Here is a 144179-nt window from a genome sequence, read left to right on the forward strand (position 1 = left end):
ACAAACTCTTAGAAGATTCACTCTTCTTGTACGTAAGTCGGCATTGTGCATTTTGTATTCAATTCCGATGCAATTTCTGCATTTCATGGTCAATGTGAAGGTCCAAAGGATACATTAAACCTGCACTGGTGCATCGGAATCTAATTTTGATCTCCCAGGAGCCGCTCAAAGCACAAACTCTTAAATGATTAACACATCTTGTACTTAAGTCGGCAGTCCTATTGTATTCAATCCCGATGCAATTTCTGTGTTTCAGGGTCAATGTGAAGGTCCAAGGGATTCAGTAAACCTGCACTGGTGCATCGGAATCTAATACTGGTCTGCCAGGACCCGCTCAAACGACAAACTCTTAGAATATTCACTCTTCTTCTACTTAAGTCGGCATTGTGCCCTTTGTACTCACTCCCGATGCAATTTCTGTGTTTGGAGGTCCATGTGAAGGTCCAAGGGATACACTAAACCAGCACAGGTGCATCGGAATCTAATACTGGTCTCCCAGGATCCGCTCAAAGCACAAACTCTTAGAAGATTCACTCTTCTTGTACGTAAGTCGGCATTGTCCCTTTTGTATTCAATCCCGATGCAATTTCTGTGTTTCATGGTCAATGTGAAAGTGCAAGGGATACATTAAACCTGCACTTGTGGATCGGAATCTAATACTCTTCTCCCAGGAGCAGTTCAAAGCACAAACTCTTAGAAGATTCACTCTTCTTGTATTTAATTTGGCATTGTCCCATTTATATTCAATCCCAATGCAATTTCAGCGTTTCATGGTCAATGTGAAGGTCCAAGGGATACAGCAAACCTGTACTGGTGCATTGGAATCTAATACTGGTATCCAGAGAGCCGCTCCAAGCACAAACTCCTCGATGATTAACTCTTCTTGTACTTAAGTCGGCAGTCTCTTTTGTATTCAATCCCGATGTAATTTCTGTGTTTCATGATCAATGTGAAGGTCCCAGGGATACAGTAAACCAGCACTGGTGCATCGGAATCTAAAACTGGTATCCCAGGAGCCGCTTAAAACACAGACTCTGAAGAGAATCATTCTTCTAGTATTTAAGTCGGCATATTCCCATTTGTATTCAATCCCGATGCAATATCTGTGTTTCATGGTCATTGTGAAGGACCAAGGGATACAGTAAACCTGCACTGGTGCGTCGGAATCTAATACTGGTCTCCCAGGAGCCGCTCAAACACAATCTCTTAGAAGATTCAGTCTTCCTGTACTTAAGTCGCCATTGTCTCTTTTGTATTCAGTCCCGATGCAATTTCTGTGTTTCATGGTCAATGGGATGGTCCAAGGGATACAGTAAACCTGCACTGGTGCACCGTAATCTAACACTTTTCTCCCAGGAGCCGCTCAAACCACAAACTTCATAGAAAATTCACTCTTCTTATACTTAAGTCGGCATTGTCCCTTTTGTATTCAATCCCGATGCAATTTCTGTGTTTCATGGTCAATGTGATGGTCCAATTGCTACAGTAAACCTGCACTGGTGCATCTGAATATAATACTGGTCTCCCAGGAGACGCTGAAAGCACAAACTCTTAGAAGATTCACTCTTCTTGTACTTAAGACGGCTTTGTGCATTTTGAATTCAATCGCGATGGAATTTCTGTGTTTCATGGTCAATGTGAAGGTCGAAGGGATACAGTAAACGTGCACTGGTGCACTGGAATCTAATACTGGTATCCCAGGAGCCGCTCAAAGCACAGACACTGAAGAGATTCACTCTTCTTGAACTTAAGTCGGCATCGTCCCTATTGTATTCAATCCCGATGCAATATCTGTTTTTCATGGTCAATGTGAAGGACCAAGGGATAGAGTAAACCTGCACTGGTGCATCAGAATCTAATACTGGTCTCCCAGGTGCCGCACAAGGCACAAAGTCTTAGAAGATTTAATCTTCCTGTACTTAAGTTGGCATTGTCTGTTTTGAATGCAATCCCGATGTAATTTCTGTGTTTCACGGTCATAGTGAAGGTCCGAGGGATACAGTTAATCAGCACTGGTGCATCGGAATCTAATACTGGTCTCCCAGGAACCGCTCAAATCACAAACTCTTTGAAGATTCACCCATCTTGTACTTAAGTCGGCATTGTCCATTTTGTATTCAATCCAGATGCAATTTCTGTGTTTCATGGTCAATGAGAAGGTCCAAGGGATACAGTAAACCTGCACTGGTGCGACGGAATCTAAAACTGGTCTCCAAGGAGCCGCTGAAAGCACAAACCCTTAGAAGATTCACTCTTCTTGTACTTATGTCGGCATTGTGCATTTTGTATACAGTCCTAATGCAATTTCTGCGTTTCATGGACAATGTGAAGGTCCAAGGGATACAGTAAACCTGCACTGGTGCAACGGAATCTTATACTGGTCTCCGAAGAGCCGCTCAAAGCACAAACTCTTAGATGATTAACTCTTCTTGTACTTAAGCCGGCAGTCCCTTTTGTATTAAAACCCGATGCAGTTTCTGTGTTTCATGGTCAATGTGAAGGTCCAAGGGATACAGTAAACTTGCACTGGTGCATCGGAATCTAACACTTTCCTCCCAGGAGTCGCTCATACCACAAACTGTTAAAAAAGTCACTCTTCTTGTACTTAAGTCGGCATTGTCCCTTTTGTACACAATCCCGCTGCGAGTTATGTGTTTCATGGTCAATGTGATGGTCCAAGGGAAACAGTCAACCTGCAATGGTGCTTAGGAATCTAATACCGGTATCCCAGGAGCCGCTCAATGCACAAATTCTTAGAAGAATCACTCTTCTTGTAATTAAGTCGGCATTGTGCATTTTGTATTCAATCCCGATGCAATTTCTGCGTTTCATGGGCAATGTGAATGCCCAAAGGATACAGTAAACCTGCACTGGTGCATCGGTATCTAATACTGGTCTCCGAAGAGCCGCTCAAAACACAAACACTTAGATGATTAACTCTTCTTGTACTTAAGTCGGCAGTCCCTTTTGTGTTCAATCCCGATGCAATTTCTGTGTTTCATGGTCAATGTGAAGGTCCAAGGTATACAGTAAACCTGCGCTGGTGCATAGGAATCTAATACTGGTATCCCAGGAGCCGCTCAAAGCACAAACTCTGAAGAGATTCACTCTTCTTGTATTTATGTCGGCATCGTTCATTTTGTATTCAATCCCAATGCAATATCTGTGTTTCATGTTCAATGAGAAGGTCCATGGGATACAGTAAACCTGCACTGGTGCGTCGGAACCTAATACCGGTCTCCCAAGAGCCGCTCAAAGCACAAATTCTTAGAAGATTCAGTCTTCTTGTACTTAAGTCGGCATTGCCTCTTTTGTAATCAATCCCGATGCATATTCTGTGTTTCATGGTCAACGTGAAGGTCCAAGGGATATCGTTAACCAGCACTGGTGCATCGGAATCTAATACTGGTCTCCCAGGAGCCGCTCAAAGCACAAAATCTTATAAGATTCATCCTTCTTGTACTTAAGTCGGCATTGTCCCTTTTGTATTCAATTCTGATGAAATTTCTGTGTTTCATGGCCAATTGGAAGGTCCAAGGGATACAGTAAACTTGAACTGGTGCATCGGAATCTAACACTTTTCCTCCAGGAGCCGCTCAAACCACAAACTCTTAGAAAATTCACTCATCTTGTACATAAGTCGGCATTGTACCTTTTGTATTCAATCCCGATGAAAGTTCTGTGTATCATGGTCAATGTGAAGGTCCAAGGGATACAGTAAACCTGCACTGGTGCAACGGAATCTAATACTGGTCTCCCAGGAGCCGCTCAGACCAGAAACTCTTTGAAGATTCAATCTTCTTGTACTTAAGTTGGCATTGTGCCTTCTGTATTCAATCCCGATGCAATATCTGTGTTTCTTGGTCATTGTGAAGGTCAAAGGTATACAGTAAACGTGCACTTGTGCATCGGAATCTAATGCTGGTCACCCAGGAGCCGCGCAAATCACAAACTCTTACAAAATTCACTCCTCTTGTACTTGAGTCGGCATTGTCCCTTACGTATTCCATCCCGATGCAATTTCTGTGTTTCATGGTCAATGAGAAGGTCCAAGGGATACAGTAAACCTGCACAGGTGCATCGGAATTTAATACTGGTTTCCGAGGAGCCGCTCAAAGCACAAACCCTTATAAGATTCACTCTTCTTCAACTGAAGGCGGCATTGTGCTTTTGTATTCAATCCCGATGCAATTTCTGTGTTTCATGGGCAATGTGAAGGTCCAAGGGATACAGTAAACCTGCACTGGTGCATCGGAATCTAATACTGGTCTCCCAGGAGCCGCAAAAATCGCAAACTCCTAGAAGATTCATTCTTCTTGTACTTAAGTCGAAATTGTGCCTTTTGTATTCAATGCCGATGCAATTTCTGTGTTTCATGGTCAATGTGAAAGTCCAAGGGATACAGTGAACCTGCTCTGGTGCATCGGAATGTAATACTGGTCTCTCAGGAGCCACTCAAACCACAAACTCTTAGGACATTCACTTTTCTTGTACTTAAGTCGGCATTGTTCCATTTGAATTCAATCCCGATGCAATTTCTATGTCTCATAGTCAATGTTAAGATCCAAATGATACAGACAACCTGCACTGGTGCATGGGAATCTAATACTGGTCTCCCATGAGCCGCTCAAAGCACAAACTCTTAGAAGACTTACTCTTCTTGTACTTAAGTCGGCATTGTCCCTTTTGTATTCAATCCCGATGCGATTTCTGTGTTTCTAGGTCAATGTGAAGGTCAAAAGGATACAGTAAACCTGCTCTGGTGCATCGGAATCAAATACTGGTCTCCCAGGAGCCGCGCAAATCACAAACTCTTACAAAATTCACTCCTCTTGTACTTGAGTCGGCATTGTCCCTTACGTATTCCATCCCGATGCAATTTCTGTGTTTCATGGTCAATGTGAAGGTCCAAGGAATACAGTAAACCTGCACAGGTGCATCGGAATCTAATACTGGTTTCCGAGGAGCCGCTCAAAGCACAAACTCTTAGAAAGTTCACTCTTCTTGTACTTAATATGGCATTGTGTGTTTTGTATTCAATCCCGATGCAATTTCTGTGTTTCATGGTCAATTTGAAGGTCCAAGGGATACAGAAAACCTGCACTGGTGCATCGGAATCGAATACTAGTCTCCGAGGCGCAGCTCAAAGCACAAACTCTTAGAAAATTCACTCTTCTTGTAATTAAGTCGGCGTTGTCCCTATTGTATTCGGTCCCGATGCAATTCCTGTGTTTCATGTTCAATTTGAAGGTCCAAATGATACAGTCAACCTGCATTGGTGCATCGGAATCTAATACTGGTCCCCCAGGAGAGGCACAAAGCACAAGCTCTTAGAAGAGTCACTCTTCTTGTACTTAAGTCGGTATTGTGCCTTTTCTATTCAATCCCGAAGCAATTTTAGTGTTTGATAATCAATGTGAAGGTTCAAATGATACAGTCAACCTGCACTGCACTGCAATTTCTGCGATTCATGGTCAATGTGAAGGTCCAAGGGATACAGTAAACCTACACTGGTTCAACGGAATGTAATTTTGGTCTCCCAGGAACCGGTGAACGCAAAAACTCGTAGAGGATTCATTCTTCTAGTACTTATGTCGGCATTTTCCCGTTTGTATTCAATCCCGATGCAATTTCTGTGTTTCATGGTCAATGTGAAAGTCCAAGGGATGCAGTGAACCTGCACTGGTGCATCGGAATCTAATACTGGTTTCTCAGGAGCTACTCAAACCACAAACTCTTGGAAAATTGACCTTCTTGTACTTAATTCGGCATTGTCCCTTTAGTATTCAATTCCGATGCAAGTTCTGTGTTTCATGGTCAATGTGAAGGTCCAAGGGATACAGTAAACCTGCACTGGTGAATCGGAATCTAATACTGGTTTCCCTGGAGCCGTTCAAAGTACAAACTCTTAGAAGAATCACTCTTCTTGTACTTAAGTCGGCATTGTGCCTTTTGTATTCAATCCCAATGCAATTTCCGTTATTCATGGTCAATGTGAGGGTACAAGTTATACAGTAAACCTGCACTGGTGCATCGGAATCTAATACTGGTCTTACAGGAGTCGCTAAAACACAAACTCCTAGAGGATTCATTCTTCTTGTACTTAACTCGGCATTGTCCCTTTTGTATGCAATCCTGATGCAATATCTGTGTTTCATGAGCAACGTGAAGGTCCAAGGGATACAGTAAACCTGCACTGGTGCATCGGAATCTATTACTGGTCTTCCAGGAGCCGCCCAAACCACAAACTCTTAGAAGATTCACTCTTCTTGTACTTAAGTCGGCATTGTGCCTTTTGTATTCAATCCCGAAGCAATTTCAGTGTTTGATAGTCAATGTGAAGGTTCAAATGATACAGTCAACCTGCACTAGTGCATCGCAATCTTATACTGGTCTCCCAGGAGCCGCTGAAAGCACAAACTCCTAGAGGATTCATTCTTCTTGTATTTAGGTCGGCATTGTCCGTTTTGTATTTAATCTCGATGCAATTTCAGTGTTTCATGGTCAATATGTAGGTCCTAGGGATACAGTAAACAAGCACTGGTGCATCGGAATCTAATGCTGGTCTTCCAGGTGCCGCTCAAAGCACAAAGCCATAGAAGATTCACTCTTCCTGTACTTAAGTCGGAATTGTCCTTTTTTGTATTCAATCCCAATGCATATTTCTGTGTTTCATGGTCATTGTGAAGGTCCAAGGGATACAGTAATCCTGCACAGGTGCATCGGAATCTAATACTGGACACCCAGGAGCCGCTCAAAGCTCAAAGTCTTAGAAGATTCACTCTTCTTGTTCTTAAGTCGGCATTGCCCCTTATGTATTCCATCCTGATGCAATTTCTGTGTTTCATGGTCAATGTGAAGCTCCAAGGGATACAGTAAACCTGCACTGGTGCATAGGAATCCGATACTGGTCTCCGAGGCGCAGCTCAAAGCACAAACTCTTAGAAAATTCACTCTTCTTGTAATTAAGTCGGCATTGTCCCTATTGTATTCGGTCCCGATGGAATTTCTGTGTTTCATGGTCAATGTGAAGGTCAAAGGGATACAGTAAACGTGCACTGGTGCATCGGAATCTAATACACGTCTCCCAGGAGACGCTCAAAGCACAAACTCTTCGAAGATTCACACTACTTGTGCTTAAGTTGGCATTGTGAGTTTTGTATTCTATCCCGATGCAATTTCTGTGTTTCATGGTCAATCTGAAGGTCCAAGGGATACAGTAAAGAAGCACTGGTGCATCGGAATCTAATACTGGTCTGCCAGGAGCCGCCCAAACCACAAACTCTTAAAAGATTTACTCTTCTTGTACTTAAGTCGGCATTGTGTTTTTTTTGTAATCAATCCCGAAGCAATTTCAGTGTTTGATAGTCAATGTGAAGGTTCAAATGATACAGTCAACCTGCACTGGTGCATCGCAATCTTATACTGGTCTCCCAGGAGCCGCTCAAAGCACAAACCCTTATAAGATTCACTCTTCTTCTACTGAAGTCGGCATTGTGCTTTTGTATTCAATCCCGATGCAATTTCTGTGTTTCATGGGCAATGTGAAGGTCCAAGGGATACAGTAAACCTGCACTGGTGCATCGGAATCTAATACTGGTCTCCCAGGAGCCGCAAAAATCACAAATTCCTAGAAGATTCATTCTTCTTGTACTTAAGTCGAAATTGTGCCTTTTGTATTCAATCCCGATGGGATTTCTGTGTTTCATGGTCAATGTGAAGGTCCAAGGGATACAGTAAACCTGCACTGGTTCATCGGAATCTAATATTGGTCTCCCAGGAGCCGCTGAACGCAAAAGCTCGTAGAGGATTCATTCGTCTTGTACTTATGTCGGCATTTTCCCGTTTGTATTCAATGCCGATGCAATTTCTGTGTTTCATGGTCAATGTGAAAGTCCAAGGGATACAGTGAACCTGCTCTGGTGCATCGGAATCTAATACTGGTCTCTCAGGAGCCACTCAAACCACAAACTCTTAGGACATTCACTTTTTTGTACTTAAGTCGGCATTGTTCCTTTTGAATTCAATCCCGATGCAATTTCTATGTCTCATAGTCAATGTTAAGGTCCAAATGATACAGACAACCTGCACTGGTGCATGGGAATCTAATACTGGTCTCCCATGAGCCGCTCAAAGTAGAAACTCTTAGAAGACTCATTCTTCTTGTTCTTAAGTCGGCATTGTCCCTTTTGTATTCAATCCCGATGCGATTTTTGTGTTTCTAGGTCAATGTGAAGGTCAAAAGGATACAGTAAACCTGCTCTGGTGCATCGGAATCAAATACTGGTCTCCCAGGAGCCGCGCAAATCACAAACTCTTACAAAATTCACTCCTTTTGTACTTGAGTCGGCATTGTCCCTTACGTATTCCATCCCGATGCAATTTCTGTGTTTCATGGTCAATGTGAAGGTCCAAGGGATACAGTAAACCTACACAGGTGCATAGGAATCTAATACTGGTTTCCGAGGAGCCGCTCAAAGCACAAACTCTTAGAAAGTTCACTCTTCTTGTACTTAATATGGCATTGTGTGTTTTGTATTCAATCCCGATGCAATTTCTGTGTTTCATGGTCAATTTGAAGGTCCAAGGGATACAGTAAACCTGCACTGGTGCATCGGAATCTAATACTGGTATCCCAGGAGCCGCTGAAAGCACAATCTCTGAAGAAATTCACTCTTCTTGTATTTAAGTCAGCATTGTCCCTTATGTATTCAATCCTGATGCAATATCAGTGTTTCATGTTCAATGTGAAGGACCAAGGGATACAGTAAACGTGCACTGGTGCATCGGAATCTATTACTGGTCTTCCAGGAGCCGCCCAAACCACAAACTCTTAGAAGATTCACTCTTCTTGTACTTAAGTCGGCATTGTGCCTTTTGTATTCAATCCCGAAGCAATTTCAGTTTTTGATAGTCAATGTGAAGGTTCAAATGATACAGTCAACCTGCACTAGTGCATCGCAATCTTATACTGGTCTCCCAGGAGCCGCTGAAAGCACAAACTCCTAGAGGATTCATTCTTCTTGTATTTAGGTCGGTATTGTCCGTTTTGTATTTAATCTCGATGCAATTTCAGTGTTTCATGGTCAATATGTAGGTCCTAGGGATACAGTAAACAAGCACTGGTGCATCGGAATCTAATGCTGGTCTTCCAGGTGCCGCTCAAAGCACAAAGCCATAGAAGATTCACTCTTCCTGTACTTAAGTCGGAATTGTCCTTTTTTGTATTCAATCCCAATGCATATTTCTGTGTTTCATGGTCATTGTGAAGGTCCAAGGGATACAGTAATCCTGCACAGGTGCATCGGAATCTAATACTGGACACCCAGCAGCCGCTCAAAGCTCAAAGTCTTAGAAGATTCACTCTTCTTGTACTTAAGTCGGCATTGCCCCTTATGAATTCCATCCTGATGCAATTTCTGTGTTTCATGGTCAATGTGAAGCTCCAAGGGATACAGTAAACCTGCACTGGTGCATCGGAATCCAACACTGGTCTCCGAGGCGCAGCTCAAAGCACAAACTCTTAGAAAATTCACTCTTCTTGTAATTAAGTCGGCATTGTCCCTATTGTATTCGGTCCCGATGCAATTTCTGTGTTTCATGGTCAATGTGAAGGTCAAAGGGATACAGTAAACGTGCACTGGTGCATCGGAATCTAATACAGGTCTCCCAGGAGACGCTCAAAACACAAACTCTTCGAAGATTCACACTACTTGTGCTTAAGTTGGCATTGTGAGTTTTGTATTCTATCCCGATGCAATTTCTGTGTTTCATGGTCAATCTGAAGGTCCAAGGGATACAGTAAAGAAGCACTGGTGCATCGGAATCTAATACTGGTCTCCCAGGAGCCGCTCAAAAGCACAAAATCTTATAAGATTCATCCTTCTTGTACTTAAGTCGGCATTGTCCCTTTTGTATTCAATTCTGATGAAATTTCTGTGTTTCATGGCCAATTGGAAGGTCCAAGGGATACAGTAAACTTGAACTGGTGCATCGGAATCTAACACTTTTCCTCCAGGAGCCGCTCAAACCACAAACTCTTAGAAAATTCACTCTTCTTGTACATAAGTCGGCATTGTACCTTTTGTATTCAATCCCGATGAAAGTTCTGTGTATCATGGTCAATGTGAAGGTCCAAGGGATACAGTAAACCTGCACTGGTGCAACGGAATCTAATACTGGTCTCCCAGGAGCCGCTCAGACCAGAAACTCTTTGAAGATTCAATCTTCTTGTACTTAAGTTGGCATTGTGCCTTCTGTATTCAATCCCGATGCAATATCTGTGTTTCTTGGTCATTGTGAAGGTCAAAGGTATACAGTAAACCTGCACTGGTGCATCGGAATCTAATGCTGGTCACCCAGGAGCCGCGCAAATCACAAACTCTTACAAAATTCACTCCTCTTGTACTTGAGTCGGCATTGTCCCTTACGTATTCCATCCCGATGCAATTTCTGTGTTTCATGGTCAATGTGAAGGTCCAAGGGATACAGTAAACCTGCACAGGTGCATCGGAATTTAATACTGGTTTCCGAGGAGCCGCTCAAAGCACAAACCCTTATAAGATTCACTCTTCTTCAACTGAAGGCGGCATTGTGCTTTTGTATTCAATCCCGATGCAATTTCTGTGTTTCATGGGCAATGTGAAGGTCCAAGGGATACAGTAAACCTGCACTGGTGCATCGGAATCTAATACTGGTCTCCCAGGAGCCGCAAAAATCGCAAACTCCTAGAAGATTCATTCTTCTTGTACTTAAGTCGAAATTGTGCCTTTTGTATTCAATGCCGATGCAATTTCTGTGTTTCATGGTCAATGTGAAAGTCCAAGGGATACAGTGAACCTGCTCTGGTGCATCGGAATGTAATACTGGTCTCTCAGGAGCCACTCAAACCACAAACTCTTGGAAAATTGACCTTCTTGTACTTAATTCGGCATTGTCCCTTTAGTATTCAATTCCGATGCAAGTTCTGTGTTTCATGGTCAATGTGAAGGTCCAAGGGATACAGTAAACCTGCACTGGTGAATCGGAATCTAATAGTGGTTTCCCTGGAGCCGTTCAAAGTACAAACTCTTAGAAGAATCACTCTTCTTGTACTTAAGTCGGCATTGTGCCTTTTGTATTCAATCCCAATGCAATTTCTGTTATTCATGGTCAATGTGAGGGTACAAGTTATACAGTAAACCTGCACTGGTGCATCGGAATCTAATACTGGTCTTACAGGAGTCGCTAAAACACAAACTCCTAGAGGATTTATTCTTCTTGTACTTAACTCGGCATTGTCCCTTTTGTATGCAATCCTGATGCAATATCTGTGTTTCATGAGCAACGGGAAGGTCCAAGGGATACAGTAAACCTGCACTGGTGCATCGGAATCTATTACTGGTCTTCCAGGAGCCGCCCAAACCACAAACTCTTAGAAGATTCACTCTTCTTGTACTTAAGTCGGCATTGTGCCTTTTGTATTCAATCCCGAAGCAATTTCAGTGTTTGATAGTCAATGTGAAGGTTCAAATGATACAGTCAACCTGCACTAGTGCATCGCAATCTTATACTGGTCTCCCAGGAGCCGCTGAAAGCACAAACTCCTAGAGGATTCATTCTTCTTGTATTTAGGTCGGCATTGTCCGTTTTGTATTTAATCTCGATGCAATTTCAGTGTTTCATGGTCAATATGTAGGTCGTAGGGATACAGTAAACAAGCACTGGTGCATCGGAATCTAATGCTGGTCTTCCAGGTGCCGCTCAAAGCACAAAGCCATAGAAGATTCACTCTTCCTGTACTTAAGTCGGAATTGTCCTTTTTTGTATTCAATCCCAATGCATATTTCTGTGTTTCATGGTCATTGTGAAGGTCCAAGGGATACAGTAATCCTGCACAGGTGCATCGGAATCTAATACTGGACACCCAGGAGCCGCTCAAAGCTCAAAGTCTTAGAAGATTCACTCTTCTTGTTCTTAAGTCGGCATTGCCCCTTATGTATTCCATCCTGATGCAATTTCTGTGTTTCATGGTCAATGTGAAGCTCCAAGGGATACAGTAAACCTGCACTGGTGCATAGGAATCCAATACTGGTCTCCGAGGCGCAGCTCAAAGCACAAACTCTTAGAAAATTCACTCTTCTTGTAATTAAGTCGGCATTGTCCCTATTGTATTCGGTCCCGATGGAATTTCTGTGTTTCATGGTCAATGTGAAGGTCAAAGGGATACAGTAAACGTGCACTGGTGCATCGGAATCTAATACAGGTCTCCCAGGAGACGCTCAAAGCACAAACTCTTCGAAGATTCACACTACTTGTGCTTAAGTTGGCATTGTGAGTTTTGTATTCTATCCCGATGCAATTTCTGTGTTTCATGGTCAATCTGAAGGTCCAAGGGATACAGTAAAGAAGCACTGGTGCATCGGAATCTAATACTGGTCTGCCAGGAGCCGCCCAAACCACAAACTCTTAGAAGATTTACTCTTCTTGTACTTAAGTCGGCATTGTGCCTTTTGTAATCAATCCCGAAGCAATTTCAGTGTTTGATAGTCAATGTGAAGGTTCAAATGATACAGTCAACCTGCACTGGTGCATCGCAATCTTATACTGGTCTCCCAGGAGCCGCTCAAAGCACAAACCCTTATAAGATTCACTCTTCTTCTACTGAAGTCGGCATTGTGCTTTTGTATTCAATCCCGATGCAATTTCTGTGTTTCATGGTCAATGTGAAGGTCCAAGGGATACAGTAAACCTGCACTGGTGCATCGGAATCTAATACTGGTCTCCCAGGAGCCGCAAAAATCACAAACTCCTAGAAGATTCATTCTTCTTGTACTTAAGTCGAAATTGTGCCTTTTGTATTCAATCCCGATGGGATTTCTGTGTTTCATGGTCAATGTGAAGGTCCAAGGGATACAGTAAACCTGCACTGGTTCATCGGAATCTAATATTGGTCTCCCAGGAGCCGCTGAACGCAAAAGCTCGTAGAGGATTCATTCGTCTTGTACTTATGTCGGCATTTTCCCGTTTGTATTCAATGCCGATGCAATTTCTGTGTTTCATGGTCAATGTGAAAGTCCAAGGGATACAGTGAACCTGCTCTGGTGCATCGGAATCTAATACTGGTCTCTCAGGAGCCACTCAAACCACAAACTCTTAGGACATTCACTTTTCTTGTACTTAAGTCGGCATTGTTCCTTTTGAATTCAATCCCGATGCAATTTCTATGTCTCATAGTCAATGTTAAGGTCCAAATGATACAGACAACCTGCACTGGTGCATGGGAATCTAATACTGGTCTCCCATGAGCCGCTCAAAGTAGAAACTCTTAGAAGACTCATTCTTCTTGTTCTTAAGTCGGCATTGTCCCTTTTGTATTCAATCCCGATGCGATTTTTGTGTTTCTAGGTCAATGTGAAGGTCAAAAGGATACAGTAAACCTGCTCTGGTGCATCGGAATCAAATACTGGTCTCCCAGGAGCCGCGCAAATCACAAACTCTTACAAAATTCACTCCTTTTGTACTTGAGTCGGCATTGTCCCTTACGTATTCCATCCCGATGCAATTTCTGTGTTTCATGGTCAATGTGAAGGTCCAAGGGATACAGTAAACCTACACAGGTGCATCGGAATCTAATACTGGTTTCCGAGGAGCCGCTCAAAGCACAAACTCTTAGAAAGTTCACTCTTCTTGTACTTAATATGGCATTGTGTGTTTTGTATTCAATCCCGATGCAATTTCTGTGTTTCATGGTCAATTTGAAGGACCAAGGGATACAGTAAACCTGCACTGGTGCATCGGAATCGAATACTGGTCTCCGAGGCGCAGCTCATAGCACAAACTTTTAGAAAATTCACTCTTCTTGTAATTAAGTCGGCATTGTCCCTATCGTATTCGGTCCCGATGCAATTCCTGTGTTTCATGGTCAATTTGAAGGTCCAAATGATACAGTCAACCTGCATTGGTGCATCGGAATCTAATACTGGTCCCCCAGGAGAGGCTCGAAGCACAAGCTCTTAGAAGAGTCACTCTACTTGTACTTAAGTCGGTATTGTGCATTTTGCATTCAATTCCGTTGCAATTTCTATGTTTCATGGTCAATGAGAATGTCCAAGGGGTACAGTAAACCTGCACTGGTTCATCGGAATCTAATACTGGTTTCCCATGAGCCGCTCGAACCACAAACTCTTTGAAGATCCACTCTTCTTGCACTTAAATCGGCATTGTGCCTTTTCTATTCAATCCCGATGCGAGTTATGTGTTTCATGGTCAATGTGAAGGTACAACGGATACAGTAAACCTGCACTGGTGCATGAGAATCCAATACTGGTCTCCCAGGAGCCGCTCAAACCACAAACCCTTAGAAAATTCACCTTCTTGAACTGAAGTCGGCATTGTCCATTTTGTATTCAATCACGATGCAATTTCTGTGTTTCATGGTCAATGTGTTGGTCCAAGGGATACAGTAAACGTGCACTGGTGCATCGGAATCTAATACTGGTCTTTCAGGAGCCACTCGAATCACAAATTGTTGGAAAAGTCACCTTCTTGTACTTAACTCGGCATGTTCCTGTTTGTATTCAATCCCGAAGCAATTTCTGTGTTTCATGGTGAATGTGCAGGTCCAAGGGATACAGTAAACATGCACTGGTGCATCGGAATCTAATACAGGTCTCCCAGGAGACGCGCAAAGCACAAACCCTTCGAAGATTCACAGTTCTTGTGCTTATGTTGGCATTGTGAGTTTTGTATTCTATCCCGATGCAATTTCTGTGTTTCATGGTCAATGTGAAGGTCCAAGGGATACAGTAAACCTGCACTGGTGCATCGGAATCTAATACTGGTATCCCAGGAGCCGCTGAAAGCACAATCTCTGAAGAAATTCACTCTTCTTGTATTTAAGTCAGCATTGTCCCTTATGTATTCAATCCTGATGCAATATCAGTGTTTCATGTTCAATGTGAAGGACCAAGGGATACAGTAAACGTGCACTGGTGCATCGGAATCTATTACTGGTCTTCCAGGAGCCGCCCAAACCACAAACTCTTAGAAGATTCACTCTTCTTGTACTTAAGTTGGCATTGTGCCTTTTGTATTCAATCCCGAAGCAATTTCAGTTTTTGATAATCAATGTGAAGGTTCAAATGATACAGTCAACCTGCTCTAGTGCATCGCAATCTTATACTGGTCTCCCAGGAGCCGCTGAAAGCACAAACTCCTAGAGGATTCATTCTTCTTGTATTTAGGTCGGTATTGTCCGTTTTGTGTTTAATCTCGATGCAATTTCAGTGTTTCATGGTCAATATGTAGGTCCTAGGGATACAGTAAACAAGCACTGGTGCATCGGAATCTAATGCTGGTCTTCCAGGTGCCGCTCAAAGCACAAAGCCATAGAAGATTCACTCTTCCTTTACTTAAGTCGGAATTGTCCTTTTTTGTATTCAATCCCAATGCATATTTCTGTGTTTCATGGTCATTGTGAAGGTCCAAGGGATACAGTAATCTTGCACAGGTGCATCGGAATCTAATACTGGACACCCAGCAGCCGCTCAAAGCTCAAAGTCTTAGAAGATTCACTCTTCTTGTACTTAAGTCGGCATTGCCCCTTATGTATTCCATCCTGATGCAATTTCTGTGTTTCATGGTCAATGTGAAGCTCCAAGGGATACAGTAAACCTGCACTGGTGCATCGGAATCCAATACTGGTCTCCGAGGTGCAGCTCAAAGCACAAACTCTTAGAAAATTCACTCTTCTTGTAATTAAGTCGGCATTGTCCCTATTGTATTCGGTCCCGATGCAATTTCTGTGTTTCATGGTCAATGTGAAGGTCAAAGGGATACAGTAAACGTGCACTGGTGCATCGGAATCTAATACAGGTCTCCCAGGAGACGCTCAAAGCACAAACTCTTCGAAGATTCACACTACTTGTGCTTAAGTTGGCATTGTGAGTTTTGTATTCTATCCCGATGCAATTTCTGTGTTTCATGGTCAACCTGAAGGTCCAAGGGATACAGTAAAGAAGCACTGGTGCATCGGAATCTAATACTGGTCTGCCAGGAGCCGCCCAAACCACAAACTCTTAGAAGATTCACTCTTCTTGTACTTAAGTCGGCATTGTGCCTTTTGTAATCAATCCCAAAGCAATTTCAGTGTTTGATAGTCAATGTGAAGGTTCAAATGATACAGTCAATCTGCACTGGTGCATCGCAATCTTATACTGGTCTCCCAGGAGCCGCTCAAAGCACAAACCCTTATAAGATTCACTCTTCTTCTACTGAAGTCGGCATTGTGCTTTTGTATTCAATCCCGATGCAATTTCTGTGTTTCATGGGCAATGTGAAGGTCCAACGGATACAGTAAACCTGCACTGGTGCATCGGAATCTAATACTGGTCTCCCAGGAGCCGCAAAAATCACAAACTCCTAGAAGATTTATTCTTCTTGTACTTAAGTCGAAATTGTGCCTTTTGTATTCAATCCCGATGGGATTTCTGTGTTTCATGGTCAATGTGAAGGTCCAAGGGATACAGTAAACCTGCACTGGTTCATCGGAATCTAGTATTGGTCTCCCAGGAGCCGCTGAACCCAAAAACTCGTAGAGGATTCATTCGTTTGTACTTATGTCGGCATTTTCCCGTTTGTATTCAATGCCGATGCAATTTCTGTGTTTCATGGTCAATGTGAAAGTCCTAGGGATACAGTGAACCTGCTCTGGTGCATCGGAATCTAATACTGGTCTCTCAGGAGCCACTCAAACCACAAACTCTTAGGACATTCACTTTTCTTGTACTTAAGTCGGCATTGTTCCTTTTGAATTCAATGACGATGCAATTTCTATGTCTCATAGTCAATGTTAAGGTCCAAATGATACAGACAACCTGCACTGGTGCTTGGGAATCTAATACTGGTCTCCCATGAGCCGCTCAAAGTAGAAACTCTTAGAAGACTCATTCTTCTTGTTCTTAAGTCGGCATTGTCCCTTACGTATTCCATCCCGATGCAATTTCTGTGTTTCATGGTCAATGTGAAGGTCCAAGGGATACAGTAAACCTGCACAGGTGCATCGGAATCTAATACTGGTTTCCGAGGAGCCGCTCAAAGCACAAACTCTTAGAAAATTCACTCTTCTTGTACTTAATATGGCATTGTGTGTTTTGTATTCAATCCCGATGCAATTTCTGTGTTTCATGGTCAATTTGAAGGTCCAAGGGATACAGTAAACCTGCACTGGTGCATCGGAATCGAATACTGGTCTCCGAGGCGCAGCTCAAAGCACAAACTCTTAGAAAATTCACTCTTCTTGTAATTAAGTCGGCATTGTCCCTATTGTATTCGGTCCCGATGCAATTCCTGTGTTTCATGGTCAATTTGAAGGTCCAAATGATACAGTCAACCTGCATTGGTGCATCGGAATCTAATACTGGTCCCCCAGGAGAGGCTCAAAGCACAAGCTCTTAGAAGAGTCACTCTTCTTGTACTTAAGTCGGCATTGTGCATTTTGTATTCAATTTCGTTGCAATTTCTATGTTTCATGGTCAATGAGAATGTCCAAGGGGTACAGTAAACCTGGACTGGTTCATCGGAATCTAATACTGGTTTCCCATGAGCCGCTCAAACCACAAACTCTTTGAAGATTCACTCTTCTTGCACTTAAATCGGCATTGTGCCTTTTCTATTCAATCCCGATGCGAGTTATGTGTTTCATGGTCAATGTGAAGGTACAACGGATACAGTAAACCTGCACTGGTGCATGAGAATCCAATACTGGTCTCCCAGGAGCCGCTCAAACCACAAACCCTTAGAAAATTCACCTTCTTGAACTTAAGTCGGCATTGTCCCTTTTGTATTCAATCACGATGCAATTTCTGTGTTTCATGGTCAATGTGTTGGTCCAAGGGATACAGTAAACGTGCACCGGTGCATCGGAATCTAATACTGGTCTCTCAGGAGCCACTCGAACCACAAATTGTTGGAAAAGTCACCTTCTTGTACTTAACTCGGCATTCTCCCTTTTGTATTCAATCCCGAAGCAATTTCTGTGTTTCATGGTGAATGTGCAGGTCCAAGGGATACAGTAAACTTGCACTGGTGCATCGGAATCTAATACAGGTCTCCCAGGAGACGCGCAAAGCAAAAACCCTTCGAAGATTCACAGTTCTTGTACTTAAGTTGGCATTGTGAGTTTTGTATTCTATCCCGATGCAATTTCTGTGTTTCATGGTCAATGCGAAGGTCCAAGGGATACAGTAAAGCTGTACTGTTGCATCGGAATATAATACTGGTCTGCCAGGAGCCGCCCAGACCACAAACTCTTAGAAGATTCACTCTTCTTGTACTTAAGTCGGTATTGTGCCTTTTCTATTCAATCCCGAAGCAGCTTTAGTGTTTGATAATCAAAGTGAAGGTTCAAATGATAGAGTCAACCTGCACTGCACTGCAATTTCTGCGATTCATGGTCAATGTGAAGGTCCAAGGGATACAGTAAACCTGCACTGGTTCATCGGAATGTAATATTGGTCTCCCAGGAACCGGTGAACGCAAAAACTCGTAGAGGATTCATTCTTCTAGTACTTATGTCGGCATTTTCCCGTTTGTATTCAATCCCGATGCAATTTCTGTGTTTCATGGTCAATGTGAAGGTCCAAGGGATACAGTGAACCTGCACTGGTGCATCGGAATCTAATACTGGTTTCTCAGGAGCTACTCAAACCACAAACTCTTGGAAAATTGACCTTCTCGTACTTAGTTCGGCATTGTCCCTTTAGTATTCAATTCCGATGCAAGTTCTGTGTTTCATGGTCAATGTGAAGGTCCAAGGGATACAGTAAACCTGCACTGGTGAATCGGAATCTAATACTGGTTTCCCTGGAGCCGTTCAAAGTACAAACTCTTAGAAGAATCACTCTTCTTGAACTTAAGTCGGCATTGTGCCTTTTGTATTCAATCCCAATGCAATTTCTGTTATTCATGGTCAATGTGAGGGTACAAGTTATACAGTAAACCTGCACTGGTGCATCGGAATCTAATACTGGTCTTACAGGAGTCGCTAAAACACAAACTCCTAGAGGATTCATTCTTCTTGTACTTAACTCGGCATTGTCCCTTTTGTATGCAATCCTGATGCAATATCTGTGTTTCATGAGCAACGTGAAGGTGCAAGGGACACAGTAAACCTGCACTGGTGCATCGGAATCTATTACTGGTCTTCCAGGAGCCGCCCAAACCACAAACTCTTAGAAGATTCACTCTTCTTGTACTTAAGTCGGCATTGTGCCTTTTGTATTCAATCCCGAAGCAATTTCAGTGTTTGATAGTCAATGTGACGGTTCAAATGATACAGTCAACCTGCACTAGTGCATCGCAATCTTATACTGGTCTCCCAGGAGCCGCTGAAAGCACAAACTCCTAGAGGATTCATTCTTCTTGTATTTAGGTCGGCATTGTCCGTTTTGTATTTAATGCCGATGCAATTTCAGTGTTTCATGGTCAATATGTAGGTCCTAGGGATACAGTAAACAAGCACTGGTGCATCGGAATCTAATGCTGGTCTTCCAGGTGCCGCTCAAAGCACAAAGCCATAGAAGATTCACTCTTCTTGTACTTAAATCGGAATTGTCCTTTTTTGTATTCAATCCCAATGCATATTGCTGTGTTTCATGGTCAATGTGAAGCTCCAAGGAATACAGTAAACCTGCACTGGTGCATCGGAATCCAATACTGGTCTCCGAGGCGCAGCTCAAAGCACAAATTCTTAGAAAATTCACTCTTCTTGTAATTAAGTCGGCATTGTCCCTATTGTATTCGGTCCCGATGCAATTTCTGTGTTTCATGGTCAATGTGAAGGTCAAAGGGATACAGTAAAGCTGCACTGGTGCATCGGAATCTAAAACTGGTCTGCCAGGAGCCTCTCAAACCACAAACTCTTAGAAGATTCACTCTTCTTGTACTTAACTCCGCATTCTGCCTTTTGTGTTCAATCCCGATGCAACTTTTATGTCTCATAGTCAATGTGAAGGTCCAAATGGCACAGTCAACCTGCACTGGTGCATCGGAATCTAATACTGGTCTCCCATGAGCCGCTCAAAGCACAAACTCTTAGAAGATTCACTCTTCTTGTACCTAAGTCGGCATTGTGCCTTTCCTATTCAATCCCGATGCGATTTCTGTGTTTCATGGTCAAGGTGAACGTTTAAGATATACAGTAAACCTGCACTGTTGCATCGGAATCTAATACTGGTCTCCCAGTGGCCGCTGAAAGCTCAGACTCCTAGAGGATTCAATCTTCTTGTACTTAAGTCGGCGTTGTCCCTATTGTATTCATTCCAGATGCAATTTCTGTGTTTCATGGTCAATGCGAAGGTCCAAATGATACAGTCGAACTGCACTGGTGCATCGGAATCAAATACTGGTCCCCCAGGAGACGCTCAAAGCACAAACGCTTCTAAGAATCTCACTTCGTGTGCTGAAGTTCGGAATGTGGGTTTTGTATTCAATCCCAATGCAATTTCTCTGTTTCATGGTCAATGTGAATGTCCAAGGGATACAGTAAACCTGCACTGGTGCACCGGAATCTAATACTGGACTGCCAGGAGCCGCTCAACCCACAAACTCTTAGTAATTCACTCTTCTTGTACTTAAGTCGGGTTTGTGCCTTTTGTATTCAAACCCGATGCAATTTCCGTGTTTGATAGTCAATGTGAAGGTTCAAATGATACAGTCAACCTGCACTGGTGCATCGCAATCTAATACTGGTCTCCCAGGAGCCGCCCAAAGCACAAACCCTTAGAAGATTCATGCTTCTTGTATTTAAGTCTGCATTGTGCCTTTTCTATTCAATCCCGATGCGATTTCTATGTTTCATGGTCAATGTGATTGTCCAAAAAATACATTAAATCTCCACTGGTGGATCGGAATCTAATACTGGTCTCCCAGGAGCCGCTGAAAGCACAAACTCCTAGAGGATTCTTTCCACCTGTACTTAAGTCGGCATTGTCCCTATTGTATTCAATCCCGATGCAATGTCTGTGTTTCATGGTCAATGTGAAGGTCCAAATGATACAGTCAACCCGCACTGGTGCATCGGAATCTAATACTGGTCTCCCAGGAGCCGCTCAAACCACAATTTCTTAGAAAATTCACCTTCTTGTACATAAGTCGGCATTGTCCCTTTTGTGTTCAATCCCGATGCAATTTCTGTGATTCATAGTCAATGTGAATGTCCAAGGGATACAGTAATCCTTTACTGGTGCATCGGAATCTAATACTGGTCTCCCTGGAGCCGTTCAAAGTACAAACTCTTAGAAGATTCACTCGTCTTGTACTTAAGTCGGCATTGTGCCTTTTGTATTCAATCCCAATGCAATTTCTGTGTTTCACGGTCAATGTGAAAGTCCAAGGGATACAGTAAACCTGCCCTGCTGCATCGGAATCTAATACTGGTCTTCCAGGAGCCACTGAAAGCACAGACTCCAGGAGTATTCATTCTTCTTGTACTTAAGTCGGCGTTATCCCTTTTGTATTCTTTCCCGATGCAATTTCTGTGTTTCATGGTTAATGCGAAGGTCCGAAAGATACAGTCGACCTGCACTGGTGCATCGGAATCATATACTGGTCTCCCAGGAGCCGCTGAAAGCACAAACTCCTAGAAGATTCATTCTTCTTGTACTGAAGACGGCATTGCCCCTTTTGTATTCAATCCCTATGCAATTTCTGTGTTTCATGGTCAATGTGAAGGTCCAAGGGATACAGGAAACCTGCACTGGTTCATCGGAATCTAATACTGGTCTCCCAAGAGCCGCTCAAACCACAAACTCTTTGAAGATTCACTTTTCTTGTCCTTAAGTCGGCAATGTGCATTTTGTGTTCAATCCCGATGCGATTTCTGTGTTTCATGGTCAAAGTGAAGGTCCAAGGGATACAGTAATCCTGGATTGGTGCATCGGAATCTAATACTGGTCTCCGAGGAGCCGCTCAAACCACAAACTCTTAGAAAATTCACTCTACTTGTACTTAAGTCCGCATTGCCCCTTTTGTATTCAATCCCGATGCAATGTCTGTGTTTCATGCTCAATCTGAAGGTCCAAATGATAGAGTAAAGCTGTACTGGTGATTCGGAATCTAATACTGGTCTCCCTGGAGCCGTTCAAAGTACAAACTCTTAGAAGATTCACTCGTCTTGTACTTAAGTCGGCATTGTGCCTTTTGTATTCAATCCCAATGCAATTTCTGTGTTTCACGGTCAATGTGAAAGTCCAAGGGATACAGTAAACCTGCCCTGCTGCATCGGAATCTAATACTGGTCTTCCAGGAGCCACTGAAAGCACAGACTCCAGGAGTATTCGTTCTTCTTGTACTTAAGTCGGCGTTATCCCTTTTGTATTCTTTCCCGATGCAATTTCTGTGTTTCATGGTCAATGCGAAGGTCCGAAAGATACAGTCGACCTGCACTGGTGCATCGGAATCATATACTGGTCTCCCAGGAGCCGCTGAAAGCACAAACTCCTAGAAGATTCATTCTTCTTGTACTGAAGACGGCATTGCCCCTTTTGTATTCAATCCCTATGCAATTTCTGTGTTTCATGGTCAATGTGAAGGTCCAAGGGATACAGGAAACCTGCACTGGTTCATCGGAATCTAATACTGGTCTCCCAAGAGCCGCTCAAACCACAAACTCTTTGAAGATTCACTTTTCTTGTCCTTAAGTCGGCATTGTGCATTTTGTGTTCAATCCCGATGCGATTTCTGTGTTTCATGGTCAAAGTGAAGGTCCAAGGGATACAGTAATCCTGGACTGGTGCATCGGAATCTAATACTGGTCTCCGAGGATTCGCTCAAACCACAAACTCTTAGAAAATTCACTCTAATTGTACTTAAGTCCGCATTGCCCCTTTTGTATCCAATCCCGATGCAATATCTGTGTTTCATGGTCATTGTGAAGTTCAAAGGGATACGGTAAACGTGAACTGGTGCAACGGAATCTAATACAGGTCTCCCAGGAGATACTCGAAGCACAAACTCTTCTACGATTCACCCTTCTTGTACTTAAGTCGGCATTGTGCCTTTTGTATTCAATCCCGATTCGATTTCTGTGTTTCATGGTCAACGTGAAGGTCCAAGGGATGCAGTAAACCTGCACTTGTGCATCGGAATCTAATACATGTCTCTCAGGAGCCGCTCAAACCACAAACTCTTAGAAAATTAACCTTCCTTTACTTAAGTCCGCATTGTGCATTTTGTATTGAATCCCGATGCAATTTCTGTGTTTCATAGTCAATGTAAATTTCCAAATGATACAATCAACGTGCACTGGTGCATCGGAATCTACTACTGGTCTCCCAGGAGCCGCTCAAAGCACAAAATCTTCGAAGGTCACACTACTTCTGTTTAAGTTGGCATTGTGACTTTTTTATCCATTTCCTATGCAATTTCTGTGTATCATGGTCAATGTGGAGGTCCAAATGATACAGTCAACCTGCACTGGTGCATCGGAACCAAATACTGGTCTCCCAGGAGCCGCTGAAGTCACAAACTCTTAGAAGATTCACTCTTCTTGTACTTAAGCCAGCATTGTGCATTTTGTATTCAATCCCGATGCAAATTCTGTGTTTCATAGTCAATGTGAAGGTCCAAATGATACAGTGAACCTGCACTGGTGTATCGGAATCTAATACTTGTCTCCCAGGAGCCGCTCAAAATACAAACTCTTCGAAGAATCACTCTTCTTTTACATAAGTCGGTATTGTGCATTTTGTATTCAATCCCGATGCAATTTCGATGTTTCATAGTCAATGAGAATGACCAAGGGATACAGTAAACCTGCACTGGTTCATCGGAATCTAATACTGCTCCCCCATGAGCCGATCAAACGACAAACTCTTAGAAGCTTCACTCTTCTTGTATTTAAGTCGTCATTGTGCCTCTTGTATACAATCCCGATGCACGATCTGTGTTTCATGGTCAATGTGAAGGTGCAAGGGATACAGTAAACCTGCACTGGCGCTTCGGAATCTCAAACTGGTCTCTCAGGAGCCGCTCAAACCACAAACTCTTAGAAAATTCACCTTCTTGTACTTAGGTCGGCATTGTGAGATTTGTATGCAATCCCGATGCAATTTCTGTGTTTCATGGTCAATGTGAAGGTCCAAGGGTTACAGTAAACCTGCACTGGTGCATCGGAATCTAATACTGGTCTGCCAGGAGCCGCTCCAACCACAAACTCTTAGAAGATTCACTCTTCTTGTACATAAGTCGGCATTGTTCCTTATGTGTTCCATCCCGATGCAATTTCTGTGTATCATGGTCAATGTGGAGGTCCAAATGATACAGTCAACTTGAACTGGTGCATCGGAATGTAATAATGGCCTCCCAGGAGCCGCTCAAAGCACAAAATCTTAGAAGATTCACTCTCCTTGTACTTAAGTCGGCATTGTGCCTTTTGTATTCAATCTTGATGCAATTTCTGTGTTTCTTACACAATGTGGAAGTCCAAGGGATACAGTAAACCTGCTGTGGTTATCGGAATCTAATTCTGGTCTCTCAGGAGCCGCTCAAAGCACAAACCCTTCGGAGATTCACATTACTTGCGCTTAAGTTGGCATTGGGAGTTTTGCATTCAATCCCGATGCAATTTCTGTGTTTCATGGTCAATGTGAAGATCCAAGGGATACAGTAATCCTGCACTGGTGCATCGGAATCTAACACTGGCCTCCCAGGAGCCGCTGAAGTCACAAATTCTTAGAAGATTCACTCTTCTTGTACTTAAGTCGGCATTGTGCATTTTGTATTCAATCCCGATGCAATTTCTGTGTTTCATAGTCAATGTGAAGGCCCAAATAATGCAGTCAACTGTCACTGGTGCATCGGAATCTAATACTGGTCTCCCAGGAGCCGCTCATAGCACATACCCTTCGAAGATTCACATTACTTGTGCTTAAGTTGGCATTGGGAGGTTTGCATTCAATCCCGATGAAATTTCTGTGTTTCATGGTCAATGTGAAGGTCCAAGTGATACAGTAAACCCGCACTGGTGCATCGGATTCTAATACTGGTCTGCCAGGAGCCGCTCCTACCACAAACTCTTAGAAGATTCACTCTTCTTGTACTTAAGTCGGCATTGTGCCTTTTGTATTCAATCCCGATGCGATAACTGTGTTTCATGGTCAATGTGAAGGTCCAAGGGATACAGTAAACCTGCACTGGTGCATCGGAATCTAATACTGGTTGGTCTCCCAGGAGCCGCTGAAAGCACAAACTCAAAGAGGAATCATTCTACTTGTACTTTAATCGGCATTGTCCCTTTTGTATTCAATCCCGATGAAATTTCTGTGTTTCATGGTCAATGTGCAGGTCTAAGGGATACAGCAAACCTGCACTGGTGCATCGGAATCTAATACTGGTATCTGAGGAGCCGCTCAAACCACAAACTCTTAGAAAATTCACCTTGTTGTAGTTTAGTCGGCATTATGCCTTTTGTATTCAATCCCGATGCAATTTCTGTGATTCGTGGTCAATGTGAAGGTCCAAGGGATACAGTAAACCTGCAGTGGTGCATCGGAATCTAATACTGGTCTGCGAGGAGCCGCTCCAACCACAAATTCTTAGAAGATTCTTTCTTCTTGTACTTAAGTCGGCATTGTGCCTTTTGTATTCAATCCCGATGCAAATTCTGTGTTTCATACACAATGTGAAGGTCCAAGAGATACAATAAACCTGCTCTGGTGCATCGGAATCCAATTCTGGCCACTCAGGAGCCGCTCAAACCACAAACTCTTAGAAAATTCACCTTCTTGTACTAAAGTCGGCATTGTGCCTTTTGTATTCAATCCCGATGCAATATCTGTGATTCGTGCTCAATGTGAAGGTCCATGGGATACAGTAACCATGCACTGGTGCATCGGAATGTAACACTGGCCTCCCAGGAGCCGCTGAAGTCACAAAGTCTTAGAAGATTCACTCTTCTTGTACTTAAGTCGGCATTGTCCAATTTGGATTCAATCCCGATGCAATTTCTGTGTTTCATAATCAATGTGAAGTTCCAAATGATACAGTCAACCTGCACTGGTGCATCGGAATCTAATACTGGTCTTCCACAAGCCGTTCCAACCACAAACTCTTAGAAGATTCACTCTTCATGTACTTAAATCGGAATTGTGCCTTTTGTATTCAATCCCGATGCGATTTCTGTGTTTCATGGTCAATGTGAAGGTCCAAGGGATACAGTAAACCTGCTCTGGTGCATCGGAATCTAATACTGGTCTCCCAGGAGCCGCTGAAAGCACAAACTCCAAGCGGATTCATTCTACTTGTACTTTAGTCGGCATTGTCCCTTTTGTATTCATTGCCGATGCAATTTCTGTGTTTCATGGTCAATGTGAAGGTCCAAGGGATACAGTAAATCTGCACTGGTGCATCGGAGTCTAATACTGGTATCTCAGGGGCCGCTCAAACCACAAACTCTTAGAAGATTCACTCTCCTTGTACTTAAGTCGGCATTGTGCCTTTTGTATTCAATCTTGATGCAATTTCTGTGTTTCTTACACAATGTGGAAGTCCAAGGGATACAGTAAACCTGCTGTGGTTATCGGAATCTAGATCTGGTCTCTCAGGAGCCGCTCAAAGCACAAACCCTTCGGAGATTCACATTACTTGTGCTTAAGTTTGCATTGGGGATTTTGCATTCAATCCCGATGCAATTTCTGTGTTTCATGGTCAATGTGAAGATCCAAGGGATACAGTAATCCTGCACTGGTGCATCGGAATCTAACACTGGCCTCCCAGGAGCCGCTGAAGTCACAAATTCTTAGAAGATTCACTCTTCTTGTACTTAAGTCGGCATTGTGCATTTTGTATTCAATCCCGATGCAATTTCTGTGTTTCATAGTCAATGTGAAGGCCCAAATAATGCAGTCAACTGTCACTGGTGAATCGGAATCTAATACTGGTCTCCCAGGAGCCGCTCATAGCACATACCCTTCGGAGATTCACATTACTTGTGCTTAAGTTGGCATTGGGAGGTTTGCATTCAATCCCAATGCAATTTCTGTGTTTCATGGTCAATGTGAAGGTCCAAGTGATACAGTAACCCGCACTGGTGCATCGGATTCTAATACTGGTCTGCCAGGAGCCGCTCCTACCACAAACTCTTAGAAGATTCACTCTTCTTGTACTTAAGTCGGCATTGTGCCTTTTGTATTCAATCCCGATGCAATTTCTGTGTTTCTTACACAAAGTGAAAGTCCAAGGGATACAGTAAACGTGCACTGGTGCATCGCAATCCAATACTGGTCTCTCAGGAGCGGCTCAAACCACAAACTTTTAGTAAATTCACCCTCTTGTACCTAAGTCGGCATTGTCCGTTTTGTATTCAATCCCGATGCAATATCTGTGTTTCATGGTCAATGTGAAGGTCAAAGGGATACAGTAAACGTGCACTGGTGCATCGGAATCTAATACAGGTCTCCCAGGAGACGCTCAAAACTTAAAGACTTCGAAGATTCACACTACTTGTGCTTAAGTTGGCATTGTGAGTTTTGTATTCAATCCCGATGCGATTTCTGTCTTTCATGGTCAATGCGAAGGTCCAAGGGATAGAGTAAGCCTGCACCGGTGTATCGGAATCTAATTCTGCTCAGCCAGGAGCCACTCAAACCACAAACTCTTAGAAGATTCACTCTTCTTGTACCTAAGTCGGCATTGTCCTTTTTGTATTCATTCCCGATGCAATTTCTGTGTTTCCTGCTCAATGTGAAGGTCCAAGGGATACAGTAAACCTGGACTGGTGAACTGAATCTAATTCTGGTCTCCGTGGAGCCGTTCAAAGTACAAACTCTTACAAGATTCTCTCTTCTTGTACTTAAGTCTGCATTGTGCTTTTTGTATTCAATGCAAATGCAATTTCTGTGTTTCATGGTCAATGTGAAGTTCCAAGTGATACAGTCTACCTGCACAGGTGCATCGCAATCTAATACTGGTCTCCCAGGAGCCGCTCAAAGCACAAACCCTTCGGAGATTCACTCTTCTTTTACATATGTCGGCATTGTGCATTTTGTATTCAATACCGATGGAATATCTATGTTTCATGCTCAATGAGAATGTCCAAGGGATACAGTAAACCTGCCACTGGTTCATCGGAATCTAATACTGCTCTCCCATGAGCCGCTCAAACCACAAACTCTTAGATGATTCACTCTTCTTGTATTTAAGTCGCCATTGTGCCTTTTGTATTCAATCCCGATGCGATGTCTGTGTTTCGTGGTCAATGTGAAGGTCCAAGGGATATAGTAAACCTGCACTGGTGCATCGGAATCTAAAACTGGCCTCTCAGGAGCCGCTCAAACGACAAACTCTTAGAAAATTCACCTTCTTGTACTTTAGTCGGCATTGTCCTCTTTGTATTCAATCCCGTTGCAATAACTGTGTTTAATGGTCAATGTGAAGGTCAGAGGGATACAGTAAACGTGCTCTGGTGCATCGGAATCTAATACAGGTCTCCCAGGAGACGCTCCAAGCACAAACTCTTCGAAGATTCACATTTCTTGTGCTTAAGTTGGCATTGTGAGTTTAGGATTCAACCCCGATGCAATTTCTGTGTTTCATGGTCAATGTGAAGGTCCAAGGGACACAGTAAGCCTGCACTGGTGCATCGGAATCTAATACTGGTCTGCGAGGAGCCGCTCCAACCACTAACTCTTGGATGTTTCACTTTCTTGTACTTAAGTCGGCATTGTGCCTTTTGTATTCAATCCCGAAGCAATTTCTGTGTTACATACACAATGTGAAGGTCCAAGGGACACAGTAAGCCTGCACTGGTGCATCGAAATCTAATACTGGTCTACCAGGAGCCGCTCCAACCACAAACTCTTAGAAGATGAACTCTTCTTGTACTCAAATCGGCATTGTGCCTTTTGTATTCAATCCCGATGCGATATCTGCGTTTCATGGTCAATGTGAAGGTCCAAGGGATACAGTTAACCTGCACTGGTGCATCGGAATCTAATACTGGTCTCCCAGGAGCCGCTGAAAGCACAAACTTATAGAGGATTCATTCTTCTTGTACTTTAGTCGGCATTGTCCATTTTATATTCAATCCCGATGCAATTTCTGTGTTTCATGGTCAATGTGAAGGTCAAAGCGATACAGTAAACCTGCACTGATGCATCGGAATATAAAATTGGTATCTCAGGAGCCGCTCAAACCACAAACTCTTAGAAAATTCACCTTATTGTACTTAAGTCGGCAATATGCCTTTTGTATTCAATCCCGATCCAATTTCTGTGATTCATGCTCAATGTGAAGGTCCAAGGGATACAGTAATCTGTCACTTTTGCATCGGAATCTAATACCAGACTCCAAGGAGCCGCTCAAAGCACAAACTCTTAGAAGATTCACTCTTCTTGTACTTAAGCCGGTATTGTGCATTTTGTATTCAATCCCGGCGCTATTTCGATGTTTCATGGTCAATGAGAATGTCCAAGGGATACAGTAAACCCGCACTGGTTCATCGGAATCTAATACTGGTCTCCCATGAGCCGCTAACACGACAAACTCTTAGAAGATTCACTCTTCTTGTACTTAAGTCGTCTTTGTGCCTTTGGATTAAATCCCGATGCGATTTCTGTGTATTATGGGCAATGTGAAGGTGCAAGGGATACAGTAAACCTGCACTGGTTCATCGAAATCTTACACTGGTCTCCCATGAGCCGCTCAAACCACAAACTCTTAGAAGATTCACCCTTCTTGTATTTCAGTCGCCATTGTGCCTTTTCTATTCAATCCCGATGCGATGTCTGTGTTTCATGGTCAATGTGAAGGTCCAAGGGATATAGTAAACCTGCACTGGTACATCGGAATCTAAAACTAGTCTCTCAGGAGCCGCTCAAAGCACATACTCTGAGAAGATTCACTCTTCTTGTACTTAAGTCGGCAATGTCCGATTTGTATCCAATCCCGATGCAATTTCCGTATTTCATGGTCAATGTGAAGGTCCAAGGGGTACAGTGAACCTGCACCGGTGCATCGGAATCTAATACTGGTCTCCCATGAGCCGCTCAAACCACAAACTCTTAGAAGATTAACTCTTCTTGTACTTAAATCGGCATTGTGCCTTTTGTATTCAATCCCGATGCAATTTCTGTGTTTCTTAAACAATAGGAAAGTCCAAGGGATACAGTAAATCTGCACTGGTGCATCGCAATCTAATACTGGTCTCACAGGAGCCGCTCAAACCACAACCTTTTAGAAAATTCACCTTCTTGTACTTAAGTCGGCATTGTCCGTTTTGTATTCATCCCGATTCAATATCTGTGTTTCATGGTCAATGTGAAGGTCAAAGGGATACAGTAAAAGTGCACTGGTGCATCGAGATCTAATTCAGGTCTCCTAGGATAAGCTCAAAGCTTAAAGTCTTCGAAGATTCACACTACTTGTGCTTAAGTTGGCATTGTGAGTGTTGTATTCAATCCCGATGCGATTTCTGTCTTTCATGGTCAATGGGATGGTCCAAGGGAGACAGTAATCCTGCCTGGTGCATCGGAATCTAATACTGCTTAGCCAGGAGCCACTCAAACCACAAACTCTTAGAAGATTCACTCTTCTTGTACTTAAGTCGGCATTGTGCCTTTTGTATTCAATCCCGATGCAATTTCTGTGTTTCATGGTCAATGTGAAGGTCCAAGGGATACAGTTAAGCTGCACAGGTTCATCGGAATCTAATACTGGTCTCCTAGGAGCAACTGAGAGCACAAACTCCTAGAGGATTAATTCTTCTTGTACTTAAGTCGGCATTGTCCCTTTTGTGTTCTATCCGGATGCAATTTCTGTTTCATGCTCAATGAGAATGTCCAAGGGATACAGCAAACCTGCACTGGTTCATTGGAATCTAATACTGCTCTCCCATGAGCCGCTCAAACCACAAACTCTTAGAAGATTCACTCTTCTTGTATTGAAGTCGCCATTGTGCCTGTTGTATTCAATCCCGATGCGACGTCTGCGTTTCGTGGTCAATGTGAAGGTCCAAGGGATATAGTAAACCTGCACTGGTGCATCGGAATCTAAGACTGGTCTCTCAGGAGCCGCTCAATCCACAAACTCTTCGAAAATTCACCTTCTTGTACTTAAGTCGGCATTGTCCTTTTTGTATTCAATCCCGTTGCAATAACTGTGTTTAATGGTCAACGTGAAGGTCAGAGGGATACGGTAAACGTGCTCTGGTGCATCGGAATCTAATACAGGTCTCTCAGGAGACGCTCCAAGCACTAACTCTTCGAAGATTCACAATACTTGTGCTTAAGTTGGCAATGTGAGGTTTGCATTCAAACCCGATGCAATTTCAGTGTTTCATGGTCAATGTGAAGGTCCAAGGGATACAGTAAACCTGCACTAATGCATTGGAATCTAATACTGGTCTGCCAGGAGTCGCTCCAACCACAAACTCTTAGAAGATTCACTCTTCTTGTACTTAAGTCGGTATTGTGCCTTTTGTATTCAATCCCGATGCAATTTCTGTGTTTCTTACACAATGTGAAAGTCCAAGGGATACCGTAAACCTGCAGTGGTTCATCGGAATCTAATACTGGTCTCCCATGAGCCGCTAAAACCACAAACTCTTAGAGGATTCACCCTTCTTGTATTTAAGTCACCATTGTGCCTTTTGTATTCAATCCCGATGCGATGTCTGTGTTTCATGGTCAATGTGAAGGTCCAAGGGATATAGTAAACCTGCACTGGTGCATCGGAATCTAAAACTAGTCTCTCAGGAGCCGCTTAAACCACAAACTCTTAGAAAATTCTCCTTCTTGTACTTATATCGGCATTGTCCCTTTTGTATTCAATCCCGATGCTATTTCTGTGTTTGATGGTCAATGTGAAGGTCAAAGGGATACAGTAAACGTGCTCTGGTGCTTCGGATTCTAATACAGGTCTCCCAGGAGACGCTCAAAGCACATAGTCTTCGAAGTTTTACATTACTTGTGCTTAAGTTGGCATTGTGAGTTTTGTATTGAATCCCCATGCAATTTCTGTGTTTCATGGTCAATATGAAGGCCCAAGGGATACAGTAAACCTGCACTGGTGCATCGGAATAAAATACTGGTCTCCCAGGAGCCGCTCAAAGCACAAACTCATAGAAGATTCACTCTTCTTGTACTTAAGTCTACATTGTCCCATTTGTATTCAATCTCGATGCAATTTTTGTGTTTCATGCTCAATGTGAAGTTCCAAGGGTTACAGTAAACCTGCACTGGTGCATCGGAATCTAATACTGGTCTGCCAGGAGCCACTCCAACCACAAACGCTAAGAAGATTAACTCCTCTTGTACTTAAATCGGCATTGTGCCTTTTGTATTCATTCTCGATCCAATTTCTGTGTTTCCTGTTCAATGTGAAGGTCCATGGGATACAGAAAACCTGGACTGGTGAATCGGAATCTAATACTGTTCTCCGTGGAGCCGTTTAAAGTACAAACTCTTAGAAGATTCACTCTTCTTGTACTTAAGTGGGTATTGTGCATTATGTATTCAATCCCGAACAATTTCTATGGTTCATGGTTAATGAGAATGTACAAGGGATACAGTAAACCTGCACTGGTTCATCGGAATCTTATACTGGGCTCCCATGAGCCGCTCAAACCACAAACTCTTAGAAGATTCACTCTTCTTGTACTTAAGTCGTCACTGTGCCTTTTGTATTCAATGCCGATGCGATTTCTGTGTTTCATGGTCAATGTGAAGTCCAAGGGATACCATTAACCGGCACTGGTGCATCGAAATCTAATACTGGTCTCCCAGGAGCCGCTCGAACCACAAAATCTTATAAGATTTATCCTTCTTGTACTTAAGTCGGCTAGTCCAGTTTGTTTTCAATCCCGGTGCAATTTCTGTGTTTCATGGCTAATGTGACGGTCCAAGGGATACAGTAAACTTGCACTGGTGCATCGGAATCTAACACTTTTCTCCCAGCAGCCGCTCAAAACACAAACTCTTAGAAAATACACTCTTCTAGTACTTAAGTTGGCATTGTGCCTTTTTTAATCAATCATGATGCAATATCTGTATTTCATGGTCAATGTGAAGGTCCAAGGGATAGAGTAAACCTGCACTGGTGCATCGGAATCTAATACTGGTCTCCCAGGAGCTGCTCAAAGCACATACTCTGAGAAGATTCACTCTTCTTGTACTTAAGTCGGCAATGTCCGATTTGTATCCAATCTCGATGCAATTTCTGTGTTTCATGGTCAGTGTGAAGGTCCAAGGGGTACAGTAAACCTGCACAGGTGAATCGGAATGTAATACTGGTCTCCCTGTAGCCGTTCAAATTACAAACTCTTAGAAGATTCACTCTTCTTGTACTTAAGTCCTCATTGTGCCTTTTGTATTCAATCCCGATGGAATTTCTGTGTGTCACGGTCAATGTGAAGGTCCAAGGGATACAGTAAACCTGCACTGGTGCATCGGAATCTAATACTGGTCTCCCAGGGGCAGCTGAAAGCACAAACTCCTATAGGATTATTTCTTCTTGTACTCAAGTCGGAATTGTCCCTTTTGTATTCAATCCGGATGCAACTTCTGTGTTTCGTGGTCAATGTGAAGGTCCAAGGGATACAGTAAACCTGCACTGGTGAATCGGAATCTAATACTGGTCTCTCAGGAGCCGCTCAAACCACAAACTCTTAGAAGATTCACTCTTCTTGTACTTAAGTGGGTATTGTGCATTATGTATTCAGTCCCGATACAATTTCTATGTTTCATGGTTAATGCGAATGTCCAAGGGATACAGTAAACCTGCACTGGTTCATCGGAATCTAATACTGGGCTCCCATGAGCCGCTCAAACCACAAACTCTTAGAAGATTCACTCTTCTTGTACTTAAGTCGGCATTGTCCCATTTGTATTCAATCCCGAAGAAATTTCTGTGTCTCATGGTCAATGTGAAGGTCCAAGGGATACAGTAAACGTGCTCTGGTGCATCTGATTCTGATACTGGTCTCCCAGGAGCCGCTCAAGCACAAAATCTGAAGACATTCACTCTTCTTGTACTTAATTCGGCATTGTCCCTATTGTATTCAATCCCGATGCAATATCTGTGATTCATGGTCAATGTGAAGGACCAAGGGATACAGTAAACCTGCACTGGTGCGTCGGAACCTAATACTGGTCTCCCAGGAGCCGCTCAAAGCACAAACTCATAGAAGATTCAGCCTTCTTGTACTTAAGTCGGCACTGTCTCTTATGTATTCAATCCCGATGCATATTCTGTGTTTCATGGTCAATGTGAAGGTCCAAGGGATACCGTTAACCAGCACTGGTGCATCGGAATCTAATACTGGGCTCCCAGGAGCCGCTCAAAACACAAAATCTTATAAGATTCACCGTTCTTGTACTTAAGTCGGCATTGTCCCTTTTGTATTCAATCCTGATGCTATTTCTGTGTTTCATGGTCAATGTGAAGGTCCAAGGAATACAGTAAACTTGCACTGGTGCATCGGAATCTAACACTTTTCTCCCAGGAGCCGCTCAAAACACAAACGCTTAGAAAATTCACTCTTCTTATACTAAAGTCAACTTTGTCTCTTTTGTATTCAATGCCGATGCAATTTCTGTGTTTCATTGTCAATGTGAAGGTCCATGGGATACAGTAAACCTGCAGTGGCGCAACGGAATCTAATACTGGTCTCTCAGGAGCTGCTCAGAGCAGAAACTCTTAGAAGATTCACTCTCCTGGTACTTAAGTCGGCGTTGTACCTTTTGTATTCAATCCCGATGCAATTTCTGTGTTTCATGGTCAATGTGAAGGTCCAAAGGATACAGTAAACCTGCACAAGTGCACTGGAATCTAAAAGTGGTCTCCCAAGAGCCACTAAAAGCACAAACTCTTACAAGATTCCCTCTTCTTGTACTTAAGTCGTCATTGTGCCTTATGTATTCAATCCCGATGGAATTTCTGTGTTTCATAGTCAATGTGAATGTCCAAATGATACAGTCAAGCGGCACTAGTGCATCGGAATCTGATACAGGTCTCCCAGGAGCCGCTCAAAGCACAAACTCTTCGAAGATTCACTCCTCTTTTACAAAGGTCGGTATTGTGCATTTTGTATTCAATCCCGAAGCAATTTCTATGATTCATGGTCAATGAGAATGTCGAAGGGATACAGTAAACCTGCACTGGTTCATCGAAATCTAATCCTGGTCCCCCATGAGCCGCTCAAACGACAAACCCTTAGAAGATTCACTCTTCTTGTATTTAAGTCGCCATTGTGCCTCTTGTATTCAATCCCGATGCAATGTCTGTGCTTCATGGTCAATGGGAAGGTCCAAAGGATACAGTAAACCTGCACTGGTGCATCGGAATCTAATACTGGTCTCCCAGGAGCCGTTGAAACACAAACTCCAAGAGGATTCATTCTTCTTGTACTTTAGTCGGCATTGTCCCTTTTGTATTCAATCCTGATGCAATTTCTGTGATTCATGGTCAATGTGAAAGTCCAAGGGATACAGTAAACCTGCACTGGTGCATTGGAAACTAATACTGGCCTGCCAGGAGCCGCTGAAAGCACAAACTCCTAGAAGAATCATTCTTCTTGTACTTAAGACCGCATTGTCCATTTTGTATTCAATCTCGATGAGTTTTCTTTATTTCATGGTCAACGTGAAGGGCCGAATGACACAGTCAACCTGCACTGGTGCATCGGAATCTAATACTGGTCTCCCAGGAGCCGCCGAAAGCACAGACTCCAGGAGGATTCATTCTCTTTGTACTTAAGTCGGCGTTATCCCTTTTGTATTCATTCCCGATTCAATTTCTGTGTTTCATGGTCAATGCGAAGGTCCGAAAAATACAGTCGACCTGCACTGGTGCATCGGAATCAAATACTGGTCCCCCAGGAGACGCTCAAAGCACATACTCTTCGAAGTTTCCCACTTCTTGTGCTTAAGTTGTCATTGTGACTTTAGTATTTAATCCCAATGCAATTTCTCTGTTTCATGGTCAATGTGAAAATCCAACGGATACAGTAAACCTGCACAGGTGCATCGGAGTCTAATACAGGTCTGCCAGGAGCCGCTCAACCCACAAACTCTTAGTAGATTCACTCTTCTTTTACTTATGTCGGTTTTGTGCATTTTGTATTCAATCCCGATGCAATTACCGTGTTTGATAGTCAATGTGAAGGTTCAAATGATACAGTCAACCTGCACTGGTGCATCGGAATCTAATACTGGTCTCCCAGGAGCCGCTTAAAGCACAAACTCCTAGAAGATTCATTCTTCTTGTAATGAAGACGGCATTGTGCCGATTCTATTCAATCCCGATGCAATTTATGTGTTTCATGGTCAATGTGAAGGTGCAAGGGATAGAGTAAACCTGCACTGGTTCATCGGAATCTAATACTGGTCTCCCAGGAGCCGCTGAAAGCACAAACTCCTAGAGGATTCATTCTTCTTGTACTTAAGTCAGCATTGTCCCTTTTGTATTCAATCCATATGCAATTTCTGTGTTTCATGGTCAATGTGAAGGTCCATGGGATACAGTAAACCTGTACTGGTGCATCGGAATTTAATACTGGTCTCCCAGGAGCCGCTCAAAGCACGAACTCTTGGAAGATTGACTCTTCTTGTACTTAAGTCGGCATTGTGCCTTTTGTATTTAATCCCGATGCTATATCTGTGTTTCATGGTCAATGTGAAGGTCCAAGGGATACAGTAAACCTACAGTTGTGCATCGGAATCTAATACAGGTCTCTCAGGAGCCGCTCAAACCACAGACTCTTCGAAAATTCACCTTCCTTTACTTAAGTCGGCATTGTGCATTTTGTATTGAATCCCGATGCCATTTCTGTGTTTCATAGTCAATGTAAATTTCCAAATGATACAGTCAACGTGCACTGGTGCATCGGAATCTACTACTGGTCCCGCAGGAGCTGCTCAAAGCTCAAACTCTTCGAAGATTCACTCTTCTTGTATTTAAGTCGGCATTGTCCCTTTTGTATTCAATCCCGATGCAATTTCTGTGTTCAATGGTCAATGTGAACGTCAAAGGATACAGTAAACATGCTCTGGTGCATCGGAATCTAGTAGAGGTCTCCCAGGAGGCGCTCAAAACACAAAATCGTCGAGGATCACACTACTTCTGCTTAAGTTGGCATTGTGAGATTTGTATCCATTTCCGATGCAATTTCTGTGTTTAATGGTCAATGTGAAGGTCCAAGGGATACAGTAAACCTGCACAGGTGCATCGGAATCTAATACTGGTCTGCCAGGAGCCGCTCCAACCACAAACTCTTAGAAGATATTCTCTTCTTGTACTTAAGTCCGCATAGTGCATTTTGTATTCAATATCAATGCAATTTCTGTGTTTCATACACAATGTGATGGGCCAAGGGATACAGTAAACCAGCACTGGTGCATCGGAATCTAATACTGGTCTCCCAGGAGCCGCTGAAAGCACAAACTCCTAGAGGATTCATTCTTCTTGTACTTAAGTCGGCATTGTCCCATTTGTATTCAATCCCGATGCAATTTCTGTGTTTCGTGGTCAATGTGAAGGTCCAAGGGATACAGTAAATCTGCACTGGTGCGTTGGAATCTAATACTGGTCTCTCAGGAGTCGCTCAACCCACAAACTCTTAGAAAATTCACCTTCTTGTACTTAGATCGGCATTGTGTATGTTGTATTCAATCCCGATGCAATATCCGTGTTCATAGTTAATGTTAAGGTCCAAATGATACAGTAAACCTGCACTGGTGCATCATAATGTGATACTGGTCTCCCAGCAGCCGCTGAAAGCACAACCTCCTAGAGGATTCATTCTTCTTGTACTTGAGTCGGAATTGTCCCTTTTGTATTCGATCCCGATGCAATTTCTATATTTCATGGTCAATGTGAAGGTCCAAATGATACAGTCAACCTGCACTGGTGCATCGGAATCTAATACTTGTCTCCCAGGAGCCGCTCAAAGCACAAACTCTTAGAAGATTCACTCTTCTTGTACTTAAGTCGGCATTGTGCCTTTTGTATTCAATCCCGATGCAATTTCTGTAATTCGTCGTCAAAGTGAAGGTCCAAGGGATACAGGAAACCTGCACTGGTTCATCGGAATCTAATACTGCTCCCCCATGAGCCGCTCAAACGACAAACTCTTAGAAGCTTCACTCTTCTTGTATTTAAGTCGCCATTGTGCCTCTTGTATTCAATCCCGATGCACTGTCTGTGTTTCATGGACAATGTGAAGTTCCAAGCGATACAGTAATCCTGCACTGGTGCTTCAGAAACTAAAACTGGTCTCTCAGGAGCCGCTCAAACCACAAACTCTTAGAAAATTCACCTTCTTGTACTTAAGTCGGCATTGTGAGTTTTGTATTCAATCCCGATGCAATTTCTGTGTTTCATACACAATGTGAAGGTCCAAGGGATACAGTAAACCTGCACTGGTGCATCGGAATGTAATACTAGTCTCCCAGGAGCCGCTCGAAGTACAAACTCTTAGAAGATTCACTCTTCTTGTACTCAAATCGGCATTGTGCCTTTTGTATTCGATCCCGATTTGATTTCTGTGTTTCATGGTCAATGTGAAGGTCCAAGGGATACTGTAAGCCTGCACTGGTGCATCGGAATCTAAAACTGGTCTCCCAGGAGCCGCTCAAGGCACAAACTCTTAGAAGATTCACTCTTCTTGTACTTAAGTCGGTATTGTGCATATTGTATTGAATCCCGATGCAATTTCTATGTTTCATGGTCAATGATAATGTCCAAGGGATTCAGTAAACCTGCACTGGTTCATCGGAATCTAATACTGGTCTCCCGTGAGCCGCACAAACCACAAATTCTTAGAAGATTCACTCCTCTTGTACTTAAGACGGCATTGTCCCTTTTTTATTCAATCCCGATGCAGTTTCTGTGTTTCGTGGTCAATGCAAAGGTCCAAGAGATACAGTGAACCTGCTCTGGTGCATCGTAATCTAATACTGGTCTCTCAGGAGCCGCTCAAACCACAAACTCTTAGAAAATTCACCTTCTTGTACTTAAGTCGGCATTGTGCCTTTTGTATTCAATCCCGATGGAATTTCTGTGATTCGTCGTCAATGTGAAGGTCCAAGGGATAGAGTAATCTTGCACTGGTGCATCGGAATCCAATGCTGGTCTCCCAGGAGCCGCTGAAGTCACAAACTCTTAGAAGATTCACTCTTCTTGTACTTAAGTCAGCATTATGCATTTTGTATTCAATCCCGATGCAATTTCTGTGTTTCATAGTCAATGTGAATGTCCAAATGATACAGTCAACCTGCACTAGTGCATCGGAATCTGATACAGGTGTCCCAGGAGCCCCTCAAATCACAAACTCTTCGAAGATTCACTATTGTGCATTTTGTATTCAATCCCGATGCAATTTCTATGTTTCATGGTCAATGAGAATGTCGAAGGCATACAGTAAACCTGTACTGGTTTATCGGAATCTAATACTGGTCCCCCATGAGCCGCTCAAACGACAAACCCTTAGAAGATTCACTCTACTTGTATTTAAGTCGCCATTGTGCCTCTTGAATTCAATCCCGATGCAATGTCTGTGATTCATGGTCAATGGGAAGGTCCAAAGGATACAGTAAACCTGCACTTGTGCTTCGGAATCTAAAACTGGTCTCTCAGGAGCCGCTCAAACCAAAAACTCTTAGAAAACTCACCTTCTTGTACTTAAGTTGGCATTGTGAGTTTTGTATTCAATCCCGCTGCAATTTCTGTGTTTCATGGTCAATGTGAATGTCCAAGGGAAACAGTAAACGTGCACTGGTGCATCGGAATCTAATACTGGTCTGCCAGGAGCCGCTCCAAAAACAAACTCTTAGAAAATTCACTCTTCTTGTACTGAAGTCGGCATTGTGCCTTTTTTATTCAATCCCGATGCGATTTCTGTGTTTCATGGTGAATGTGAAGGTCCAAGGGATACTATAAACCTGCACTGGTGCATCGGAATCTAATACTGGTCTCCCAGGAGCCGCTGAAAGCACAGACTCCAGCAGGAGACATTCTTCTTGTACTTAAGTCGGCGTTATCCCTTTTGTATTCATTCCCGATTCAATTTCTGTGTTTCATGGTCAATGCGAAGGTCCGAAAAATACAGTCGACCTGCACTGGTGCATCGGAATCAAATACTGGTCCCCCAGGAGACGCTCAAAGCACAAACTCTTCGAAGTTTCCCACTTCTTGTGCTTAAGTTGTCATTGTGACTTTAGTATTTAATCCCAATGCAATTTCTCTGTTTCATGGTCAGTGTGAAGGTCCAAATGATACAGTCAACCTGCACTGCTTCATCGGAATCTAATACTGGTCTCCCAGGAGCCGCTCAAACCACAAACTCTTCGAAGATTCACTCTTCTTTTACATATGTCTGTATTGTGCATTTTGTATTCAATCCCGATGCAATTTCTATGTTTCATGGTCAATGAGAATGGCCAAGGGATACAGTAAACCTGCACTGGTTCATCGGAATCTACTAGTGGCCCCCCATGGACCGCTCAAACGACAAAGTCTTAGAAGATTCACTCTTCTTGTATTTAAGTCGCCATTGTGCCTCTTGCATTCACTCCCGATGCAATGTCTGTGCTTCATGGTCAATGTGAAGGTCCAAGGGATACAGTAAACCTGCACTTGTGCTTCGGAATCTAATACTGGTCTGCGAGGAGCCGCTCCAACCACAAACTCTTAGAAGATACACTCTTCTTGTACTGAAGTCGGCATTGTGCCTTTTGTATTCAATCCCAATGCAATTTCTGTGTGTCATACACAATGTGATGTTCCAAGGGATACAGTAAACCTGCACTGGTGCATCGGAATCTAATACTGGTCTCTCAGGAGCCGCTCAAACCACAAACTCTTAGAAAATTCACCTTCTTGTACTTAAGTCGGCATTGTCCCTTTTGTATTCAATCCATATGCAATTTCTGTGTTTCATGGTCAATGTGAAGGTCCACGGAATACAGTAAACCTGTACTGGTGTATCGGAAATTAGTACTGGTCTCCCAGGAGCCGCTCAAAGCACAAACTCTTGGAAGATTGACTCTTCTTGTACTTAAGTCGGCATTGTGCCTTTTGTATTCAATCCCGATGCTATATCTGTGTTTCATGGTCAATGTGAAGGTCCAAGGGATACAGTAAACCTGCACTGGTGCATCGGAATTTAATACTGGTCTCCGAGGAACCGCTCAGACCACAAACTCTTAGAAAATTCACTTTTCTTGTACATAAGTCCGCATTGCCACTTTTGTATTCATTCCCGATGCAATTTCTGTGTTTCATGGTCATTGTGAAAGTCAAAGGGATACAGTAAACGTGAACTGGTGCGACGGAATCTAATACAGGTCTCCCAGGAGGCGTTCAAAACACAAAACCGTCGAGGATCACACTACTTCTGCTTAAGTTGGCATTGTGAGATTTGTATCCGTTTCCGATGCAATTTCTGTGTTTCATGGTCAACGTGAAGGTCCAAATGATACAGTCAACCTGCACTGGTGCATCGGAATGTAATACTTGTCTCATAGGAGCCGCTCAAAGCACAAACTCTTAGAAGATTCACTCTTCTTGTACTTAATGCAGCATTGTGCATTTTGTATTCAATCCCGTTGCAATTTCTGTGTTTCATAGTCAACGTGAATGTCCAAATGATACAGTCAACCTGCACTGCTTCATCGGAATCTAATACTGGTCTCCGAGGAGCCGCTCAAACCACAAACTCTTCGAAGATTCACTCTTCTTTTATATAAGTCTGTATTGTGCATTTTGTATTCAATCCCGATGCAATTTCTATGTTTCATGGTCAATGAGAATGGCCAAGGGGTACAGTAAACCTGCACTGGTTCATCGGAATCTAATACTGGCCCCCCATGAGCCGCTCAAACGACAAACTCTTAGAAGATTCACTCTTCTTGTATTTAAGTCGCCATTGTGCCTCTTGTATTCACTCCCGATGCAATGTCTGTGCTTCATGGTCAATGTGAAGGTCCAAGGGATACAGTAAACCTGCACTTGTGCTTCGGAATCTAATACTGGTCTGCGAGGAGCCGCTCCAACCACAAACTCTTAGAAGATACACTCTTCTTGTACTTAAGTCGGCATTGTGCGTTTTGTATTCAATCCCAATGCAATTTCTGTGTTTCATACACAATGTGATGTTCCAAGGGATACAGTAAACCTGCACTGGTGCATCGGAATCTAATACTGGTCACCCAGGAGCCGCTCAAGCCACAAACTCTTAGAGTATTCACTCTTCTTGTACTTAAATCGGCATTGTGCCTTTTGTACTCAATCCCTATGCGATCTCTGTGTTTCATGGTCAATGTGAAGGTCCAAGGGATACAATAAACCCACACTGGTGCATCGGAATCTAATACTGGTCTCCCAGGAACCGCTGAAAGCACAAACTCCTAGAGGATTCATTCTTCTTGTACTTATGTCGGCATTGTCCCTTTTGTATTCAATCCCGATGCAATTTCTGTGTTTCATGGTCAATGTGAAGGTCCAAGGGATACAGTAAATCTGCACTGGTGCATCGGAATCTAATACTGGTCTCTCAGGAGACGCTCAACCCACAAACTCCTAGAAAATTCACCTTCTTGTTCTTAAGTTAGCATTGTGTATTTTGTATTCAATCCCGATGCAATATCCGTGTTCATAGTCAATGTTAAGGTCCAAATGATACAGTATACCTGCACTGGTGCATCGGAATGTAATACTGGTCTCCCAGCAGCCGCTGAAAGCACAACCTCCTAGAGGATTCATTCTTCTTGTACTTAAGCCGGCATTGTCCCTTTTGTATTCAATCCCGATGCAATTTCTGTCTTTCATGGTCAATGGGAAGGTCCAAGGGATACAGTAAGCCTGCACCGATGCATCGGAATCTAATACTGGTCTCCCAGGAGCCGCTAAAAGCACAAACTCTTAGAAGATTCACTCTTCTTTTACCTAAGTCGGCATTGTCCTTTTGTATTCATTCCTGATGCAATTTCTGTGTTTCCTGATCAATGTGAAGGTCCAAGGGATATGGTAAACCTGGCCTGGTGAATCGGAATCTAATACTGCTCAGCCAGGAGCCACTCAAACCACAATCTCTTAGAAGATTCACTCTTCTTGTACTTAAGTCGGCATTGTGCCTTTTGTATTCAATCCCGAAGCAAATTCTGTGTTTCATGCTCAATGTGAAGGTCCAAGGGATACAGTAAACCTGCACTGGTGCATCGGAATCTAATACTGGTCTCCCAGAATCCGCTGAAAGCACAAACTCCTAGATGATACATTCTTCTTGTACTTAAGTCGGCATTGTCCATTTTGTATTCAATCCCGATGTAATTTCTGTGTGTCATGGTCAATGTGAAGTTCCAAATGATACAGTCTACCTGCACAGTTGTATCGCAATGTAATTCTGGTCTCCCAGGAGCCGCTCAAAGACAAACTCTTAGAAGAATCAGTCTTCTTGAACTTATGTTGGCATTGTGCCTTATGTATCCAATCTCGATGCAATTTCTGTGTTTCATGGTCAATGTGAAGATGCAAGGGATACAGTAAACCTGCACTGGTGCATCGGAACCTATTACTGGTCTCCCAGGAGCCGCCCAAACCACAAACTCTTAGAAAATTCACTCTTCTTGTACTTATGTCGGCATTGTCCCTTTTGTATTCAATCCCGATGCAATTTCTGTGTTTCATGCTCAATGTGAAGTTCCAGGGGATACAGTAAACCTGCACAGGTGAATCGGAATCTAATACTGGTCTCCCTGTAGCCGTTCAAATTACAAGCTCTTAGAAGATTCACTCTTCTTGTACTTAAGTTGGCATTGTGCTTTTTGTATTCAATCCCGATGCAATTTCTGTGCGTCATGGTCAATGTGAAGGTCGTAGGGATACAGTAAACCTGCACTGGTGGATGGGAAACTAATACTGGTCTCCCAGGAGCAACTGAAAGCACAAACTCCTAGAGGATTAATTCTTCTTGTTCTTAAGTTGGCATTGTCCCTTTTGTATTCAATCTGGATGCAATTTGTGTCTTTCATGGTCAATGTGAAGATCCAAGGGTTACAGTAAACCAGCTCTGGTGCATCAGAATCTAATACTGGACTCCCAGGAGCCGCTCAAAGCACAAACTCTTAGAAGATTCACTCTTCTTGTACTTAAGCCGGTATTGTGCATTTTGTATTCAATCCCGGTGCCATTTCTATGTTTCAAGTTCAATAAGAATGTCCAAGGGATACAGTAAACCTGCACTGGTTCATTGGAATCTAATACTGGACTTCCATGAGCATCTAAAACCACGAACTCTTGGAAGATTCACTCTTTTTGTACCTAAGTCGTCTTCGTGCCTTTTGTATTCAATCCCGAAGCGATTTCTGTGTTTCATGGTCAATGTGAACGTGCAAGGGATACAGTAAACCTGCACTGGTTCATCTAAATCTTATACTGGTCTCCCATGAGCCGCTCAAACCACAAACTCCTAGAAGATTCCCCCTTCTTGTATTTAAGTCGCCATTGTGCCTTTTGTATTCAATCCCGATGCGATGTCTGTGTTTCATGGTCAATGTGAAAGTCCAAGGGATATAGTAAACCTGCACTGGTACATCGGAATCTAAAACTATTCTCTCAGGAGCCACTTAAACCACAAACTCTTGGAAAATTCTCCTTCTTGTACTTAAGTCGGCATTGTCCCTTTTGTATTCAATCCCAAAGCAATTTCTGTGTTTAATGGTCAATGTGAAGGTGAGAGGGATACAGTTATCGTGCTCTGGTGCCTCGGATTCTAATACAGGTCTCCCAGGAGACGCTCAAAGCACATACTCTTTGAAGATTTACATTACTTGTGCTTAAGTTGGCATTGTTAGTTTTGTATTCAATCCCGATGCAATATATGTGTTTCATGGTCAATGTGAAGGTCCACGGGATACAGCAAACCTGCACTGGTGCATCGGAATGAAATACTGGTCTTCCAGGAGCCGCTCAAAGCACAAACTCTTAGTAGATTCACTCTTCTTGTACTTAAGTCGGCATTGTGCCTTTTGTATTCAATCCCGATGTGATTTCTGTGTTTCATGGTCAATGTGAAGGTCCAAGGGATACAGTAAACCTGCTCTGGTGCATCGGAATCTAATACTGGTCTCCCAGGAGCCGCTGAAAGCACAAACTCCAGGAGGATTCATTCTGCTTGTACCTTAGTCGGCATTGTCTATTTTGTATTCAATCCCGATGCAATTTCTGTGTTTCATGGTCAATGCGATGGTCCAAGCGATACAGTAAACCGGCACTGGTGCATCGGAATCTAAAACTGGTATCTCAGGAGCCGCTCAAACCACAAACTCTTAGAAAATTCACCTTCTTGTACTTAAGTCGGCAGTGTCCATTTTGTATTCAATCCCGATGTAATTTCTGTGATTCATGGTCAATGTGAAGGGTAAAGTGATACGGTAAACCTGCACTGGTCCGTCGATATCTAATACTGGTCTCTCAGGAGCCGCTCAGACCACAAACTTTTAGAAAATTCACCTTCTTGTACCTAAGTCGGCATTCTCCCTTTTGTATTTAATCCCGATGCAATTTCTGTGTTTCATGGTCAATGTGACGGTCAAAGGGATACAGTAAACGTGGACTGGTGCATTGGAATTTAATACAGGTCTCCCAGGAGACGCTCAAAGCTTAAAGTCTTCTAAGATTCACACTACTTGTGCTTAAGTTGGCATTATGAATTTTGTATTCAATCCCGATGCGATATCTATGTTTCATGCTCAAAGAGAATGTCCAAGGGATACAGTAAACCAGCACTGGTTCATCGGAATCTAATACTGCTCTCCCATGAGGCGCTCAAACCACAAACTCCTAGAAGATTCACTCTTCATGCATTGAAGTCGCCATTGTGCATTTTGAATTCATACCCGATGCGATGTCTGTGTTTCGTGGTCAATGTGAAGGTCCAAGGAATATAGTAAACCTGCACTGATGCATCGGAATATAAAACTCGTCTCTCAGGAGCCGCTCAAACCACAAACTCTTACAAAATTCACTTTCTTGTACTTAAGTCGGCATTGTCCTCTTTGTATTCAATCCCGTTGCAATAACTGTGTTAAAGGTCAATGCAAAGGTCAGAAGGATACAGTGAACGTGCTCTGGTGCATCGGAATCTAATTCAGGTCTCCCAGGAGACGCTCCAAGCACAAAGTCTTCGAAGATTCACATTAGTTGTGCTTAAGTTGGCATTGTGAGTTTTGCATTCAATCCCGATGCAATTTCTGTGTTTCATGGTCAATGGTAAGGTCCAAGGGATACATTAAATCTGCACTGGTGCATCGAATTCTAATACTGGTCTGATAGGAGGCGCTCCTACCACAAACTCCTAGAAGATTCACTCTTCTTGTACTTAAGTCGGCATTGTGCCTTTTGTATTCAATCCCGATGCAATTTCTGTGTTTTTTACACATTGTGAAAGTCCAACGGATACAGTAAACCTGCACTGGTGCATCACAATCTAATACTGGTCTCTCAGGAGCCGCTCAAACCACAAACTTTTAGATAATTCACCTTCTTGTACTTAAGTCGGCATTGTCCGTTTTGTATTCAATCCCGACGCAATATATGTGTTTCATGGTCAATGTGAAGGTCAAAGGGATACAGTAAACGTGCACTGGTGCATCGGAATCTAATACAGGTCTCCCAGGAGACGCGCAAACTTAAAGTCTTCGAAGATTCACTCTTCTTGTACTTAAGTCGGCATTGTGCCTTTTGTATTGAATCCCGATGCAATTTCTGTGTTTCATGGTCAATGTGAAGGTGCAAGGGATACAGTAAACCTGCACTGGTGCATCGGAACCTATTACTGGTCTCCCAGGAGCCGCCCAAACCACAAACTCTTAGAAGATTCACTCTTCTTGTACTTAAGTCGGCATTGTCCCTATTGTATTCAATCCCGATGCAATTTCTGTGTGTCATGGTCAATGTGAAGGTCGTAGGGATACAGTAAACCTGCACTGGTGCATTAGAATCTAATACAGGTCTCCCAGGAGACGCGCAAACTTAAAGTCTTCGAAGATTCACTCTTCTTGTACTTAAGTCGGCATTGTGCCTTTTGTATTGAATCCCGATGCAATTTCTGTGTTTCATGGTCAATGTCAAGGTGCAAGGGATACAGTAAACCTGCACTGGTGCATCGGAACCTATTACTGGTCTCCCAGGAGCCGCCCAAACCACAAACTCTTAGAAGATTCACTCTTCTTGTACTTAAGTCGGTATTGTGCATTTTGTATTCAATCCCGATGAAATTTTTATGCTTCATGGTCAATGAGAATGTCTGAGGGATTCAGTAAATCTGCACTGGTTCATCGGAATCTTATACTGGTCTCCCATCAGCCGCTCAAACCACAAACTCTTAGAAAATTCACTCTTCATGTACTCAAATCGGCATTTTGCCTTTTGTATTCAATCCCGATGCGATTTCTGTGTTTCATGGTCAATGTGAAGGTGCAAGGGATACAGTAAACCTGCACTGGTGCATCGGAACTTATTACTGGTCTCCCAGGAGCCGCCCAAACCACAAACTCTTAGAAGATTCACTCTTCTTGTACTTAAGTCGGCATTGTCCCTTTTGTATTCAATCCCGATGCAATTTCTGTGTTTCATGCTCAATGTGAAGGTCCAAGGGATACAGTAAAGCTGCACAGGTGAATCGGAATCTAATATTGGTCTCCCTGTAGCCGTTCAAATTACAGACTCTTAGAAGATTCACTGTTCTTGTACTTAAGTCGGCATTGTACCTTTTGTATTCAATCCCTATGCAATTTCTGTGTGTCATGCTCAATGTGAAGGTCGTAGGGATACAGTAACCCTGCACTGGTGCATCGGAAACTAATACTGGTCTCCCAGGAGCCGCTCAAAGCACAAACCCTTCGGAGATTCACTCTCCTTTTACATAAGTCGGTAGTGTGCATTTTGTATTCAATACCGCTGCAATATCTATGTTTCATGCTCAATGAGAATGTCCAAGGGATACAGTAAACCTGCACTGGTTCATCCAAACCTAATACTGCTCTCCCATGAGCCGCTAAACCACAAACTCTTAAAAGATTCACTCTTTTTGTATTTAAGTCGGCATTGTGCCTTTTGTATTCAATCCCGATGCGATGTCTGTGTTTCGTGGTCAATGTGAAGGTCCAAGGGATATAGTAAACCTGCACTGGTGCATCGGAAACTAAAACTGGTCTCTCAGGAGCCGCTCAAACCACAAACTCTTAGAAAATTCACATTCTTGTACTTAAGTTGGCATTGACCTCTTTGTATTCAATCCCGTTGCAATAACTGTGTGTAATGGTCAATGTGAAAGTCAGAGGGACACAGTAAACGTGCTCTGGTGCATCGGAATCCTATACAGGTCTCCCAGGTGCCGCTCCAACCACAAACTCTTAGAAGTTTCACTCTTTTTGTACTTAAGTCAGCATTGTGTCTTTTGTATTCAATCCTGAGGCAATTTCTGTGTTTCTTACACAATGTGAAAGTCCAAGGGATACAGTAAACCTGCACTGGTGCATCGCAATCTAATACTGGTCTCTCAGGAGCCGCTCTAACCACAAACTTTTAGAAAATTCACCTTCTTGTACTTAAGTCGGCATTGTCCGTTTTGTATTCAATCCCGATGCAATATCTGTGTTTCATGGTCAGTGTGAAGGTGCAAGGGATACAGTAATCCTGCACTGGTGCATAGGAATCTAATACTCGTCTCCCAGGAGCCGCTGTAGTCACAAACGCTTAGAAGATTTACTCTTGTTGTACTTAAGTCGGCATTGTGCATTTTGTATTCAATCCCGATGCAATTTCTGTGTTTCATAGTAAGTGTGAAGGCCCAAATGATACAGTCAACCTGCACTGGTGCAACGGAATCTAATACTGGTCTCCCAGGAGCCGCTCAAAGCACAAACCCTTCGAAGATTCACTCTTCTTTTACGTAAGTCGCTATTATGCATTTTGTATTCAATCCCGATGCAATTTCTATGTTTCATGGTCAATGTGAAGGTCCAAGGGATACAGTAAACCTGCACTGGTGCATCGGAATCTAAAACTGGTCTCTCAGGACCGCTCAAACCACAAAATCTTAGAAACTTTTTCCTTATTGTACTTAAGTCGGCATTGTCCCTTTTGTATTAAATCCCGATGCAATTTCTGTGTTTCACGGTGAATGTGAAGTTCCAAGGTATACAGTAAACCAGCACTGGTGCATCGGAATCTAATATTGGTCTGCTAGGAGCCGCTCCAACCACAAACTCTTAGCAGATTAACTCTTCATGTACTTAAATCGGCATTGTGCCTTTTTGTATTCAATCCCGATGCGATTTCTGTGTTTCATGGTCAATGTGAAGTTCCAAGGGATACATTAAACCTGCTTGGGTGCATCGGAATCTAATACTAATCTGCCAGGAGCCGCTCCAACCACAAACTCTTAGAAGATTCACTTTCTTGTATTTAAGTCGGCATTGTGCTTTTGTATTCAATCCTGAAGCAATTTCTGTGTTTCATACACAATGTGAAGGTGCAAGGGATACAATAAACCTGCACTGGTGCATCGGAATAAAATACTCGTCTCCCAGGAGCCGCTCAAAGCACAAACTCTTAGAAGATTCACTCTTCTTGTACTTAAGTCAGCATTGTCCCTTTTGTATTCAATCCCGATGCAATTTCTGTGTTTGATGGTGAATCTGAAGGTCAAAGGGATAATGTAAACGTGCTCTGGTGCATCGGATTCTAATACAGGTCTGCCAGGAGCCGCTCCAACCACAAACTCTTAGAAGATTCACTTTCTTGTACTTAAGTCGTCATTGTGCTTTTGTATTCAATCCTGAAGCAATTTCTGTGTTTCATACACAATGTGAAGGTCCGAGGGATACAGTAAACCAGCACTGGTACATCGGAATAAAATACTGGTCTCTCTAGAGCCGCTCAAAGCACAAACTCTTAGAAGATTCATTCTTCTTGTACTTAAGTCAGCATTGTCCCTTTTGTATTCAATCCCGATGCAATTTCTGTGTTTCATGGTGAATGTGAAGTTCCAAGGGTTACAGTAAACCTGCACTGGTGCATCGGAATATAATATTGGTCTGCCAGGAGCCGCTCCAACCACAAACTCTTAGCAGATTAACTCTTCATGTACTCAAATCGGCATTCTGCCTTTTTGTATTCAATCCCGATGCGATTTCTGTGTTTCATGGTCAATGTGAAGGTCCAAGGGATACAGTAAACCTGCACTGGTGCATCGGAATCTAATACTGTCTCCCAGGAGCCGCTGAAAGCACAAACTCCAAGAGGATTCATTCTACTTGTACTTTAGTCGGCATTGTCCCTTTTGTATTCAATCCCGATGCAATTTCTGTGTTTCGTGGTCAATGTGAAGGTCCAAGGGATACAGTAAACCTGCACTGAGACATCGGAATCTAATACTGGTATCTCAGGAGCCGCTCGAACCACAAACTCTTAGAAAATTCACCTTCTTGTACTTAAGTCGGCATTGTGCCTTTTGTATTCAATCCCAATGCAATTTCTGTGATTCGTGGTCAATGTGAAGGTCCAAGGGATACAGTAATCCTGCGCTGGTGCATCGGAAACTAATACTGGTCTCCCAGGAGCCGCAGAAGTCAAACTCTTAGAAGATTCACTCTTCTTGTACTTAGGTCGGCATTGTGAGTTTTGTATTCAATCCCGATTCAATTTCTATGTTTTAGATCAATGTGAAGGCCCAAATGATACAGTCAACCTGCACTGGTGAATCGGAATCTAATATTGGTCTCCCAGGAGCCGATCAAAGCACAAACCCTTTGGAGATTCACTCTTCGTTTACATAAGTCGGTATTGTGCATTTTGTATTCAATACCGATGCAATTTCTGTGTTTTTTACACGATGCGAAAGTCCAAGGCATACAGTGAACCTGCACTGGTACATTGCAATCTAATACTGGTCTCTCAGGAGCCGCTCAAACCACAAACATTTAGAAAATTCACCTTCTTGTACATAAGTCGGCATTGTCCTCATTGTATTCAATCCCGTTGCTATAACTGTGTTTAATAAAGGTCAATGTGAAGGTCAGAGGGATACAGTAAACGTGCTCTGGTGCATCGGAATCTAATACAGGTCTCCCAGGAGACGCTCCAAGCACAAACCCTTCGAAGATTCACATTACTTGTGCTGAAGTTGGCATTGTGAGTTTTGCATTCAATCCCGATGCAATTTCTGTGTTTCATGGTCTATGTGAAGGTCCAAGGGATACAGTAAACCTGCACTGGTGCATCGGATTCTAATACTGGGCTGCCAGGAGCCGCTCCTACCACAAACTCTTAGAAGATTCACTCTTCTTGTACTTAAGTCGGCATTGTGCCTTTTGTATTCAATCTCGATGCAATTTCTGTGTTTTTTGCACGATGTGAAAGTCCAAGGCATACAGTGAACCTGCACTGGTACATTGCAATCTAATACTGGTCTCTCAGGAGCCGCTCAAACCACAAACAATTAGAAAATTCACCTTCTTGTACTTAAGTCGGCATTGTCCGTGTTGTATTCAATCCCGATGCAATATCTGTGTTTCATGGTCAATGTGATGGTCAAAGGGATACAGTAAACGTGCACTGGTGCATCGGAATCTAATACAGGTCTCCCAGGAGACGCTCAAATCTTAAAGTCTTCGAAGATTCTCACTACTTGTGCTTAAGTTGGCATTGTGAGTTTTGTATTCAATCCCGATGCGATTTCTGTCTTTCATGGTCAATGGGAAGGTCCAAGGGATACAGTAAGCCTTCACCGGTGCATCGGAATTTAATACTGGTCCCCCAGGAGCCGCTCAAACCACAAACTCTTAGAAGATTCACTCTTCTTGGACGTAAGTCGGCATTGTCCTTTTTGTATTCAATCCCGATGTAATTTCTGTGTTTCATAGTCAATGTGAAGTTCCAAATGATACAGTCTACCTGCACAGGCGCATCGCAATTTAATTTTGGTCTCCCAGGAGCCGCTCAAAGCACAAACTCTTAGAAGAATCAGTCATGTTGAACTTAAGTTGGCATTGTGCCTTATGTATTCAATCCCAATTCAATTTCTGTGTTTCCTGCTCAATTTGAAGGTCCAAGGGATACAGTAAACCTGCACAGGTGAATCTGAATCTAATACTGGTCTCCCTGTAGCCGTTCAAATTACAAACCCTTAGAAGATTCACTCTTTTTGTACTTAAGTCGGCATTGTGCATTTTCTAATCAATCCCGACGCAATTTCTGTGTTTCATAGTCAATGTGAAGGCCCAAATGATACAGTCAACCTGCACTGGTGCACCGGAATCTAATAGTGGTCTCCTAGGAGCCGCTCAAAGCGCAAACCCTTCGGAGATTCACTCTTCTTTTACATAAGTCGGTATTGTGCATTTTGTATTCAATACCGATGCAATATCTATGTTTCATGCTCAATGAGAATGTCCAAGGCATACAGTAAACCTGCACTGGTTCATCGGAATCTAATACTGCTCTCCCATGAGCCGTTCAAACTTCAAACTCTTAGAAGATTCACCTTCTTGTTCTTAAGTCGGCATTGTGCCTTTTGTATTCAATCCCGATGCAATTTCTGTGATTCGTGGTCGATGTGAAGGTCCAAGGGATACAGTAACCCTGCACTGGTGCATCTGAATCTAATACAGGTCTCCCAGGAGCCGCTCAATGTTAAAGTCTTCGAAGATTCTCACTACTTGTGCTTAAGTTGGCATTGTGAGTTTTGTATTCAATCCCGATGCGATTTCTGTCTTTCATGGTCAATGGGAAGGTCCAAGGGATACAGTAAACCTGCACTGGTTCATTGGAATCAAATACTGGTCATCCATGAGCATCTAAAACCACGAACTCTTTGAAGATTCACTCTTTTTGTACCTAAGTCGTCTTCGTGCCTTTGGTATTCAATCCCGATGCGATTTCTGTGTTTCATGGTCAATGTGAACGTGCAAGGGATACAGTAAACCTGCACTGGTTCATCTAAATCTTATACTGGTCTCCCATGAGCCGCTCAAACCTCAAACTCCTAGAAGATTCCCCCTTCTTGTATTTAAGTCGCCATTGTGCCTTTTGTATTCAATCCCGATGCGATGTCTGTGTTTCATGGTTAATGTGAAAGTCCAAGGGATATAGTAAACCTGCACTGGTACATCGGAATCTAAAACTATTCTCTCAGGAGCCACTCAAACCACAAACTCTTGGAAAATTCTCTTTCTTGTACTTAAGTCAGCATTGTCCCTTTTGTATTCAATCCCAAAGCAATTTCTGTGTTTAATGGTCAATGTGAAGGTGAAAGGGATACAGTTATCGTGCTCTGGTGCCTCGGATTCTAATACAGGTCTCCCAGGAGACGCTCAAAGCACATACTCTTTGAAGATTTACATTACTTGTGCTTAAGTTGGCATTGTTAGTTTTGTATTCAATCCCGATGCAATTTCTGTGTTTCATGGTCAATGTGAAGGTCCACGGGATACAGCAAACCTGCACTGGTGCATCGGAATGAAATACTGGTCTCCCAGGTGCCGCTCAAAGCACAAACTCTTAGTAGATTCACTCTTCTTGTACTTAAGTCGGCATTGTGCCTTTTGTATTCAATCCCGATGTGATTTCTGTGTTTCATGGTCAATGTGAAGGTCCAAGGGATACAGTAAACCTGCTCTGGTGCATCGGAATCTAATACTGGTCTCCCAGGAGCCGCTGAAAGCACAAACTCCAGGAGGATTCATTCTGCTTGTACCTTAGACGGCATTGTCCATTTTGTATTCATTCCCGATGCAATTTCTGTGTTTCATGGTCAATGTGATGGTCCAAGCGATACAGTAAACCGGCACTGGTGCATCGGAATCTAAAACTGGTATCTCAGGAGCCGCTCAAACCACAAACTCTTAGAAAATTCACCTTCTTGTACTTAAGTCGGCAGTGTTCATTTGTATTCAATCCCGATGTAATTTCTGTGATTCATGGTCAATGTGAAGGGTCAAGGGATACGGTAAACCTGCACTGGTCCGTCGAAATCTAATACTGGTCTCTCAGGAGCCGCTCAGACCACAAACTTTTAGAAAATCCACCTTCTTGTACCGAAGTCGGCATTCTCCCTTTTGTATTCAATCCCGATGCAATTTCTGTGTTTCATGGTCAGTGCGAAGTTCCAAGGGATACATTAAACCTGCACAGGTGAATCGGAATCTAATACTGGTCTCCCTGTAGCCGTTCAAATTACAGACTCTTAGAAGATTCACTCTTCTTGTACTTAAGTCGGCATTGTCCCTTTTGTATTCAATCCCGATGCGATGTCTGTGTTTCGTGGTCAATGTGAAGGTCCAAGGGATATAGTAAACCTGCACTGGTGCATCGGAATCTAAAACTGGTCTCTCAGGAGCCGCTCAAACCACAAACTCTTAGAAGATTCACTCTTCTTGTACCTAAGTCGGCATTGTCCTTTTTGTATTCATTCCCGATGCAATTTCTGTGTTTCCTGCTCAATGTGAAGGTCCAAGGGATACGGTAAACCAGGCCTGGTGAGTCTGAATCTAATACTGCTAAGCCAGGAGCCACTCAAACCACAAACTCTTAGAAGATTCACTCTTCTTGTACTTAAGTCGGCATTGTGCCTTTTGTATTCAATCCCGAAGCAAATTCTGTGTTTCATGCTCAATGTGAAGGTCCAAGGGATACAGTAAACCTGCACTGGTGCATCGGAATCTAATACTTGTCTCCCAGAATCCGCTGAAAGCACAAATTCCTAGATGATACGTTCTTCTTGTACTTAAGTCGGCATTGTACACTTTGTATTCAATCCCGATGTAATTTCTGTGTTTCATGGTCAATGTGAAGTTCCAAATGATACAGTCTACCTGCACAGTTGCATCGCAATGTAATTCTGGTCTCCCAGGAGCCGCTCAAAGACAAACTCTTAGAAGAATCAGTCTTCTTGAACTTATGTTGGCATTGTGCTTTTTGTATTCAATCCCGATGCAATTTCTGTGCGTCATGGTCAATGTGAAGGTCGTAGGGATACAGTAAACCTGCACTGGTGCATGGGAAACTGATACTGGTCTCCCAGGAGCAACTGAAAGCACAAAGTCCTAGAGGATTAATTCTTCTTGTACTTAAGTTGGCATTGTTCCTTTTGTATTCAATCCGGATGCAATTTGTGTCTTTCATGGTCAATGTGAAGATCCAAGGGTTACAGTAAACCAGCTCTGGTGCATCAGAATCTAATACTGGACTCCCAGGAGCCGCTCAAAGCACAAACTCTTAGAAGATTCACTCTTCTTGTACTTAGGCCGGTATTGTGCATTTTGTATTCAATCCCGGTGCCATTTCTATGTTTCAAGTTCAATAAGAATGTCCAAGGGATACAGTAAACCTGCACTGGTTCATCTAAATCTTATACTGGTCTCCCATGAGCCGCTCAAACCACAAACTCCTAGAAGATTCCCCCTTCTTGTATGTAAGTCGCCATTGTGCCTTTTGTGTTCAATCCCGATGCGATGTCTGTGTTTCATGGTCAATGTGAAAGTCCAAGGGATATAGTAAACCTGCACTGGTACATCGGAATCTAAAACTATTCTCTCAGGAGCCACTTAAACCACAAACTCTTGGAAAATTCTCCTTCTTGTACTTAAGTCGGCATTGTCCCTTTTGTATTCAATCCCAAAGCAATTTCTGTGTTAATGGTCAATGTGAAGGTGAAAGGGATACAGTTATCGTGCTCTGGTGCCTCGGATTCTAATACAGGTCTCCCAGGAGACGGTCAAAGCACATACTCTTTGAAGATTTACATTACTTGTGCTTAAGTTGGCATTGTTAGTTTTGTATTCAATCCCGATGCAATTTCTGTGTTTCATGGTCAATGTGAAGGTCCACGGGATACAGCAAACCTGCACTGGTGCATCGGAATGAAATACTGGTCTCCCAGGAGCCGCTCAAAGCACAAACTCTTAGTAGATTCACTCTTCTTGTACTTAAGTCGGCATTGTGCCTTTTGTATTCAATCGCGATGTGATTTCTGTGTTTCATGGTCAATGTGAAGGTCCAAGGGATACAGTAAACCTGCTCTGGTGCATCGGAATCTAATACTGGTCTCCAAGGAGCCGCTGAAAGCACAAACTCCAGGAGGATTCATTCTGCTTGTACCTTAGTCGGCATTGTCCATTTTGTATTCAATCCCGATGCAATTTCTGTGTTTCATGGTCAATGTGATGGTCCAAGCGATACACTAAACCGGCACTGGTGCATCGGAATCTAAAACTGGTATCTCAGGAGCCGCTCAAACCACAAACTCTTAGAAAATTCACCTTCTTGTACTTAAGTCGGCAGTGTCCATTTGTATTCAATCCCGATGTAATTTCTGTGATTCATGGTCAATGTGAAGGGTCAAGGGATACGGTAAACCTGCACTGGTCCGTCGAAATCTAATACTGGTCTCTCAGGAGCCGCTCAGACCACAAACTTTTAGAAAATCCACCTTCTTGTACCGAAGTCGGCATTCTCCCTTTTGTATTCAATCCCGATACAATTTCTGTGTTTCATGGTCAATGTGACGGTTAAAGGGATACAGTAAACGTGGACTGGTGCATTGGAATTTAATACAGGTCTCCCAGGAGACGCTCAAAGCTTAAAGTCTTCTAAGATTCACACTACTTGTGCTTAAGTTGGCATTGTGAGTTTTGTATTCAATCCCGATGCGATATCTATGTTTGATGCTCAAAGAGAATGTCCAAGGGATACAGTAAACCAGCACTGGTTCATCGGAATCTAATACTGCTCTCCCATGAGCCGCTCAAACCACAAACTCCGAGAAGATTCACTCTTCATGTATTGAAGTCGCCATTGTGCATTTTGTATTCATACCCGATGCGATGTCTGTGTTTCGTGGTCAATGTGAAGGTCCAAGGGATATAGTAAACCCGCACTGATGCATCGTAATATAAAACTCGTCTCTCAGGAGCCGCTCAAACCACAAACTCTTACAAAATTCACTTTCTTGTACTTAAGTCGGCATTGTCCTCTTTGTATTCAATACCGTTGCAATAACTGTGTTAAAGGTCAATGCAAAGGTCAGAAGGATACAGTGAACGTGCTCTGGTGCATCGGAATCTAATTCAGGTCTCCCAGGAGACGCTCCAAGCACAAACTCTTCGAAGATTCACATTAGTTGTGCTTAAGTTGGCATTGTGAGTTTTGCATTCAATCCCGATGCAATTTCTGTGTTTCATGGTCAATGGTAAGGTCCAAGGGATACAGTAAATCTGCACTGGTGCATCGAATTCTAATACTGGTCTGCCAGGAGGCGCTCCTACCACAAATTCTTAGAAGATTCACTCTTCTTGTACTTAAGTCGGCATTGTGCCTTTTGTATTCAATCCCGATGCAATTTCTGTGTTTTTTACACAATGTGAAAGTCCAACGGATACAGTAAACCTGCACTGGTGCATCGCAATCTAATACTGGTCTCTCAGGGGCCGCTGAAACCACAAACTTTTAGATAATTCACCTTCTTGTACTTAAGTCGGCATTGTCCGTTTTGTATTCAATCCCGATGCAATATATGTGTTTCATGGTCAATGTGAAGGTCAAAGGGATACAGTAAACGTGCACTGGTGCATCGGAATCTAATACAGGTCTCCCAGGCGACGCGCAAAACTTAAAGTCTTCGAAGATTCACTCTTCTAGTACTTAAGTCGGCATTGTGCCTTTTGTAATGAATCCCGATGCAATTTCTGTGTTTCATGGTCAATGTGAAGGTGCAAGGGATACAGTAAACCTGCACTGGTGCATCGGAACCTATTACTGGTCTCCCAGGAGCCGCCCAAACCACAAACTCTTAGAAGATTCACTCTTCTTGTACTTAAGTCGGCATTGTCACTTTTGTATTCAATCCCGATGCAATTTCTGTGTGTCATGGTCAATGTGAAGGTTGTAGGGCTACAGTAAACCTGCACTGGTGCATTAGAATCTAATACTGGTCTCCCAGGAGCCGCTCAAAGCACAAACCCTTCGAAGATTCACACTTCTTTTACATAAGTCGGTAGTGTGCATTTTGTATTCAATACCGCTGCAATATCTATGTTTCATGCTCAATGAGAATGTCCAAGGGATACAGTAAACCTGCAATGGTTCATCGGAACCTAATACTGCTCTCCCATGAGCCGCTAAACCACAAACTCTTAAAAGATTCACTCTTTTTGTGTTTAAGTCGGCATTGTGCCTTTTGTATTCAATCCCGATGCGATGTCTGTGTTTCGTGGTCAATGTGAAGGTCCAAGGGATATAGTAAACCTGCACTGGTGCATCGGAAACTAAAACTGGTCTCTCAGGAGCCGCTCAAACCACAAACTCTTAGAAAATTCACATTCTTGTACTTAAGTTGGCATTGACCTCTTTGTATTCAATCCCGTTGCAATAACTGTGTTTAATGGTCAATGTGAAAGTCAGAGGGACACAGTAAACGTGCTCTGGTGCATCGGAATCCTATACAGGTCTCCCAGGAGACGCTCCAAGCACAAACTCTTCGAAGATTCACATTAGTTGTGCTTAAGTTGACATTGTGAGTTTTGCATTCAATCCCGATGCAATTTCTGTGTTTCATGGTCAATGTGAAGGTCCAAGGGATACAGTAAACCTGCACTGGTGCATCGGAATCTAGTACTGGTCTGCCAGGTGCCGCTCCAACCACAAACTCTTAGAAGTTTCACTCTTTTTGTACTTAAGTCAGCATTGTGCCTTTTGTATTCAATCCCGATGCAATTTCTGTGTTTCTTACACAATGTGAAAGTCCAAGGGATACAGTAAACCTGCACTGGTGCATCGCAATCTGATACTGGTCTCTCAGGAGCCGCTCTAACCACAAACTTTTAGAAAATTCACCTTCTTGTACTTAAGTCGGCATTGTCCGTTTTGTATTCAATCCCGATGCAATATCTGTGTTTCATGGTCAATGTGAAGGTGCAAGGGATACAGTAATCCCGCACTGGTGCATCGGAATCTAATACTCGTCTCCCAGGAGCCGCTGTAGTCACAAACGCTTAGAAGATTTACTCTTGTTGTACTTAAGTCGGCATTGTGCATTTTGTATTCAATCCCGATGCAATTTCTGTGTTTCATAGTAAGTGTGAAGGCCCAAATGATACAGTCAACCTGCACTGGTGCAACGGAATCTAATACTGGTCTCCCAGGAGCCGCTCAAAGCACAAACCCTTCGAAGATTCACTCTTCTTTTACGTAAGTCGCTATTGTGCATTTTGTATTCAATCCCGATGCAATTTCTATGTTTCATGGTCAATGAGAATGTCTAAGGGATACAGTAAACCTGCACTGGTGGAACGGAATCTAATACTGGTCTCCCATGAGCCGCTCAAACCACAAACTCTAAGAAGAGTCACTCTTCTTGTACTTAAGTCAGCATTGTCCCTTTTGTTTTCAATCCCGATGCAATTTCTGTGTTTAATGGTGAATCTGAAGGTGAAAGGGATAATGTAAACGTGCTCTGGTGCATTGGAATCTAATACAGGTCTCCCAGGAGACGCTCAAAACACATACTCTTCGAAGATTTACATTACTTGTGCTTAAGATGGCATTGTGAGTTTTGTATTCAATCCCGATGCAATTTCTGTGTTTCATGGTCAGTGTGAAGTTCCAAGGGATACATTAAACCTGCACGGGTGAATCGGAATCTAATACTGGTCTGCCAGGAGCCGCTCCAACCACAAACTCTTAGAAGATTCACTCTTCTTGTACTTAAGTCAGCATTGTCCCTTTTGTATTCAATCCCGATGCAATTTCTGTGTTTCATGGTGAATGTGAAGTTCCAAGGTATACAGTAAACCTGCACTGGTGCATCGGAATCTAATATTGGTCTGCCAGGAGCCGCTCCAACCACAAACTCTTAGCAGATTAACTCTTCATGTACTCAAATCGGCATTGTGCCTTTTTGTATTCAATCCCGATGCGATTTCTGTGTTTCATGGTCAATGTGAAGGTCCAATGGATACAGTAAACCTGCACTGGTGCATCGGAATCTAATACTGGTCTCCCAGGAGCCGCTGAAAGCACAAACTTCTAGAGGATTCATTCTTCTTGTACTTTAGTCGGCATTGTCCATTACGTATTCAATCCCGATGCAATTTCTGTGTTTCATGCTCAATGTGAAGGACCAAGCGATACAGTAAACCTGCACTGGTGCATCGGAATCTAAATCCGGTATCTCAGGAGCCTCTCAAACCACAAACTCTTAGAAAATTCACCTTATTGTACATAACTCGGCATTATCTCTTTTGTATTCAATCCCGATGCAATTTCTGTGATTCATGGTGAATGTGAAGTTCCAAGGTTTACAGTAAACCTGCACTGGTGCATCGGAATCTAATACCGGTCTGCCAGGAGCCGCTCCAACCACAAACTCTTAGAAGATTAACTCTTCTTGTACTTAAATCGGCATTGTGCCTTTTGTATTCAATCCCGATGCGATGTCTGTGTTTCATGTTCAATGTGAAGGTCCAAGGGATACAGTAAACCTGCACAGGTGAATCGGAATCTAATACTGGTCTCCCTGTAGCCGTTCAAATTACAGACTCTTAGAGGATTCACTCTTCTTGTACTTAAGTCGGCATTGTCCCTTTTGTATTCAATCCCGATGCGATGTCTGTGTTTCGTGGTCAATGTGAAGGTCCAAGGGATATAGTAAACCGGCACTGGTGCATCGGAATCTAAAACTGGTCTCTCAGGAGCCGCTCAAACCACAAACTCTTAGAAGATTCACTCTTCTTGTACCTAAGTCGGCATTGTCCTTTTTGTATTCATTCCCGATGCAATTTCTGTGTTTCCTGCTCAATGTGAAGGTCCAAGGGATACGGTAAACCAGGCCTGGTGAGTCGGAATCTAATACTGCTCAGACAGGAGCCACTCAAACCACAAACTCTTAGAAGATTCACTCTTCTTGTACTTAAGTCGGCATTGTGCCTTTTGTATTCAATCCCGAAGCAAATTCTGTGTTTCATGCTCAATGTGAAGGTCCAAGGGATACAGTAAACCTGCACTGGTGCATCGGAATCTAATACTTGTCTCCCAGAATCCGCTGAAAGCACAAACTCCTAGATGATACATTCTTCTTGTACTTAAGTCGGCATTGTCCATTTTGTATTCAATCCCGATGTAATTTCTGTGTTTCATAGTCAATGTGAAGTTCCAAATGATACAGTCTACCTGCACAGTTGCATCGCAATGTAATTCTGGTCTCCCAGGAGCCGCTCAAAGACAAACTCTTAGAAGAATCAGTCTTCTTGAACTTATGTTGGCATTGTGCTTTTTGTATTCAATCCCGATGCAATTTCTGTGCGTCATGGTCAATGTGAGGGTCGTAGGGATACAGTAAACCTGCACTGGTGCATGGGAAACTAATACTGGTCTCCCAGGAGCAACTGAAAGCACAAACTCCTAGAGGATTAATTCTTCTTGTACTTAAGTTGGCATTGTACCTTTTGTATTCAATCCGGATGCAATTTGTGTCTTTCATGGTCAATGTGAAGATCCAAGGGTTACAGTAAACCAGCTCTGGTACATCAGAATCTAATACTGGACTCCCAGGAGCCGCTCAAAGCACAAACTCTTAGAAGATTCACTCTTCTTGTACTTAAGCCGGTATTGTGCATTTTGTATTCAATCCCGGTGCCATTTCTACGTTTCAAGTTCAATAAGAGTGTCCAAGGGATACAGTAAACCTGCACTGGTTCATTGGAATCTAATACTGGTCTTCCATGAGCATCTAAAACCACGAGCTCTTTGAAGATTCACTCTTTTTGTACCTAAGTCGTCTTCGTGCCTTTTGTATTCAATCCCGATGCGATTTCTGTGTTTCATGGTCAATGTGAACGTGCAAGGGATACAGTAAACCTACACTGGTTCATCTAAATCTTATACTGGTCTCCCATGAGCCGCTCAAACCACAAACTCCTAGAAGATTCCCCCTTCTTGTATTTAAGTCGCCATTGTGCCTTTTGTATTCAATCCCGATGCGATGTCTGTGTTTCATGGTCAATGTGAAAGTCCAAGGGATATAGTAAACCTGCACTGGTACATCGGAATCTAAAACTATTCTCTCAGGAGCCACTTAAACCACAAACTCTTGGAAAATTCTCCTTCTTGTACTTAAGTCGGCATTGTCCCTTTTGTATTCAATCCCAAAGCAATTTCTGTGTTTAATGGTCAATGTGAAGGTGAAAGGGATACAGTTATCGTGCTCTGGTGCTTCGGATTCTAATACAGGTCTCCCAGGAGACGCTCAAAGCACATACTCTTTGAAGATTTACATTACTTGTGCTTAAGTTGGCATTGTTAGTTTTGTATTCAATCCCGATGCAATTTCTGTGTTTCATGGTCAATGTGAAGGTCCACGGGATACAGCAAACCTGCACTGGTGCATCGGAATGAAATACTGGTTTCCCAGGAGCCGCTCAAAACACAAACTCTTAGTAGATTCACTCTTCTTGTACTTAAGTCTGCATTGTGCCTTTTGTATTCAATCCCGATGTGATTTCTGTGTTTCATGGTCAATGTGAAGGTCCAAGGGATACAGTAAACCTGCTCTGGTGCATCGGAATCTAATACTGGTCTCCAAGGAGCCGCTGAAAGCACAAACTCCAGGAGGATTCATTCTGCTTGTACCTTACTCGGCATTGTCCAATTTTGTATTCAATCCCGATGCAATTTCTGTGTTTCATGGTCAATGTGATGTTCCAAGGGATACAGTAAACCTGCACTGGTGCATCGGAATCTAATACTGGTCTCTCAGGAGCCGCTCAAACCACAAACTCTTAGAAAATTCACCTTCTTGTACTTAAGTCGGCAGTGTCCATTTGTATTCAATCCCGATGTAATTTCTGTGATTCATGGTCAATGTGAAGGGTCAAGGGATACTGTAAACCTGCACTGGTCCGTCGAAATCTAATACTGGTCTCTCAGGAGCCGCTCAGACCACTAACTTTTAGAAAATTCACCTTCTTGTACCTAAGTCGGCATTCTCCCTTTTGTATTCAATCCCGATGCAATTTCTGTGTTTCATGGTCAATGTGACGGTCAAAGGGATACAGTAAACGTGGACTGGTGCATTGGAATTTAATACAGGTCTCCCAGGAGACGCTCAAAGCTTAAAGTCTTCTAAGATTCACACTACTTGTGCTTAAGTTGGCATTGTGAGTTTTGTATTCAATCCCGATGCGATATCTATGTTTCATGCTCAAAGAGAATGTCCAAGGGATACAGTAAACCAGCACTGGTTCATCGGAATCTAATACTGCTCTCCCATGAGCCGCTCAAACCACAAACTCCGAGAAGATTCACTCTTCATGTATTGAAGTCGCCATTGTGCATTTTGTATTCATACCCGATGCGATGTCTGTGTTTCGTGGTCAATGTGAAGGTCCAAGGGATATAGTAAACCTGCACTGATGCATCGGAATATAAAACTCGTCTCTCAGGAGCCGCTCAAACCACAAACTCTTACAAAATTCACTTTCTTGTACTTAAGTCGGCATTGTCCTCTTTGTATTCGATCCCGTTGCAATAACTGTGTTAAAGGTCAATGCAAAGGTCAGAAGGATACAGTGAACGTGCTCTGGTGCATCGGAATCTAATTCAGGTCTCCCAGGAGACGCTCCAAGCACAAAACTCTTCGAAGATTCACATTAGTTGTGCTTAAGTTGGCATTGTGAGTTTTGCATTCAATCCCGATGCAATTTCTGTGTTTCATGGTCAATGGTAAGGTCCAAGGGATACAGTAAATCTGCACTGGTGCATCGAATTCTAATATGGTCTGCCAGGAGGCGCTCCTACCACAAACTCTTAGAAGATTCACTCTTCTTGTACTTAAGTCGGCATTGTGCCTTTTGTATTCAATCCCGATGCTATTTCTGTGTTTTTTACACAATGTGAAAGTCCAACGGATACAGTAAACCTGCACTGGTGCATCGCAATCTAATACTGGTCTCTCAGGAGCCGCTGAAACCACAAACTTTTAGATAATTCACCTTCTTGTACTTAAGTCGGCATTGTCCGTTTTGTATTCAATCCCGATGCAATATATGTGTTTCATGGTCAATGTGAAGGTCAAAGGGATACAGTAAACGTGCACTGGTGCATCGGAATCTAATACAGGTCTCCCAGGAGACGCGCAAAACTTAAAGTCTTCGAAGACTCACTCTTCTCGTACTTAAGTCGGCATTGTGCCTTTTGTATTGAATCCCGATGTAATTTCTGAGTTTCATGGTCAATGTGAAGGTGCAAGGGATACAGTAAACCTGCACTGGTGCATCGGAACCTAATACTGGTCTCCCAGGAGCCGCCCAAACCACAAATTCTTAGAAGATTCACTCTTCTTGTACTTAAGTCGGCATTGTCCCTTTTGTATTCAATCCCGATGCAATTTCTGTGTGTCATGGTCAATGTGAAGGTCGTAGGGATACAGTAAACCTGCACTGGTGCATTAGAATCTAATACTGGTCTCCCAGGAGCCGCTCAAAGCACAAACCCTTCGAAGATTCACTCTTATTTACATAAGTCGGTATTGTGCATTTTGTATTCAATCCCGATGCAATTTTTATGCTTCATGGTCAATGAGAATGTCTGAGGGATACAGTAAATCTGCACTGGTTCATCGGAATCTTATACTGGTCTCCCATGAGCCGCTCAAACCACAAACTCTTAGAAAATTCACTCTTCATGTACTCAAATCGGCATTTTGCCTTTTGTATTCAATCCCGATGCGATTTCTGTGTTTCATGGTCAATGTGAAGGTGCAAGGGATACAGTAAACCTGCACTGGTGCATCGGAATCTAATATTGATCTCCCTGTAGCCGTTCAAATTACAGACGCTTAGAAGATTCACTGTTCTTGTACTTAAGTCGGCATTGTACCTTTTGTATTCAATCCCGATGCAATTTCTGTGTGTCATGGTCAATGTGAAGGTCGTAGGGATACAGTAAACCTGCACTGGTGCATGGGAATCTAATACTGGTCTCTCAGGAGCCGCTCAAACCACAAACTCTTAGAAAATTCACCTTCTTGTACTTAAGTCGGCATTGCGCCTTTTGTATCCAATCCCGATGCAATTTCTGTGATTCGTGGTCAATGTGAAGGTCCAAGGGATACAGTAACCCTGCACTGGTGCATCGGAAACTAATACTGGTCTCCCAGGAGCCGCTCAAAACACAAACCCTTCGGAGATTCACTCTCCTTTTACATAAGTCGGTAGTGTGCATTTTGTATTCAATACCGCTGCAATATCTATGTTTCATGCTCAATGAGAATGTCCAAGGGATACAGTAAACCTGCACTGGTTCATCGGAACCTAATACTGCTCTCCCATGAGCCGCTAAACCACAAACTCTTAAAAGATTCACTCTTTTTGTATTTAAGTCGGCATTGTGCCTTTTGTATTCAATCCCGATGCGATGTCTGTGTTTCGTGGTCAATGTGAAGGTCCAAGGGATATAGTAAACCTGCACTGGTGCATCGGAAACTAAAACTGGTCTCTCAGGAGCCGCTCAAACCACAAACTCTTAGAATATTCACATTCTTGTACTTAAATCGGCATTGTCCGTTTTGTATTCAATCCCGATGCAATATCTGTGTTTCATGGTCAATGTGAAGGTGCAAGGGATACAGTAATCCTGCACTGGTGCATCGGAATCTAATACTCGTCTCCCAGGAGCCGCTGTAGTCACAAACGCTTAGAAGATTTACTCTTGTTGTACTTAAGTCGGCATTGTGCATTTTGTATTCAATCCCGATGCAATTTCTGTGTTTCATAGTAAGTGTGAAGGCCCAAATGATACAGTCAACCTACACTGGTGCAACGGAATCTAATACTGGTCTCCCAGGAGCCGCTCAAAGCACAAACCCTAAGAAGATTCACTCTTCTTTTACGTAAGTCGCTATTGTGCATTTTGTATTCAATCCCGATGCAATTTCTATGTTTCATGGTCAATGAGATTGTCTAAGGGATACAGTAAACCTGCACTGGTGCAACGGAATCTAATACTGGTCTCCCATGAGCCGCTCAAACCACAAACTCTTAGAAGATTCACCCTTCCTGAATTTAAGTCGCCATTGTGCCTTTTGTATTTAATCCCGATGCGATGTCTGTGTTTCATGGTCAATGTGAAGGTCCAAGGGATACAGTAAACCTGCACTGGTGCATCTGAACCTAAAGCTGGTCTCTCAGGACCGCTCAAACCACAAAATCTTAGAAACTTTTTCCTTATTGTACTTAAGTCGGCATTGTCCCTTTTGTATTCAATCCCGATGCAATTTCTGTGTTTAATGGTGAATCTGAATGTGAAAGGGATAATGTAAACGTGCTCTGGTGCATTGGAATCTAATACAGGTCTCCCAGGAGATGCTCAAAGCACATACTCTTCGAAGATTTACATTACTTGTGCTTAAGTTGGCATTGTGAGTTTTGTATTCAATCCCGATGCAATTTCTGTGTTTCATGGTCAGTGTGAAGTTCCAAGGGATAAATTAAACCTGCACGGGTGAATCGGAATCTAATACTGGTCTGCCAGGAGCCGCTCCAACCACAAACTCTTAGAAGATTCACTCTTCTTGTACTTAAGTCAGCATTGTCCCTTTTGTATTCAATCCCGATGCAATTTCTGTGTTTCATGGTGAATGTGAAGTTCTAAGGTATACAGTAAACCTGCACTGGTGCATCGGAATCTAATATTGGTCTGCCAGGAGCCGCTCCAACCACAAACTCTTAGCAGATTAACTCTTCATGTAGTCAAATCGGCATTGTGCCTTTTTGTATTCAATCCCGATGCGATTTCTGTGTTTCATGGTCAATGTGAAAGTCCAATGGATACAGTAAACCTGCACTGGTGCATCGGAATCTAATACTGGTCTCCCAGGAGCCGCTGAAAGCACAAACTTCTAGAGGATTCATTCTTCTTGTACTTTAGTCGGCATTGTCCATTACGTATTCCATCCCGATGCAATTTCTGTGTTTCATGCTCAATGTGAAGGTCCAAGCGATAAAGTAAACCTGCACTGGTGCATCGGAATCTAAAACCGGTATCTCAGGAGCCTCTCAAACCACAAACTCTTAGAAAATTCTCCTTATTGTACATAACTCGGCATTATCTCTTTTGTATTCAATCCCGATGCAATTTCTGTGATTCATGGTGAATGTGAAGTTCCAAGGGTTACAGTAAACCTGCACTGGTGCATCGGAATCTAATACCGGTCTGCCAGGACCCGCTCCAACCACAAACTCTTAGAAGATTAACTCTTCTTGTACTTAAATCGGCATTGTGCCTTTTGTATTCAATCCCGATGCGATGTCTGTGTTTCATGTTCAATGTGAAGGTCCAAGGGATACAGTAAACCTGCACAGGTGAATCAGAATCTAATACTGGTCTCCCTGTAGCCGTTCAAATTACAGACTCTTAGAAGATTCACTCTTCTTGTACTTAATTCGGCATTGTCCCTTTTGTATTCAATCCCGATGCGATGTCTTTGTTTCGTGGTCAATGTGAAGGTCCAAGGGATATAGTAAACCTGCACTGGTGCATCGGAATCTAAAACTGGTCTCTCAGGAGCCGCTCAAACCACAAACTCTTAGAAAATTCACCTTCTTGTACTTAAGTCAGCATTGTCCCTTTTGTATTCAATCCCGATGCAATTTCTGTGTTTCATGGTGAATGTGAAGTTCCAAGGGTTACAGTAAACCTGCACTGGTGCATCGGAATCTAATACCGGTCTGCCAGGAGCCGCTCCAACCACAAACTCTTAGAAGATTAACCCTTCTTGTACTTAAATCGGCATTGTGCCTTTTTGTATTCAATCCCGATGCGATTTCTGTGTTTCATGGTCAATGTGAAGGTCCAATGGATACAGTAAAACTGCACTGGTGCATCGGAGTCTAATACTGGTGTCCCAGGAGCCGCTGAAAGCACAAACTTCTAGAGGATTCGTTCTTCTTGTACTTTAGTCGGCATTGTCCATTATGTAATCAATCCCGATGCAATTTCTGTGTTTCATGGTCAATGTGAAGTTCCAAGGGATACATTAAACCTGCACGGGTGCAACGGAATCTAATACTGGTCTGCCAGGAGCCGCTCCAACCACAAACTCTTAGAAGATTCACTTTCTTGTATTTAAGTCGGCATTGTGCCTTTGTATTCAATCCTGAAGCAATTTCTGTGTTTCATACACAATGTGAAGGTGCAAGGGATACAGTAAACCTGTACTGGTGCATCGCAATCTAATACTGGTCTCTCAGGAGCCGCTCAAACCACAAACTTTTAGAAAATTCACCTTCTTGTACTTAAGTCGGCATTGTCCGTTTTGTATTCAATCCCGATGCAATATCTCTGTTTCATGGTCAATGTGAAGGTGCAAAAGATACAGTTATCCTGCACTGGTGCATCGAAATCTAATACTCCTCTCCCAGGAGCCGCTGTAGTCACAAACGCTTAGAAGATTTACTCTTCTTGTACTTAAGTCGGCATTGTGGAGTTTGTATTCAACCCCGATGCAATTTCTGTGTTTCATAGTAAATGTGAAGGCCCAAATGATGCAGTCAACCTGCACTGGTGCATCGGAATCTAATACTGGTCTCCCAGGAGCCGCTCAAAGCACAAACTCTTAGAAGATTCACTCTTCTTGTACTTAAGTCGGCATTGTCCATTTTGTATTCAATCCCGATGCAATTTCTGTGTTTCATGGTGAATGTGAAGTTCCAAGGGTTACAGTAAACCTGCACTGGTGCATCTGAATCTAATACTGGTCTGCCAGGAGCCGCTGCAACCACAAACTCTTAGTAGATTAACTCTTCTTGTACTTAAATCGGCATTGTGTCTTTTGTATTCAATCCCGATGCAATTTCTGTGCTTCATGATCAATGTGAAGGTCCAAGGGATACAGTAAACCTGCACTGGTGCATCGAAATCTAAAACTGGTATCTCAGGAGCTGCTCAAACCACAAACTCTTAGAAAATTCACCTTCTTGTACTTAAGTCGGCATTGTCCATTTTGTATTCAATCCCGATGCAATTTCTGTGATTCATCGTCAATGTGAAGTTGCAAGGGATACGGTTAACCAGCACAGGTGCATCGGAATCTAATACTGGTCTCTCAGGAGCCGCTCAAACCACAAACTCTTAGAAAATTCACCTTCTTGTACTTAAGTCGGCATTCCCTCTTTTGTATTCAATCCCGATTTAATTTCTGTGTTTCATGGTCAATGTGACGGTCAAAGGGATACAGTAAACGTTCACTGGTGCATTGGAATCTAATACAGGTCTCCCAGGAGACGCTCAAAGTTTAAAGTCTTCTAAGATTGATACTACTTGTGCTTAATTTGGCATTGTGAGTTTCGTATTCAATCCCGATGCGATTTCTGTGTTTCATGGTCAATGTGAAGGTCCAAGGGATACAGTAAGCCTGCACTGGCGCATCGGAATCTAATACTGGTCTGCCAGGAGCCGCTCCAACCACAAATTCTTAGAAGATTCACTCTTCTTGTACTTAAGTCGGCATTGTGCATTTTTTATTCAATCCCGATGCAATTTCTGTGTTTCATGGTCAATGTGAAGGTGCAAGGGATACAGTTAACCTGCACTGGTGCATCGGAATAAAATACTGGTCTCCAAGGAGCCGCTCAAAGCACAAACTCTTAGAAGATTAACTGTTCTTGAACTTAAGTCAGCATTGTGCCTTTTGTATTCAATCCCGATGCAATTTTTGTGTTTCTTACACAATGTGAAAGTCCAAGGGATACAGTAAACCTGCACTGGTGCATCGCAATCTAATACTGGTCTCTCAGGAGCCGCTCAAACCACAATCTTTTAGAAAATTCACCTTCTTGTACTTAAGTCGTCATTGTCCGTTTTGTATTCAATCCCGATGCAATATCTCTGTTTCATGGTCAATGTGAAGGTGCAAAAGATACAGTTGTCCTGCACTGGTGCATCGGAATCTAATACTCCTCTCCCAGGAGCCGCTGTTGTCACAAACTCTTAGAAGATTCACTCTTCTTGTACTTAAGTCGGCATTGTGCATTTTTTATTCAATCCCGATGCAATTTCTGTTTTTCATGGTCAATGTGAAGGTCCAAGGGATACAGTAAACCTGCACTGATGCATCGGAATCTAATACTGGTATCTCAGGAGCCGCTCAAACCACAAATTCTTAGAAAATTCACCTTCTTGTACTTAAGTTGGCATTGTGCCTTTTGTATTCAATCCCAATGCAATTTCTGTGATTCGTGGTCAATGTGAAGGCCCAAGGAATACAGTAATCCTGCGCTGGTGCATCGGAAACTAATACTGGTCTCCCAGGAGCCGCAGAAGTCAAACTCTTAGAAGATTCACTCTTCTTGTACTTAGGTCGGCATTGTGAGTTTTGTATTCAATCCCGGTTCAATTTCTATGTTTTAGATCAATGTGAAGGCCCAAATGATACAGTCAACCTGCACTGGTGAATCGGAATCTAATATTGGTATCCCAGGAGCCGCTCAAAGCACAAACCCTTATGAGATTCACTCTTCTTTTACATAAGTCGGTATTGTGCATTTTGTATTCAATACCGATGTAATTTCTGTGTTTTTTACACGATGCGAGAGTCCAAGGCATACAGTGAACCTGCACTGGTACATTGCAATCTAATACTGGTCTCTCAGGAGCCGCTCAAACCACAAACATTTAGAAAATTCACCTTCTTGTACTTAAGTCGGCATTGTCCTCATTGTATTCAATCCCGTTGCAATAACTGTGTTTAAAGGTCAATGTGAAGGTCAGAGGGATACAGTAAACGTGCTCTGGTGCATCGGAATCTAATACAGGTCTCCCAGGAGACGCTCCAAGCACAAACTCTTCGAAGATTCACATTACTTGTGCTTAAGTTGGCATTGTGAGTTTTGCATTCAATCCCGATACAATTTCTGTGTTTCATGGTCTATGTGAAGGTCCAAGGGATACAGTAAACCTGCACTGGTGCATCGGATTCTAATACTGGGCTGCCAGGAGCCGCTCCTACCACAAACTCTTAGAAGATTCACTCTTCTTGTACTTAAGTCGGCATTGTGCCTTTTGTATTCAATCTCGATGCAATTTCTGTGTTATTGCACGATGTGAAAGTCCAAGGCATACAGTGAACCTGCACTGGTACATTGCAATCTAATACTGGTCTCTCAGGAGCCGCTCAAACCACAAACATTTAGAAAATTCACCTTCTTGTACTTAAGTCGGCATTGTCCGTGTTGTATTCAATCCCGATGCAATATCTGTGTCTCATGGTCAATGTGAAGGTCAAAGGGATACAGTAAACGTGCACTGGTGCATCGGAATCTAATACAGGTCTCCCAGGAGACGCTCAAATCTTAAAGTCTTCGAAGATTCTCACTACTTGTGCTTAAGTTGGCATTGTGAGTTTTGTATTCAATCCCGATGCGATTTTTGTCTTTCATGGTCAATGGGAAGGACCAAGGGATACAGTAAGCCTTCACCGGTGCATCGGAATCTAATACTGGTCCCCCAGGAACCGCTCAAACCACAAACTCTTAGAAAATTCACATTCTTGTACTTAAGTTGGCATTGACCTCTTTGTATTCAATCCCGTTGCAATAACTGTGTTTAATGGTCAATGTGAAGGTCAGAGGGACACAGTAAACGTGCTCTGGTGCATCGGAATCCTATACATGTCTCCCAGGAGACGCTCCAAGCACAAACTCTTCGAAGATTCACATTAGTTGTGCTTAAGTTGACATTGTGAGTTTTGCATTCAATCCCGATGCAATTTCTGTGTTTCATGGTCAATGTGAAGGTCCAAGGGATACAGTAAACCTGCACTGGTGCATCGGAATCTAATACTGGTCTGCCAGGTGCCGCTCCAATTACAAACTCTTAGAAGTTTCACTCTTTTTGTAATTAAGTCAGCATTGTGCCTTTTGTATTCAATCCCGATGCAATTTCTGTGTTTCTTACACAATGTGAAAGTCCAAGGGATACAGTAAACCTGCACTGGTGCATCGACATCTAATACTGGTCTCTCAGGAGCCGCTCTAACCACAAACTTTTAGAAAATTCACCTTCTTGTACTTAAGTCGGCATTGTCCGTTTTGTATTCAATCCCGATGCAATATCTGTGTTTCATGGTTAATGTGAAGGTGCAAGGGATACAGTAATCCTGCACTGGTGCATCGGAATCTAATACTCGTCTCCCAGGAGCCGCTGTAGTCACGAACGCTTAGAAGATTTACTCTTGTTGTACTTAAGTCGGCATTGTGCATTTTGTATTCAATCCCGATGCAATATCTGTGTTTCATAGTAAGTGTGAAGGCCCAAATGATATAGTCAACCTGCACTGTTGCAACGGAATCTAATACTGGTCTCCCAGGAGCCGCTCAAAGCACAAACCCTTCGATGATTCACTCTTCTTTTACGTAAGTCGCTATTGTGCATTTTGTATTCAATCCCGATGCAATTTCTATGTTTCATGGTCAATGAGAATGTCTAAGGGATACAGTAAACCTGCACTGGTGCAACGGAATCTAATACTGGTCTCCCATGAGCCGCTCAAACCACAAACTCTTAGAAGATTCACCCTTCCTGTATTTAATTCGCCATTGTGCCTTTTGTATTTAATCCCGATGCGATGTCTGTGTTTCATGGTCAATGTGAAGGTCCAATGGATACAGTAAACCTGCACTGGTGCATCGGAATCTAATACTGGTCTCTCAGGACCGCTCAAACCACAAAATCTTAGAAACTTTTTCCTTATTGTACTTAAGTCGGCATTGTCCCTTTTGTATTCAATCCCGATGCAATTTCTGTGTTTAATGGTGAATCTGAATGTGAAAGGGATAATGTAAACGTGCTCTGGTGCATTGGAATCTAATACAGGTCTCCCAGGAGACGCTCAAAGCACATACTCTCCGAAGATTTACATTACTTGTGCTTAAGTTGGCATTGTGAGTTTTGTATTCAATCCCGATGCAATTTCTGTGTTTCATGGTCAGTGTGAAGTTCCAAGGGATACATTAAACCTGCACGGGTGAATCGGAATCTAATACTGGTCTGACAGGAGCCGCTCCAACCACACACTCTTAGAAGACTCACTCTTCTTGTACTTAAGTCAGCATTGTCCCTTTTGTATTCAATCCCGATGCAATTTCTGTGTTTCATGGTGAATGTGAAGTTCCAAGGTATACAGTAAACCTGCACTGGTGCATCGGAATCTAATATTGGTCTGCCAGGAGCCGCTCCAACCACAAACTCTTAGCAGATTATCTCTTCATGTACTCAAATCGGCATTGTGCCTATTTGTATTCAATCCCGATGCGATTTCTGTGTTTCATGGTCAATGTGAAGGTCCAATGGATACAGTAAACCTGCACTGGTGCATCGGAATCTAATACTGGTCTCCCAGGAGCCGCTGAAAGCACAAACTTCTAGAGGATTCATTCTTCTTGTACTTTAGTCGGCATTGTCCGTTACGTATTCCATCCCAATGCAATTTCTGTGTTTCATGCTCAATGTGAAGGTCCAAGCGATACAGTAAACCTGCACTGGTGCATCGGAATCTAAAACCGGTATCTCAGAGGCCTCTCAAACCACAAACTCCTAGAAAATTCACCTTATTGTACATAACTCGGCATTATCTCTTTTGTATTCAATCCCGATGCGATGTCTGTGTTTCGTGGTCAATGTGAAGGTCCAAGGGATATAGTAAACCTGCACTGGTGCATCGGAATCTAAAACTGGTCTCTCAGGAGCCGCTCAAACCACAAACTCTTAGAAAATTTATCTTCTTGTACTTAAGTCAGCATTGTCCCTTTTGTATTCAATCCCGATGCAATTTCTGTGTTTCATGGTGAATGTGAAGTTCCAAGGGTTACAGTAAACCTGCACTGGTGCATCGGAATCTAATACCGGGATGCCAGGAGCCGCTCCAACCACAAACTCTTAGAAGATTAACTCTTCTTGTACTTAAATCGGCATTGTGCCTTTTTGTATTCAATCCCGATGCGATTTCTGTGTTTCATGGTCAATGTGAAGGTCCAATGGATACAGTAAAACTGCACTGGTGCATCGGAGTCTAATACTGGTGTCCCAGGAGCCGCTGAAAGCACAAACTTCTAGAGGATTCGTTCTTCTTGTACTTTAGTCGGCATTGTCCATTATGTAATCAATCCCGATGCAATTTCTGTGTTTCATGGTCAGTGTGAAGTTCCAAGGGATACATTAAACCTGCACGGGTGAATCGGAATCTAATACTGGTCTGACAGGAGCCGCTCCAACCACACACTCTTAGAAGACTCACTCTTCTTGTACTTAAGTCAGCATTGTCCCTTTTGTATTCAATCCCGATGCAATTTCTGTGTTTCATGGTGAATGTGAAGTTCCAAGGTATACAGTAAACCTGCACTGGTGCATCGGAATCTAATATTGGTCTGCCAGGAGCCGCTCCAACCACAAACTCTTAGCAGATTATCTCTTCATGTACTCAAATCGGCATTGTGCCTATTTGTATTCAATCCCGATGCGATTTCTGTGTTTCATGGTCAATGTGAAGGTCCAATGGATACAGTAAACCTGCACTGGTGCATCGGAATCTAATACTGGTCTCCCAGGAGCCGCTGAAAGCACAAACTTCTAGAGGATTCATTCTTCTTGTACTTTAGTCGGCATTGTCCGTTACGTATTCCATCCCAATGCAATTTCTGTGTTTCATGCTCAATGTGAAGGTCCAAGCGATACAGTAAACCTGCACTGGTGCATCGGAATCTAAAACCGGTATCTCAGAGGCCTCTCAAACCACAAACTCCTAGAAAATTCACCTTATTGTACATAACTCGGCATTATCTCTTTTGTATTCAATCCCGATGCGATGTCTGTGTTTCGTGGTCAATGTGAAGGTCCAAGGGATATAGTAAACCTGCACTGGTGCATCGGAATCTAAAACTGGTCTCTCAGGAGCCGCTCAAACCACAAACTCTTAGAAAATTTATCTTCTTGTACTTAAGTCAGCATTGTCCCTTTTGTATTCAATCCCGATGCAATTTCTGTGTTTCATGGTCAATGTGAAGTTCCAAGGGATACATTAAACCTGCACGGGTGCATCGGAATCTAATACTGGTCTGCCAGGAGCCGCTCCAACCACAAACTCTTAGAAGATTCACTTTCTTGTAATTAAGTCGGCATTGTGCCTTTGTATTCAATCCTGAAGCAATTTCTGTGTTTCATACACAATGTGAAGGTGCAAGGGATACAGTAAACCTGCACTGGTGCATCGGAATAAAATACTGGTCTCCCAGGAGCCGCTCAAAACACAAACTCTTAGAAGATTAACTGTTCTTGTACTTAAGTCAGCATTGTGCCTTTTGTATTCAATCCCGATGCAATTTCTGTGTTTCTTACACAATGAGAAAGTCCAAGGGATACAGTAAACCTGTACTGATGCATCGCAATCTAATACTGGTCTCTCAGGAGCCGCTCAAACCACAAACTTTTAGAAAATTCACCTTCTTGTACTTAAGTCGGCATTGTCCGTTTTGTATTCAATCCCGATGCAATATCTCTGTCTCATGGTCAATGTGAAGGTGCAAAAGATACAGTTATCCTGCACTGGTGCATCGGAATCTAATACTCCTCTCCCAGGAGCCGCTGTAGTCACAAACGCTTAGAAGATTTACTCTTCTTGTACTTAAGTCGCCATTGTGCAGTTTGTATTCAACCCCGATGCAATTTCTGTGTTTCATAGTAAATGTGAAGGCCCAAATGATACAGTCAACCTGCACTGGTGCATCGGAATCTAATACTGGTCTGCCAGGAGCCGCTGCAACCACAAACTCTTAGTAGATTAACTCTTCTTGTACTTAAATCGGCATTGTGTCTTTTCTATTCAATCCCGATGCAATTTCTGTGTTTCATGGTCAATGTGAAGGTCCAAGGGATACAGTAAACCTGCAATGGTGCATCGAAATCTAAAACTGGTATCTCAGGAGCCGCTCAAACCACAAATTCTTAGAAAATTCACCTTCTTGTACTTAAGTCGGCATTGTCCATTTTGTATTCAATCCCGATACAATTTCTGTGATTCATCGTCAATGTGAAGGTCCAAGGGATATAGTAAACCTGCACTGGTGCATCGGAATCTAAAACTGGTCTCTCAGGAGCCGCTCAAACCACAAACTCTTAGAAAATTCACCTTCTTGTACTTAAGTCAGCATTGTCCCTTTTGTATACAATCCCGATGCAATTTCTGTGTTTCATGGTCAATGTGAAGGTGCAAGGGATACAGTAAGCCTGCACTGGCGCATCGGAATCTAATACTGGTCGCCAGGAGCCGCTCCAACCACAAACTCTTAGAAGATTCACTCTTCTTGTACTTAAGTCGGCATTGTGCATTTTTTATTCAATCCCGATGCAATTTCTGTGTTTCATGGTCAATGTGAAGGTGCAAGGGATACAGTGAACCTGCACTGGTGCATCGGAATAAAATACTGGTCTCCCAGGAGCCGCTCAAAGCACAAACTCTTAGAAGATTAACTGTTCTTGTACTTAAGTCAGTATTGTGCCTTTTTTATTCAATCCCGATGCAATTTCTGTGTTTCTTACACAATGTGAAAGTCCAAGGGATACAGTAAACCTGCACTGGTGCATCGCAATCTAATACTGGTCTCTCAGGAGCCGCTCAAACCACAAACTTTTAGAAAATTCACCTTCTTGTACTTAAGTCGTCATTGTCCGTTTTGTATTCAATCCCGATGCAATATCTCTGTTTCATGGTCAATGTGAAGGTGCAAAAGATACAGTTATCCTGCACTGGTGCATCGGAATCTAATACTGTCTCCCAGGAGCCGCTGAAAGCACAAACTCCAAGAGGATTCATTCTACTTGTACTTTAGTCGGCATTGTCCCTTTTGTATTCAATCCCGATGCAATTTCTGTGTTTCATGGTCAATGTGAAGGTCCAAGGGATACAGTAAACCTGCACTGATGCATCGGAATCTAATACTGGTATCTCAGGAGCCGCTCAAACCACAAATTCTGAGAAAATTCACCTTCTTGTACTTAAGTTGGCATTGTGCCTTTTGTATTCAATCCCAATGCAATTTCTGTGATTCGTGGTCAATGTGAAGGCCCAAGGGATACAGTAATCCTGCGCTGGTGCATCGGAAACTAATACTGGTCTCCCAGGAGCCGCAGAAGTCAAACTCTTAGAAGATTCACTCTTCTTGTACTTAGGTCGGCATTGTGAGTTTTGTATTCAATCCCGATTCAATTTCTATGTTTTAGATCAATGTGAAGGCCCAAATGATACAGTCAACCTGAACTGGTGAATCGGAATCTAATATTGGTCTCCCAGGAGCCGCTCAATGCACAAACCCTTTGGAGATTCACTCTTCTTTTACATAAGTCGGTATTGTGCATTTTGTATTTAATACCGATGGAATTTCTATGTTTTTTACACGATACGAAAGTCCAAGGCATACAGTGAACCTGCACTGGTACATTGCAATCTAATACTGGTCTCTCAGGAGCCGCTCAAACCACAAACATTTAGAAAATTCACCTTCTTGTACTTAAGTCGGCATTGTCCTCATTGGATTCAATCCCGTTGATATAACTGTGTTTAAAGGTCAATGTGAAGGTCAGAGGGATACAGTAAACGTGCTCTGGTGCATCGGAATCTAATACAGATCTCCCAGGAGACGCTCGAGGCACAAACTCTTCGAAGATTCACATTACTTGTGCTTAAGTTGGCATTGTGAGTTTTGCATTCAATCCCGATGCAATTTCTGTGTTTTTGCACGATGTGAAAGTCCAAGGCATACAGTGAACCTGCACTGGTACATTGCAATCTAATACTGGTCTCTCAGGAGCCGCTCAAACCACAAACATCTAGAAAATTCACCTTCTTGTACTTAAGTCGGCATTGTCCGTGTTGTATTCAATCCCGATGCAATATCTGTGTTTCATGGTCAATGTGAAGGTCAAAGGGATACAGTAAACGTGCACTGCTGCATCGGAATCTAATACAGGTCTCCCAGGAGACGCTCAAATCTTAAAGTCTTCGAAGATTCTCACTACTTGTGCTTAAGTTGGCATTGTGAGTTTTGTATTCAATCCCGATGCGATTTCTGTCTTTCATGGGCAATGGGAAGGTCCAAGGGATACAGTAAGCCTCCACCGGTGCATCGGAATCTAATACTGGTCCCCCAGGAGCCGCTCAAACCACAAACTCTTAGAAGATTCACTCTTCTTGTACCTAAGTCGGCGTTGTCCTTTTTGTATTCATTCCCGATGCAATTTCTGTGTTTCCTGCTCAATGTGAAGGTCCAAGGGATACAGTAAACCTGGACTGGTGAATCGGAATCTAAAACTGGTCTCCGTGGAGCCGTTCAAATTACATACTCTTAGAAGATTCATTCCTCTTGTACTTATGTCTGCATTGTGCTTTTAGTATTCAATCCCGATGCAATTTTTGTGTATCATGGTCAATGTGAAGGTCCAAGGGATACAGTAAACCTGCAGTGGTGCATCGGAATCTAATACTGGTCTCCCAGAAGCCGCTGAAAGCACAAACTCCTACATGATACATTCTTCTTGTACTTAAGTCGGCATTGTCCATTTTGAATTCATTCCCGATGTAATTTCTGTGTTTCATAGTCAATGTGAAGTTCCAAATGATACAGTCTACCTGCACAGGCGCATCGCAATTTAATTTTAGTCTCCCAGGAGCCGCTCAAAGCACAAACTCTTAGAAGAATCAGTCATGTTGAACTTAAGTTGGCATTGTGCCTTATGTATTCAATCCCAATGCAATTTCTGTGTTTCATGCTCAATTTGAAGGTCCAAGGGATACAGTAAACCTGCACAGGTGAATCTGAATCTAATACTGGTCTCCCTGTAGCCGCTCAAATTACAAACTCTTAGAAGATTCACTCTTTTTGTACTTAAGTCGGCATTGTGCATTTTCTAATCAATCCCGACGCAATTTCTGTGTTTCATAGTCAATGTGAAGGCCCAAATGATACAGTCAACCTGCACTGGTGCATCGAAATCTAATACTGGTCTCCCATGAGCCGTTCAAACCTCAAACTCTTAGAAGATTCAGTCTTCTTGTATTTAAGTCGCCATTGTGCTTTTGTATTCAATCCCGATGCGACTTCTGTGTTTCGTGGTCAATGTGAAGGTCCAGGGAATACAGTGAACCTGCACTGGTGCATAGGAATCTAATAATGGTCTCCCAGGAGCCGGTGAAAGCACAAACTTCTAGAGTATTCGTCCTTCTTGTACTTTAGTCGTCATTGTCCATTTTGTATTCAATCCCGATGCAATTTCTATGTTTCATGGTCAATGTGAAGGTCCAAGCGATACAGTAAACCTGCACTGGTGCCTCGGAATCTAAAACTGGTATCTCAGGAGCCGCTCAAACCACAAACTCTTAGAAGATTCACCCTTCCTGTATTTAAGTCGCCATTGTGCCTTTCGTATTCAATCCCGATGCGATGTCTGTGTTTCATGGTCAATGTGAAGGTCCAAGGGAAATAGTAAACCTGCACTGGTGCATCGGAATCTAAAACTAGTCTCTCAGGAGCCGCATAAACCACAAACTCTTAGAAAATTCTCCTTCTTGTACTTAAGTCGGCATTGTCCATTTTGTAGTCAATCCCGATGCAATTTCTGTGTTTAATGGTCAATGTGATGGTCAAAGGGATACACTAAACGTGCTCTGGTGCTTCGGATTCTAATACAGGTCTCCCAGGAGACGCTCAAAGCTCATAATCTTCGAAGATTTATATTACTTGTGCTTAAGCTGGCATTGTGAGTTTTGTATTCAGTCCCGATGCAATTTCTGTGTTTCATGGTCAATGTGAAGGTCCCAGAGATACAGTAAACCTGCACTGGTGCATCGGAATAAAATACTGGTCTCCCAGGAGCCGCTCAAAGCACAAACTCTTAGAAGATTCACTGTTCTTGTACTTAAGTCGGCAATGTCCATTTTGTATTCAATCCCGATGCAATTTCTGTGTTTCATGGTCAATGTGAAGGTCCAAGCGATACAGTAGACCTGCACTGGTGCATCGGAATCTAAAACTGGTCTCTCAGGAGCCGCTCAAACCACAAACTCTTAGAAAATTCACCTTCTTGTACTTAAGTCGGCATTGTCCATTTTGTATTCAATCCCGATGTAATTTCTGTGATTCATGGTCAATGTGAAGGTGCAAGGGATACAGTAAACCTGCACAGGTGAATCGGATTCTAGCACCGGTCTCCTTGTACCCGTTCAAATTACAAACTCTTAGAAGATTCACTCTTCTTGTACATAACTCGGCATTGTGCCTTTTGTATTCAATCCCGAAGCAATTTCTGTGTGTCATGGTCAATGTGAAGGTCGTAGGGATACAGTAAACCTGCACTGGTGCATCGGAATCTAATACTGGTCACCCAGGAGCAACTGAAAGCACAAACTCCTAGAGGAATAATTCTTCTTGTACTTAAGTTGGCATTGTCTCTTTTGTAACCAATCCGGATGCAATTTCTGTCTTTCAAGGTCAATGTGAAGATCCAAGGGTTACAGTAAACCTGCACTGGTGCATCGGAATCTAATACTGGTCTCTCAGGAGCCGCTCATACCACAAACTCTTAGAAAATTCACCTTCTTGTACATAAGTCGGCATTGTGCCTTTTGTATTTAATCCCGATGCAATTTCTGTGATTCGTGGTCAATGTGAAGGTCCAAGGGATACAGTAATCCTGCACTGGTGCATCGGAAACTAATACTGGTCTCCCAGGAGCCGCTGAAGTTACAAACTCTTAGATGATTCACTCTTCTTGTACTTAAGTCGGTATTGTGCATTTTGTATTTAATCCCGATGCAATTTCTATGTTTCATGGTCAATGAGAATGTCCAAGGGATACAATAAATCTGCACTGGTTCATCGGAATCTTATACTGGTCTCCCATGAGCCGCTCAAACCACAAACTCTTAGAAGATTCACCCTTCCTGTCTTTAAGTCGCCATTGTGCCTTTTGTATTCAATCCCGATGCGATGTCTGTGTTTCATGGTCAATGTGAACGTCCAAGGGATACAGTAAACCTGCACTGGTGCATCGGAATCTAAAACTGGTTTCTCAGGAACCGCTCAAACCACAAACTCTTAGAAAATTCTCCTTCTTGTACTTAAGTCGGCATTGTCAATTTTGTATTCAATCCCGTTGCAATTTCTGTGTCTAATGGTGAATCTAAAGGTCAAAGGGATACTGTAAACGTGCTCCGGTGCATCGGAATCTAATACAGGTCTCCCAGGAGACGCTCTAAGCACATACCCTTCGAAGATTTACATTACTTGTGCTTAAGTTGGCATTGTGAGTTTTGTATTCAATCCCGATGCAATTTCTGTGTTTAATGGTCAATGTGAAGTTCCAAGTGATACATTATACCTGCACTGGTGCATCGGAATCTAATACTGGTCTGCCAGGAGCCGCTCCATCCACAAACTCTTAGAAGATCACTTTCTTGTACTTAAGTCGGCATTGTGCTTTTGTATTCAATCCTGAAGCAATTTCTGTGTTTCATACACAATGTGAAAGTCCGAGGGATACAGTAAACCTGCACTGGTACATCGGAATAAAATACTGGTCTCTCTGGAGCCGCTCAAAGCACAAACTCTTAGAGGATTCACTCTTCTTGTACTTAAGTCAGCATTGTCCCTTTTGTATTCAATCCCGATGCAATTTCTGTGTTTCATGGTGAATGTGAAGTTCCAAGGGTTACAGTAAACCTGCACTGGTGCATCGGAATCTAAAACTGGTATCTCAGGAGCTGCTCAAACCACGAACTCTTAGAAAATTCACCTTATTGTTCTTAAGTCGGTATTATCCCTTTTGTATTAAATCCCGATGCATTTTCTGTGATTCATGGTGAATGTGAAGTTCCAAGGGTTACAGTAAACCTGCACTGGTGCATCGGAATCTAATACTGGTCTGCCAGGAGCCGCTCCAACCACAAACTCTTAGAAGATTAACTATTCTTGTACTTAAATCGGCATTGTGCTTTTGTATTCAATCCCGATTCGATTTCTGTGTTTCATGGTCAATGTGAAGGTCCAAGGGATACAGTAAACGTGCACTGGTGCATCGGAATAAAATACTGGTCTCCCAGGAGCCGCTCAAAGCACAAACTCTTAGAAGATTCACTCTTCTTCTACTTAAGTCGGCATTGTCCCTTTTGTATTCAATCCCGATGCAATATCTGTGTTTCATGGTGAATGTGAAGTTCCAAGGGTTACAGTAAACCTGCACTGGTGCATCTGAATCTAATACTTTTCTGCCAGGAGCCGCTCCAACCACAAACTCTTAGTAGATTAACTCTTCTTGTACCTATATCGGCATTGTGTCTTTTGTATTCAATCCCGATGCGATTTCTGTGTTTCGTGGTCAATGTGAAGGTCCAAGGGATACAGTAAACCTGCACTGGTGCATCGGAATCTAAAACTGGTATCTCAGGAGCCGCTCAAACCACAAACTCTTAGAAAATTCACCTTCTTGTACTTAAGTCGGCATTGTCCATTTTGTATTCAATCCCGATGCAATTTCTGTGATTCATCGTCAATGTGAAGGTGCAAGGGATACGGTTAACCTGCACAGGTGCATCGGAATCTAATACTGGTCTCTCAGGAGCCGCTCAAACCACTAACTCTTAGAAAATTCACCTTCTTGTACGTAAGTCGGCATTCTCTCTTTTGTATTCAATCCCGATGCAATTTCTGTGTTTCAGGGTCAATGTGACGGTCCAAGGGATACAGTAAACGTTCACTGGTGCATTGGAATCTAATGCAGGTCTCCCAGGAGACGCTCAAAGCTTAAAGTCTTCTAAGATTGACACTACTTGTGCTTAAGTTGGCATTGTGAGTTTTGTATTCAATCCCGATGCGATTTCTGTGTTTCATGGTCAATGTGAAGGTCCAAGGGATACAGTAAGCCTGCACTGGCGCATCGGAATCTAATACTGGTCTGCCAGGAGCCGCTCAAACCACAAACTCTTAGAAGATTCACTCTTCTTGTACTTAAGTATGCATTGTGCATTTTTTATTCAATCCCGATGCAATTTCTGTGTTTCATGGTCAATGTGAAGGTCCAAGGGATACAGTAAACCTGCACTGGTGCATCGGAATCTAATAGTGTCTCCCAGGAGCCGCTGAAAGCACAAACTCCAAGAGGATTCATTCTACTTGTACTTTAGTGGGCATTGTCCTTTTTGTATCCAATCCCGATGCAATTTCTGTGTTTCATGGTCAATGTGAAGGTCCAAGGGATACAGTAAACCTGCACTGATGCATCAGAATCTAATACTGGTATCTCAGGAGCCGCTCAAACCACAAACTCTTAGAAAATTCACCTTCTTGTTCTTAAGTCGGCATTGTGAGTTTTGTATTCAATCCCGATTCAATTTCTGTGTTTTATATCAATGTGAAGGCCCAATTATACAGTCAACCTGCACTGGTGAATCGGAATCTAATATTGGTCTCCCAGGAGCCGCTCAAAGCACAAACCCTTTGGAGAGTCACTCTTCTTTTACATAAGTCGGTATTGTGCATTTTGTATTCAATAACGATGCAATTTCTGTGTTTTTTACACAATGTGAAAGTCCAAGGGATACAGTAAACCTGCACTGGTACATTGCAATCTAATACTGGTCTCTCAGGAGCCGCTCAAACCACAAACATTTAGAAAATTCACCTTCTTGTACTTAAGTCGGCATTGTCCGTTTTGTATTCAATCCCGATGCAATATCTGTGTTTCATGGTCAATGTGAAAGTCAAAGGGATACAGTAAACGTGCACTGGTGCATCGGAATCTAATACAGGTCTCCCAGGAGACGCTCAAAGCTTAAAGTCTTCGAAGATTCTCACTACTTGTGCTTAAGTTGGCATTGGGAGTTTTGTATTCAATCCCGATGCGATTTCTGTCTTTCATGGTCAATGGGAAGGTCCAACGGATGCAGTAAGCCTGCACCGGTGCATCGGAATCTAATACTGGTCTCCCAGGAGCCGCTCAAAGCACAAACTGCTAGATGATACATTCTTCTTGTACTTAAGTCGGCATTGTCCATTTTGTATTCAATCCCGATGTAATTTCTGTGTTTCATGGTCAATGTAAAGTTCCAAATGATACAGTCTACCTGCACAGGCGCATCGCAATCCTATTCTGGTCTCCCAGGAGCCGCTCAAAGCACAAACTCTTAGAAGAATCAGTCTTCTTGAACTTATGTCGGCATTGTCCCTTTTGTATTCAGTCCCAATGCAATTTCTGTGTTTCATGCTCAATGTGAAGGTCCAAGGGATACAGTAAACCTGAACAGGTGAATCTGAATCTAATACTGGACTCCCTGTAGCCGTTCAAATTACAAACTCTTAGAAGATTCACTCTTCTTGTACCTAAGTTGTCATTGTCCTTTTTGTATTCATTCCCGATGCAATTTCTGTGTTTCCTGCTCAATGTGAAGGTCCAAGGGATACAGTAAACCTGGACTGGTGAATCGGAATCTAAAACTGGTCTCCGTGGAGCCGTTCAAATTACAAACTCTTAGAAGATTCACACTGGTTGTACTTAAGTCTGCATTGTGATTTTTGTATTCAATCCCGAAGCAATTTTTGTGTATCACGGTCAATGTGAAGGTCCAAGGGATACCGTAAACCTGCAGTGGTGCATCGGAATCTAATACTGGTCTCCCAGAAGCCGCTGAAAGCACAAACTCCTAGATGATACATTCTTCTTGTACTTAAGTCGGCATTGTCCATTTTGTATTCAATCCCGATGCAATTTCTGTGTTTCATGGTCAATGTGACGTTCCAAATGATACAGTCTACCTGCACAGGCGCATCGCAATCCTATTCTGGTCTCCCAGGAGCCGCTCAAAGCACAAACTCTTAGAAGAATCAGTCTTCTTGAACTTATGTCGGCATTGTCCCTTTTGTATTCAGTCCCAATGCAATTTCTGTGTTTCATGCTCAATGTGAAGGTCCAAGGGATACAGTAAACCTGCACAGGTGAATCTGAATCTAATACTGGTCTCCCTGTAGCCGTTCAAATTACAAACTCTTAGAAGATTCACTCTTCTTGTACATAAGTCGGCATTGTGCATTTTGTAATCATTCCCGACGCAATTTCTGTGTTTCATAGTCAATGTGAAGGCCCAAATGATACAGTCAACCTGCACTGGTGCATCGGAATCTAATACTGGTCTCCTAAGAGCCGCTCAAAGCGCAAACCGTTCGGAGATTCACTCTTCTTTTACGTAAGCCGGTATTGTGCATTTTGTATTCAATACCGATGCAATATCTATGTTTCATGCTCAATGAGAATGTCCAAGGCATACAGTAAACCTGCACTGGTTCATCGGAATCTAATACTGCTCTCCCATGAGCCGCTGAAACCACAAACTCTTAGAGGATTCTCTCATCTTGTATTTAAGTCGCCATTGTGCTTTTGTATTCAATCCCGATGCGATGTCTGTGTTTCGTGGTCAATGTGAAGGTCCAAGGGATATAGTAAACCTGCACTGGTGCATCGGAATCTAAAACTGGTCTCTCAGGAGCCGCTCAAACCACAAACTCTTAGAAAATTCACATTCTTGTACTTAAGTTGGCATTGTCCTCTTTGTATTCAATCCCGTTGCAATAACTGTGTTTAATGGTCAATGTGAAGGTCAGAGGTATACAGTAAACGTACTCTGGTGCATCGGAATCTAATACAGGTCTCCCAGGAGACGCTCCAAGCACAAAGTCTTCGAAGATTCACATTAGTTGTGCTTAATTTTGCATTGTGAGTTTTGCATTCAATCCCGAAGCAATTTCGGTGTTTCATGGACAATGTGAAGGTCCAAGGGATACAGTAAACCTACACTGGTGCATCGGAATATAATACTGGTCTGCCAGGAGCCGCTCCAACCACAAACTCTTAGAAGATCCACTCTTCTTGTACTTAAGTCGGCATTGTACCTTTTGTATTCAATCCCGATGCAATTTCTGTGTTTCTTACACAATGTGAAAGTCCAAAGGATACAGTAAACCTGCACTGGTGCATCGGGATGTAATACTAGTCTGCCAGGAGCCGCTCCAACCACAAACTCTTAGAAGATTCACTTCCTTGTACATAAGTTGGCATTGTCCCTTTTGTATTCAATCCCGATGCAATTTCTGTGTTTCATGGTGAATGTGAAGTTCCAAGAGTTACAGTAAACCTGCACTGGTGCATCGGAATCTAATACTAGTCTGCCAGGAGCCGCTCCAACCACAAACTCTTAGAAGATTAACTCTTCATGTACTCAAATCGGCATCGTGCCTTTTGTGTTCAATCCCGATGCGACTTCTGTGTTTCGTGGTCAATGTGAAGGTCCAAGGAATACAGTTAACCTGCACTGGTGCATAGGAATCTAATACTGGTCTCCCAGGAGCCGGTGAAAGCACAAACTTCTAGAGTATTCATCCTTCTTGTACTTTAGTCGTCATTGTCCATTTTGTATTCAATCCCGATGCAATTTCTATGTTTCATGGTCAATGTGAAGGTCCAAGCGATACAGTAAACCTGCACTGGTGCATCGGAATCTAATACTGGTATCTCAGGAGCCGCTCAAACCACAAACTCTTAGAAAATTCACATTCTTGTACTTAAGTTGGCATTGTCCTCTTTGTATTCAATCCCGTTGCAATAACTGTGTTTAATGGTCAATGTGAAGGTCAGAGGGATACAGCAAACGTGCTCTGGTGCATCGGAATCTAATACAGGTCTCCTAGGAGACGCTCCAAGCACAAAGTCTTCGAAGATTCACATTAGTTGTGCTTAAGTTGGCATTGTGAGTTTTGCATTCAATCCCGCTGCAATTTCTGTGTTTCATGGTCAATGAGAATGTCCAAGGGATACAGTAAACCTGCACTGGTGCATCGGATATAATACTGGTCTGCCAGGAGCCGCTCCAACCACAAACTCTTAGAAGATCCACTCTTATTGTACTTAAGTCTGCATTGTGCCTTTTGCATTCAATCCCGATGCAATTTCTGTGTTTCTTACACAATGTGATATTCCAAGGGATACAGTAAATCTGCAAAGGTGCATCGGAATCTAATACCGGTCTGCCAGGAGCCGCTCCAACCACAAACTCTTAGAAGATTAACTCTTCATGTACTCAAATCGGCATTGTGCCTTTTGTGTTCAATCCCGATGCGACTTCTGTGTTTCGTGGTCAATGTGAAGGTCCAAGGAATACAGTAAACCTGCACTGGTGCATAGGAATCTAATACTGGTCTCCCAGGAGCCGGTGAAAGCACAAACTTCTAGAGTATTCATCCTTCTTGTACTTTAGTCGTCATTGTCCATTTTGTATTCAATCCCGATGCAATTTCTATGTTTCATGGTCAATGTGAAGGTCCAAGGGATACAGTAAACGTTCACTGGTGCATCGGAATCTAATACCGGTCTCCCAGGAGCCGCTCAAAGCACAAACTCTTAGAAGATTCACTCTTCTTGCACTTAAGTCGGCATTGTCCCTTTTGTATTCAATCCCGATGCAATATCTGTGTTTCATGGTGAATGTGAAGTTCCAAGGGTTACAGTAAACCTGCATTGGTGCATCTGAATCTAATACTGGTCTGCCAGGAGCCGCTCCAACCACAAACTCTTAGTAGATTAACTCTTCTTGTACTTAAATCGGCATTGTGTCTTTTGTATTCAATCCCGATGCGATTTCTGTGTTTCGTGGTCAATGTGAATGTCCAAGGGATACAGTCAACCTGCACTGGTGCATCGGAATCTAAAACTGGTATCTCAGGAGCCGCTCAAACCACAAACTCTTAGAAAATTCACCTTCTTGTACTTAAGTCGGCATTGTCCATTTTGTATTCAATCCCGATGCAATTTCTGTGATTCATCGTCAATGTGAAGGTGCAAGGGATACGGTTAACGTGCACAGGTGCATCGGAATCTAATACTGGTCTCTCAGGAGCCGCTCAAACCACAAACTCTTAGAAAATTCACCTTCTTGTACTTAAGTCGGCATTCTCTCTTTTGTATTCAATCCCGATGCATTTTTGGTGTTTCATGGTCAATGTGACGGTCCAAGGGATACAGTAAACGTTCACTGGTGCATTGGAATCTAATGCAGGTCTCCCAGGAGACGCCCAAAGCTTAAAGTCTTCTAAGATTCACACTACTTGTGCGTAAGTTGGCATTGTGAGTTTTGTATTCAATCCCGATGCGATTTCTGTGTTTCATGGTCAATGTGAAGGTCCAAGGGATACAGTAAACCTGCACTGGTGCATCGGAATCTAATAGTGTCTCCCAGGAGCCGCTGAAAGCACAACCTCCAAGAGGATTCATTCTACTTGTACTTTAGTCGGCATTGTCCCTTTTGTATTCAATCCTGTAAAAATTTCTGTGTTTCATGGTCAATGTGAAGGTCCAAGGGATACAGTAAACCTGCACTGATGCATCGGAATCTAATACTGGTATCTCAGGAGCCGCTCAAACCACAAACTCTTAGAAAATTCACCTTCTTGTACTTAAGTCGGCATTGTGCCTTTTGTATTCAATCCCAATGCAATTTCTGTGATTCGTGGTCAATGTGAAGGTCCAAGGGATACAGTAATCCTGCGCTGGTGCATCGGAAACTAATACTGGTCTCCCAGGAGCCGCTGAAGTCAAACTCTTAGAAGATTCACTGTTCTTGTACTTAAGTCGGCATTGTGAGTTTTGTATTCAATCCCGATTCAATTTCTGTGTTTTATATCAATGTGAAGGCCCAAATGATACAGTCAACCTGCACTGGTGAATCGGAATCTAATATTGGTCTCCCAGGAGCCGCTCAAAGCACAAACCCTTTGGAGAGTCACTCTTCTTTTACATAAGTCGGTATTGTGCATTTTGTATTCAATACCGATGCAATTTCTGTGTTTTTTACACGATGTGAAAGTCCAAGGGATACAGTAAACCTGCACTGGTACATTGCAATCTAATACTGGTGTCTCAGGAGCCGCTCAAACCACAAACATTTAGAAAATTCACCTTCTTGTACTTAAGTCGGCATTGTCCGTTTTGTATTCAATCCCGATGCAATATCTGTGTTTCATGGTCAATGTGAAAGTCAAAGGGATACAGTAAACGTGCACTGGTGAATCGGAATCTAAAACTGGTCTCCGTGGAGCCGTTCAAATTACAAACTCTTAGAAGATTCACTCTGCTTGTACTTAAGTCTGCATTGCGCTTTTTGTATTCAATCCCGATGCAATTTTTGTGTATCACGGTCAATGTGAAGGTCCAAGGGATACCGTAAACCAGCAGTGGTGCATCGGAATCTAATACTGGTCCCCAGAAGCCGCTGAAAGCACAAACTCCTAGATGATACATTCTTCTTGTACTTAAGTCGGCATTGTCCATTTTGTATTCAATCCCGATGTAATTTCTGTGTTTCATGGTCAATGTGAAGTTCCAAATGATACAGTCTACCTGCACAGGCGCATCGCAATCCTATTCTGGTCTCCCAGGAGCCGCTCAAAGCACAAACTCTTAGAAGAATCAGTCCTCTTGAACTTATGTCGGCATTGTCCCTTTTGTATTCAGTCCCAATGCAATGTCTGTGTTTCATGCTCAATGTGAAGGTCTAAGGATACAGTAAACCTGCACAGGTGAATCTGAATCTAATACTGGTCTCCCTCTAGCCGTTCAAATTACAAACTCTTAGAAGATTCACTCTTCTTGTACATAAGTCGGCATTGTGCAATTTGTAATCATTCCCGACGCAATTTCTGTGTTTCATAGTCAATGTGAAGGCCCAAATGATACAGTCAACCTGCACTGGTGCATCGGAATCTAATACTGGTCTCCTAAGAGCCGCTCAAAGCGCAATCCGTTCGGAGATTCACTCTTCTTTTACATAAGTCGGTATTGTGCACTTTGTATACAATACCGATGCAATATCTATGTTTCATGCTCAATGACAATGTCCAAGGCATACAGTAAACCTCCACTTGTTCATCGGAATCTAATACTGCTCTCCCATGAGCCGCTGAAACCACAAATTCTTAGAGGATTCTCTCATCTTGTATTTAAGTCGCCATTGTGCTTTTGTATTCAATCCCGATGCGATGTCTGTGTTTCGTGGTCAATGTGAAGGTCCAAGGGATATAGTAAAACTGCAGTGGTGCATCGGAATCAAAAACTGGTCTCTCAGGAGCCGCTCAAACCACAAACTCTTAGAAAATTCACATTCTTGTACTTAAGTTGGCATTGTCCTCTTTGTATTCAATCCCGTTGCAATAACTGTGTTTAATGGTCAATGTGAAGGTCAGAGGTATACAGTAAACGTACTCTGGTGCATCGGAATCTAATACAGGTCTCCCAGGCGACGCTCCAAGCACAAAGTCTTCGAAGATTCACATTAGTTGTGCTTAAGTTGGCATTGTGAGTTTTGCATTCAATCCCGAAGCAATTTCTGTGTTTCATGGACAATGTGAAGGTCCAAGGGATACAGTATACCTACACTGGTGCATCGGAATATAATACTGGTCTGCCAGGAGCGGCTCCAACCACAAACTCTTAGAGGATCCACTCTTCTTGTACTTAAGTCGGCATTGTACCTTTTGTATTCAATCCCGATGCAATTTCTGTGTTTCTTACACAATGTGAAAGTCCAAGGGATACAGTAAACCTGCACTGGTGCATCGGAATGTAATACTAGTCTGCCAGGAGCCGCTCCAACCACAAACTCTTAGAAGATTCACTTCCTTGTACATAAGTTGGCATTGTCAATTTTGTATTCAATCCCGATGCAATTTCTGTGTTTCATGGTGAATGTGAAGTTCCAAGGGATACAGTATACCTACACTGGTGCATCGGAATATAATACTGGTCTGCCAGGAGCGGCTCCAACCACAAACTCTTAGAGGATCCACTCTTCTTGTACTTAAGTCGGCATTGTACCTTTTGTATTCAATCCCGATGCAATTTCTGTGTTTCTTACACAATGTGAAAGTCCAACGGATGCAGTAAGCCTGCACCGGTGCATCGGAATCTAATACTGGTCTCCCAGGAGCCGCTCAAAGCACAAACTGCTAGATGATACATTATTCTTGTACTTAAGTCGGCATTGTCCATTTTGTATTCAATCCCGATGTAATTTCTGTGTTTCATGGTCAATGTAAAGTTCCAAATGATACAGTCTACCTGCACAGGCGCATCGCAATCCTATTCTGGTCTCCCAGGAGCCGCTCAAAGCACAAACTCTTAGAAGAATCAGTCTTCTTGAACTTATGTCGGCATTGTCCCTTTTGTATTCAGTCCCAATGCAATTTCTGTGTTTCATGCTCAATGCGAAGGTCCAAGGGATACAGTAAACCTGAACAGGTGAATCTGAATCTAATACTGGACTCCCTGTAGCCGTTCAAATTACAAACTCTTAGAAGATTCACTCTTCTTGTACCTAAGTTGTCATTGTCCTTTTTGTATTCATTCCCGATGCAATTTCTGTGTTTCCTGCTCAATGTGAAGGTCCAAGGGATACAGTAAACCTGGACTGGTGAATCGGAATCTAAAACTGGTCTCCGTGGAGCCGTTCAAATTACAAACTCTTAGAAGATTCACACTGCTTGTACTTAAGTCTGCATTGTGATTTTTGTATTCAATCCCGAAGCAATTTTTGTGTATCACGGTCAATGTGAAGGTCCAAGGGATACCGTAAACCTGCAGTGCTGCATCGGAATCTAATACTGGTCTCCCAGAAGCCGCTGAAAGCACAAACTCCTAGATGATACATTCTTCTTGTACTTAAGTCGGCATTGTCCATTTTGTATTCAATCCCGATGTAATTTCTGTGTTTCATGGTCAATGTGGCGTTCCAAATGATACAGTCTACCTGCACAGGCGCATCGCAATCCTATTCTGGTCTCCCAGGAGCCGCTCAAAGCACAAACTCTTAGAAGAATCAGTCTTCTTGAACTTATGTCGGCATTGTCCCTTTTGTATTCAGTCCCAATGCAATTTCTGTGTTTCATGCTCAATGTGAAGGTCCAAGGGATACAGTAAACCTGCACAGGTGAATCTGAATCTAATACTGGTCTCCCTGTAGCCGTTCAAATTACAAACTCTTAGAAGATTCACTCTTCTTGTACATAAGTCGGCATTGTGCATTTTGTAATCATTCCCGACGCAATTTCTGTGTTTCATAGTCAATGTGAAGGCCCAAATGATACAGTCAACCTGCACTGGTGCATCGGAATCTAATACTGGTCTCCTAAGAGCCGCTCAAAGCGCAAACCGTTCGGAGATTCACTCTTCTTTTACGTAAGCCGGTATTGTGCATTTTGTATTCAATACCGATGCAATATCTATGTTTCATGCTCAATGAGAATGTCCAAGGCATACAGTAAACCTGCACTGGTTCATCGGAATCTAATACTGCTCTCCCATGAGCCGCTGAAACCACAAACTCTTAGAGGATTCTCTCATCTTGTATTTAAGTCGCCATTGTGCTTTTGTATTCAATCCCGATGCGATGTCTGTGTTTCGTGGTCAATGTGAAGGTCCAAGGGATATAGTAAACCTGCACTGGTGCATCGGAATCTAAAACTGGTCTCTCAGGAGCCGCTCAAACCACAAACTCTTAGAAAATTCACATTCTTGTACTTAAGTTGGCATTGTCCTCTTTGTATTCAATCCCGTTGCAATAACTGTGTTTAATGGTCAATGTGAAGGTCAGAGGTATACAGTAAACGTACTCTGGTGCATCGGAATCTAATACAGGTCTCCCAGGAGACGCTCCAAGCACAAAGTCTTCGAAGATTCACATTAGTTGTGCTTAATTTTGCATTGTGAGTTTTGCATTCAATCCCGAAGCAATTTCGGTGTTTCATGGACAATGTGAAGGTCCAAGGGATACAGTAAACCTACACTGGTGCATCGGAATATAATACTGGTCTGCCAGGAGCCGCTCCAACCACAAACTCTTAGAAGATCCACTCTTCTTGTACTTAAGTCGGCATTGTACCTTTTGTATTCAATCCCGATGCAATTTCTGTGTTTCTTACACAATGTGAAAGTCCAAAGGATACAGTAAACCTGCACTGGTGCATCGGGATGTAATACTAGTCTGCCAGGAGCCGCTCCAACCACAAACTCTTAGAAGATTCACTTCCTTGTACATAAGTTGGCATTGTCCCTTTTGTATTCAATCCCGATGCAATTTCTGTGTTTCATGGTGAATGTGAAGTTCCAAGAGTTACAGTAAACCTGCACTGGTGCATCGGAATCTAATACTAGTCTGCCAGGAGCCGCTCCAACCACAAACTCTTAGAAGATTAACTCTTCATGTACTCAAATCGGCATCGTGCCTTTTGTGTTCAATCCCGATGCGACTTCTGTGTTTCGTGGTCAATGTGAAGGTCCAAGGAATACAGTAAACCTGCACTGGTGCATAGGAATCTAATACTGGTCTCCCAGGAGCCGGTGAAAGCACAAACTTCTAGAGTATTCATCCTTCTTGTACTTTAGTCGTCATTGTCCATTTTGTATTCAATCCCGATGCAATTTCTATGTTTCATGGTCAATGTGAAGGTCCAAGCGATACAGTAAACCTGCACTGGTGCATCGGAATCTAATACTGGTATCTCAGGAGCCGCTCAAACCACAAACTCTTAGAAAATTCACATTCTTGTACTTAAGTTGGCATTGTCCTCTTTGTATTCAATCCCGTTGCAATAACTGTGTTTAATGGTCAATGTGAAGGTCAGAGGGATACAGCAAACGTGCTCTGGTGCATCGGAATCTAATACAGGTGTCCTAGGAGACGCTCCAAGCACAAAGTCTTCGAAGATTCACATTAGTTGTGCTTAAGTTGGCATTGTGAGTTTTGCATTCAATCCCGCTGCAATTTCTGTGTTTCATGGTCAATGAGAATGTCCAAGGGATACAGTAAACCTGCACTGGTGCATCGGATATAATACTGGTCTGCCAGGAGCCGCTCCAACCACAAACTCTTAGAAGATCCACTCTTATTATACTTAAGTCTGCATTGTGCCTTTTGCATTCAATCCCGATGCAATTTCTGTGTTTCTTACACAATGTGATATTCCAAGGGATACAGTAAATCTGCAAAGGTGCATCGGAATCTAATACCGGTCTGCCAGGAGCCGCTCCAACCACAAACTCTTAGAAGATTAACTCTTCATGTACTCAAATCGGCATTGTGCCTTTTGTGTTCAATCCCGATGCGACTTCTGTGTTTCGTGGTCAATGTGAAGGTCCAAGGAATACAGTAAACCTGCACTGGTGCATAGGAATCTAATACTGGTCTCCCAGGAGCCGGTGAAAGCACAAACTTCTAGAGTATTCATCCTTCTTGTACTTTAGTCGTCATTGTCCATTTTGTATTCAATCCCGATGCAATTTCTATGTTTCATGGTCAATGTGAAGGTCCAAGGGATACAGTAAACGTTCACTGGTGCATCGGAATCTAATACCGGTCTCCCAGGAGCCGCTCAAAGCACAAACTCTTAGAAGATTCACTCTTCTTGCACTTAAGTCGGCATTGTCCCTTTTGTATTCAATCCCGATGCAATATCTGTGTTTCATGGTGAATGTGAAGTTCCAAGGGTTACAGTAAACCTGCATTGGTGCATCTGAATCTAATACTGGTCTGCCAGGAGCCGCTCCAACCACAAACTCTTAGTAGATTAACTCTTCTTGTACTTAAATCGGCATTGTGTCTTTTGTATTCAATCCCGATGCGATTTCTGTGTTTCGTGGTCAATGTGAATGTCCAAGGGATACAGTAAACCTGCACTGGTGCATCGGAATCTAAAACTGGTATCTCAGGAGCCGCTCAAACCACAAACTCTTAGAAAATTCACCTTCTTGTACTTAAGTCGGCATTGTCCATTTTGTATTCAATCCCGATGCAATTTCTGTGATTCATCGTCAATGTGAAGGTGCAAGGGATACGGTTAACGTGCACAGGTGCATCGGAATCTAATACTGGTCTCTCAGGAGCCGCTCAAACCACAAACTCTTAGAAAATTCACCTTCTTGTACTTAAGTCGGCATTCTCTCTTTTGTATTCAATCCCGATGCATTTTTGGTGTTTCATGGTCAATGTGACGGTCCAAGGGATACAGTAAACGTTCACTGGTGCATTGGAATCTAATGCAGGTCTCCCAGGAGACGCCCAAAGCTTAAAGTCTTCTAAGATTCACACTACTTGTGCGTAAGTTGGCATTGTGAGTTTTGTATTCAATCCCGATGCGATTTCTGTGTTTCATGGTCAATGTGAAGGTCCAAGGGATACAGTAAACCTGCACTGGTGCATCGGAATCTAATAGTGTCTCCCAGGAGCCGCTGAAAGCACAACCTCCAAGAGGATTCATTCTACTTGTGCTTTAGTCGGCATTGTCCCTTTTGTATTCAATCCTGTAAAAATTTCTGTGTTTCATGGTCAATGTGAAGGTCCAAGGGATACAGTAAACCTGCACTGATGCATCGGAATCTAATACTGGTATCTCAGGAGCCGCTCAAACCACAAACTCTTAGAAAATTCACCTTCTTGTACTTAAGTCGGCATTGTGCCTTTTGTATTCAATCCCAATGCAATTTCTGTGATTCGTGGTTAATGTGAAGGTCCAAGGGATACAGTAATCCTGCGCTGGTGCATCGGAAACTAATACTGGTCTCCCAGGAGCCGCTGAAGTCAAACTCTTAGAAGATTCACTGTTCTTGTACTTAAGTCGGCATTGTGAGTTTTGTATTCAATCCCGATTCAATTTCTGTGTTTTATATCAATGTGAAGGCCCAAATGATACAGTCAACCTGCACTGGTGAATCGGAATCTAATATTGGTCTCCCAGGAGCCGCTCAAAGCACAAACCCTTTGGAGAGTCACTCTTCTTTTACATAAGTCGGTATTGTGCATTTTGTATTCAATACCGATGCAATTTCTGTGTTTTTTACACGATGTAAAAGTCCAAGGGATACAGTAAACCTGCACTGGTACATTGCAATCTAATACTGGTGTCTCAGGAGCCGCTCAAACCACAAACATTTAGAAAATTCACCTTCTTGTACTTAAGTCGGCATTGTCCGTTTTGTATTCAATCCCGATGCAATATCTGTGTTTCATGGTCAATGTGAAAGTCAAAGGGATACAGTAAACGTGCACTGGTGAATCGGAATCAAAAACTGGTCTCCGTGGAGCCGTTCAAATTACAAACTCTTAGAAGATTCACTCTGCTTGTACTTAAGTCTGCATTGCGCTTTTTGAATTCAATCCCGATGCAATTTTTGTGTATCACGGTCAATGTGAAGGTCCAAGGGATACCGTAAACGAGCAGTGGTGCATCGGAATCTAATACTGGTCCCCAGAAGCCGCTGAAAGCACAAACTCCTAGATGATACATTCTTCTTGTACTTAAGTCGGCATTGTCCATTTTGTATTCAATCCCGATGTAATATCTGTGTTTCATGGTCAATGTGAAGTTCCAAATGATACAGTCTACCTGCACAGGAGCATCGCAATCCTATTCTGGTCTCCCAGGAGCCGCTCAAAGCACAAACTCTTAGAAGAATCAGTCCTCTTGAACTTATGTCGGCATTGTCCCTTTTGTATTCAGTCCCAATGCAATGTCTGTGTTTCATGCTCAATGTGAAGGTCTAAGGATACAGTAAACCTGCACAGGTGAATCTGAATCTAATACTGGTCTCCCTCTAGCCGTTCAAATTACAAACTCTTAGAAGATTCACTCTTCTTGTACATAAGTCGGCATTGTGCAATTTGTAATCATTCCCGACGCAATTTCTGTGTTTCATAGTCAATGTGAAGGCCCAAATGATACAGTCAACCTGCACTGGTGCATCGGAATCTAATACTGGTCTCCTAAGAGCCGCTCAAAGCGCAATCCGTTCGGAGATTCACTCTTCTTTTACATAAGTCGGTATTGTGCACTTTGTATACAATACCGATGCAATATCTATGTTTCATGCTCAATGACAATGTCCAAGGCATACAGTAAACCTCCACTTGTTCATCGGAATCTAATACTGCTCTCCCATGAGCCGCTGAAACCACAAATTCTTAGAGGATTCTCTCATCTTGTATTTAAGTCGCCATTGTGCTTTTGTATTCAATCCCGATGCGATGTCTGTGTTTCGTGGTCAATGTGAAGGTCCAAGGGATATAGTAAAACTGCAGTGGTGCATCGGAATCAAAAACTGGTCTCTCAGGAGCCGCTCAAACCACAAACTCTTAGAAAATTCACATTCTTGTACTTAAGTTGGCATTGTCCTCTTTGTATTCAATCCCGTTGCAATAACTGTGTTTAATGGTCAATGTGAAGGTCAGAGGTATACGGTAAACGTACTCTGGTGCATCGGAATCTAATACAGGTCTCCCAGGCGACGCTCCAAGCACAAAGTCTTCGAAGATTCACATTAGTTGTGCTTAAGTTGGCATTGTGAGTTTTGCATTCAATCCCGAAGCAATTTCTGTGTTTCATGGACAATGTGAAGGTCCAAGGGATACAGTATACCTACACTGGTGCATCGGAATATAATACTGGTCTGCCAGGAGCGGCTCCAACCACAAACTCTTAGAGGATCCACTCTTCTTGTACTTAAGTCGGCATTGTACCTTTTGTATTCAATCCCGATGCAATTTCTGTGTTTCTTACACAATGTGAAAGTCCAAGGGATACAGTAAACCTGCACTGGTGCATCGGAATGTAATACTAGTCTGCCAGGAGCCGCTCCAACCACAAACTCTTAGAAGATTCACTTCCTTGTACATAAGTTGGCATTGTCCCTTTTGTATTCAATCCCGATGCAATTTCTGTGTTTCATGGTGAATGTGAAGTTCCAAGAGTTACAGTAAACCTGCACTGGTGCATCGGAATCTAATACTAGTCTGCCAGGAGCCGCTCCAACCACAAACTCTTAGAAGATCCACTCTTATTGTACTTAAGTCGGCATTGTGCCTTTTGTATTCAATCCCGATGCAATTTCTGTGTTTCGTACACAATCTGATATTCCAAGGGATACAGTAAACCTGCAAAGGTGCATCGGAATCTAATACTGGTCTGCCAGGAGCCGCTCCAACCACAAACTCTTAGAAGATTAACTCTTCATGTACTCAAATCGGCATTGTGCCTTTTGTGTTCAATCCCGATGCGACTTCTGTGTTTCGTGGTCAATGTGAAGGTCCAAGGAATACAGTAAACCTGCACTGGTGCATAGGAATCTAATACTGGTCTCCCAGGAGCCGGTGAAAGCACAAACTTCTAGAGTATTCATCCTTCTTGTACTTTAGTCGGCATTGTCCATTTTGTATTCAATCCCGATGCAATTTCTATGTTTCATGGTCAATGTGAAGGTCCAAGCGATACATTAAACCTGCACTGGTGCATCGGAATCTAAAACTGGTATCTCAGGAGCCGCTCAAACCACAAACTCTTAGAAAATTCACCTTATTGTGCTTAAGTCGGCATTATCCGATTTGTATTCATTCCCGACGCAAATTTCTGTGAATCATGGTCGATGTGAAGGTCCAAGGGATACAGTAATCCGGCAGTGGTGCATCGGAATCTTATACTGGTCTCCCATGAGCCGCTCAAACTACAAACTCTTAGAAGATTCACCCTTCTTGTATTTAAGTCGCCATTGTGCCTTTCGTATTCAATCCCGATGCGATGTCTGTGTTTCATGGTCAATGTGAAGATCCAAGGGATATAGTAAACCTGCACTGGTGCATCGGAATGTAAAACTAGTCTTTCAGGAGCCGCATATACCACAAACTCTTAGAAAATTCCCTTCTTGTACTTAAGTCGGCATTGTCCCTTTTGTATTCAATCCCGATGCAATTTCTGTGTTTAATGGTCAATGTGAAGGTCAAAGGGATACAGTAAACGTGCTCTGGTGCTTCGGATTCTAATACAAGTCTCCCAGGAGACGCTCAAAGCTCATACTCTTCGAAGATTTACATTACTTGTGCTTAAGCCGGCATTGTGAGTTTTGTATTAAATCCCGATGCAATTTCTGTGTTTCATGGTCAATGTGAAGGTCCAAGCGATACAGTAGACCTGCACTGGTGCATCGGAATCTAAAAGTGATCTCTCAGGAGCCGCTCAAACCACAAACTCTTAGAAAATTCACCTTCTTGTACTTAAGTCGGCATTGTCCATTTTGTATTCAATCCCGATGCAATTTCTGTGACTCATGGTCAATGTGAAGGTGCAAGGGATACAGTAAACCTGCACAGGTGAATCGGATTCTAGTACCGGTCTCCCTGTACCCGTTCAAATTACAAACTCTTAGAAGATTCACTCTTCTTGTACTTAACTCGGCATTGTGCCTTTTGTATTCAATTTCGATTCAATTTCTGTGTGTCATGGTCAATGTGAAGGTCGTAGGGATACAGTGAACCTGCACTGGTGCATCATAATCTAATACTGGTCACCAAGGAGCAACTGAAAGCACAAACTCCTAGAGGAATAATTCTTCTTGTACTTAAGTTGGTATTGTCTCTTTTGTATTCAATCCGGATGCAATCTCTGTCTTTCAAGGCCAATGTGAAGATCCAACGGTTACAGTAAACCTGCACTGGTGCATCGGAATCTAATACTGGTCTCTCAGGAGCCGCTCATACCACAAACTCTTAGAAAATTCACCTTCTTGTACTTAAGTCGCCATTGTGACTTTTGTATTCAATCCCGATGCGATGTCTGTGTTTCATGGTCAATGTGAAGGTCCAAGGGATACAGTAAACCTGCACTGGAGCATCGGAATCTAAAACTGGTCTCTCAGGAGCCGCTCAAACCACAAACTCTTAGAAAATTCTCCTTCTTGTACTTAAGTCGGCATTGTCCCTTTTGTATTCATTACCGTTGCAATTTCTGTGTTTAATGGTGAATCTAAAGGTCAAAGGGATACTGTTAACGTGCTCTGGTGCATCGGAATCTAATACAGGTCTCCCAGGAGACGCTCTAAGCACATACCCTTCGAAGATTTACATTACTTGTGCTTAAGTTGGCATTGTGAGTTTTGTATTCAATCCCGATGCAATTTCTGTGTTTAATGGTCAATGTGAAGTTCCAAGGGATACATTAAACCTGCACTGGTGCATCGGAATCTAATACTGGTCTGCCAGGAGACGCTGCAACCACAAACTCTTAGAAGATTCACTTTCTTGTACTTAAGTCGGCATTGTGCTTTTGTATTCAATCCTGAAGCAATTTCTGTGTTCCATACACAATGTGAAGGTCCGAGGGATACAGTAAACCTGCACTGGTACATCGGAATAAAATACTGGTCTCTCTGGAGCCGCTAAAAGCACAAACTCTTAGAAGATTCACTCTTCTTGTACTTAAGTTAGCATTGTCCCTTTTGTATTCAATCCCGATGCCATTTCTGTGTTTCATGGTGAATGTGAAGTTCCAAGGGTTACAGTAAACCTGCACTGGTGCATCGGAATCTAATATTGGTCTGCCAGGAGCCGCTCCAACCACAAACTCTTAGCAGATTAACTCTTCATATATTCAAATCGGCATTCTGCCTTTTTGTATTCAATCCCGATGTGATTTCTGTGTTTCATGGTCAATGTGAAGGTCCAATGGATACAGTAAACCTTCACTGCTGCATCGGAATCTAATGCTGGTCTCCCAGGAGCCGCTGAAAGCACAAACTTCTAGAGGATTCATTCTTCTTGTACTTTAGTCGGCATTGTCCATTATGTTTTCAATCCCGATGCAATTTCTGTGTTTCATGGTGCAAGCGATACAGTAAACCTGCACTGGTGCATCGGAATCTAAAACTGGTATCTCAGGAGCTGCTCAAACCATGAACTCTTAGAAAATTCACCTTATTGTTCTTAAGTCAGCATTATCGCTTTTGTATTAAATCCCGATGCAATTTCTGTGATTCATGGTGAATGTGAAGTTCCAAGGGTTACAGTAAACCTGCACTGGTGCATCGGAATCTAATACTGGTCTGCCAGGAGCCGCTCCAACCACAAACTCTTAGAAGATTAACTCTTCTTGTACTTAAATCGGCATTGTGTCTCTTGTATTCAATCCCGATGCGATTTCTGTGTTTCATGGTCAATGTAAAGGTCCAAGGGATACAGTAAACCTGCACTGGTGCATCGGAATCTAAAACTGGTATCTCAGGAGCCGCTCAAACCACAAACTCTTAGAAAATTCACCTTCTTGTACTTAAGTCGGCATTGTCCATTTTGTATTCAATCCCGATGCAATTTCTGTGATTCATCGTCAATGTGAAGGTGCAAGGCGTACGGTTAACCTGCACAGGTGCATCGGAATCTAATACTGGTCTCTCAGGAGCCGCTCAAACCACTAACTCTTAGAAAATTCACCTTCTTGTACTTAAGTCGGCATTCTCTCTTTTGTATTCAATCCCGATGCAATTTCTGTGATTCATGGTCAATGTGACGGTCAAAGGGATACAGTAAACGTTCACTGGTGCATTGGAATCTAATACAGGTCTCCCAGGAGACGCTCAAACCTTGAAGTCTCCTAAGATTGACACTACTTGTGCTTAAATTGGCATTGTGAGTTTTGTATTCAATCCCGATGCGATTTCTGTGTTTCATGGTCGATGTGAAGGTCCAAGGGATACAGTAAGCCTGCACTGGCGCATCGGAATCTAATACTGGTCTGCCAGGAGCCGCTCAAACCACAAACTCTTAGAAGATTCACTCTTCTTGTACATAAGTCGGCATTGTGCATTTTTTATTCAATCCCGATGCAATTTCTGTGTTTCATGGTCAATGTGAAGGTCCAAGGGATACAGTAAACCTGCACTGGTGCTTCGGAATCTAATACTGTCTCCCAGGAGCCGCTGAAAGCACAAACTCCAAGAGGATTCATTCTACTTGTACTTTAGTCGGCATTGTCCCTTTTGTATTCAATCCCGATGTAATTTCTGTGTTTCATGGTCAATGTGAAGGTCCAAGGGATACAGTAAACCTGCACTGATGCATCGGAATGTAATACTGGTATCTCAGGAACCGCTCAAACCACAAACTCTTAGAAAATTCACCTTCTTGTACTTAAGTCGGCATTGTGCATTTTTTATTCAATCCCGATGCAATTTCTGTGTTTCATGGTCAATGTGAAGGTCCAAGGGATACAGTAAGCCTGCACTGGCGCATCGGAATCTAATACTGGTCTCCCATGAGCCGCTCAAACCAAAAACTCTTAGAAGATTCACCCTTCCTGTATTTCAGTCGCCATTGTGCCTTTTGTATTCAATCCCAATGCGATGTCTGTGTTTCATGGTCAATGTGAAGGTCCAAGGGATACAGTAAACCTGCACTGGTGCATCGGAATCTAAAACTGGTCTCTCAGGAGCCGCTCAAACCACAAACTCTTAGAAAATTCTCCTTCTTGTACTTAAGTCGGCATTGTCCTTTTGTATTCAATCCCGTTGCAATTTCTGTGTTTAATGGTGAATCTAAAGGTCAAAGGGATACTGTTAACGTGCTCTGGTGCATCGGAATCTAATACAGGTCTACCAGGAGACGCTCTAAGCACATACCCTTCGAAGATTTACATTACTTGTGCTTAAGTTGGCATTGTGAGTTTTGTATTTAATCCCGATGCAATTTCTGTGTTTAATGGTCCATGTGAAGTTCCAAGGGATACATTAAACCTGCACTGGTGCATTGGAATAAAATACTGGTCTCCCTGGAGCCGCTCAAAGCACAATCTCTTAGAAGATTCACTCTTCTTGTACTTAAGTTAGCATTGTCCCTTTTGTATTCAATCCCGATGCCATTTCTGTGTTTCATGGTGAATGTGACGTTCCAGGGGTTACAGTAAACCTGCACTGGTGCATCGGAATCTAATATTGGTCTGCCAGGAGCCGCTCCAACCACAAACTCTTAGCAGATTAACTCTTCATGTATTCAAATCGGCATTCTGCCTTTTTGTATTCAATCCCGATGCGATTTCTGTGTTTCATGGTCAATGTGAAGGTCCAATGGATACAGTAAACCTTCACTGGTGCATCGGAATCTAATACTGGTCTCCCAGGAGCCGCTGAAAGCACAAACTTCTAGAGGATTCATTCTTCTTGTACTTTAGTCGGCATTGTCCATTATGTATTCAATCCCGATGCAATTTCTGTGTTTCATGGTCAATGTGAAGGTCCAAGCGATACAGTAAACCTGCACTGGTGCATCGGAATCTAAAACTGGTATCTCAGGAGCTGCTCAAACCACGAACTCTTAGAAAATTCACCTTATTGTTCTTAAGTCGGCATTATCCCTTTTGTATTAAATCCCGATGCAATTTCTGTGAATCATGGTGAATGTGAAGTTCCAAGGGTTACAGTAAACCTGCACTGGTGCATCGGAATCTAATACTGGTCTGCCAGGAGCCGCTCCAACCACAAACTCTTAGAAGATTAACTCTTCTTGTACTTAAATCCGCATTGTGCTTTTGTATTCAATCCCGATGCGATTTCTGTGTTTCATGGTCAATGTGAAGGTCCAAGGGATACAGTAAACGTGCACTGGTGCATCGGAATAAAATACTGGTCTCCCAGGATCCGCTCAAAGCACAAACTCTTAGAAGATTCACTCTTCTTGTACTTAAGTCGGCATTGTCCCTTTTGTATTCAATCCCGATGCAATTTCTGTGTTTCATGGTGAATGTGAAGATCCAAGGGTTACAGTAAACCTGCACTGGTGCATCTGAATCTAATACTGGTCTGCCAGGAGCCGCTCCAACCACAAACTCTTAGTAGATCAACTCTTCTTGTACTTAACTCGGCATTGTGTCTTTTGTATTCAATCCCGATGCGATTTCTGTGTTTCATGGTCAATGTAAAGGTCCAAGGGATACAGTAAACCTGCACTGGTGCATCAGAATGTAAAACTGGTATCTCAGGAGCCGCTCAAACCACATTCTCTTAGAAAATTCACCTTCTTGTACTTAAGTCTGCATTGTCCATTTTGTATTCAATCCCGATGCAATTTCTGTGATTCATCGTCAATGTGAAGGTGCAAGGGATACGGTTAACCTGCACAGGTGCATCGGAATCTAATACTGGTCTCTCAGGAGCCGCTCAAACCACTAACTCTTAGAAAATTCACCTTCTTGTACTTAAGTCGGCATTCTCTCTTTTGTATTCAATCCCGATGCAATTTCTGTGATTCATGGTCAATGTGACGGTCAAAGGGATACAGTAAACGTTCACTGGTGCATTGGAATCTAATACAGGTCTCGCAGGAGACGCTCAAAGCTACAAGTCTTCTAAGATTGACACTACTTGTGCTTAAATTGGCATTGTGAGTTTTGTATTCAATCCCTATGCGATTTCTGTGTTTCATGGTCGAGGTGAAGGTCCAAGGGATACAGTAAGCCTGCACTGGCGCATCGGAATCTAATACTGGTCTGCCAGGAGCTGCTCAAACCACAAACTCTTAGAAGATTCACTCTTCTTGTACATAAGTCGGCATTGTGCATTTTTTATTCAATCCCGATGCAATTTCTGTGTTTCATGGTCAATGTGAAGGTCCAAGGGATACAGTAAACCTGCACTGATGCATCGGAATCTAATACTGGTATCTCAGGAGCCGCTCAAACCACAAACTCTTAGAAAATTCACCTTCTTGTACTTAAGTCGGCATTGTGCCTTTTGTATTCAATCCCAATGCAATTTCTGTGATTCGTGGTCAATGTGAAGGTCCAAGGGATACAGTAATCCTGCGCTGGTGCATCGGAAACTAATACTGGTCTCCCAGGAGCCGCTGAAGTCAAACTCTCAGAAGATTCACTCTTCTTGCACTTAAGTCGGCATTGTGAGTTTTGTATTCAATCCCGATTCAATTTCTGTGTTTTATATCAATGTGAAGGCCCAAATGATACAGTCAACCTTCACTGGTGAATCGGAATCTAATATTGGTCTCCCAGGAGCCGTTCAAAGCACAAACCCTTTGGAGATTCACTCTTCTTTTACATAAGTCGGTATTGTGCTTTTTGTATTCACTACCGATGCAAAGTCTATGTTTTTTACACGATGTGAAAGTCCAAGGGATACAGTAAACCTGCACTGGTACATTGCAATCTAATACTGGTCTCTCAGGAGCCGCTTAAACCACAAACATTTAGAAAATTCACCTTCTTGTACTTAAGTCGGCCTTGTCCGTTTTGTATTCAATCCCGATGCAATATCTGTGTTTCATGGTCAATGTGAAAGTCAAGGGGATACAGTAAACGTGCACTGGTGCATTGGAATCTAATACAGGTCTCCCAGGAGACGCTCAAAGCTTAAAGTCTTCGAAGATTCTCACTACTTGTGCTTAAGTTGGCATTGTGAGTTTTGTATTCAATCCCGATGCGATTTCTGTCTTTCATGGTCAATGGGAAGGTCCAAGGGATACAGTAAGCCTGCACCGGTGCATCGGAATCTAATACTGGTCTCCCAGGAGCCGCTCAAAGCACAAACTCTTAGAAAATTCACTCTTCTTGTACCTAAGTTGGCATTGTCCTTTTTGTATTCATTCCCGATGCAATTTCCGTGTTTCCTGCTCAATGTGAAGGTCCAAGGGATACAGTAAACCTGGACTGGTGAATCGGAATCTAAAACTGGTCTCCGTGGAGCCGTTCAAATTACAAACTCTTAGAAGATTCACTCTGCTTGTACTTAAGTCTGCATTGTGCTTTTTGTATTCAATCCCGATGCAATTTTTGTGTATCATGGTCAATGTGAAGGTCCAAGGGATACCGTAAACCTGCAGTGGTGCATCGGAATCTAATACCGGTCTCCCAGAAGCCGCTGAAAGCACAAACTCCTAGATGATACATTCTTCTTGTACTTAAGTCGGCATTGTCCATTTTGTATTCAATCCCGATGTAATTTCTGTGTTTCATGGTCAATGTGAAGTTCCAAATGATACAGTCTACCTGCACAGGCGCATCGCAATCCTATTCTGGTCTCCCAGGAGCCGCTCAAAGCACAAACTCTTAGAAGAATCAGTCTTCTTGAACTTATGTCGGCATTGTCCCTTTTGTATTCAGTCCCGATGCAATTTCTGTGTTTCATGCTCAATGTGAAAGTCCAAGGGATACATTAAACCTGCACAGGTGAATCTGAATCTAATACTGGTCTCCCTGTAGCCGTTCAAATTACAAACTCTTAGAAGATTCACTCTACTTGTACTTAAGTCGTCATTGTGCATTTTGTAATCATTCCCGACGCAATTTCTGTGTTTCATAGTCAATGTGAAGGCCCAAATGATACAGTCAACCTGCACTGGTGCATCGGAATCCAATACTGGTCTCCTAAGAGCCGCTCAAAGCCCAAACCGTTCGGAGATTCACTCTTCTTTTACATAAGTCGGTATTGTGCATTTTGTATTCAATACCGATGCAATATCTATGTTTCATGCTCAATGAGAATGTCCAAGGCATACAGTAAACCTGCACTGGCTCATCGGAATCTAATACTGCTCTCCCATGAGCCGCTGAAAACACAAACTCTTAGAGGATTCTCTCATCTTGTATTTAAGTCGCCATTGTGCTTTTGTAATCAATCCCGATGCGATGTCTGTGTTTCGTGGTCAATGTGAAGGTCCAAGGGATATAGTAAACCTGCACTGGTGCATCGGAATCTAAAACTGGTCTCTCAGGAGCCGCTCAAACCACAAACTCTTAGAAAATTCACAATCTTGTACTTAAGTTGGCATTGTCCTCTTTGTATTCAATCCCGTTGCAATAACTGTGTTTAATGGGCAATGTGAAGGTCAGAGGTATACAGTAAACGTGCTCTGGTGCATCGGAATCTAATACAGGTCTCCCAGGAGACGCTCCAAGCACAAAGTCTTCGAAGATTCACATTAGTTGTGCTTAAGTTGGCATTGTGAGTTTTGCATTCAATCCCGAAGCAATTTCTGTGTTTCATGGACAATGTGAAAGTCCAAGGGATACAGTAAACCTGCACTGGTGCATCGGAATGTAATACTAGTCTGCCAGGAGCCGCTCCAACCACAATCTCTTAGAAGATTCACTTTCTTGTACTTAAGATGGCATTGTCCCTTTTGTATTCAATCCCGATGCAATTTCTGTGTTTCATGGTGAATGTGAAGTTCCAAGGGTTACAGTAAACCTGCACTGGTGCATCTGAATCTAATACTGGTCTGCCAGGAGCCGGTCCAACCACAAACTCTTAGTAGATTAACTCGTCTTGTACTTAAATCGGCATTGTGTCTTTTGTATTCAATCCCGATGCGATTTCTGTGTTTCATGGCCAATGTGAAGGTCCAAGGGATACAGTAAACCTGCACTGGTGCATCGGATTCTAATACTGGTCTGCCAGGAGCCGCTCCTACCACAAACTCTTAGAAGATTCACTCTTCTTGTACTTAAGTCGGTATTGTGCCTTTTCTATTCAATCTCGATGCAATGTCTGTGTTTTTTACAGCATGTGAAAGTCCATGGCATACAGTAAACCTGCACTGGTACATTGCAGTCTAGTACTGGTCTCTCAGGAGCCGCTCAAACCACAAACATTAAGAAAATTCACCTTCTTGTACTTAAGTCGGCATTGTCCGTGTTGTATTCAATCCCGATGCAATATCTGTATTTCATGGTCAATGTGAAGGTCAAAGGGATACAGTAAACGTGCACTGGTGCATCGGAATCTAATACAGGTCTCCCAGGAGACGCTCAAAACTTAAAGTCTTCGAAGATTCTCACTACTTGTGCTTAAGTTGGCATTGTGAGTTTTGTATTCAATCCCGATGCGATTTCTGTCTTTCATGGTCAATGGGAAGGTCCAAGGGATACAGTAAGCCTTCACCGGTGCATCGGAATCTAATACTGGTCCCCCAGGAGCCGCTCAAACCACAAACTCTTAGAAGATTCACTCTTCTTGTACCTAAGTCGGCATTGTCCTTTTTGTATTCATTCCCGATGCAATTTCTGTGTTTCCTGCTCAATGTGAAGGTCCAAGGGATACAGTAAACCTGGACTGGTGAATCGGAATCTAATACTGCTCAGCCAGGAGCCACTCAAATCACAAACTCTTAGAAGATTCACTCTTCTTGTACTTAAGACGGCATTGTGCCTTTTGTATTCAATCCCGAAGCAAATTCTGTGTTTCATGGTCAATGTGAAGGTCCCAGGGATACAGTATACCCGCGCTGGTGCATCGGAATCTAATACTGGTCTCTCAGGAACCGCTCAAACCACAAACTCTTAGAAGATTCACTCTTCTTGTACCTAAGTCGGCATTGTCCTTTTTGTATTCATTCCCGATGCAATATCTGTGTTTCCTGCTCAATGTGAAGGTCCAAGGGATACAGTAAACCTGGACTGGTGAATCGGAATCTAAAACTGGTCTCCGTGGAGCCGTTCAAATTACAAACTCTTAGAAGATTCATTCTTCTTGTACTTATGTCTGCATTGTGCTTTTTGTATTCAATCCCGATGCAATTTTTGTGTATCATGGTCAATGTGAAGGTCCAAGGGATACAGAAAGCCAGCAGTGGTGCATCGGAATCTAATACTGGTCTCCCAGAAGCCGCTGAAAGCACAAACTCCTACATGATACATTCTTCTTGTACTTAAGTCGGCATTGTCCATTTTGTATTCAATCCCGATGTAATTTCTGTGTTTCATGGTCAATGTGAAGTTCCAAATGATACAGTACACCTGCACAGGCGCATCGCAATTTAATTTTGGTCTCCCAGGAGCCGCTCAAAGCACAATTTCTTAGAAGAATCAGTCATGTTGAACTGAAGCTGGCATTGTGCCTTATGTATTCAATCCCGATGCAATTTCTGTGTTTCATGCTCAATTTGAAGGTCCAAGGGATACAGTAAGCCTGCACAGGTGAATCTGAATCTAATACTGGTCTCCCTGTAGCCGTTCAAATTACAAACTCTTAGAAGATTCACTCTTATTGTACTTAAGTCGGCATTGTGCATTTTGTAATCAATCCCGACGCAATTTCTGTGTTTAATGGTCAATGTGAAGGTCCAAGGGATACAGTAAACCTGCACTGGTGCATCGGAATATAATACTGGTCTGCCAGGAGCCGCTCCAACCACAAACTCTTAGAAGATTCACTTTCTTTTACTTAAGTCGGCATTGTGCGTTTTGTATTCAGTCCTGAAGTAATTTCTGTGTTTCATACACAATGTGAAGGTCCAAGGGATACAGTAAACCTGCACTAGTGCATCGGAATAAAATACTGGCATCCCAGGAGCCGCTCAAGGCACAAACTCTTAGAAGATTCAATCTTCTTGTACTTAAGTTGGCATTGTCCCTTTTGTATTCAATCCCGATGCGACTTCTGTGTTTCGTGGTCAATGTGAAGGTCCAAGGGATACAGTAAACCTGCACTGGTGAATCGGATTCTAATACTGGTCTGCCAGGAGCCGCTCCAACCACAAAATCAGAAGATTAACTCTTCATGCACTCAAATCGGCATTGCGCCTTTTGTATTCAATCCCGATGCGACTTCTGTGTTTCGTGGTCAATGTCAAGGTCCAAGGGATACAGTAAACCTGCACTGGTGCATAGGAATCTAATACTGGTCTCCGAGGAGCCGGTGAAAGCACAAACTTCTAGAGTATTAATCCTTCTTGTACTTTAGTCGGCATTGTCCATTTTGTATTCAATCCCGATGCAATTCCTATGTTTCATGGTTAATGTGAAGGTCCAAGCGATACAGTAAACCTGCACTGGTGCATCGGAATCTATAACTGGTATCTCAGGAGCCGCTCAAACCACAAATTCTTAGAAAATTCACCTTATTGTACTTAAGTCGGCATTATCGGATTTGTATTCAATCCCGTTGCAATAACTGTGTTTAAACGTCAATGTGAATGTCAGAGGGATACAGTAAACGTGCTCTGGTGCATCGGAATCTAATACAGGTCTCCCAGGAGACGCTCCAAGCACAAACTCTTCGAAGATTCACATTACTTGTGCTTAAGTTGGCATTGTGAGTTTTGCATTCAATCCCGATGCAATTTCTGTGTTTCATGGTCTATGTGAAGGTCCAAGGGATACAGTAAACCTGCACTGGTGCATCGGATTCTAATACTGGTCTGCCAGGAGCCGCTCCTACCACAAACACTTAGCAGATTCACTGTTCTTGTACTTAAGTCGGCTTTGTGCCTTTTGAATTAAATCTCGATGCAATTTCTGTGTTTTTTACACGATGTGAAAGTCCAAGGCATACAGTAAACCTGCACTGGTACATTGCAATCTAATACTGGTCTCTCAGGAGCCGCTCTAACCACAAACATTTAGAAAATTCACCTTCTTGTACTTAAGACGGCATTGCCCGTGTTGTATTCAATCCCGATGCAATATCTGTGTATCATGGTCAATGTGAAGGTCAAAGGGATACAGTAAGCCTTCACCGGTGCATCGGAATCTAATACTGGTCCCCCAGGAGCCGCTCAAACCACAAACTCTTAGAAGTTTCACTCTTCTTGTACCTAAGTCGGCATTGTCCTTTTTGTATTCATTCCCGATGCAATTTCTGTGTTTCCTGCTCAATGTGAAGGTCCAAGGGATACAGTAAACCTGGACTGGTGAATCGGAATCTAATACTGCTCAGCCAGGAGCAACTCAAACCACAAACTCTTAGAAGATTCATTCTTCTTGTACTTAAGACGGCATTGTGCCTTTTGTATTTAATCCCGAGGCAAATTCTGTGTTTCATGGTCAATGTGAAGGTTCGAGGGATACAGTATACCCGCACTGGTGCATCGGAATCTAATACTGGTCTCTCAGGAACCGCTCAAACCACAAACTCTTAGAAGATTCACTCTTCTTGTACCTAAGTCGGCATTGTCCTTTTTGTATTCATTCCCGATGCAATATCTGTTTTCCTGCTTAATGTGAAGGTCCAAGGGATACAGTAAACCTGGACTGGTGAATCGGAATCTAAAACTGGTCTCGGTGGAGCCGTTCAAATTACAAACTCTTAGAAGATTCATTCTTCTTGTACTTATGTCTGCATTGTGCTTTTTGTATTCAATCCCGATGCAATTTTTGTGTATCATGGTCAATGTGAAGGTCCAAGGGATGCAGCAAACCTGCAGTGGTGCATCGGAATCTATTACTGGTCTCCCAGAAGCCGCTGATAGCACAAACTCCTACATGATACATTCTTCTTGAACTTAAGTCGGCATTGTCCATTTTGTATTCAATCCCGATGTAATTTCAGTGTTTCATGGACAATGTGAAGTTCCAAATGATACAGTCTACCTGCACAGGCGCATCGCAATTTAATTTTGGTCTCCCAGGAGCCGCTCAAAGCACAATTTCTTAGAAGAATCAGTCATGTTGAACTTAAGTTGGCATTGTGCCTTATGTATTCAATCCCGATGCAATTTCTGTGTTTCATGCTCAATTTGAAGATCCAAGGGATACAGTAAACCTGCACAGGTAAATCTGAATCTAATACTGGTCTCCCTGTAGCCGTTCAAATTACAAACTCTTAGAAGATTCACTCTTCCTGTACTTAAGTCGTCATTGTGCATTTTGTAATCAATCCCGACGCAATTTCTGTGTTTCATAGTCAATGTGAAGGCCCAAATGATACAGTCAACCTGCACTGGTGCATCGGAATCTAATACTGGTCTCCTAGGAGCCGCTCAAAGCGCAAACCCTTCGGAGATTCACTCTTCTTTTACATAAGTCGGTATTGTGCATTTTGTATTCAATACCGATGCAATATCTATGTTTCATGCTCAATGAGAATGTCCAAGGCATACAGTAAACCTGCACTGGTTCATCGGAATCTAATACTGCTCTCCCATGAACCGTTCAAACCTCAAAGTCTTAGAAGATTCACTCTTCTTGTATTTAAGTTACCATTGTGCTTTTGTATTCAACCCCGATGCGATGTCTGTGTTTCGTGGTCAATGTGAAGGTCCAAGGGATATAGTAAACCTGCACTGGTGCATCGGAATCTAAAACTGGTCTCTCAGGAGCCGCTCAAACCACAAACTCTTAGAAAATTCACATTCTTGTACTTAAGTTGGCATTGTCCTCTTTGTATTCAATCCCGTTGCAATAACTGTGTTTAATGGTCAAAGTGAAGGTCAGAGGGATACAGTAAACGTGCTCTGGTGCATCGGAATCTAATACAGGTCTCCCAGGAGACGCTCCAAGCACAAAGTCTTCGAAGATTCACATTAGGTGTGCTTAAGTTGGCATTGTGAGTTTCTCATTCAATCCCGCTGCAATTTCTGTGTTTCATGGTCAATGTGAAGGTCCAAGGGATACAGTAAACCTGCACTGGTGCATCGGAATATAATACTGGTCTGCCAGGAGCCGCTCCAACCACAAACTCTTAGAAGATCCACTCTTACGGTACTTAAGTCGGCATTATGCCTTTTGTATTCAATCCCGATGCAATTTCTGTGTTTCTTACACAATGTGAAATTCCAAGGGATACGGTAAACCTGCACTGGTGCATCGGAATCTAATACTGGTCTGCCAGGAGCCGCTCCAACCACAAACTCTTAGAAGATTCACTTTCTTGTACTTAAGTCGGCATTGTGCCTTTTGTATTCAGTCCTGAAGTAATTTCTGTGTTTCATACACAATGTGAAGGTCCAAGGAATACAGTAAACCTGCACTAGTGCATCGAAATAAAATACTGGTATCCTAGGAGCCGCTCAAAGCACAAACTCTTAAAAGATTCAATCTTCTTGTACTTAAGTTGGCATTGTCCCTTTTGTATTCAATCCCGATGCAATTTCTGTGTTTCTTACACAATGTGAAATTCCAAGGGATACAGTACACCTGCAAAGGTGCATCGGAATCTAATACTGGTCTGCCCGGATCCGCTCCAACCACAAACTCTTAGAAGATTAACTCTTCATGTACTCAAATCGGCATTGTGCCTTTTGTATTCAATCCCGATGCGACTTCTGTGTTTCGTGGTCAGTGTGCAGGTCCAAGGGATACAGTAAACCTGCACTGGTGCATAGGAATCTAATACTGGTCTCCCAGGAGCCGGTGAAAGCACAAACTTCTAGAGTATTCATCCTTCTTGTACTTTAGTCGGCATTGTCCATTTTTTATTCAATCCCGATGCAATTTCTATGTTTCATGGTCAATGTGAAGGTCCAAGCGATACAGTAAACCTGCACTAGTGCATCGGAATCTAAATCTGGTATCTCAGGAGCCGCTCAAACCACAAACTATTAGAAAATTCACCTTATTGTACTTAAGTCGGCATTATTCGATTTGTATTCATTCCCGAAGCAATTTCTGTGAATCATGGTAAATGTGAAGGTCGAAGGGATACAGTAATCCGGCACTGGTGCATCGGAATCTAATACTGGTCTCGCAGGAGCCGCGCAAAGCACAAACTCTTAGAAGATTCACTCTTCTTGTACTTAAGCCGGTATTGTGCATTTTGTATTCAATCCCGGTGCCATTTCTATGTTTCATGGTGAATGAGAATGTCTAAGGGATACAGTAAACCTGCACTGGTTCATCGGAATCTAAAACTAGTCTCTCAGGAGCCGCTTAAACCACAAACTCTTAGAAAATTCTCCTTCTTGTACTTAAGTCGGCATTGTCCCTTTTGTATTCAATCCCGATGCAATTTCTGTGTTCAATGCTCAATGTGAAGGTCAAAGGGATACAGTAAACGTGCTCTGGTGCTTCGGATTCTAATACAGGTCTCCCAGGAGACGCTCAAAACTCATACTCTTCGAAGATTTACATTACTTGTGCTTAAGCTGGCATTGTGAGTTTTGTATTCAATCCCGATGCAATTTCTGTGTTTCATGGTCAATGTGAAGGTCCCAGGGATACAGTAAACCTGCACTGGTGCATCGGAATAAAATACTGGTCTCCCAGGAGCCGCTCAAAGCACAAACTCTTAGAAGATTCACTGTTCTTGTACTTAAGTCGGCATTGTCGCTCTTGTATTCATTCCCGATGCGATTTCTGTGTTTCATGGTCAATGTGAAGGTCCAAGGGATACAGTAAACCTGCACTGCTGCATCGGAATCCAATGCTGGTCTCCCAGGAGCCGCTGAAAACACAAACGCATAGAGGAATCATTCTTCTTGTACTTTAGTCGGCAATGTCCATTTTGTATTCAATCCCGATGCAATTTCTGTGTTTCATGGTCAATGCGAAGGTCCAAGCGATACAGTAGACCTGCACTGGTGCATCGGAATCTAAAACTGGTATCTCAGGAGCCGCTCAAACCACTAACTCTTAGAAAATTCACCTTCTTGTACTTAAGTCGGCATTGTCCATTTTGTATTCAGTCCCGATGCAATTTCTGTGATTCATGGTCAATGTGAGGGTGCAAGGGATACAGTAAACCTGCACAGGTGAATCGGATTCTAATACTGGTCTCCCTGTACCCGTTCAAATTACAAACTCTTAGAAGATTCACTCTTCTTGTACTTAACTCGGCATTGTGCGTTTTGTATTCAATCCCGATGCAATTTCTGTGATTTGTGGTCAATGTGAAGGTCCAAGGGATACAGTAATCCTGCACTGGTGCATCGGAAACTGATACTGGTCTCCCAGGAGCCGCTGAAGTTACAAACTCTTAGAAGATTCACTCTTCTTGTACTTAAGTCGGTATTGTGCATTTTGTATTTAATCCCGAAGCAATTTCGATGTTTCATGGTCAATGAGAATGTCCAAGGGATACAGTAAATCATCACTGGTTCATCGGAATCTTATACTGGTCTCCCATGAGCCTCTCAAACCACAAACTCTTTGAGATTCACCTTTCCTGTGTTTAAGTCGCCATTGTGCCATTTGTATTCAATCCCGATGCGATATCTGTGTTTCATGGTCAATGTGAAGGTCCAAGGGATACAGTAAACCTACACTGGTGCATCGGAATCTAAAACTGGTCTCTCAGGAGCCGCTCAAACCACAAACTCTTAGAAAATTCTCCTTCTTGTACTTAAGACGGCATTGTCCCTTTTGTATTCAATCCCGATGCAATTTCTTTGTTTCATACACAATGTGAAGTTCCAAGGGATACAGTAATCCTGCACTGGTGCATCGGCATAAAATACTGGTCCCCCAGGAGCCGCTCAAAGCACAAACTCTTAGAAGATTCACTCTTCTTGTACTTAAGTCGGCATTGTCCTTTTTTATTCAATCCCGATGCAATTTCTGTGATTCATGGTCAATGTGAAGGTCCAAGGGATACAGTAATCCGGCACTGGTGCATCGGAATCTAATACTGGACTCCCAGGAGCCGCTCAAAGCACAAACTCTTAGAAGATTCACTCTTCTTCTACTTAAGCCGGTATTGTGCATTTTGTATTCAATCCCGGTGCCATTTCTATGTTTCATGGTCAATGAGAATGTCCAAGGGATACAGTAAACCTGCACTGGTTCATCGGCATCTAATACTGGTCTCCCATGAGCCGCTGAAACCACGAACTCTTAAAACTGGTCTTCCATGAGCCGCTCAAACCACAAACTCTTAGAAGATTCACCCTTCTTGTATTTATGTCGGCATTATGCCTTTAGTATTCAATCCCGATGCGATGTCTGTGTTTCATGGTCAATGCGAAGGTCCAAGGGATATAGTAAACCTGCACTTGTGCATCGGAATCTAAGCCTAGTCTGTCAGGAGCAGCTTAAACCACAAACTCTTAGAAAATTCCTCTTCTTGTACTTAAGTCGGCATTGTCCCTTTTGTATTCAATCCCGATGCAATTTCTGTGTTTAATGGTCAATGTGAAGGTCAAAGGGATACAGTAAACGTGCTCTGGTGCTTCGGATTCTAATACAGGTCTCCCAGGAGACGCTCAAAGCACATACTCTTCGAATATTTACATTACTTGTGCTTAAGTTGGCATTGTGAGTTTTGTATTCAATCCCGATGCAATTTCTGTGCTTCATGGTCAATGTGAAGGTCCAAGGGATACAGTAAACGTGCACTAGTGCATCGGAATCTAATACTGGTCTGCCAGGAGCCGCTCCAACCACAAACTCTTAGAAGATTAACTCTTCATGTACTCAAATCGGCATTGTGCCTTTTGTATTCAATCCCGATGCGATTACTGTGTTTCATCGTCAATGTGAAGGTCCAAACGATACAGTAAACCTGCACTAGTGCATCGGAATCTAATACTGGTTTCCCAGGAGCCGCTGAAAGCACAAATTTCGAGAGGATTTATTCTTCTAGTACTTTAGTCGGCATTGTCCTTTTTGTATTCAATCCCGATGCAATTTGTGTGTTTCATGGTCAATGTGAAGGTCCAAGCGATACAGTAAACCTGCTCTGGTGCATCGGAATCTAAAACTGGTATCTCAGGAGCCGCTCAAACCACAAACTCTTAGAAAATTCACCTTATTCTACTTAAGTCGGCATTATCCCTTTTGTATTCAATCCCGATGCAATTTCTGTGATTCATGGTCAATGTGAAGGTCCAAGGGATACAGTAGTCCGCCAGTGGTGCATCGGAATCTAATACTGGACTCCCAGGAGCCGCTCAAAGCACAAACTCTTAGAAGATTCACTCTTTTTCTACTTAAGCCGGTATTGTGGATTTAGTATTCAATCCCCGGTGCCATTTCTATGTTTCATGGTCAATGAGAATGACCAAGGGATACAGTAAACCTGCACTGGTTCATCGGAATCTAATACTGGTCTCCCATGAGCCGCTAAAACCACGAACTCTTAGAAGATTCACTCTTCTTGTACTTAAGTCTTCATTGTGCTTTTTGTATTCAATCCTGATTCGATTTCTGTGTTTCATGGTCAATGCGAAGGTCCAAGGGAAATAGTAAACCTGCACTGGTGCATCGGAATCTAAGCCTAGTCTCTCAGGAGCAGCTTAAACCACAAACTCTTAGAAAATTCTCCTTCTTGTACTTAAGTCGGCATTGTCCCTTTTGTATTCAATCCCGATGCAATTTCTGTGTTTAATGGTCAATGTGAGGGTCAAAGGGGTACAGTAAACGTGCTCTGGTGCTTCGGATTCTAATACAGGTCTCCCAGGAGACGCTCAAAGCACATAATCTTCGAAGATTTCCTTTACTTGTGCTGAAGTTGGCATTGTGAGTTTTCTATTCAATCCCGATGCAATTTCTGTGTTTCATGGTCAATGTAAAGGTCCAAGGGATACAGTAAACCTGCACTGGTGCATCGGAATCTGATACAGGTCTCCCAGGTGACGCTCAGAGCACATACTCTTCGAAGATTTACATTACTTGTGCTTAAGTTGGCATTGTGAGTTTTGTATTCAATCCCGACGCAATTTCTGTGTTTCATGGTCAATGTGAAGTTCCAAGGGATACAGTAAACCTACACTGGTGCATCGAAATGTGATACTGGTCTCCCAGGAGCCGCTCAAAGCACATACTCTGAGAAGATTCACTCTTCTTGTACGTAAGTCGGCAATGTCCGATTTGTATCCAACCCCGATGCAATTTCTGTGTTTCATGGTCAATGTGAAGGTCCAAGGGATACAGTAAACGTGCACCGGTGCATCTGAATCTAATAGTGGTCTCCCAGGAGCCGCTCAAAGCACAAACTCTTAGAAAATTCACCCTTCTTGTACATAAGTCAGCATTGTCCCTTTTGTATTCAATCCAGATGCGGTTTCTGTGATTCATGGTCAATCTGAGGGTCCAAGGTATACAGTAAATCAGCAATGGGGCATTCGAATCTAATAGTGGTCTCCCAGGAGCCGCTGAAAGCACAATCTCTTAGAAGATTCACTCTTCTTGTACTTAAGTCGGCATTGTCCCATTTGTATTCAATCCCGAAGAAATTTCTGTGTCTCATGGTCAATGTGAAGGTCCAAGGGATACAGTAAACCTGCACTGGTGCATCGGAATCTAATACTGGTCTGCCAGGAGCCGCTCCAACCACAAACTCTTAGAAGATTCACTTTCTTGTACTTAAGTCGGCATTGTGCCTTTTGTATTCAGTCCTGAAGTAATTTCTGTGTTTCATACACAATGTGAAGGACCAAGGGATACAGTAAACCTGCACTAGTGCGTCGGAATAAAATACTGGTCCCCCAGGAGCCGCTCAAAGCACAAACTCTTAAAAGATTCAATCTTCTAGTACTTAAGTTGGCATTGTCCCTTTTGTATTCAATCCCGATGCGACTTCTGTGTTTCCTGGTCAATGTGAAGGTCCAAGGGATACAGTAAACCTGCACTGGTGCATCGGAATATAATACTGGTCTGCCAGGAGCCGCTCCAACCACAAACTCTTAGAAGATCCACCCTTCTTGTACTTAAGTCGGCATTGTGCCTTTTGTATTCAATCCCGATGCAATTTCTGTGTTTCTTACACAATGTGAAATTCCAAGGGATACAGTACACCTGCAAAGGTGCATCGGAATCTAATACTGGTCTGCCCGGATCCGCTCCAACCACAAACTCTTAGAAGATTAACTCTTCATGTACTCAAATCGGCATTGTGCCTTTTGTATTCAATCCCGATGCGACTTCTGTGTTTCGTGGTCAATGTGAAGGTCCAAGGGATACAGTAAACCTGCACTGGTGCATAGGAATCTAATAGTGGTCTCCCAGGAGCCGGTGAAAGCACAAACTTCTAGAGTATTTATCCTTCTTGTACTTTAGTCGGCATTGTCCATTTTGTATTCAATCCCGATGCAATTTCTATGTTTCATGGTCAATGTGAAGGTCCAAGCGATACAGTAAACCTGCACTAGTGCATCGGAATCTGAAACTGGTATCTCAGGAGCCGCTCAAACCACAAACTCTTAGAAAATTCACCTTATTGTACTTAAGTCTGCATTATCCGATTTGTATTCATTCCCGAAGCAATTTCTGTGAATCATGGTCAATGTGAAGGTCCAAGGGATACAGTAATCCGGCACTGGTGCATCGGAATCTAATACTGGACTCCCAGGAGCCGCTCAAAGCACAAACTCTTAGAAGATTCACTCTTCTTCTACTTAAGCCGGTATTGGGCATTTTGTATTCAATCCCGGTGCCATTTCTATGTTTCATGGTCAATGAGAATGTCCAAGGGATACAGTAAACCTGCACTGGTTCATCGGCATCTAATACTGGTCTCCCATGAGCCGCTAAAACCACGAACTCTTAAAACTGGTCTTCCATGAGCCGCTCAAACCACAAACTCTTAGAAGATTCACCCTTCTTGTATTTCAGTCGGCATTGTGCCTTTAGTATTCAATCCCGATGCGATGTCTGTGTTTCATGGTCAATGCAAAGGTCCAAGGGATATAGTAAACCTGCACTTGTGCATCGGAATCTAAGCCTAGTCTGTCAGGAACAGCTTAAACCACAAACTCTTAGAAAATTCTCCTTCTTGTACTTAAGTCGGCATTGTCCCTTTTGTATTCAATCCCGATGCAATTTCTGTGTTTAATGGTCAATGTGAGGGTCAAAGGGGTACAGTAAACGTGCTCTGGTGCTTCGGATTCTAATACAGGTCTCCCAGGAGACGCTCAAAGCAGATAATCTTCGAAGATTTCCTTTACTTGTGCTGAAGTTGGCATTGTGAGTTTTGTATTCAATCCCGATGCAATTTCTGTGTTTCATGGTCAATGTAAAGGTCCAAGGGGTACAGTAAATATGCACTGGTGCATCGGAATAAAATACTGGTCTCCCAGGGGCCGTTCAAAGCACAAACTCTTAGAAGATTCACTCTTCTTGTACTTAAGTCGGCATTGTGCATTTTGTATTGAATCCCGACGCAATTTCTGTGTTTCATGGTAATGTGAAGTTCCAAGGGTTACAGTAAACCTGCACTGGTGCATCTGAATCTAATAGTGGTCTCCCAGGAGCCGCTCAAAGCACAAACTCTTAGAAAATTCACCCTTCTTGTACATAAGTCAGCATTGTCCCTTTTGTATTCAATCCCGATGCGACTTCTGTGTTTCCTGGTCAATGTGAAGGTCCAAGGAATACAGTAAACCTGCACTAGTGCATCGAAATAAAATACTGGTATCCTAGGAGCCGCTCAAAGCACAAACTCTTAAAAGATTCAATCTTCTTGTACTTAAGTTGGCATTGTCCCTTTTGTATTCAATCCCGATGCAATTTCTGTGTTTCTTACACAATGTGAAATTCCAAGGGATACAGTACACCTGCAAAGGTGCATCGGAATCTAATACTGGTCTGCCCGGATCCGCTCCAACCACAAACTCTTAGAAGATTAACTCTTCATGTACTCAAATCGGCATTGTGCCTTTTGTATTCAATCCCGATGCGACTTCTGTGTTTCGTGGTCAGTGTGCAGGTCCAAGGGATACAGTAAACCTGCACTGGTGCATAGGAATCTAATACTGGTCTCCCAGGAGCCGGTGAAAGCACAAACTTCTAGAGTATTCATCCTTCTTGTACTTTAGTCGGCATTGTCCATTTTTTATTCAATCCCGATGCAATTTCTATGTTTCATGGTCAATGTGAAGGTCCAAGCGATACAGTAAACCTGCACTAGTGCATCGGAATCTAAATCTGGTATCTCAGGAGCCGCTCAAACCACAAACTATTAGAAAATTCACCTTATTGTACTTAAGTCGGCATTATTCGATTTGTATTCATTCCCGAAGCAATTTCTGTGAATCATGGTCAATGTGAAGGTCGAAGGGATACAGTAATCCGGCACTGGTGCATCGGAATCTAATACTGGACTCGCAGGAGCCGCGCAAAGCACAAACTCTTAGAAGATTCACTCTTCTTCTACTTAAGCCGGTATTGTGCATTTTGTATTCAATCCCGGTGCCATTTCTATGTTTCATGGTGAATGAGAATGTCTAAGGGATACAGTAAACCTGCACTGGTTCATCGGAATCTAAAACTAGTCTCTCAGGAGCCGCTTAAACCACAAACTCTTAGAAAATTCTCCTTCTTGTACTTAAGTCGGCATTGTCCCTTTTGTATTCAATCCCGATGCAATTTCTGTGTTCAATGCTCAATGTGAAGGTCAAAGGGATACAGTAAACGTGCTCTGGTGCTTCGGATTCTAATACAGGTCTCCCAGGAGACGCTCAAAACTCATACTCTTCGAAGATTTACATTACTTGTGCTTAAGCTGGCATTGTGAGTTTTGTATTCAATCCCGATGCAATTTCTGTGTTTCATGGTCAATGTGAAGGTCCCAGGGATACAGTAAACCTGCACTGGTGCATCGGAATAAAATACTGGTCTCCCAGGAGCCGCTCAAAGCACAAACTCTTAGAAGATTCACTGTTCTTGTACTTAAGTCGGCATTGTCGCTCTTGTATTCATTCCCGATGCGATTTCTGTGTTTCATGGTCAATGTGAAGGTCCAAGGGATACAGTAAACCTGCACTGCTGCATCGGAATCCAATGCTGGTCTCCCAGGAGCCGCTGAAAGCACAAACGCATAGAGGAATCATTCTTCTTGTACTTTAGTCGGCAATGTCCATTTTGTATTCAATCCCGATGCAATTTCTGTGTTTCATGGTCAATGCGAAGGTCCAAGCGATACAGTAGACCTGCACTGGTGCATCGGAATCTAAAACTGGTATCTCAGGAGCCGCTCAAACCACTAACTCTTAGAAAATTCACCTTCTTGTACTTAAGTCGGCATTGTCCATTTTGTATTCAGTCCCGATGCAATTTCTGTGATTCATGGTCAATGTGAGGGTGCAAGGGATACAGTAAACCTGCACAGGTGAATCGGATTCTAATACTGGTCTCCCTGTACCCGTTCAAATTACAAACTCTTAGAAGATTCACTCTTCTTGTACTTAACTCGGCATTGTGCGTTTTGTATTCAATCCCGATGCAATTACTGTGATTTGTGGTCAATGTGAAGGTCCAAGGGATACAGTAATCCTGCACTGGTGCATCGGAAACTGATACTGGTCTCCCAGGAGGCGCTGAAGTTACAAACTCTTAGAAGATTCACTCTTCTTGTACTTAAGTCGGTATTGTGCATTTTGTATTTAATCCCGAAGCAATTTCTATGTTTCATGGTCAATGAGAATGTCCAAGGGATACAGTAAATCATCACTGGTTCATCGGAATCTTATACTGGTCTCCCATGAGCCTCTCAAACCACAAACTCTTTGAGATTCACCTTTCCTGTGTTTAAGTCGCCATTGTGCCATTTGTATTCAATCCCGATGCGATATCTGTGTTTCATGGTCAATGTGAAGGTCCAAGGGATACAGTAAACCTACACTGGTGCATCGGAATCTAAAACTGGTCTCTCAGGAGCCGCTCAAACCACAAACTCTTAGAAAATTCTCCTTCTTGTACTTAAGACGGCATTGTCCCTTTTGTATTCAATCCCGATGCAATTTCTTTGTTTCATACACAATGTGAAGTTCCAAGGGATACAGTAATCCTGCACTGGTGCATCGGCATAAAATACTGGTCCCCCAGGAGCCGCTCAAAGCACAAACTCTTAGAAGATTCACTCTTCTTGTACTTAAGTCGGCATTGTCCTTTTTTATTCAATCCCGATGCAATTTCTGTGATTCATGGTCAATGTGAAGGTCCAAGGGATACAGTAATCCGGCACTGGTGCATCGGAATCTAATACTGGACTCCCAGGAGCCGCTCAAAGCACAAACTCTTAGAAGATTCACTCTTCTTCTACTTAAGCCGGTATTGTGCATTTTGTATTCAATCCCGGTGCCATTTCTATGTTTCATGGTCAATGAGAATGTCCAAGGGATACAGTAAACCTGCACTGGTTCATCGGCATCTAATACTGGTCTCCCATGAGCCGCTGAAACCACGAACTCTTAAAACTGGTCTTCCATGAGCCGCTCAAACCACAAACTCTTAGAAGATTCACCCTTCTTGTATTTATGTCGGCATTATGCCTTTAGTATTCAATCCCGATGCGATGTCTGTGTTTCATGGTCAATGCGAAGGTCCAAGGGATATAGTAAACCTGCACTTGTGCATCGGAATCTAAGCCTAGTCTGTCAGGAGCAGCTTAAACCACAAACTCTTAGAAAATTCCTCTTCTTGTACTTAAGTCGGCATTGTCCCTTTTGTATTCAATCCCGATGCAATTTCTGTGTTTAATGGTCAATGTGAAGGTCAAAGGGATACAGTAAACGTGCTCTGGTGCTTCGGATTCTAATACAGGTCTCCCAGGAGACGCTCAAAGCACATACTCTTCGAATATTTACATTACTTGTGCTTAAGTTGGCATTGTGAGTTTTGTATTCAATCCCGATGCAATTTCTGTGCTTCATGGTCAATGTGAAGGTCCAAGGGATACAGTAAACGTGCACTAGTGCATCGGAATCTAATACTGGTCTGCCAGGAGCCGCTCCAACCACAAACTCTTAGAAGATTAACTCTTCATGTACTCAAATCGGCATTGTGCCTTTTGTATTCAATCCCGATGCGATTACTGTGTTTCATCGTCAATGTGAAGGTCCAAACGATACAGTAAACCTGCACTAGTGCATCGGAATCTAATACTGGTTTCCCAGGAGCCGCTGAAAGCACAAATTTCGAGAGGATTTATTCTTCTAGTACTTTAGTCGGCATTGTCCTTTTTGTATTCAATCCCGATGCAATTTGTGTGTTTCATGGTCAATGTGAAGGTCCAAGCGATACAGTAAACCTGCTCTGGTGCATCGGAATCTAAAACTGGTATCTCAGGAGCCGCTCAAACCACAAACTCTTAGAAAATTCACCTTATTCTACTTAAGTCGGCATTATCCCTTTTGTATTCAATCCCGATGCAATTTCTGTGATTCATGGTCAATGTGAAGGTCCAAGGGATACAGTAGTCCGCCAGTGGTGCATCGGAATCTAATACTGGACTCCCAGGAGCCGCTCAAAGCACAAACTCTTAGAAGATTCACTCTTTTTCTACTTAAGCCGGTATTGTGGATTTAGTATTCAATCCCGGTGCCATTTCTATGTTTCATGGTCAATGAGAATGACCAAGGGATACAGTAAACCTGCACTGGTTCATCGGAATCTAATACTGGTCTCCCATGAGCCGCTAAAACCACGAACTCTTAGAAGATTCACTCTTCTTGTACTTAAGTCGTCATTGTGCTTTTTGTATTCAATCCTGATTCGATTTCTGTGTTTCATGGTCAATGCGAAGGTCCAAGGGAAATAGTAAACCTGCACTGGTGCATCGGAATCTAAGCCTAGTCTCTCAGGAGCAGCTTAAACCACAAACTCTTAGAAAATTCTCCTTCTTGTACTTAAGTCGGCATTGTCCCTTTTGTATTCAATCCCGATGCAATTTCTGTGTTTAATGGTCAATGTGAGGGTCAAAGGGGTACAGTAAACGTGCTCTGGTGCTTCGGATTCTAATACAGGTCTCCCAGGAGACGCTCAAAGCACATAATCTTCGAAGATTTCCTTTACTTGTGCTGAAGTTGGCATTGTGAGTTTTCTATTCAATCCCGATGCAATTTCTGTGTTTCATGGTCAATGTAAAGGTCCAAGGGATACAGTAAACCTGCACTGGTGCATCGGAATCTGATACAGGTCTCCCAGGTGACGCTCAGAGCACATACTCTTCGAAGATTTACATTACTTGTGCTTAAGTTGGCATTGTGAGTTTTGTATTCAATCCCGACGCAATTTCTGTGTTTCATGGTCAATGTGAAGTTCCAAGGGATACAGTAAACCTACACTGGTGCATCGAAATGTGATACTGGTCTCCCAGGAGCCGCTCAAAGCACATACTCTGAGAAGATTCACTCTTCTTGTACGTAAGTCGGCAATGTCCGATTTGTATCCAACCCCGATGCAATTTCTGTGTTTCATGGTCAATGTGAAGGTCCAAGGGATACAGTAAACGTGCACCGGTGCATCTGAATCTAATAGTGGTCTCCCAGGAGCCGCTCAAAGCACAAACTCTTAGAAAATTCACCCTTCTTGTACATAAGTCAGCATTGTCCCTTTTGTATTCAATCCAGATGCGGTTTCTGTGATTCATGGTCAATCTGAGGGTCCAAGGTATACAGTAAATCAGCAATGGGGCATTCGAATCTAATAGTGGTCTCCCAGGAGCCGCTGAAAGCACAATCTCTTAGAAGATTCACTCTTCTTGTACTTAAGTCGGCATTGTCCCATTTGTATTCAATCCCGAAGAAATTTCTGTGTCTCATGGTCAATGTGAAGGTCCAAGGGATACAGTAAACCTGCACTGGTGCATCGGAATCTAATACTGGTCTGCCAGGAGCCGCTCCAACCACAAACTCTTAGAAGATTCACTTTCTTGTACTTAAGTCGGCATTGTGCCTTTTGTATTCAGTCCTGAAGTAATTTCTGTGTTTCATACACAATGTGAAGGTCCAAGGGATACAGTAAACCTGCACTAGTGCGTCGGAATAAAATACTGGTCCCCCAGGAGCCGCTCAAAGCACAAACTCTTAAAAGATTCAATCTTCTAGTACTTAAGTTGGCATTGTCCCTTTTGTATTCAATCCCGATGCGACTTCTGTGTTTCCTGGTCAATGTGAAGGTCCAAGGGATACAGTAAACCTGCACTGGTGCATCGGAATATAATACTGGTCTGCCAGGAGCCGCTCCAACCACAAACTCTTAGAAGATCCACCCTTCTTGTACTTAAGTCGGCATTGTGCCTTTTGTATTCAATCCCGATGCAATTTCTGTGTTTCTTACACAATGTGAAATTCCAAGGGATACAGTACACCTGCAAAGGTGCATCGGAATCTAATACTGGTCTGCCCGGATCCGCTCCAACCACAAACTCTTAGAAGATTAACTCTTCATGTACTCAAATCGGCATTGTGCCTTTTGTATTCAATCCCGATGCGACTTCTGTGTTTCGTGGTCAATGTGAAGGTCCAAGGGATACAGTAAACCTGCACTGGTGCATAGGAATCTAATAGTGGTCTCCCAGGAGCCGGTGAAAGCACAAACTTCTAGAGTATTTATCCTTCTTGTACTTTAGTCGGCATTGTCCATTTTGTATTCAATCCCGATGCAATTTCTATGTTTCATGGTCAATGTGAAGGTCCAAGCGATACAGTAAACCTGCACTAGTGCATCGGAATCTGAAACTGGTATCTCAGGAGCCGCTCAAACCACAAACTCTTAGAAAATTCACCTTATTGTACTTAAGTCTGCATTATCCGATTTGTATTCATTCCCGAAGCAATTTCTGTGAATCATGGTCAATGTGAAGGTCCAAGGGATACAGTAATCCGGCACTGGTGCATCGGAATCTAATACTGGACTCCCAGGAGCCGCTCAAAGCACAAACTCTTAGAAGATTCACTCTTCTTCTACTTAAGCCGGTATTGGGCATTTTGTATTCAATCCCGGTGCCATTTCTATGTTTCATGGTCAATGAGAATGTCCAAGGGATACAGTAAACCTGCACTGGTTCATCGGCATCTAATACTGGTCTCCCATGAGCCGCTAAAACCACGAACTCTTAAAACTGGTCTTCCATGAGCCGCTCAAACCACAAACTCTTAGAAGATTCACCCTTCTTGTATTTCAGTCGGCATTGTGCCTTTAGTATTCAATCCCGATGCGATGTCTGTGTTTCATGGTCAATGCAAAGGTCCAAGGGATATAGTAAACCTGCACTTGTGCATCGGAATCTAAGCCTAGTCTGTCAGGAACAGCTTAAACCACAAACTCTTAGAAAATTCTCCTTCTTGTACTTAAGTCGGCATTGTCCCTTTTGTATTCAATCCCGATGCAATTTCTGTGTTTAATGGTCAATGTGAGGGTCAAAGGGGTACAGTAAACGTGCTCTGGTGCTTCGGATTCTAATACAGGTCTCCCAGGAGACGCTCAAAGCAGATAATCTTCGAAGATTTCCTTTACTTGTGCTGAAGTTGGCATTGTGAGTTTTGTATTCAATCCCGATGCAATTTCTGTGTTTCATGGTCAATGTAAAGGTCCAAGGGGTACAGTAAATATGCACTGGTGCATCGGAATAAAATACTGGTCTCCCAGGGGCCGTTCAAAGCACAAACTCTTAGAAGATTCACTCTTCTTGTACTTAAGTCGGCATTGTGCATTTTGTATTGAATCCCGACGCAATTTCTGTGTTTCATGGTAATGTGAAGTTCCAAGGGTTACAGTAAACCTGCACTGGTGCATCTGAATCTAATAGTGGTCTCCCAGGAGCCGCTCAAAGCACAAACTCTTAGAAAATTCACCCTTCTTGTACATAAGTCAGCATTGTCCCTTTTGTATTCAATCCAGATGCGGTTTCTGTGATTCATGGTCAATCTGAGGGTCCAAGGTATACAGTAAATCAACAATGGGGCATTCGAATCTAATAGTGGTCTCCCAGGAGCCGCTGAAAGCACAATCTCTTAGAAGATTCACTCTTCTTGTACTTAAGTCGGCATTGTCCCATTTGTATTCAATCCCGAAGAAATTTCTGTGTCTCATGGTCAATGTGAAGGTCCAAGGGATACAGTAAACCTGCACTGGTGCATCGGAATCTAATACTGGTCTGCCAGGAGCCGCTCCAACCACAAACTCTTAGAAGATTCACTTTCTTGTACTTAAGTCGGCATTGTGCCTTTTGTATTCAGTCCTGAAGTAATTTCTGTGTTTCATTCACAATGTGAAGGTCCAAGGGATACAGTAAACCTGCACTAGTGCATCGGAATAAAATACTGGTCCCCCAGGAGCCGCTCAAAGCACAAACTCTTAAAAGATTCAATCTTCTTGTACTTAAGTTGGCATTGTCCCTTTTGTATTCAATCCCGATGCGACTTCTGTGTTTCGTGGTCAATGTGAAGGTCCAAGGGATACAGTAAACCTGCACTGGTGCATCGGAATATAATACTGGTCTGCCAGGAGCCGCTCCAACCACAAACTCTTAGAAGATCCACCCTTCTTGTACTTAAGTCGGCATTGTGCCTTTTGTATTCAATCCCGATGCAATTTCTGTGTTTCTTACACAATGTGAAATTCCAAGGGATACAGTACACCTGCAAAGGTGCATCGGAATCTAATACTGGTCTGCCCGGATCCGCTCCAACCACAAACTCTTAGAAGATTAACTCTTCATGTACTCAAATCGGCATTGTGCCTTTTGTATTCAATCCCGATGCGACTTCTGTGTTTCGTGGTCAATGTGAAGGTCCAAGAGATACAGTAAACCTGCACTGGTGCATAGGAATCTAATACTGGTCTCCCAGGAGCCGGTGAAAGCACAAACTTCTAGAGTATTTATCCTTCTTGTACTTTAGTCGGCATTGTCCATTTTGTATTCAATCCCGATGCAATTTCTGTGTTCCATTTTCAATGAGAATGTCCAAGGGATACAGTAAACCTGCACTGGTTCATCGGCATCTAATACTGGTCTCCCATGAGCCGCTAAAACCACGAACTCTTAAAACTGGTCTTCCATGAGCCGCTCAAACCACAAACTCTTAGATGATTCACCCTTCTTGTATTTCAGTCGGCATTGTGCCTTTAGTATTCAATCCCGATGCGATGTCTGTGTTTCATGGTCAATGCAAAGGTCCAAGGGATATAGTAAACCTGCACTTGTGCATCGGAATCTAAGCCTAGTCTGTCAGGAACAGCTTAAACCACAAACTCTTAGAAAATTCCTCTTCTTGTACTTAAGTCGGCATTGTCCCTTTTGTATTCAATCCCGATGCAATTTCTGTCTTTAATGGTCAATGTGAAGGTCAAAGGGATACAGTAAACGTGCTCTGGTGCTTCGGATTCTAATACAGGTCTCCCAGGAGACGCTCAAAGCACATACTCTTCGAAGATTTACATTACTTGTGCTTAAGTTGGCATTGTGAGTTTTCTATTTAATCCCGATGCAATTTCTGTGCTTCATGGTCAATGTGAAGGTCCAAGGGATACAGTAAACCTGCACTGGTGCATCAGAATAAAATACTGGTCTCCCAGGAGCTGCTCAAAGCACAAACTCTTAGAAGATTCACTCTTCTTGTACTTAAGTCGGCATTGTGCATTTTGTATTCAATCCCGATGAAATATCTGTGTTTCATGATCAATGTGAAGTTCCAAGGGTTACAGTAAACCTGCACTGGTGCATCGGAATCTAATACTGGTCTGCCAGGAGCCGCTCCAACCACAAACTCTTAGAAGAATAACTCTTCTTGTACTTAAATCGGCATTGTGCCTTTTGTATTCATTCCCGATGCAATTTCTGTGTTTCATACACAATGTGAAGTTCCAAGGGATACAGTACACCTGCACTGGTGCATCGGAATAAAATACTGGTCTCCCAGGAGCCGCTCAAAGCACAAATTTCGAGAGGATTCATTCTTCTAGTACTTTAGTCGGAATTGTCCTTTTTGTATTCAATCCCGATGCAATTTGTGTGTTTCATGGTCAATGTGAAGGTCCAAGCGATGCAGTAAACCTGCTCTGGTGCAGCGGAATCTACAACTGGTATCTCAGGAGCCGCTCAAACCACAAACTCTTAGAAAATTCACCTTATTGTACTTAAGTCGGCATTATCCCTTTTGTGTTCAATCCCGATGCAATTTCTGTGATTCATGGTCAATGTGAAGGTCCAAGGGATACAGTAGTCCGGCACTGGTGCATCGGAATCTAATACTGGACTCCCAGGAGCCGCTCAAAGCACAAACTCTTAGAAGATTCACTCTTTTTCTACTTAAGCCGGTATTGTGGATTTAGTATTCAATCCCGGTGCCATTTCTATGTTTCATGGTCAATGAGAATGTCCAAGGGATACAGTAAACCTGCACTGGTTCATCGGAATCTAATACTGGTCTCCCATGAGCCGCTAAAACCACGAACTCTTAGAAGATTCACTCTTCTTGTACTTAAGTCGTCATTGTGCTTTTTGTATTCAATCCTGATGCGATTTCTGTGTTTCATGGTCAATGCGAAGGTCCAAGGGAAATACTAAACCTGCACTGGTTCATCGGAATCTAAGCCTAGTCTCTCAGGAGCAGCTTATACCACAAACTCTTAGAAAATTCTCCTTCTTGTACTTAAGTCGGCATTGTCCCTTTTGTATTCAATCCCGATGCAATTTCTGTGTTTAATGGTCAATGTGAGGGTCAAAGGGATACAGTAAACCTGCACTGGCGCATCGGAATAAAATACTGGTCTCCCAGGGGCCGTTCAAAGCACAAACTCTTAGAAGATTCACTCTTCTTGTACTTAAATCGGCATTGTGCCTTTTGTATTCAATCCCTACGCGGTTTCTGTGTTTCGTGGTCAATGTTAAGGTCCAAGGAATACAGTAAACCTGCACTGGTGCATCGGAATCTGATACAGGTCTCCCAGGTGACGCTCAGAGCACATACTCTTCGAAGATTTACATTACTTGTGCTTAAGTTGGCATTGTCAGTTTTGAATTCAATCCCGATGCAATTTCTGTGTTTCATGGTCAATGTGAAGTTCCAAGGGATACAGTAAACCTGCACTGGTGCATCGGAATCTGATACTGGTCTCCCAGGAGCCGCTCAAAGCACATACTCTGAGAAGATTCACTCTTCTTGTACGTAAGTCGGCAATGTCCGATTTGTATCCAACCCCGATGCAATTTCTGTGTTTCATGGTCAATGTGAAGGTCCAAGGGATACAGTAAACGTGCACCGGTGCATCTGAATCTAATAGTGGTTTCCCAGGAGCCGCTCAAAGCACAAACTCTTAGAAAATTCACCCTTCTTGTACATAAGTCAGCATTGTCCCTTTTGTATTCAATCCAGATGCGGTTTCTGTGATTCATGGTCAATCTGAGGGTCCAAGGTATTCAGTAAACCAGCAATGGGTCATTCGAATCTAATAGTGGTCTCCCAGGAGCCGCTGAAAGCACAATCTCTTAGAAGATTCACTCTTCTTGTACTTAAGTCGGCATTGTCCCATTTGTATTCAATCCCGAAGAAATTTCTGTGTCTCATGGTCAATGTGAAGGTCCAAGGGATACAGTAAACGTGCACTGGTCCATCTGAATCTAATACTGGTCTCCCAGGAGCATCTCAAAGCACAAACTCTTAGAAAATTAACTCTTTTTGTACTTAAGACGGCATTGTGCATTTTGTATTCAATCGCGATGGAATTTCTGTGTTTCATGGTCAATGTGAAGGTCGAAGGGATACAGTAAACCTGCACTGGTGCATCGGAATCCAATACTGGTATCCCAGAAGCCGCTCAAAGCACAAAATCTGAAGAGATTCACTCTTCTTGTACTTAGTTCGGCATTGTCCCTATTGTATTCAATCCCGATGCAATATCTGTGATTCATGGTCAATGTGAAGGACGAAGGGATACAGTAAACCTGCACTGGTGCATCGGAATCTAGTACTGGTCTCCCAGGAGACGCTCAAACACAAACTCTTAGATGATTCACTCTTCTGGTACTTAAGACGGCATTGTTCCTTTTGTATTCAATCGCGATGGAATTTCTGTGTTTCATGGTCAATGTGAAGGTCGAAGGGATACAGTAAACCTGCACTGGTGCATCGGAATCTAATACTGGTTTCCCTCGAACCGCTCAAATCACAAACTCTTAGAAGATTTACTCTTCTTGTATGTTGGTTGGCATTGTCTCTTATGTATTCAATCCCGATGTAATTTCTGTGTGTCATGCTCAATGTGAAGGTTCAAGGGATACAGTTAAACAGCACTGGTGCATCGGAATCTAATACTGGTCTCCCAGGAGCCGCTCAAACCACAAACTCTCAGAAGATTCACCCTTCTTGTACTTAAGTTGGCAGTCCCATTTGTATTCAATCCCGATTCAAGTTCTGTGTATCATGGTCAATGTGAAGGTCCAAATGATACAGTGAACCTGCACTGGTGCAACGGAATCTGATACTGGTCTCCCAGGAGCCACTCAGAGCAGAAACTCTTAGAAGGTTCAATTTTCTTGTACTTAAGTTGGCATTGACTCTTTTGTATTCAATCTCGATGCGGTTTCTGTGTTTCATGGAAAATGTGAGGGTCCAAGGTATACAGTAAACCTGCACTGGTGCATTCGAATCTAATACTGGTCTCCCAGGAGCCGCTGAAAGCACAATCCCTTAGAAGAATCATTGTTCTTGTACTTAAGTCGGCACTGTTCCATTTGTATTCAATCTCGATGCAATTTCTGTGTTTCACGGTCGATGTGAAGGTCCAAGGGATACAGTAAACCTGCACTGGTGCATCGGAATCTAATACTGGTCACCCAGGAGCCGCGCAAAGCACAAAGACTTACAAAATTCTCACTTGTTTTACTTGAGTCGGCATTGTCCCTTATGTATTCCATCCCGATGTAATAATGTGTTTCATGGTCAATATGAAGGACCAAGGGATACCGTTAAGCAGCACTGGTGCATCGGAATCCAATACTGGGCTCCCAGGAGCCGCTGAAAGCACAAAATCTTATAAGATTCACCGTTCTTGTACTTAAGTCGGCATTATCCCTTTTGTATTCAATCCCGTTGCTATTTCTGTGTTTCATGGTCAATGTGAGGGTCCAAGGAATACAGTAAACTTGCACTGGTGCATCGGAATCTAACACTTTTCTCCCAGGAGCCGGTCACACCACAAACTCTTAGATAATTCACTCTTCTTGTACTAAAGTCTACATTGTCCATTTTGTATTCAATCCCGATGCAATTTCTGTGTTTCATGGTCAATGTGAAGGTCCAACGGATACAGTAAACCTGCACTGAAGCATCGGAATGTAATACAGGTCTCTCAAAAGACGCTCAAAGCACAAACTCTTCGATGATTCACACTACTTGTGCTTCAGTTGGCATTGTGAGTATTGTATTCAATCAGGATGCAACTTCTGTGTTTCATGGTCAATGTGAAGGTCCAAGGGACACAGTAAACCTGCACTGGTGCATCGGAATCTAATACTGGTCTGCCAGGGGCAGCTCAAACCACAAACTCTTTGAAGATTTACTCTTCTTGTACTTAAGTCGGTATTGTGCCTTTTGTATTCAATCCCGATGCAATATCTGTGTTTCATAGTCAATGTGAAGGTCCAAGGGATACAGTAAATCTGCACTTGTGCATCGGAATCTAATACTGGTCTCCCAGGAGCTGCTGAAAGCAGAAACTCTTACAAGTTTCATTCTTCTTGTACGTAAGTCGGCATTGTCCATATTGTATTCAATCCCGATGTAAATTCTGTGTTTCATGCTCAATGTGAAGGTCCAAATGATACAGTCACCCTGGACGTGTGCATCGGAATGTTATAATGGCCTCCCAGGAGCCGCTCAAACCACAAAATCTTAGAAAATTCACCTTCTTGTACTTAAGTCGGCATTGTCTCTTTTGTATTCAATCCCGATGCATATTCTCTGTTTCATGGTCAATGTGAAGGTCCAAGGGATACAGTTAACTTGCACTGGTGCATCGGAATCTAACACTTTTCTCCCAGAAGCCGCTCAAAGCACATATTCTGAGAAGATTCACTCTTCTTGTACTTAAGTCGGCAATGTCCGATTTGTATCCAACCCCGATGCAATTTCTGTGTTTCATGGTCAATGTGAAGGTCCATAGGATACAGTAAACGTGCACCGATGCATCTGAATCTAATAGTGGACTCCCAGGAGCCGCTCAAAGCACAAACTCTTAGACAATTCACTCTTCTTGTACTTAAGTCAGCATTGTCCCTTTTGTATTCAATCCAGATGCGGTTTCTGTGATTCATTGTCAATGTGAGGGTCCAAGGTATACAGTAAACCAGCACTGGTGCATTCGAATCTAATACTGGTCTCCCAGGAGCCGCTGAAAGCACAATCCCTTAGAAGATTCACTCTTCTTCTACTTAAGTCGGCATTGTCCCTATTGTATTCAATCCCGATGTAATTTCTGTGTTTCATGGTCAATGTGAAGGTTCAAGGGATACAGTTAAACAGCACTGGTGCATCGGAATCTAATACTGGTCTCCCAGGAGCCGCTCAGAGCACAAACTCTCAGAAGATTCACCCTTCTTGTACTTAAGTCGGCATTTTCCATTTTGTATTCATCCCCATGCAAGTTCTGTGTTTCATTGTCAATGTGAAGGTCCAAGGGATATAGGAAACCTGCACTGGTGCTTCGGAATCTAACACTGATCTCTCAGGAGCCGCTTAAACCACAAACTTGTAGAAAATTTACTCTTCTTGTAGTTAAGCCGGCATTGTCCCTCCTGTATTCAATCCCGATGCAATTTCTGTGTTTTATGGTCAATGTGAAGGTCCAAATGATACAGTAAACCTGCACTGGTGCATCGCAATCTAATACCGGTCTCCCAAGAGCCGCTCAAAACACAAACTCTGAAGAGATTCACTCGTCTTGTACTTAAAGTGGCATTGTGCCTTTTGTATTCAATCCCAATGCAATATCTGTGTTTGATGGTCAATGTGAAGGTCCAAGGGATCGTGTAAACCTGCACTGGTGCTTCGGAATCTAATATTGGTCTCCCAAGAGCCGCTAAAAGCACAAACTCTTAGAAGATTCACTCTTCTTGTACTTAAGCCGGCATTGTGCCATATGTATTTAATCCCCACGCAACTTCTGTGTTTCATGGTCAATGTGAAGGGCCAAGTGATACAGTAAACCTGCACTGGTGCTTCGGAATCTAATACCGGTCTCCCATTATCCGCTCAAAGCAAAAACTCTTAGAAGACTCACTTTTCTTGTTCTTATATCGGCATTGTCCCTTTTGTATTCAATCCCAATGCGATTTCTGTGTTTCTTGTTCAATGTGAAGGTGGAAGGGATACCGTAAACCTGCACTGGTGCATCGGAATCTAATACTGGTCTCCCAGGAGTCGCGCAAAGCACAAAGTCTTACAAAATTCTCACTTGTTGTACTTGAGTCGGCATTGTCCCTTATGTATTCCATTCCGATGTAATTATGTGTTTCATGGTCAATGTGAAGGTCCAAGATATACAGTAAACCTGCACTGGTGCATCGGAATCTAATAGTGGTCTTCCAGGAGACGCTCAAAGCACAAACTCTTAGAAGATTCACTCTTCTGGTACTTAAGACGGCATTGTGCCTTTTGTATTCCATCGCGATGGAATTTCTGTGTTTCATGGTCAATGTGAAGGTCGAGGGGATACAGTAAACTTGCACTGGTGCATCGGAATCTAATACTGGTTTCCCAGGAGCCGCTCAAAGCACAAACTCTGAAGATATTCACTCTTCTTGTACTTAAGTCGGCATTGTCCCTATTGTATTCAATCCCGATGCAATATCTGTGTTTCATGGTCAATGTGAAGGACCAAGGGATACAGTAAACCTGCACTGGTGCATCGGAAACTAATACTGGTTTCCCAGGAGCCGCTCAAAGCACAAACTCTTAGAAGATTTACTCTTCTTGTATTTAGGTCTGCATTGTCTCTTATGTATTCAATCCCGATGTAATTTCTGTGTTTCATGGTCAATGTGAAGGTTCAAGGGATACAGTTAAACAGCACTGGTGCATCGGAATCTAATACTGGTCTCCCAGGAGCCGCTCAAAACACAAACTCTCAGAAGATTCACCCTTCTTGTACTTAAGTCGCCATTGTCCATTTTGTATTCAATCCCGATGCAAGTTCTGTGTTTCATTGTCAATGTGAAGGTCCAAGGGATATAGGAAACCTGCACTGGTGCATCGGAATCTAACACTGGTCTCCCAGGAGCCGCTCAAACCACAAACTTGTAGAAAATTTACTCTTCTTGTAGCTAAGCCGGCATTGTCCCTCCTGTATTCAATCCCGATGCAATTTGTGTGTTTCATGGTCAATGTGAAGGTCCAAGGGATACAGTAAACCTGCACTGGTGAAACGGAATCTAATACTGGTCCCCCAGAAGCCGCTCAAATCACAAACTCTTAGAAGATTCAGTCTTCTTGTGCTTAAGTCGGCATTGTCTCTTTCGTAATTGATCCCGATGAATATTGTGCATTTCATGGTCAATGTGAAGGTCCAAGGGATACCGCTAACCAGCACTGGTGCATCGGAATCTCTTCTGGTCTCCCAGGAGCCGCTCAAAAGAAAAATCTTATAAGATTCATCCTTCTTTTACTTAAGTCGGCATTGTCCCTTTTGTGTTCAATCCCGATGCAAATTCTGTGTTTCATGGCCAATGTGAAGGTCCAAGGGATACAGTAAACTAGCACTGGTGCATCGGAATCTAACACTTTTCTCCCAGGACCCATTCAAAAAACAAACTCTTAGAAAATTCACTCTTCTTGTACTTAAGTCGGCATTGTCCCTTTTGTATTCAATCCCGATGCAAGTTCTGTGTATCATGGTCAATGGGAAGGTCCAAGGGATACAGTAAACCTGCACTGGTGCAACGGAATCTAATACTGGTCTCCCAGGAGCCGCTCAGAGCAGAAACTCTTAGAAGATTCAATCTTCTTGTACTTAAGTTGGCGTTGTGCCTTTTGTAGTCAATCCCGATGCAATATCTGTGTTTGATGGTCAGTGTGAAGGTCCAAGGGATCGTGTAAGCCTGCACTGGTGCTTCGGAATCTAATACTGGTTACCCAAGAGCCGCTAAAAGCACAAACTCTTAGAAGATTCACTCTTCTTGTACTTAAGTCGGCATTGTGCCATATGTATTTAATCCCCACGCAACCTCTGTGTTTCATGGTCAATGTGAATGGCCAAATGATACAGTAAACCTGCACTGGTGCATCGGAATCTAATACTGGTCTCCCATGAGCCGCTCAAAGCAGAAACTCTTAGAAGACTCACTCTTCTTGTTCTTATGTCGGCATTGTCCCATTTGTATTCAATCCCGATGCACATTCTGTGTTTCATGGTCAATGTGAAGGTCCAAGGGATACCGTTAACCAGCACTGGTGCATCGGAATCTAAATCTGGGCTCCCAGGAGTCGCTCAAAGCACAAAATCTTATAAGATTCTCCCTTCTTGTACTTAACTGTGCATTGTCCCTTTTGTATTCAATCCCGATGCGATTTCTGTGTTTCATGGTCAATGTGAAAGTCCAAGGGATACAGTAATTTTGCACTGGTGCATCGGAATCTAATACTGTTATCCCAGGAGCCGCTCAAAGTACAAACTCTGAAGAGATTCACTCTTCTTGCACTTATGTCGCCATTGTCCGTATTGTATTCAATCCCGACGCAATATCTGTGTTTCATGGTCAATGTGAAGGACCAAGGGATACAGTAATTCTGCACTGGTGCATCGGAATCTAATACTGGTTTCCCAGGAGCGGCTCAAAGCACAAACTCTTAGAATATTTACTCTTCTTGTACTTAAGTCGGCATTGTGCCATATGTATTTAATCCCCACGCAACTTCTGTGTTTCATGGTCAATGTGAAGGGCCAAGAGATACATTAAACCTGCAGTGGTGCATCGGAATCTAATACTTGGCTCCCAGGAGCCGCTCAAAGCACAAAATCTTATAAGATTCACCGTTCTTGTACTTAAGTCGGCATTGTTCCTTTTGTATTCAATCCCGATGCAATTTCTGTGTTTCATGTTCAATGTGAAGGTCCAATGGATATAGTAAACCTGCACTGGTGCACTGGAATCTAAAAGTGGTGTCCCAAGAGCCACTAAAAGCACAAACTCTTAGAAGATTCCCTCTTCTTGTACTTAAGTCGTCATTGTGCCTTATGTATTCAATCCCGATGCAATTTCTGTGTTTCATGGTCAATGTGAAGGGCAAAGGGATACATTAAACCTGCACTGGTGCATCGGAATCTAATACTGGTATACCAGGAGACGCTCAAAGCACAAACCCTTAGAAAATTCACTCTTGTTGTACTTAAGTCGGCATTGTGCATTTTGTATTCAATCCCGATGCAATTTCTGCGTTTCATAAGCAATGTGAAGGTCCAAATGATACAGTAAACCTGCACTGGTGCATCGCAATCTAATACCGGTCTCCCAAGAGCCGCTCAAAACACAAACTGTTAGATGATTAGCTCTTTTTGTACTTAAGTCGGCAGTCCCTTTTGTATTCAATCCCGTTGCAATTTCTGTGTTTCATGTTCAATGTGAAGGACCAAGGGATACAGTAAACCTGCACTGGTGCGTCGGAACTTAATACTGGTCTCCCAGGAGCCGCTCAAAGCACAAACTCTTAGAAGTTTCGGTCTGCTTGTACTTAAGTCGGCATTGTCCCTTTTGTATTCAATCTCGATGCAAGTTCTGTGTATCATGGTCAATGTGAAGGTCCAAGGGATACAGTAATCCTGCATTGGTGCAACGGAATCTAATACTGGTCTCCCAGGAGCCGCTCAGAGCAGAAATTCTTAGAAGATTCAATCTTCTTGTACTTAAGTTGGCATTGTGCCTTTTGTATTCAATCCCGATGCAATATCTGTGTTTGATGGTCAATGTGAAGGTCCAAGGAATACAGTAAACTTGCACTGGTGCATCGGAATCTAACACTTTTCTCCCAGGAGCCGCTCACACCACATCCAAGGAATACAGTAAACTTGCACTGGTGCATCGGAATCTAACACTTTTCTCCCAGGAGCCGCTCATACACAAACTCTTAGAAGATTCACTCTTCTTGTACTTAAGTCGGCATTGACTCTTTTGCATTCAATCCCGATGCGGTTTCTGTGTTCCATGGTCAATGTGAAGGTCGAAGGGATACAGTAAACTTGCACTGGTGCATCGGAATCTAATACTGGTATCCCAGTAGCCGCTCAAAGCACAAACTCTGAAGATATTCACTCTTCTTGTACTTAAGTCGGCATTGTCCCTATTGTATTCAATCCCGATGCAATATCTGTGTTTCATGGTCAATGTGAAGGACCAAGGGATACAGTAAACTTGCACTGGTGCATCGGAATCTAATACTGGTTTCCCAGGAGCCGCTCAAAGCACAAACTCTTAGAAGTTTTACTCTTCTAGTACTTAGGTTGGCATTCTCTCTTATGTATTCAATCCCGATGAAATTTCTGCGATTCATTGTCAATGTGAAGGTTCAAGGTATACAGTTAAACAGCACTGGTGCATCGGAATCTAATACTGGTCTCCCAGGGCCGCTCAAATCACAAACTCTTAGAAAATTCCCTCTTGTTGTACTTAAGTCGGCATTGTGCATTTTGTATTCAATCCCGATGCAATTTCTGCGTTTCATGGGCAATGTGAAGGTCCAAATGATACAGTAAACCTGCACTGGTGCATCGCAATCTAATACCGGTCTCCCAAGAGCCGCTCAAAACACAAACTGTTAGATGATTAGCTCCTTTTGTACTTAATTCGGCAGTCCCTTTTGTACTCAATCCCGTTGCAATTTCTGTGTTTCATGTTCAATGTGCTCAGAACAGAAACTCTTAGAAGATTCATTCTTCTGGTACCTAAGTCGGCATTGTTCCATCTGTATTCAATCCCGATGCAATATCTGTGTTTGATGGTCAATGTGAAGGTCCAAGGAATACAGTAAACTTGCACTGGTGCATCGGAATCTAACACTTTTCTCCCAGGAGCCGCTCAAAGCACAAACTCTTAGAAGATTTACTCTTCTTGTACTTAAGTCGGCATTGTCTGTCTTGTATTCAATCCCGATGTAATTTCTGTGTTTCATGGTCAATGTGAAGGTCCAAGGGATACAGTAAACCTCCACTGGTGAAACGGAATCTAATACTTGTCTCCCAGGAGCCGCTCAAAGCACAAACTGTTAGAATATTTACTCTTCTTGTACTTAAGTCGGCATTGTGCATTTTGTATTCATTTCCGATGCAATATCTGTGTTTGATGGTCAATATGAAGGTCCAAGGGATCGTGTAAACCTGCACTGGTGCATCGGAATCTAATACTGGTCTCCCAGGAGCCGTGCAAAGCACAAAGTCTTTCAAAATCCTCAATTGTTGCACTTGAGTCAGCATTATCCCTTATGTATTCCATCCCGATGTAATTATGTGTTTCATGGTCAATGTGAAGGTCCAAGGGACGCAGTAAACCTGCACTGGTGCATCGGAATCTAATACTGGTCTCCCAGGAGACGCTCAAAGCACAAACCCTTAGAAGATTCAGCCTTCTTGTACTTAAGTCGGCATTGTCTCTTTTGTATTCAATCACGATGCATATTCTGTGTTTCATGGTCAATGTGAAGGTCCAAGGGATACCGTTAACCAGCACTGGTGCATCGGAATCTAATACTTGGCTCCCAGGAGCCACTCAAAGCACAAAATCTTATAAGATTCACCGTTCTTGTACTTAAGTCGGCATTCTCCCTTTTGTATTCAATCCCGATACTATTTCTGTGTGTCATGGTCAATGTGAAGGTCCAAGGAATACAGTAAACTTGCACTGGTGCATCGGAATCTAACACTTTTCTCCCAGGAGCCGCTCATACACAAACTCTTAGAAGATTCACTCTTCTTGTACTTAAGTCGGCATTGACTCTTTTGCATTCAATCCCGATGCGGTTTCTGTGTTCCATGGTCAATGTGAAGGTCGAAGGGATACAGTAAACTTGCACTGGTGCATCGGAATCTAATACTGGTATCCCAGTAGCCGCTCAAAGCACAAACTCTGAAGATATTCACTCTTCTTGTACTTAAGTCGGCATTGTCCCTATTGTATTCAATCCCGATGCAATATCTGTGTTTCATGGTCAATGTGAAGGACCAAGGGATACAGTAAACTTGCACTGGTGCATCGGAATCTAATACTGGTTTCCCAGGAGCCGCTCAAAGCACAAACTCTTAGAAGTTTTACTCTTCTAGTACTTAGGTTGGCATTCTCTCTTATGTATTCAATCCCGATGAAATTTCTGCGATTCATTGTCAATGTGAAGGTTCAAGGTATACAGTTAAACAGCACTGGTGCATCGGAATCTAATACTGGTCTCCCAGGGCCGCTCAAATCACAAACTCTTAGAAAATTCCCTCTTGTTGTACTTAAGTTGGCATTGTGCCTTTTGTATTCAATCCCGATGCAATATCTGTGTTTGATGGTCAATGTGAAGGTCCAAGGAATACAGTAAACTTGCACTGGTGCATCGGAATCTAACACTTTTCTCCCAGGAGCCGCTCACACCACATACTTTTAGAAAATTCACTCTTCTTGTACTAAAGTCTACATTGCCCATTTTGTATTCAATCCCGATGCAATTTCTGTGTTTCATGGCCAATGTGAAGTTCCAAGGGATACAGTAAACCTGCACTGGTGCAACGGAATCTAATACTGGTCTCTCAGGAGCTGCTCAGAGCAGAAACTCTTAGAAGATTCATTCTTCTGGTACTTAAGTCGGCATTGTGCCTTTTGTATTCAATCCCGATGTGGTTTCTGTGTTTCATGGTCAATGTGAGGGTCCAAGGTATACAGTAAACCGCACTGGTGCATTCGAATCTAATACTGGTCTCCCAGGAGCCGCTGAAAACACAATCTCTTAGAAGATTCACTCTTCTTGTACTTAAGTCGGCATTGTTCCATCTGTATTCAATCCCGATGCAATTTCTGTGTTTCACGGTCAATGTGAAGGTCCAAGGGATACAGTAAACGTGCACTGGTGCATCGGAATCTAATAGTGGTCTTCCAGGAGACGCTCAAAGCACAAACTCTTAAACGATTCACTCTTCTGGTACTTAAGACGGCATTGTGCCTTTTGTATTCAATCGCGATGGAATTTCTGTGTTTCATGGTCAATGTGAAGGTCAAAGGGATACAGTAAACTAGCACAGGTGCATCGGAATCTAATACTGGTATCCCAGGAGCCGCTCAAAGCACAAACTCTGAACATATTCACTCTTCTTGTACTTAAGTCGGCATTGTCCCTATTGTATTCAATCCCGATGCAATATCTGTGTTACATGGTCAATGTGAAGGACCAAGGGATACAGTAAACTTGCACTGGTGCAGCGGAATCTAATACTGGTTTCCCAGGAGCCGCTCAAAGCACAAACTCTTAGAAGATTTACTCTTCTTGTACTTAGGTTGGCATTGTCTCTTATGTATTCAATCCCGATGTAATTTCTGTGTTTCATGGTCAATATGAAGGTTGAAGGGATACAGTTAAACAGCACTGGTGCATCGGAATCTAATACTGGTCTCTTAGGAGCCGCTCAAAGCACAAACTCTCAAAAGATTCACCCTTCTTGTACTTAAGTCGGCATTGTCCATTTTGTATTCAATCCTGATGCAAGTTCTGTGTATCATTGTCAATGTGAAGGTCCAACGGATATAGGAAACCTGCACTGGTGCATCGGAATCTAACACTGGTCTCCCAGGAGCCGCTCAAACCACAAACTTGTAGAAAATTTACTATTCTTGTAGTTAAGCCGGCATTGTCCCTCCAGTATTAAATCCCGATGCAAGTTCTGTGTTTCATGGTCAATGTGAAGGTCCAAGGGATACAGTAAACCTGCACTGGTGCATCGCAATCTAATACCGGTCTCCCAAGAGGCGCTCAAAACACAAACTCTTAGATGATTAACTCTTTTTGTACTTAAGTCGGCAGTCCCTTTTGTATTCAATCCCGATCCAATTTCTGTGTTTCATGGTCAATGGGAAGGTCCAAGGAATACAGTAAACCTGCACTAGTGCATCGGAATCTAATACTGGTATCCCAGAAGCCGCCCAAGGCACAAACTCTGAAGATATTCACTCTTCTTGTATTTAAGTTGGCATTGTCCCTTTTGTATTCAATCCCGATGCAATATCTGTGTTTCATGTTCAATGTGAAGGACCAAGGGATACATTAAACCTGCACTGGTGCTTCGGAATCTAAAACTGGTCTCTCAGGAGCCGCTCTAACCACAAACTCTTAGAAAATTCACCTTCTTGTACTTAAGTTGGTATTGTCGATTTTATATTCAATCCCGATGCAATTTCTGTGTTTAATGGTCAATGTGAATGTCAGAGGGATACAGTAAACGTGTTCTGGTGCATCGGAATCTAATACAGGTCTCCCAGGAGCCGCTCAAAGCACAATCTCTTCGAAGATTCTTTCTTCTTTTACATAAGTCGGTATTGTGCATTTTGTATTCAATCCCGATGCAATTTCTATGTTTCATCTTGAATGAGAATGTCCAAGGGATACAGTAAACCTGCACTGGTTCATCGGAATCTAATACTGGTCCCCCATGAGCTGCTCAAACCACAAACTCTTAGAAGATTCAATCCTCTTGTATTTAAGTCGCCATTGTGCCTTTGTATTCAATCCCGATGCGATGTCTGTGTTTTATGGTCAATGTGAAGGTCCAAGGGATACAGTAAATCTGCAATGGTGCTTCGGAATCCAAAACTGGTCTCTCAGGAGCCGCTCAAACCACAAGTTCTTACAAAATTCACCTTCCTGTTCTTAAGTCGGCATTGTCCAATTTGTATTCAATCCCGATGCAATTTCTGTGTTTAATGGTCAATGTCAAGGACAGAGGGATACAGTAAACGTGCTCTGGTGCATCGGAATCTACTACAGGTCTCCCAGGAGACGCTCAAAGCACAAACTATTCGAAGAATGACATAACTTGAGCTTAAGTTGGCATTGTGAGTTTTGTATTCAATCCCGATGCAATTTCTGTGTTTCATGGTCAATGTGAAGGTCCAAGAGATAGTGTAAACCTGCACTGGTGCAACAGAATCTGATACTGGTCAGCCAGAAGCCGCTCCAACCCCAAACCCTTAGAAGATTCACTCTTCTTGTACTTAAGTCGGCATTGTGACTTTTGTATTCAATCCCGATGCAATTTCTGTGCTTCATACACAATGTGAAGGTCCAAGGGATACAGTAAAGCTGCACTGGTGCATCGGAATGTAATACTGGTCTTCAGGAGCCGCACAAAGCACAAACTCTAAGAAGATTCACTCTTCTTGTACTTAAGTCGGTATTGTGCACTTTGTATTCAATCCCGATGCAATTTTTAAGTTTCATGGTCAATGAGAAAGTCCAAGGGATACAGTAAACCAGCCTGGTTCATCGGAATCTAATACAGGCTTCCCATGAGCCGCTCAAACCACAAACACCTAGAAGATTCACTCATCATGTATTTACTTCGCCATTGTGCCTTTTGTATTTAATCCCGATGCGATGTCTGTGTTTCATGGTCAATGTGAAGGTCCAAGGGATACAGTAAACCTGCACTGGTGCTTCGGAATCTAAAACTGGTCTCTCAGGAGCCGCTCAAACCACAAACTCTAAGAAATATCACCTTCTTGCACTGAAGTCGGCATTGTATATTTTGTATTCAATCCCGATGCAATTTCTGTGTGTAATGGTCAATGTGAAGGTCAGAGGGATACAGTAAACGTGCTCTGGTGCATCGGAATCTAATACAGATCTCCCAGGAGACGCTCAAAGCACAAATTCTTCGAAG

The sequence above is a fragment of the Schistocerca piceifrons genome, chromosome 2 (genome assembly GCF_021461385.2).
Source record: "Schistocerca piceifrons isolate TAMUIC-IGC-003096 chromosome 2, iqSchPice1.1, whole genome shotgun sequence".
Classification (NCBI taxonomy): Eukaryota; Metazoa; Arthropoda; class Insecta; order Orthoptera; family Acrididae; genus Schistocerca; species Schistocerca piceifrons.